The sequence below is a fragment of the Columba livia genome, chromosome 3, assembly GCF_036013475.1.
Source record: "Columba livia isolate bColLiv1 breed racing homer chromosome 3, bColLiv1.pat.W.v2, whole genome shotgun sequence".
Lineage (NCBI taxonomy): Eukaryota > Metazoa > Chordata > Aves > Columbiformes > Columbidae > Columba > Columba livia.
In genome coordinates this window covers 59,856,726-59,987,988 of record NC_088604.1, presented here as the reverse complement: position 1 = coordinate 59,987,988, position 131,263 = coordinate 59,856,726, and the positions used below count along the sequence as shown (strand labels likewise).

At 38.7% G+C, this 131,263-nt stretch overlaps 2 protein-coding genes and 1 long non-coding RNA gene across 7 annotated transcripts; 2 read left to right on the top strand and 1 right to left on the bottom strand.

Annotated features, from left to right (window-relative positions):
* Positions 1–20,145: 20,145 nt before the first annotated feature.
* LOC135579060 (uncharacterized) lies at positions 20,146–23,944 on the bottom strand. Its single transcript, XR_010471379.1, has 2 exons — positions 23,698–23,944; positions 20,146–20,353 (listed from the first exon to the last, which is right to left on the bottom strand). It is a non-coding gene; the product is annotated as an uncharacterized LOC135579060 (long non-coding RNA).
* A 190-nt stretch (positions 23,945–24,134) lies between these two features.
* Positions 24,135–86,664, top strand: HBS1L (HBS1 like translational GTPase). 4 transcript variants are annotated; one of them, XM_065057053.1, is made up of 18 exons: positions 24,144–24,361; positions 27,823–27,888; positions 29,861–29,998; positions 32,325–32,519; positions 59,809–59,917; positions 67,940–68,196; positions 68,675–68,840; positions 71,102–71,219; positions 73,853–73,999; positions 74,681–74,755; positions 75,509–75,626; positions 75,813–75,881; positions 79,190–79,294; positions 81,269–81,359; positions 82,955–83,063; positions 83,680–83,780; positions 84,753–84,897; positions 85,999–86,664. In XM_065057053.1, the coding sequence occupies exons 1-18, from the start codon at positions 24,319–24,321 to the stop codon at positions 86,008–86,010; spliced, it is 2,064 nt and encodes a 687-aa protein (XP_064913125.1). In that variant the 5' UTR covers positions 24,144–24,318; the 3' UTR covers positions 86,011–86,664. The 4 variants fall into 4 exon arrangements, with proteins under 4 accessions (XP_064913126.1, XP_064913127.1, XP_064913125.1 ...); XM_065057055.1 differs by lacking the exons at positions 82,955–83,063; positions 83,680–83,780; positions 84,753–84,897; positions 85,999–86,664 and adding an exon at positions 82,011–82,917 and having other exon boundaries at positions 24,143–24,361; XM_065057056.1 differs by lacking the exons at positions 24,144–24,361; positions 27,823–27,888; positions 29,861–29,998; positions 32,325–32,519 and adding an exon at positions 57,920–58,534.
* A 230-nt stretch (positions 86,665–86,894) lies between these two features.
* On the top strand, positions 86,895–98,770 carry ALDH8A1 (aldehyde dehydrogenase 8 family member A1). 2 transcript variants are annotated; one of them, XM_065057057.1, is made up of 8 exons: positions 87,718–87,861; positions 88,319–88,571; positions 91,778–91,925; positions 92,295–92,450; positions 93,833–93,982; positions 94,624–94,880; positions 95,697–95,858; positions 97,294–98,770. In XM_065057057.1, exons 2-8 carry the CDS (start codon positions 88,557–88,559, stop codon positions 97,744–97,746), a joined length of 1,341 nt encoding a protein of 446 aa, XP_064913129.1. In that variant the 5' UTR covers positions 87,718–87,861; positions 88,319–88,556; the 3' UTR covers positions 97,747–98,770. The 2 variants fall into 2 exon arrangements, with proteins under 2 accessions (XP_005509459.2, XP_064913129.1); XM_005509402.4 differs by lacking the exon at positions 88,319–88,571 and having other exon boundaries at positions 86,895–87,861.
* Positions 98,771–131,263: the final 32,493 nt, after the last annotated feature.

Here is a 131,263-nt window from a genome sequence, read left to right as displayed (position 1 = left end):
TCCATCCCCAAAGTCTATTGCTACTAAAGTAAAAACAAGTGTAATTGTCAGATTATTGTCCAATCTGTTCTTGAAATACTTTAGTCACTCTGCTAGGGAAGAATATTCTTCCAGAATATGTCCAAAAGACTTTATCAATCATCTGCATACCATTTATCACTGAAGTGATCTTCGAGTCAGATCCATAGATCCATTTATCAGCTTCACAACACAATGTGCCTCTTTGAAACTCCCCAGCACAAGTAATATCCTTTAACCTCTTACTTAACAGGAGAGCCAGGATGGCTTTCAGGGTTTGCAAGAGAAGCAAAATATATCTAGTGTGCAATACAGACGTGAATAGGATACTTTTGGGGGCCCATAGTATCAACACAGATAGGGAGGGCACCACTAGAACTTTCCCCAGCATGGAATATGGGGAAAAAACAGGGAAAATCCAATATGTTTTTTTTCCTAGTCATCTGATATTGTTGTCTCTCACCCAGTTTGTGAGGCACTCCAGTTATTGGTCCACCACACTGCCAAGATCTTTCCTCCTTTTGTGTTTGTAACGTTCTACTCCTGCGCAGCACTGTGCAGGTTTCTTCTCTGATTTTCAGCGCACTAAATTTTGACCATTCTTGCCATTTAAAAAGATTAGTATGAACCATGATCCTTTTCACCAAAGTATTTGTGGCTGCCCACAAATATTTATAGTATGACTTCTACTGTACTGTGCAAGTCATCATGGAAACATCAAACATAACTGGATTCAAAAGACCCGTGGCAGAACCACATTCACTTGAGATACTTTGTTTGGTGGGGAATCACTGATGACTACATCTGAAACCAACTTTTTCAGCCAACCTTATCTACCTGATGGTGACTATGTCAAGATTCTGCTTCCATCTGAGAATGCCATGTGGACAATGACAAAGCTTTTCTGCAGCTGAAATATGGCCTGTCTTCTGCTTCTTCCTTCTGTGATACATCTATTACCTATCAAAGAAATAAATCAGTTTGTTTTGAAGAGAGCTGTTCTTGACACACCCTTATTGCCTCTTTTTATCGCTTTATCATCTTTAAGGCACTTGACATGCATTGTTTAGTAATTTGTTCCAGGATTTTTATAGGTTGATTAGTTTATGATGCTCGGCATCTTCACATCTTCCTTTCTCCCTCTTAAAAGGCTTCTGCCACTTCTCATTTTCTGAAGTCTCCTTTGTCCTTCCCAGGTTCCCACAGGTAATCACTAATTTTTGGGAAAGTATCTTGTTTAGTTCCAAAATCAGCTAGTGTGGCTACTTCCAAGTGTTGCTAGTTTTATCTAGAGTAATTTTCATCTAGCTCCGCTGGCTAGAACATAACTCACTTATCTAAATATGTTCCTTAACCTGCTCTTTCTGTGATTTGTCTGGTGCTCTTCTGTCCTTGATATTGTCTTCCACGTGGCTGACTGTAATTTGTCTTCTGTGTTTGTGTGTGTGCCAAGCCGTGCTTGATTTTCTCCTGCACTATGCAATGGATCTATATGTTGTTATCTTCTTCTTTCTAATGTATTCATAGCTAGGTTTTTCTTGCCTTTTATGCCTCATGATAATCTAAATCTCTTTTCCATCTGAGGCTTTCAGATTTTTCCCCACTTAATAATGCTTGGAAATAATGCTCATAGAATAATATGCCTTGCAAGAGTGCTTGCTGTAGCAGTGGAAATCCTAACCAACCTTTTATTTCCAACAGGAAGTAAAAGTTTAAGTACTACTTAACTTGCAAAACAAAGTTTCAAAAGCAATGAGAATGGGAAACAGACTGCAATCATTGTTCAAAAAGAAAGTGACCTCTTCATGTCACCCAAAGCTGAAAACCAGTAGCTTTATGAACTAATTCAAATATATTAGATAAAATGCTTCTATTTTTAGCCTTTGCCTTTTAATATAAAGAAATTATAGAAAATATAGTGTCTGATGTTATTAGGAAAATAGGGTTAAGATTACAATTTTTTTTTTCTATAGAAGATTAAATTGCAGGTTTGACATAGGAATATCATAGCTGTAGCGTGAGATGGGTTGTGCTGATCATGTAACTGACCTAAAAGTTTGAAAAGTATCATATGTACTTCACAAATAGCTTCTGTGAATACTTATTGTCCCTTGTGTGATCATGCACCTTTCTCTCTTCTGTTTAGAAGCCCAGGCTTTTCTAAAGAGGCTGTGTTTTCTTTTAAAAGCTGCTGTGATATGCCTTTGAGCATATTTCATTTGCTGTTTTGACTGGCTTGACTTCTCACTTCAACAATGCAGCTGAATTACAAGTCTTGCATTAATTTTAAATCATCCTTTTGATAACATTAATAATAAAGAAGTCAGTCTTATCAGGGGTGAAGATCAAGGAGGATTAAGAAACTGAAGCACATGGGATAGGTAGAGCATGAATCAGGTCTGCCAGATGGAAAATGAAAAGATGGAGAGAGAGGAGCAGGGGGTGGCTCATGAAGAAGAGGAGGATGAAATTGGGGAGCAGAGTGCCACTGGGAAACTTCAGGCTTTGTGGGAATTCACAAGCTACCAGACTTGCCTTCAAACATTCCAGCCTTTTCTTAGAGGCACTATGAGTATAGGCACTGCAGTTCTGTTACTGATCACAATAGAGAAAGGTGGCTAACGTCCTTATGGTACTGCATGAGATTGGGAGCAGGTCACATGTGGCTGCTATGGTGAGATCATGTGATATGAGTCTGTGCTGGGGTTTGAATAGCAAAGTACTTCAGGATGCTTTGAGTAAAAAGGAGAGCAGGTTCAGATGTGGGCTGCTTCATGACCTAGCTCCAAACCCTTTCCCATCCATTCTGCGGGGCGGAGGTGGGACTGCTGAAGGAAAAGATGCTTCGCTTCCCACCAGTCACCACATCCTCCGCCAGGATCCCTCTGCCTGCTCTCTGGAGATACGTACTTCGCTTCTTGCCCTTGGCCACATGCAGATTATTTTAAGTGTCCTGAAGGAGCAGGAGAATTGGCTGCAACAGACGGGTATCATAAAAGGCAGGCTGAACACTAGCAATTGATTGCTGGCTGTTGCTGTGGCCACATTAACTTGAAACGAAGTTACCAGCATATTGCTATTCATAAAGGAATTTTCAAAACACTGAAGGGCAATTGATGCCTAATCCCAAGTGAATATCAATGAGGACTAGACACCTGACTTTTAGCTTCATGTCCCTTCTGAATCACTGCCAGGGTTGACAGAAAATTAAATTAGGGAAGAGGTAGACTGAGGAGTGTTGCTGGGGTGAGTAGGAATAAAAAAGGGAAGGACAGGAACAGCAAAATGTACCCAGATCTTGGGCTTAAAGGAGTAGCATGTTGACAGAGATTGGCTATCAGCAATGAGAGGTATGGGAGGCAGGAAAACATTTCTGCATGCACCTGTGGACAGAAGTAATTTTTTTAACCAAAAGAGTATTTTATATAATTGCAAGTTTCATGTCCTAAAATCAGTTGTTTCTTCACTAGACTGTTTGCAGTGTAGCTAGTCAATTTGTAGATATATATATATATAGCTATCCTTTGGAGTCCAAGGAGTTTTTTTCTGACTTCTAGTGATATGTTTAAAATAGCACAATAGCTGTTACTATAATACAGCTTTATCATGTGCACTATTTAAGTCTGCCAAAATAAATGGGAATGTAAAGGAAAGAGAGGGACGGTGGCTGACTGAGTAATGTTCAAACTGTCAAATTTTTTATGAACAAATTAGCTGATCCTAATCTAGTTGACATTGGGAAATCATCCAGGATTTTTTTTTTGGATATGACTTTTTATTGGAACTGAAACAACTGCTTCCTTGGCTCTGATTACATCCTTCCTCACCACAGAGTGCTTGGTATTGCTAGCAGAGAGAAGTCTTTTTACTTGTCTTACACATCCTGCCTGTGCATCAATACAAAGGGCTTGGGAAAGGGGATAAGGAGAACCTCTTTGCTGAAGGCAGCCCAGAGGGGAAAGCCTGCTGTAGGCTGACATAGATGTGAGAGTGCTGAAGCACTGCTGCAAGGCTAAGCTAGAGCTGGGCCATTCCACCATGCAACACCAGGCAGCATTTTGTTGTGCTCTTTCTGAAATGGAGCATTTCCTTTCCTGTCTACTAGGAATAATTATGTGCTCATATTGTGTCTTCCTTGAAGCTGTTGGAATCAAACTCTCGACAACAAAGGCATAGAAGATAACTTCTGATGTGAAAGACTTCTGTTGTTGAGATATGTGGATGAGCTGTCCCAGTTTTCAATCATCCTGGGAAATCTCTCGGTGTGCATATGATGTGCTTAAAAGTGGTACTTGGGAGAGCTCTTCAAAAGTCAGTTCTTCAAGTTTTGTTCCAGTTCCAGCAGGCTGGTCCACCAGCTCAGCCTTCTTGTTAGAGAATGAACAATTTGTTATTTCAAATACCTTTGGGTTGTAGATTAAAAATGAGGTTTGGCTACGTATCAGTTGATGGTTACTGGATGCTGGGGATCTAAAGGGCCAGAACCAGAGGGAAGAGAAAGAATCTCACGTCTTCTATTCAGAAACAAAGACAGAGAAAAAGGAAAACCCTTGAAAGGGGAAAATTAAGAGAGAGCAACCACATATTAGAGCTAATTGCCCGGACACTTTACGAAATTTGATTTCAGTGTGGGGGGAACTTAATTTGCTCTTGGCAAGAGGGTAGAATGCTTAATTCAACTTAACAAAACCACATTTTTTTGAAAGAGGAAACAAGACTGACAGAATTTTGGCATGTCAACAAAAGGCAAGAACACAAAAAGAAAGGGATTAGTGAAAATGAAGATCAAGAAAGGATCAAAAATATATTGGCTAGACTCCAGGAAACATTTGCTACATTTTATAAGCAACACTATTCTTCCCAAGTGTGTAGAACAGAGGAACTAGCTGATCTTTACCTAAAGCAATATTGGCCACCCTGCGTGCTAATGAACAGATGTCCCCATAGCAATCAGAAAAGTGTTGATCTTCGTACTGTAAATGAAATGGCATAAACTGCCAGGTCTATATGCATTAAAAACAAATGGATAATTCAGTAAGGACTTGAACAATTACATTGATCTATAAGTAAATGATAATGCCTAATACACTAAATATGACACAGTAAACTGATTTACATTTAGTAAAAGCTTTTCTCACCTTCTGCATCTGTTTCTTACAACATAAGGACTTGAGCCACTCCGTCAAATGACCAGACAGCAGGCTTAAGAGAAGGAGAATATTTTTCCCATGAGATGCTCAAATACACTGTGGTAAACCAGGGCCATCGGATAGCAAGAAGGCCAGAATACGGTTGAATTAAGATCCAGCAAATCAGCACAGGATGTAACCAGCAGCAGATTTCAGACTGAGAGACCCCTAAACCGCTGATTACTGATGGCTGACAGATACCAGCATTGCTCAGTACTTGGCCTTGTTCCTTGTGTCCTCCCCTTGGCATCTTTGCTGGTGGTCAATGCAAATCCTGAATACTGAGCTAGATCAGTCTTAGGCCTGATCCAGTATGAATATTCTTACAGTCAGTTCTTGCATTCCTATGACCTGGTCATATTTCTGCCATATTTTTCTAACAAACAACTTAAGTAAAATTTGTCCTCTGCTGCTATTCTGAGCTGAGACTTGGTAACTAAATATGTAAGCATATTGTTATGAAGTCAAACAGATTTGCTCAAAGGAAGCTCAGAGTGGTTCGGTTAGTAGTCAACCTCTTCTATACTGCACTGAAATGGACTAGGAGTGTTCACGTGGTCAGCAATGGTGTAAGCAACCCAAGACCAGCTTTTTTCCTTATGGTTACAATGACTGGTGTGGGCCTTGGAGTCAAATAAAAATTCAGAGCAGAATTACTGAAAGAATTATCTGATTATTGGTGTTTCCCATCCAAAATTTTCATATTACCTATGTGTAATAAGATGCAGGATTATCAGATTGGGGAAATTCTTCTTTTACTGCTAAACCCTGTCCTCATGAGCATGGCTGAATGTGCCAACTGACTTCAGTCTTTCTAGATTCAAACAACCTATAACTGCCTCTTTCTGCTATGGAAAAACTTTTCTTTTTTTCAGTTTATATTATGTAATTTGGAAAGGGATTCATGCTTGACTGGGAGGAACGTTCTCATACCTGACAGGACGTCCACAGAGCTATTTTTATCTGTGCAACGATACTGGTTAGCAAGTGACTAAATATTCCTGCACAAGTAAGGTACAAGTCACTACTCAAAGACCACGTTAGTAACTGAAAGATATAACCTGATGGCATTCCAGTGGTCTATGAGGATGAGCTCTATTCCCTTGGTCCACCATCAACACCAAAATTCCACATAAGTTACAGTCTGAGTTGGAGCAGCTAAGGTCTTGCTCCAGACTAGAAATGGCCTTCCAAGGTACAAGGAGCAAGAAATGTAAGCAACTTGAACATACTACAGCCCACTAATATGGCTGGTTTGAGGCTCAAAAGGAAGAAAACTAAACTACAGGCTTTTGATATGAAAAGCTGCCCAAGCCATTTGTTTGGGAAAAAGAAAAAAAAAAAGAGATTTTGGAAACAACTAGAGATTGTTATCAGAGTGTTAAAAATGGCAGTGAATCATCAGAAGTCACTTGCAGTGACTCATACTGTGGTCAGAGTTCTCATATGTCAAGCAGGTAGTTTTTTCAGATAACACCTTCTGGTCTGTCTTTCTTTTTTTTTTTTAATTTTCACTTATTCAGGATATTACTCTGTATTTAGCCTGCTACAGCAGTCCATACTACAAGTATATATAGCCCAGTCTGTCAGACTAGCTAATCGTGCAACACTATGTTCTGTACCCCTTTCAGTTCAGCTGTTACAACCTTTGAATAGTCAAAACAAAGAGGGCTGAATTAACCTTTGGATTACAGTGTTTTGAGAGAGAAATCTATGTCTAGGTACCCAAGAAGCACTCTCTGGCTGATTGCTATAAGATGGGTTGTGTGGGCTTCTTTCCTTCCCAGGCTCCGAGTGCAGTTTCTCTGCCTCGTGCCATCGGGACCTAACCCAACACCCAGTGAAGCCCACTCATGTTGGACTTCATTGAACTTTGGATCTGGACTCTCATGTAGCATGTAGCAGCAATATTGTTTGTTGACATTACCCCCTATAACACTGCCAGGATTATTTTAGCTGTCTGCTGGAGTGGTGCTAAAGCTCTTTTAAGTAGAGGGATGCAGTTGTGCTCCAGATTTCCTTTTTAGCTCCTGCCTTATTAACCACTTGTGCAATGACAGTTCTTAGAGGTTCAACAGCAGCTAGGTGGGTAGGACTTAATTTTCAAGTAATGCATGATTTAGTGTGGTACCATGCTACTTCCTTCAGGATATAAGCATAAAACCACTCCACCCCATTTTCAATAACACCTCTTAATTATTTGGTATAATTTTTTTTATTTTGACTGCAGTCAGTCTCTGGGAAGAATCTTCCTGCTGATTTTAAAGAAGATTTTCCAGCTGGCTTGTTTTTTAATCTTCCTTTCTATATTGCACATGACATGCTTACCTTTGGAATTTTTCATTATTTTCAATATTAGTGCAGAATTGTACCTAATAAATGTGATCTATTAATGCTATTCCTTATAATTGCAATCACATCTGGAAGATGTGAACATATACAATAAAGGAACCAGACAGTTTCTCTGAACATTTATTTCTTTTGGAATTAAAACATATATTTAAAAAGCACATTTTTTTTAAGTTGCTGTAGAGTTTTTTAAAGAAATTAATTATTGGTTAATTTTAAGGTAATGACTTCATTTCAGAGTAAATAATTGCTGGTTTGTTGGTAGGGGGAGAAATGTTCTTCACCAGTACAATACAGTCTTTTGCATATAGGGCCTGATCCTTCATGCAGATTCAATTTAAAATCAGTAAGACTAAGGCTGTAATGCAGTTTTTCCAGTAGCTGCCCCCACACTTCCTCCTTCTGTTTTTGGAGTGAAATCCAAGGGTTTGCTGGAGGTGGATCAAGCACATCTTGAGGAACAGCTCCTGTGGCACCACAGCGTCTCTGCTGGGAGCAGGGGCTGATCTGCAACAGCGACCAAACTGGCTCCCCACTGCCCCTGTCAATCCCAGTCTCATTTACAGACTGTTTTGCCCTTTTGCCAGGCTCAACAAGGTTTGCACAGAGTGGCAAATGGCTGGATTTGAGGGAGCAGTCATTTCGATTCTCCTCTTCTGGCATATTAGAATGAAGCTGTGGAGGCATGTATGAAACTGTGTGGTCTACGGATGTGTTATCTCTTTTCTGTTGTTTGACAGACTTCTGATCCCCTGCTGACTCATAAAAAAAAGAGCTGGCAGAGAAGCCACGATGGACTGTGTGCCTCACTGGTGATAGCAATGAAAAAACAATGTCTTGGACTGAAAGGTTGTTTCAGCCTTTGTTTCAGAAGATACCTTTCATTATCAGTCTTTGCTAAGAAACATATATTCTTACAATTAATTATGTTCAGTTTTGGTCTTGTACTAATTCTGGGAGTGTTACTTTGGTAAATATATATATACAATATATTAAAATACTTGTGGGACAGTTATTCTTTTTAAATTTGACTTGAGATTTTTGTCATTAGTCTTAAGAAAATTGTGAACACTAATCAAAATGAAATGGTAATCAAATTTTCTGGGAGCCTACATTACAAGTGCTGTAATTGTACATTGTATTTGTATATGCAAGTAAACATTTGAATGTTTGGAATTGATGCATAAACATATCAACATATTCCTTAGCTATTTCGTGCACATATTTAATTGCATTTAAAGATGCATTTGGGGTACTTCTTCATGCATATGCTTATTGAATAACCTACTGAATGCTGAATATTTCTGGTTGCAGAGAGGTTTTGTAGGTGTAATTAATAGGTGGTTACTTAAGTAGAAGAATTGCTGGCTTCCTACACATTTGAATCCTTTGCCCCTTAACCATTTCCATCACAATTGCCCCTGCTCATCAATAATTCCCTCAACACCTCCAGTGCAAAGGACATGTTGATATCGTGGCTGACCTGGAGATGTTGATGTGCTTGGTGGCCAGCCAACATGTGCGGGTTCATTGACCAACAAGGCAAATACTTTTTGTAACTGCTGAGTTCTCCTTCCCTTTGCTCGAATGTGATATTAACGTCATCAGTATTCCACCTAGGAGTTGAATTCCAAGAAACACTTAGGATTGTAATTACCATTGAGATGCTTGCCACACTTTGAAATTTCTATGAACTGGCCAGTGAAATGAGAAGGTATGGGGCAGGAGGCATAAAAAGGAAGAGATAGACAGACCTCTAGACAGATGATAGCACAATCAAATCATTTCCTTAGGAAATCAAGCTAAGAAATAAAGAGAAAATTTACATTTGATTTACACTATCTATTCCAACTTTTCAACACCTCTAGGACTGAGTTTGCCACAGACCCTATAGTTGCCCTGGAACCTACGACCTGAAACCAAGTTTTCAGTGAAAAAGCAACAACTAAAACAACAAAGGTGAAGTGTTGCATGGCCCTACTGTTGCAAGCAAAACCTTCCAAATGCAGAGTAGTAAATGAAGTTTTTTTTTTCTATTTAGTCCTAGAGAAAGTCTGATGTAATAGAGTAGGGAAATCTTACAACCACATGAAGACATGGGCTATAAATACATTGTTCTCACATAGTGTTTCCTCTGGCCTAGCCTGAATGACCTATAATTCTCTTGGCGTGGGTTCTTTTTACCCTGAAAACAATTTTCAAAACTTTTGGTGCTTTTGTATCTCCTTGGCCTAACTTTAGTCTTGTTTCTTTCTTTCTTTTTTTTTTCTTTTTATTTTTTCTTGCTTCTAGTATTCAATGTCTCTTAGCACCTGTTGACTGTCTCATTTCCCACACTTTGTGTTATCATGTGATAATACCAGCTGAAGAGCTTCTTCTAAAACAACAACCACAAAGGCAGACTGTGGTTTTGAGAAAGGCACATCTTGCAGAGGGTGACATCCAACACTATCATGATGCCACCTGCATCTATGTTTGTAGTAGTCTCAAAAGTAATGTGAATCATGTCTGACTTTGTATAAGTGTCAGAGGTCCAGTGTAGGATCTTGAGAAGAAAATTAGCAGGCTTTCAAGCAGTTACGTACTAGCTAGCAAAAGGAACACATTTTAACCACTGAAGTCAACTACCTTCACTAAGGAAATTTGAGACCCTAGTCATATCCTCATATGCCGTGACCCCTATTCCTTAACTCTTTCCCAAAAACTACAGCCCCAAACTCTGTACCATATTCGCATCCTGCCTTGGGATCCAAGTAGAAGCTGTATCCACAGAAGGTCTTATTGCCTGAACCTTCCCCTCCTTTGAGTACTGTGAACACCTTCTTTCCTAGGGCCTTATTCCCTGCCTTCAGACATATTGAGTCAAGAAGAAAGTGACATCTCCTGCCTACCTGAGAAGAAAACTCACCACCATCATGACAGAATTATGATTGGGCAGCAACAGTCAAAAACTCCCTCCTTTCCCCTCGGCCAGTCAGATAAAAATAGGATGGTATCAGCAGGTGTCTCTCAATGTTCAAGTGTAATCCCTCACCTTGAACAGCTGGGTCTTCTCACATGATTACTTTTTACTAGAGGATATGATGCTTTTTGAAAGAAAGGTACTGCCAAAAAGACTCCCAAACCATGAGAAACACTGACAAAACCCAAAAGGTGCTCAGATGATTAAATACAGATTTTGAATGCTTTCTATCATCGTCAAATGAATGGGAACAATGGATGGTCCCCTCTGACCACCTGAATCTGTGGAGAAAATTCAGTGCCACAAAAATTAACAATATGCTCGATTTCATACTGAAAGGTCACCTACATAAGAAATCTTGATTTTGCACCCTCACAGTCCAGAAATAATGTAGATTTTAAGACAGCTTCAGGAGACAGCTGTATAGAGTTGCAACTAGTTTGTCTCTGTCAGAATCAGTCATCTTCCTGCAAATGCTCAGGATTCCCAATTCTCAAATTGTTACTTTGTCATGTTATTACATTTACCACGATCTCACAATCATGTGCACCAATGCCATTACTGTCCTCTCCCAAACTGTCTTTATTTGGAGTAAAGCCAACCCACTGGCAGTCAGGATGGCCACCATTTATCCATTTTCTCAGCATGGGCAGTCAGCTCAGCCTGCTTTTAAGGATAGCTACCACATCACATATTTTCTAGGTGGCACAAACAGGAAAGAGAGTATAGAAGAACTGGGATGCAGGTTGAAATTGTTAGACCACAGGTCTCAGAGATCCTGAGGCCCCCAGACTGTGGTAGGGTGTACTAGATAAGTCCATTTGACACCCAGTAGTCAAGACAAATAGAAGGGAGAAGTGAGGGGAGTATGTACACAGGGAGCATGGCATAAGCGAAAGAGAAGCAAACTGCAGATGGAAAAACCTAAGAGAATGACTGCAAGCTTAGATAAAGGTCATTGAGCTTTTCTTACACTTGCAAATAAAACAGGGTCAGAGCCTCTACTCATGCACCCTCCTGCAGTTGCTGATACTTTTACAGTTTTAGCATTCTTCCCAGCACAGCTCTGGCCCCTGCCAGCTAGCGCTACCTCCATGGAAAACATGTGGGCATTGCTCAGTAGACAGCATGTCTCATGAGCCTTTCCCATTAGGAGGTATGGATAAATTGAACCTCTTTGGGATGGGGTGGTGGGAGTTTCTGGACCTGGATTTAAGTCATGTCATGTCTTTTGTCTTCTGGGCCAAAGCAGAGTCTCCAGTCTGTTTTACTTGGTAGTACAGATGTAGCGCAGAATACCTGTTGTAGAAAGGGAGACAGAACAGAGTGGTCAGAGGTTTTGGATGTAAGCCTCAACCTTTTTTATTTTTTTTTTTTTTTCTGGCTTTGAAGCATTTACTTGTGAGATCAGGATAAAACAATACATGTGAAAGTTATGCACCAATTCAAACAAGAACTGATTTGGATGGTTTATGTAGAAGGTCAGATTATGTGGTAACATTAGTCTTCATTTATAATCTGTAATATGATCAGTATTCCTGGACAAGACAGAAAGGAAAGTTTGTCAGAAAGGAATAATAAACTTGCAGAAAAACCATGCACAGGTAAGTTTAACTAGCGAGAAGATAATGGCTGCCTCAAGGTTACCGGTAGTTCCATTATTACTGAATATGGGAGCTAAGTAGAAAATCAGAAGGAACCTGTGTGTGGGTCATAAATGAATGTGAAATACTGTCTCCCAGCTCTCGCTGGTGTTACCAGGCAAAGTCTTGCAGTCTTCACTGGCTGTTGAATGAAACATAAAGAAGTGCAATATTTCTAGTTAAACAAATCACACATATTATTCTTGATAGATTACTTTTTGTCTTTTGCACACAGACCAGAGTTTTTGTTCATCTTTTTGTAATTTTTTTCTTGCTTTTGTGGAGATCACTATTTCATTTTGCTATTTTTTGAAGGGAGCCATTTTCATTTTTCAGAATCAGGAGGGTTGTAAGAGCAGAGCTGGAAATACTGAAATCACCTCATTTTTGTTTCTTAGTGGGAGGCCCACAGGGAAGAGCAAAAACAAGTTTCCTCAGTCCAGACAAGTTTAGAAAAAATGTGAGGTGAGGGCTGAAACATATTCTCTGATCATCTGCAGGCCATGTGTTTGATGAGCATAGAGCCCTTATTGTTGATGGTGTACAAATCCCCCAGGAACTGTCACACTAAAATTGCATAACCAACCACTTGATGTTCAGTGGAACAAAATTGCACTAGTGAATGGGGACACTCCTTAAGAAATGTTGTTATATGAATTCTCACGTACATGAATCAAACAGTGAAAAAAAAAAAGTGGCTTGTATATAGCTAATTTTTTTTGATTGATGGTGGCTTGGCTATACTCCTTTATCAGATGGGACTGTCATATGTCATGATTGCACTGTTAAGCCGATGGTCTTACACAGCTGCCTGCAGACCACCCATGTCTTTCGCCCACCTCACAGCCAGCCAGGCAGTTGAAGGCCAGTGTCTGACCCTTGCTTCTTCCCGTGATCCTGTCTGACTCACATGCCAGTGAGTGACGGCAACATTGTCTTTCTACCTCCAACCACCTCACCACTTGAAAGCTTGGTGCTGGCTTCACTTCCTGGTCTTCCTGGCTAAGTTTAGTATGCGAGAGGCTGCTGTACTCCAAACAGGTAAGATGGAGCAGGGGCTCACCGCAGTTGCTACGAGTGAAGCCAAGGTCACTGACAAACAGCAGGAAATCAACAGCCAAAGGCACAAACTCTGTTAATGTAAGAGCTCTGCAACATTTGGAAATGTACCTGTAGCTGTTTATACTCACAGAGGATGGATGGATGGATGGATGGATGGATGGATGGATGGATGGATGGATGGATGTACAATGTGTTCCCCAGAATGAGCATGGCAGTCCAGGTTCCATTGCTGCTCCTGCCTTCCCACCCCCTGCAGAGGACCCCGAACTCCTACCAGCAGAAAGCCTAATAAGCTAATATCTGCACACTCTGACAACTGAGATCTACATGTTGAAGCACCTGCTCACTTTTGTGCACTCGCCTGCTGAGCTGTGCTTATACAAGTCTCTGGACTTTGTTTTTAATTAGACATTTCTCCCTGAAGTCAAGAAGGGAAATCATAAATAACTATGCATGTACTGCATAGAACTTGCAGAAATGATTGATTTTTAAGGAATTATTAAATCAATTGGCTTTTAAAAGGTGATTATATAGAGATTCGGAATCTTATTATTACAAATGTCCCTTTTCCTTGAAGATTCAGTCATGGGGGAAATGAGTATAGAAGAACCCATTATTCCCTCCTTCCCTGGGGCTGCAATTATAATGTTAGACCAGATAGTACCTATTATCTACCTGCTTCCTGTTAGTTTTGGAATGATCTTAAACAGGGTGAAAGTGCTTATTCAGGGTGTGGAAATAGGAAGGTTTTATTTCACCTTTCTGAATATAAACTGTATATTGAGTATTTTACATGACAAGCTAAGGACCAAAATCCATTGAATTTTATGTGAGCCTTAGAATAACATCAAATCAATTGGGAAGAGAACCTGAGATAACAGGAATACATATCCTGTGGGGATCTGGAGGAGATGTTGCATTATCATTTGCAGCAAACGTTTTACACAATGTGGCAGTGCTTGCAAACAGCACTTTTTTGACTTTCTTACCCTCACAAAGTATTTTCTGTTCACACAGTTTAGAGTGTTCAGTCTGTATTAGGCTCACACTAAAAATAATCACACTGCTTATACCTTGAACAGATTGTTTGAGCATTTTCATGGAATAAAATTTGTTACACTGAAGCAACAGATTCATTCATTCACCAGACAAAACTATTTAAACTATATCGAAAATCTGTCTGTTTTACCTTTTACTACTGATATAAAGGGCTGTAAGAGACAAGTTTAGTTTTCAGTCAGAGACAGGACAGCATAAAGACTAGCAATATGTATGGGTGAAATTCAATGTAGACCTACTTTTAGAGATTTTGCCCTTTCTGACAGAAATATATGCAAGCATTTTGACTTTCTTCTATTATTATTTTCCTTTCTTCCTGTATATATCTTTTTCATGGCTACAATTTTGACCTCCATTCTCATTTGTTTGATTTTCCTCTGGCTATTTCCAGATAAAAACATCCAAAAACGATTTCAAGAGCTCATTTTGTGTCTTTGAATAGTTCATAACCATGTGACTAATTAAGGATTCTAACTTACATTGGTGAGTAACACAGTTTTCTACTATTTCACACATAGTCTTGGATTCTTGTCAGAATGTGTTCATAATGTAAAAGACAGGAAAATCATTTTGATGTAAAAAACCAGGAAACTCTATTCCTCTGAGTCTATATCTGGACAGAATTTACTTTAAAAAAATATACTACTTGAATCCAGTTTACGAATTGGAAGTTTTAAATCCTGCTAATTTAATGTGCAGATAAATTAAAAGTGTCTGCAGATTCAGGAAATTATTCTCTTTCAAACAAAGTAAGTTAATTTATTTCATGAACCTACAGAAGTCATATAACTCAGAAAAATGCAAAACTGCTGTAAGATTAAAACTGGACTTTCAATACATTGACAATCTTTTAGTTGGTCACAAATATACAAGTGTTTATATTCATATTTGAGATTCCACTGTTTTACCACTATTGCTGTTGTGTGATAGTCTGGGAGAAGAACAGTGCAGCACTCAGTAGAGCACAAATAGAGAAAAAACAAAGATGATGCTTTTTCCAAAGAACTTATAACCTGAGACAAGCACTTTTTTTAATTTTCTGTTTGAGGAGTAGCTAACTTTCAACATACAAGAAGTTGTTTTTTTTAAAAAAAATCAAATCAATGGATCACAATGACTCTTTCCTCTTCTTTTTGATAGGTGATATTTTTTTTTATATGCACTCAAAGATGATGTGTCAAGTCTGCTTCAAAATACTGCAAAATGTCATGTCTTTATTCCAAGGTGAAAGAAGTCTTGTACAAGCACACAGTATTTGCTAAGCCCCTGTATTTTTGTAAACTGTCAGGCTCCCTCAGCAGCCAGGGAAAAAAAAGGCCGATACCACACCCAAGCCCCTTTAAGGCCCTTTCCTCAGGCACAGTTCATTGTCTGAAACGCAAACTTTACCAAGCAGCACAGCACAAGGTTACTTCCCCTGACTAAAGCTGCCCCCAAGGGCCCCTGCAACCAGGAGCCAACAAATGTAGTTGAGTGTCTTGGTCTTCAGCAGGACTCACTTGATGCCTTCCCTTTTGCTCAGATAATGGCTCAGGATGGGCCGGTTCCAGTGCTCCTCTCCCACCTCCTCAGGCTCAAAGGGGCAGCTTCCATTATTTGCTTCCTCTTCTCTATGTTTCACTTTTTTTTTTACTCAATCTTGTGTTTTCACAGATAACATCCATAGACATTTTCTCACTGCCTGAGAACATAGATAAGAAATTTCCTATACCTATTATTATCTTTTGTTGCTCGGATCATGGTTCCTCTAGCAGTAATAGGGTGTCTCTCTAAAACAATTTACTCCACTGGAACTTGATGTACAATTTTGCAGTTTTGTTCTAACAAAATCCTCTCCTTTATATGTTTTGTTGGTCTGGTTAATGTCAAATTGATGAAAGCCAATCAATGCAATTATCTCTATTGACTTTCATGAGGTTTGGACCAGGCCCCAAACTAATTTCTATTAAGAAATGACCAGAATCTTTTAGACGGAGAGTATCAGTAGAATTCTGCTGTAGCATTTTTGAGAACGAAATGTGGATTTCCATATGAGCACAGCTGAATGAAAACCAAGTAGGAATAATTGGAGGATTTTGTTTCTATTGCTAATAATGTTCTTACTGATGCCGCACTTCCAATCATTCAAAACTTTCTTTTAACAAAGTGAACAATACAGAGTGCTGGCATTGCATCATAGCAGTAAATTCTGATCTCAAATTTATGAAATCCAGCAAAGCACTGTTCTCCCAGAATAAGGTTTCTGAATGGCAAGCAGATTGGGGTTAAATTCATTCCTGATTAAATTTCAGTGAAGTCACTTTACGTGCCTTGCCAAATAAATGATACTGATTTAGTTCATCCACTCTTAATACTACTGAGTATCAATTATTAAACACCGAATAGAAGTAAATTCATTTAGTCTTGAATATCCTACTATCAACCTAAGTAATGTGGACAGACTGTGACTATTTCTATTAAATACTTCAGACTCCAGGGATAGTTTCTGCCAAATAAAAGCTGTTCCACAAAGAGCAAAGGGGTGAAACCTGGATTATTCTGCACTGTACCTGTTGTCCCTTGACTACCTTTCACAGCAGTAAGCAGAGCTGTGACACTTTGTGACACCATCAGGCCCATACTATGGCTAATGTGAAATTCTGCATACACATGGAACATGTAACAGTTCAATTTTAAAAGTTTTTTCTGTCTGAGGGAGCACTAATTTGAGCTCCTCTGTTGTATCTCACCACTGAATATATGAAGATTGAGGGAATATATGAAAACTTTTTCTATAAGCCTTGCTTCTCTAGAAGTGTGTGAAAACCCCACCCAGATTACTGACATTAAAGGAAAATGAACGTAATTCTGTGCTTCCATGAGTGTTGAGCAAAGAGAGACTTTGTTGCTTTAGGAATCCAATCCATTCAAAGATGATGTAGCTGTTATCGTAAGTCAGATGTGTTAGAGGTTGTCCGTGGAACAACTGGTGCAAGGTACATCTGATTCAGCATGAATTATTGTGGGAAATTATTCTATGCATAGCAGAAGGACAGAAAGAGCCATTTCTTTCCACTGTGTCAATGCACGATTTAAGAAAAATTATTTTAATGCTAACTGAATTTGGCTTATACTGAAACATTTTTGTATCTTTCAGGGAATTCATTGCATGGATACAAACATAAAAAATACAAGGACTTCAATGCAAAGATGAAAGTTGACCTCATCTCCAATCAGCAGCAAAATCACATAAAGCAACTACAATTTTAAGCTTATTAAGCAAAACTTTATATAGTTAACCTTTCCTCAGAGATAGCTTAACAAGTAGAGATAATAATCTTCTCAGAAGGAAATACTTTGGTGGGAGCACAATGTTTAAACAGAACAGCTACATCAGTTATGATTTTGACACCACTATTAAAATTGATACATAAAGCTTAAACTATGTGTTTATAAACAGTGTGGATATGAAAACTGGGGAGATAAGTAACATATCTCCAGTTAAACTGAAATCCAGCCATCACCCATGAGGTGGCTTCTGCAGAACCATAAGACCAAAAGTTTACATGTTCTTTTTCATAATATATGGGAACTTTGGACTAATACTTTTTTTTTCTTTTTTTTTTTTAATTGGTGTTTCTCCTTTACACTTTGTGGCTAATGTTTTCCTATTATCAAGGTCTTGCATATTTTCAGCACCCACCCAACTCTGTGGTATTACATGTATTTTTTAAAGGTCTGAGTGACAAGTACATTGATATAAGTGAATCATCATTTTGCAGGCACAAAATTTTATCAGATTGGTTTTCAAGTAGATTCATACATTTAAGACAGTGCATCTGCCATACAAGATTAGCTCATGGAAGATAGGACATTTGTTGTAACAGCGAGTGATAGAATTTTGTACTTCAAACATATGAAGCAAAATAGATAGTAAATGAGCATCTTATTAAGTAGTTCCTGGTTATCAGATAAATTAAACAAAACTGAACTAAAAGGACATAATTGTGCAAGACTAGGCCAAGTTTCCACTCCTTGCTTGTGCCACTGCTTTATGCTGCAGGACTACATTTGACTCTAGGATACGTAAGGTAGAACCAGATGACTAAGCAAGGAAAGCAAAATAAAAGAACATCTGAAGTGCACTATTTCCTGTTATTGCAGGATAAATTAGCAATACCTGCTATAAGATCCTTCAGTCTGCAGTATATGAGAATGAACTGAGAGGTAAAGAGGGACTTGAGAATTTCATATAGAATTACCCCTTTAAAGTGAGAATTTTTTGGGAAAGAAAAAAGTACTTTAGTCAGAGTTCAAAGTATAGTATCAATCTGAATGAAGCCACTTTTCTTATTCATCTAATGATGTCAAACTTAACAATACCATATATCTCTTTTCAGTCTGACATAGCTTTACCGATTCAGTTCCGAGTCTCACATGCAAAGGAATGTGATTCACGAAAAATTCCGCAGGTAGCAGATTTCCAAGATAGGTGAGTATGGAGGGTTTCCCTGACACAGCGGCCATGCCATCCCTGCCACCAGCATGCCTGTGGTTTGACTCTTCTGCATCACACAAAACTAACTGAAGCTCAGGTTGCCTGCAAACCACAGAGGGCTGTACAGCCTTGCGATGTGGAGGCATGGCAACGCTCCACCGCCACGGTGCGGGGTCATCAGACTCTGCACACCAGTATGGCCGTACTCAAAATGAGCCTAACAAACATTGTGTAGCTGAGATTTCTCTGTCAGGATAGCCCATGAGTTGCCCAGACCCCATGTATGAGTGTTCACTGCAAATAAAATGGATACATATTAACTGAGGTTGCCACAACCTCAATTAATATGTGAATGTATCAAACAGTAATTCTTCTGGATGTCTTCCGGAACTTGGAATTAATTTTTCTGCTGAAAGCCTTTGTTGTGTTTTCCATGTGTTAGGAAACTTCCCACCCTACTCTAGGACAGGGTTTTGTTGTTGTTGTTGGTTTTGTTTGGTTGGTTGTTTTGTTTGTGTTTTGTTGTTGTTGTTTGTTTGTTTGTTTGTTTTTTAAATCAGTAACCAGAAAGGCCAAAAAATGAGTCTCTGAGAGACTAGCATATGGACTTTTCTTGATGCTTGACTGCATCCCTATATTCAATAAATCTACCTTACCGCATGTGCATTGGTGAAGACACAGTTTATGGTAGTAGCCAGGTTCCATGACAAACTTGTAAAGTGCTTGCTAAATTGATGTGTACAACCATATACAACAGAATGCTGTCACTACATATACATATGAGTCATTATAATGTGCTTTAGTGCAGAAATGTGTACCACATTCAACCAAGTCATAATGACAGCCTTCTGTTTTGTCTTTTCTTTATGTCTGTAGCTTCCATTAATGTATCCCTTCAGTCACCTATAACAACTAAAACTGGATTTAATCACTAAAATGAACATTTCCATACCTTGCAGAACTTGTATACTGATTTTAAGTATTTACTGTGATCATGTTTAAGTACTGTCATCTACACAAATACCTAAACTGTTTGAAATCTGATAAGTTTCTGGCCTTGATAATTTCTTCCGGCAGTGAATTTTACAGTCTAATTCTGTGTTGAATGAATATTGTTTATTTTTATCAGTTTAAAATTTGCCTTCTTTCAGTCCAAAAGAATTTCCTCTTTTACTATGAGGAAAACAACAATGGCTATTTATGAGCCATTCCCTAGTATTTTCTTCGGTCATGTCCCATTTTATACATCTAATTTCTAAGGCAAATTCTTAATCCTTTTAATCTTTCTTCATGTGAGAAATTTTCCATTCCCCTGATGTTTCTCATCACTTATCTCACTTTGAATCAACAATATACTTCATAGACCAAAGTGAATGCCACTCTCTGTCGCAATCATATCTCACTTTTTTATTTGCATTCAGTGGTAAAAACAATTGATGAGGGATTTCCAATGAGCGCTTCACAGTGGCTACAGGCACCATGCTCTTGGCAACTGTGCTTGAACTTGAACTCATGCTCTCACAGCTGTATGGGTTGAGGAGGTTCCTCTCCTTGTAGAGACTGAATTTCCCTTTCTGGGCTGATGTTTGGGTCCCTGCAGACGAGAAGCAGTCTGAGAGCCAGCAGGCAGACAACAGGATGATGGGGCGATTCGGGATTACACCCACAGTGTTTCAGGAAGCACATACATAGCTAAAGTCACTGATTTTATACCTTATTGTAAGTTTACATACTTGTGAGGAACACAAATGGCCCATGCTAAAACATCCAAATAGGCAACTTTTCCAGATCAAGTTGCCATTACATTACCTATTAATCTCACTCAGCAAGAAGTTCTATAAGGTCTTGACTAACATAAATCACTTATATGTGAAACTCGTTGTTCTGCAGACTGATCTAGCCTCAAAGAAATAATAAATATATTTAACAAGCCCATTCATACTCTGAAAGAAAGGAGACATTTGCTATTTACCATATGTACAAAATTATCATTTATTAATACTCTTCACTTTCTGACTCCTAAATCAGCCTCTGGTCTAGATGGTGTCATTTTAAACAAAACCAGACATGTATTATTGGCTGCAGTTCTTTTGATCTAGTCAGACCATTTATCAGCTGGAAAAGTGCTTAGTGACACTGATAACATCTATATTGTAAAACTTAACCCCCATACTGCATAGTGTGCTATAACATTTGGAATAATGCTGCTTTATTCCCTGACCATGTCGTGCTTAAGTTTGGTTTAAAAGGAAATAGAAATAGACTGAATGTTTTTTAACCAAGAACTTTAAAATTACCAAAAAGCTTGAGTAACTTCACTTTAAGAAGAAATAACAGCATTCAAAAGACTTTCTGCTTAGCTAAAATACATTATTAAATATTTTATTAATTTATTAGTTCTGTTAAAAAATCATTAGTAATGCTGCGGCTGGGAGTGCTTAGGCGACTGCTTAAAAAACAGATTACCAGTGATGCTGTCACCTGGATTAAGACCAGTGGTCTTGGTTCACTTCATGATGAACCTATCTTAAAGTAATATGTAATCTCAGTGGGCAGGAAGGAAATGAACACTCATGGTGTTTACCAGCAGTAACCTGGTTAGTGATTCCTCAGTCAGAGCTCCTGGAGCCAGACTGATGAGGCTCTCGGATGGTATTTTACTCACTGCTGAAGGAATAATCTGTAGTTATAGACCGATTTGCTGTTGGTTGAATACCTTTCATGAGTGTTGCATTCACTTACAAATACCACAAACTGAGGTATAGCTTCGGCTTGAGGACTAAAGCTTATTATTTCTTGCGCATGTTTCCCTAAAACAATGATATGGGTGTCAGACTTAAGGGGAGGCAAGAAATGTTCACAGTGTATTTATGAGTCTTTGAAGATACTGCTGAAATATGAAATTATTGTGCTTCTGTATGAAATTGTTGTTCTTTTGTTTGTTTCTTTGTTTTTGTTTCCACCACCCCCTGCCCAGGTCTTCACATAATACAACCTCCTACATTTTAAATGAAAAGAAATAGCAGCCTTCCAAGTTCACTGTTAAAGCCATGGAAAGACTACATAGTGTAACATCTATGCTGGGCTTGGATTGTCTTTATGTTTCACAACTACTTTTTTCTTAATACTCATTTTTAAATCTGGAAAACAATGCTACATTTGAGTATCAAGCAAACGAAATGTGGGTCACATCTGTGGAGGACACAGTCACTAAAAATCAAGAGTGGTAACATAATAAATCTGAACATAAAATTCAAACACAAAAAAATTATTATTTGGTAAGCAGCTGCTGATTCATGTAAACAACATGAAACATCTTTGCAATAGCATGGCCAGGTGTGAAATAAGAAATGCCACTACTCGAAAGAAAAAAATGCTAAATTTACATGATTAAGATTTACTGGAGATTTTAACATTTGAAAAATAAGATCTAAGTAATTTTGGAACCTGAAAAGAGAGTCGTTTCTCAGGCACAGCTGTTGGAGGCAGACCGGCAGGATGCTCTGAGGCCTGTAGTGCTACAGTGTCTTTAGTTACTTCACTAGAGGCTCAGCCCATGCTGGAATCAGGTTTGAATTCAGAAGTGTGTCACCCTGGCTGTGTAATATTAAATCAAAGTGTATGATAGCAATTTTTCACTTTTGCGTCTTCGAGCCATATCAAGAGATTGGAACAGATAAGGATCAACACAACTTCTGTCAAACCTCTGCTGGAGACAACATGCGGGTCACTAAAGGTCAACAGGACATCAGCATTAATTAGAAATCCTTGTTTCCTATTCCATTTTAATCTTGGCACCATATGGAAGACATTATACAGATCCTAAGTTTTTGCAGCTGCATGTGCTGTTCTGTACAATTTAGTTGGAAATATGCAAATAACATAAGGAAACAATCTGTATATTTGCATACCATTTGTATACGAACACAAACTTTGGCTTATGTTTGACACACCCTGCCTCTGGTGGTGACCAGGAAGGATGTGGAGTCACAGATAGTGACAGTTTTGGCATGTGGGCCGAGATGAGACAATAGTTAGGTGGCAGTTACAAAAGCAGAGTACGTGTGTTGGTAGGGATGTGTGGCTGTGTGGTGGGATATCAGAAGACACACAGGTCATGCAGGTGGCTGGAAGAGGCTGGATTTCTGGAGTTGCCAAGACCAGATAAAAAGATGGTAAATAAACTACTAAAAGTCTTGAAGACGGAGACATCTGACTTGAGAAATATTAATGGGATTGTCTGCCTAGCAGCTCCTGACAATGGAGATGAACGCAGGTATCTGGGGAACAGCTGGACTGGGGGATGTAGAAGCAGCTGAGTCTGTCAGAGCTGGAGCTCAGCAGTGACCACTGGCAGGGCCTGTGAACAGGGATCTCTCTCCCACCTCTCTCTGCCACTGAAGCTTCCAGACTTCTCTGCTTGCCTTTCTCTCTCTGACCCAACAAGAGGAGTAACTGTAGGGACATTCCTTGATTTCCTGATCCCTTGGAACTGCAACAGCACTTGCACGCTGAAAATAATTTTAGACGGTGCCTGCAGTAAATGTGCCAATAAAGTCAAATCCTAACCTTCATAGAGCCTAATTCTTTGACATTTTGTTGCTTAACATTGCCAAATAGCAACACTTATTAATAAAGTTTGCATTTACCTACAGCCAGCTCATTTAATCCTGGCCACTAGTGAGTCATTGGATTGTAATGGCTACAGGTCACCAACAAGCAAGGTCAATTCAAGCTGTTTCAGACACAGAATTGAAAAAAAAATTGCAGTTAATTTCAAAGTGTTTTAAATTCTGCTCCTGTGGTGGTACACACATAGGGAAACAGTATTTTGAGAGTGTGTTTAAAAGAGCATACCCTTCTTTGAACTTATGCCAACCCAGAATACTATGTTGTCATCAATGATTTAATTGAATAATCTTAAATACGCTTGCTTACATATGTGTGCGCATGCTTGCTGCAGTTTATCACATTTTGAGATCCGAATAATGACGTAGCAACGAGTTAAACGACAAATGCCAAGACTGCAGCCAACTGCAGGGTCAGGCCCCTGGCAGCCTGTGCCGCGGGGTGGCCGGACGCCGGCACTCAGCGTCAGCTTCAGCACGGCGCGGGCGGGGCTGGTTCCCCGTCGAGGAGCAGATGAGGCTAACAGCCGTTAACGCGGGCCTGGGCCCGCCGCCACGGGAGGCTGCGAGCCGACACCTCCCAGAGCCGGCGCCGTAGCGGCTCTTCTCCCGCCGTCCCTGAGGAAGCCAAGGGCAGCGGCGCGGGGCGCAGCGCGGGCCCCACGGGCTCCCCAAGCCGCCTCGGGCGGCGCGAAACGAGCTCCCGCCGCTGACGTGGAGCCGCCCCCTCTACGCCACGCCACCGGCCTACCAGGAAGCGGCCGGACGAGGCGTGAGACGCCGCGCATGCGCGACAGCGCGGCCAGAGCGGAAGGGTGCGCGGCGCGCCTGCGCAGGGGAATTCCGCCAGGCCCGCCGGACACCAACATGGCGCCCTAGGTCCGCCGCACCAGCGCTACCGCGGGCAAGCGAGGCGGCCGCCGCCGCCATCATGTCCCGGCACAGGAACGTCCGAGGCTATAACTACGACGAAGGTAGTGGCAGGCAGGAACCGGCGGCAGAGCTGTGGGGGCCGCCCCGAGCAGCCACCCCGACTGCCGGTCCCCTCGCACCACCCCCCCCCGCCCCGTCCCGTCCGCACCCTTTCCGCCTGCGAGTCCTCCCGCCCCGCGGGGCTGCGCGGCTGTGCCCGTGCTTTGGACGGTGTAGCGGGTGAGGGGGCGGCTGCTCCGCTCCCACCGCTGTGGAGAGCCCCCGGCGCCCCGCGGCCGTCAAGGGCGGTGGGAAGGGAGGAGCAGCCACTCTGCTCCGCGGGGGTTGGACCAGGCTCCGTGCGAGGCCCCGCCCGTTTCCCGCCCTTTCCGACGGCGGGTCGCGCGCACGTCGCGGCGCTGTCCCCCGGGCCGCTGCCCGTCGCCGCGGTGTGCCGGGAGCTCAGAGGCGGGCATGGCGCAGCCATGGCGCGCAGGGCGAGCTGTGTCAGCCGTCGCCTGTGTTGCCCGAAGCTGCCCGCTTCTCAGTGGGGCGGGGGTGACTTGAAGACCAACCGCACTGCGGTTGAACTTTGAACTTTCTTTAGTCTTGTAAAGCTTACAAGTTCGTGTTCCCACTATGTCTCTAGCCAATGTTGCTGCTATTCACTAATAATATAGATAAAGCAGTTCCTAACAGAAGAAATGCAGTTTTTGAAGATGGAGTTGAGCATCTAAGGAAGAACCTGTTTTTCACACACCTTTCTGTCATATTTTACTCAAGCTTGCATGGAACAAACAAGCTTTTGTGTTAGAACTTGGCCCATACCTGCAGTGCTGCAGCTTTCTTCGTGACCTGTCCCATTAACTTACGCAACCTGTAAATTGCACCCTTTTTTCTCAATGGTTTTGTTTGCCTTGGCTTGCGCAGTGGAAAAATGGACATGCTTCCAGTTGATATTGGTATTTTAAATAACCCTTTGGTATAGGAGCAGCTATTTTATTGCTTCCCTGTCAAAGTTGTAAGAAGTATTTCTGCCTGCCTCTGGTCTTTTGCCATTGAGTGGACAGATACACAAATTGGGGTTTGCACTGTGATCTTGGAATTTTTGGAGAAGTAATGTAAATCCGTGTGAGCCATAACATCTTTATGGCCTGCTTCACAGGTTTTATTAGTCCAAACGTACCTAACATAGGCAAAATCGTAGACTGGATTGAGGGTTTTACTGCCTGGTTATTTCCTCCTGTAAAGATTTTCTTCCACACAGATTGGTTGAAATGTGATTTCAACTGAACCTCTGTCATCTGTGGAGTTGGGTGCCCAGTCTGTAGAATTCCTTTCGGTGTTTGTACACTTATTAGAATCTCTTAATGACATTGCTGAGATACACAGTAATTTGCTGTAGCCATATGAGGCGTAAATTGCTAGTGCTATTTGAAACTTTACTGCATCTGCATTACACATCAGGTTTAATTAAAGTATGTATATGCATGGTCTTTATACTTATACCATATGATACTTTTGCAGTCACAATCGTTTCTGTCCCAAACGAAGTACACTTCTGTGTCTTTTATTTAATGTAATGTCATATGTCCCTTTTATGCCACTTGAAATTCTGTAGTGCCCTGTCTGGCCCAATTGTTTGTCTCCTTTCCGAAGTAAGTATTTGCAGTGTTTTTTGATCTCCTTTTCTAGGAGACCTTAGGTTTCGTGGCCTTTATTTGACTTTATTTGACCATATTCTATTTCTGCTTTCTCCTTTTTGCGGTATTGTGACCACAACTGAATGTGATATTCCAGCTGAGTATTTTGGTGATACAGCTGTTGATACTGTGGAGTGCTTCTCTTCTGTGGCTTCTACTCTGTTCTCTGTAACTTCTGTCATTTTTTTAGTGTTTATTTTTATGGTCAGTGCAAGCTGAGCCATTTTCACTGAGGTGTTTCATAGTCTAGAAATTAAACAGTACAGGAGATACAAATGATTCAAGTAATGCACACTGACAAGACTTACCTTGATTTCACTTACTACTATGAATGCTGACCATTCACAGAACTCATACTTGACACTCTACAAGTATTGTCTAAACTACAAAAAGTGTTCCTACCTTGAAAAAAATGTATAGCTCTTCTCTAGACTTTTTATAGGTTAATTAGTCCTAACATGGAACTAGGAGACTGTGTGTTCTTTTTGACATGATCAAAAAGTAGATAACAACATGCTCTTTTTAAAGAAAAAAAACCAAAACAACCCTATAATATATTTTCTTTATCCCATGATACTTAATTTCCAAAGTAGCTTCCTGGGTCTTTCACTAAACTTTTTGTACGCTTGTGCCAGCCCTTTTAGCTACTGCTTTTCCTTGCCTTTTCTTTTTTTTTTTCGTTTTTTCCTTTGTTTTGTTTTTTTTTTTTTTGTTTTTTTTTGTTTTTTTTTGTTTTTTTTTTTTTTTTTTTGGTTGTTGTTGTTGTTTTTGGTCTGTTTTTTAATTGCAGTGGATTGTAGAGTGAAGTTTACTTTGATTTTTTCTCATTACATGCTAAGAGCTAAATGAACTTTTTTTGCCGCAAATTTCAAGCCAACATAGATGGATACAGTGTTTGTAATGTCCAGTTCTGTGGTCTGTAAGTTGATATCAGAATGCAGATTTTGTTTTTTTTTTTGGTGTTGGCTACTTTTTTCTCATACTCTTTCTAACAACAGCAAAAATACATGTAATTTGTGAAACTGCCAAGTCTGTGCAATAACACGTTGAAGAATATTTCATTGCTTTTCATGTATTTCAGTGTATTTCAGTAGTACTTAGTGAAAATCACAAAAGTATTTTAAGATTTATATAACAGTGGGATTTCTTGGGGGGGTGGGATACTTTGCTTTCTCTTTGTGTTTCCTGGTAACTGATTCCCGAGACTCTTTTTTTAATGGAGAAAGTGTTTATGTAGCTGTATGAGATTCTTGCTTTTTGGCTGAAATAATTTTGCATATACAAAGGGAACTGTCAGTTGTGTCAATTTTCAATTGCCTTGCTGAACCTGAGTGGAAAGGTAGATGGCTGTGAGGATAGGCCAGAGGAGGATGCTGAGAAGTAGGTAGGTATGGAGTAGAAATGCTGATCCTGAGTTGCTGGAGTAGAGATTGTAACTGAAATGTCTGTGGTTAAGACTATTGAGAGGTCAAGCATAAATATGAAGAGAAGTACTGTGGGTAAAGATTTGTGGAACTGCAGAAAATTGGATTTGCACTGTGGGCGTAGCCTTCCAAAGGAGATGCTGAAGGAGGAAGTATGAAGCTTGGCAGCTCTTGAAAATGTTCAGCTTCCTAATGGATAGAGTATTAAATGTTAAAATGCTATGATTGTAACTTAGAATTTCTTACCTAGGTAAATAAACAGTACTTAACTGCACTTCTGGAATACTGGAGATGCATAATTTCTTAAAGCCTCATGTAAAAAAAAAATACCCTTTGATTTATAAATTAAGTACTTAGAGCTTATGCAGACTAATCTTAACTGTTTCTGCTTCATAGATTTTGAAGATGATGATATGTATGGCCAATCAGTAGAAGATGATTATTGCATTTCCCCTTCAACAGGTTAGTTCAAATGGTTTATACATAAGCATTGTCCATTGATTTCTACTCTGATATTAATAATAATATAACTAATATTTATTTCTAGAATAAAACAATATCTAAAAGCTACTGAAACTTCAGAAAAGTGCCTAGTGGCCATAATCCTGTAAAGGTGTCTGTTAGGTGGCATTAGGTGGTGTTGTACTTTTGGAAGTCACAGTAGACAACTGGGCACATCTTCAGTTGTACAAGTGTATTATCTTGGATGGTCAGAATGTACTTGCTAATGTAAAAATCTGATTTACGGGAATGCGTTGATAGTCTTGAAACATTTGGTATTTTTAAACATTATTAGTAGGGCTGGGCTTAACAGTTGTGATTCTGCACCTGGTAGTAGATGTCTTTTACACAACTTTGAGTAAATACAGGATAGGGAGTCTCATTGTAGGATGCAGCACAGGTCCTCACTGGCTTCTGTTCTCATGCAAGACCATGGGGACCTAATAAACGTTACGGCATTTGTAATGTTGCGAAGTAGATGTAAAAATAGTGATGCTGTGTGCTCAGGTAAGACATAATAGGAGCGGCTCAGCCCAGATGAATTCAGCCCAAGCGTAGAACCTTTAGGTTGTGTTCTCCAGTCAAACCTCTGCAAGATCATCAGTTCAGGGTTTCCTCGGATTTGGTGTCAGTGTTTCTAGAGCTGAGGAGGCCCTGAAAGTAGTGTGGCTGATGTTGATGTGGAGCTGTGCTGCTGTAGGTAACAGGGTTGAATCCAAATCCGTTGTGACTGTGCTGTAGTCCATGACTGCTGGCCACAGGTACTTGAGTTAATTAGGTCTTTAAAAATCTGTTGCTCTGTCATCCTGTTGATTTTAGATAAGTGGATCTAGGTGTATATTTTTATTATTTGTAGTCACATTCCCTGAGTTAAATACAGATTGTCTTCCATTCAATTTATACATTTAATTGCTGGAATTTTTCAAACCTTTCCTGAGAAATAAGGTCACCTTGTATTTTGTGATGAAAATGTGCACTCTGTTTACTTTTTAATCAAGTAAAAACTGCTAAATTGGAAAACAAATTCTTGAATATACACAGTAATTTTCCTAATAATTACATAAGCTTCATTTGTAAAACAATCTGATATAGATTGTGTAGCAGTCTTTTAATAATTGCTTCAGGTATGGTCATTGAATATGAAATAGTATGCATTTGGATAACAGTTGCTAAGGCTATACTGCTTCTGCATATGCTTATGGTTTCAGCATGTGTTTCAGAGCTGGGGAGAATATTACAGAATATAAACAAAGTTGTTTACATTATGCTTTGTATATTTCTGAGTGTATGTAATCACCAGGGCTCATGTTCTGCAAGAAGTTTTATCTATATATGCCTTAATGTGTTTCTAAATCAGAGTGGAATTATGCACTTATTTAAAGCATTGTGTGAATATGCATTTTAATTCATGAGCTGTATTTCTAGTGAAATTCGGAGAAGGATGTGTTCAACTTCATTAAATTATTATCAGTAGTTTGACAGTGCTATACTGTAAAAACAATGTTATTTTCATTTTTTGTAACTTGTAACTGAGGGAAAAAAAAAGTGGAGTAAGGTTCTGAAGATATTAGGCCATTGATGGTATTTTTGTATAGAAAATAGTATTTTTCAAACCTGACGTATATTCTTTTATGTGATTACTGAACTTTGGAGAATTATTGCATTACATGGATACAAGGATATTGCCCTGTCTGTGGTTTCACTGTGATGGTGACTTCTTTATATTCTAGCATGAACTGCTGTATGCTCTGTACAGTCTTCAGGTAGTAGTAAAAAGTAGTAATAGTGTCCCATCCCTGCCCTCTCCCCCACCCAAAACCACTGCAACAGGTCAATGTCTTAACTTTTTTTTCTGTTTTAGGTATATTTTGTTTTTAAAGGAGGAAAAATGATTTGACTTTTCTTTTTTTAATACTTGTTTTTACCTAAACAGCAGCTCAATTTATCTACTCCAGACGAGACAAACCAGCAACATTTGCTGAGCCATTAGAAGAAGAATATGGTTATGAAGGTACAGATGATACTGCTGATTATTTTACATCCAATCATCAGTTGACTGAAGTTGATAGAGGTAATTACAGAAAATAAGTAATTCTCAGAACAGTATCTTTTATGAATTAAGGATTTACTAAAATAGTGTCAAATTAGTGTTTGTTACCTGACTAACACTGCTCACAATTATGTAGTCTTGTAGAACAACACTTCATGAGCATAGCTTCAGTGATGGTTCTTCAAGCTCCTAACTACCTATTGTGTACTACTTGTAACTTTGTTGCATACATTGAAATATATTCTTAGATTCTTATTAGAAATAAAGAGATTTGGTATGAAGTTCAAATGTAAGAACAGCTGTATGGGCTCAGGCCAAGCACCCATGTAGCTCAAGGTCTTGAGTCTGCAAATGGATGCTTAGGGAAGAGTATTAGAAGCAGAGTATTTGTAGAATGATCTTTTGCTTGTATTGCATTCCAAATTATGGCAATTAGTGGTATTTGAGAGGTTTTCGGTCACGCATTCGCTTTAAACAGTAACCAATGTCTTTAGATGCCTGTATCCTCTACAATCTTTTCCTGCCCTGTTTTGAATATATTAGGTTTCAGTTTCCGTTCAGTACTGCAGCCATGAATTCCATGTTACAAGCCAAGTTCCGAGATGAGTGGTTGGGAAAAAATACTTGCTTTGTTTTGTAAACTTGCAGCCTGATAACTTAATGAAATGCTTTGTGAAAAAGATTCACAAGTTTCTTTCCTAAGGGTTAGTAGTTAACTTAGTTTCTAATGTTTTGGAAATAATCTGGGTTATTTTAAAAATGTTTATAAGATCAGAGTAAAGTATGCTGGTGACTGAACAGACAATAAAATGCATGAATGAAATTTGGTATTTAAAACAAACAAATTGCAGAAAATTCAGAAACAGTAGTTAGAATAGAAACAATCTAGATTCCATGTCAAGTAAATTGGTAGAAGCTATTCTAATGCACAGACATATAGGTAAATAGGATAAATCAGGGTGTAATATACATGTTTTTACAGCAGGAAATAAAACCTTAGAGGGCAGTTTGAAAGAATCAGCCAGTATGTGGATACAGGTGATCTATACAATAGGGTACCCTGGCTTTTCAGAATGCTTTTGACAGACTCCATCAGTTAAGAATTGATATTGGAACAAGAAGGAAAGTAATACTGTGGACTAAATAAAGATGGGAAAGAAACCTAGAAATAATAATTTTTACTCTGAAAACAGCAGTGGTCCCACAAGACTTGTGTTTGGTATAGTGTGTGGTGTTGGCCATTAATACAAAATTATTGATTGCAGTCAGTCTGGTTTATTGGGTTGGACTAGATGACCTTTGAAGGTCCCTTCCAACCTAAACTGTTCAACAATTCTATTTTAAGAGTTTGTTAAGATTGTGTGTGTTGAGGGTTGAATAATAAAATGGCCAGCCGGCACATTGTGCAGGGCTTTGCCAGTACTTGTTTTGCAGAGCAAATGTCTGTTGAGGATGATTGAGCTTTAGTAACCTTGGGAAGTTGCAATTCTGTGGTGTTGAATTCCCTTAGCAAAGTTCTTTAAACATCACCATCTTTGAGCAGGTGTTCAAATAAAGAATCTGTACTTGTCCTCCTGTTCTTTGGTTCCTGTTTTCTAAAATCTGAACTGACAGGAATTGTGACATGCAGGAAGATTTTCTTCTGTTCTCTTGTATTTTTATGTCCGATCACACAACTTCCAGTGAGTGGCATCCTGGTAAACTTTCAGTCTCTTGTTGTGTGGCAAGTCAAGACTTAAGCAACCTGTCTTAGTCAGGGCTTACACGAGTTGCAGAAATATGCTCCGAATAAATTTTTTTTTATCAGCCAAAAAATATATTACAGTTTTAGGAAAGGTAAATATTGAAGGTTGTTTCAAACCTGGTGTCTTGGTCCAGAGTTTTCAATTTTTAAGGCCTGAGGCTCCTGAAAATGATGTTTTACTTGGGATGCTAATTATAGGATCTGTAAACACTTAAAATATAGTGTTCAGTGGGATTCCATGTTGATTTACTAAATTACTCTGGACTTTTAAGGTGATTATTTGTATTTCTTCTCGGCAGTGAAGACAGTTAATTTTACAACATCAAAGTACTTCAGTAGTGAGGCTTTATAGACTAATAATCAGTGGTATGTTCCTTGTAGCAATATCTGAAATTGGTCAAATATTCTGTGGGGTTTGGAGGCAAAGTTTATCATGGCCATGAGTGAGATTGAAATTAATTTCTGAAGATTTTATGTCTTGCTGTGATATTTTTCTCCTGTTTTTGTTAATCAGATGTATTGTGCTAGTGGTTAGGCCACTTAAGACTTTTTTTTGGTGCAGCTTATAACAGTAAGCATAACAGTATAACATGTCTCTTTTAGCCCGTCTTAATTCATGCCTTGATCAAATGAGAGAAGTTTTGGCAGAGTCTGTACCAGAGGAAACAATGGTGCAAGCGGTACTGGATAGTAAATTTGATGTACAGAAGGCTTTGGATCTTGTGCTTTCACAAGGCACTAAGCAAAATGTGAAGAACAAGAACGAGGATGCTGTGATTGTAGGAAAGACAACAAAAGGTATACTGCTATTTAGTTGTTTATATTCAAGATGATTCATTTCTATGTACAGTTTAATTTTGGCTTTACAAGCTGTAAAGATGCTTGTCATTGCATTAGTTATTTATTAGAAAATTAAAAAAATTACTCTTCTATTTCCATATTCTAAAAACATGTAAAGAAAACAGTAGCTTTTCTTAAGCTGGAAGTCAAAATCTCACTGTCAGCTTAAATTCAAGCTGCAACCATCTGCAGTTCACAGTAATTCTCTTATTTCTGATATGACTTAACTGAATGAAAACGTCCTAAAAGTCAGATATCTTTGAGTTTTATGCAGGTCTGTTATTTCTTTGGTGAACTGACATCTCCCATGCCCAATACTTCCCTTTTTTTGGTAGTGTATGTACAGTAACTTTTAAAAAATTACGCTTAAATCTTTGTAACCTTTACTGGCATTCTTTGCTGATTCTTAAAGTTTCTTAGGTATTTCAGTAGATACCTGTAATTTAGTTGTAAGACATTGCATATCTTGGAATAACACTTAGTAATTAAATGCCTTTTCATGTTTCTTCTTGATTTTTTTTTTTTTTGTTGCTGCTGTCAACTCTAAAAAAAAAAAACGGAAATTTCATTGTGACTTCACTTCCATATGAAAATTACTGGCTACTGTAAGGTAAGGAGACTTACTTTGTTGTCCAGAAATGTGTATCGATACAGGCAGTTTCTCTTGTGCAGTAGAAAATGTTGCTGGGAACTCCAACAAACCTGGGTTTGGAAACTTGACAGCCGAAAGTGGTTCAGCTTGTTACTCTTTAAATACAAATGACAAAATGTTCCTTAATGCTGAAAAATCCAATAGACATTCATCTGAAAGGAAAGGATTGAAATCCTCTTCATTTGCTCTGTCATCTTCTTTCAGTGATGATTTGTGTAAAGGATCGTTTTGTGACCTTGTAAATAAACAGGCAGAGAATCAACTGTCAGAAAATGCTAATGCAGTAAGTTTGATTCCTGACAGTGAAGATGTTTATTTTAGCATAGGAAGTAACCCATCTGGAAATTCTCCCTTTAAGAAGTTGGAATGCAAGGAAACACAGGACTTGAAATCCTTGCTGATGCAGAATGTGGTTTCTGATTCTCTCAGTCCTGAAGACAGCATTCCTCTTCTTTCCTCAAATACTTCTGACTGTAATAGTAAAGCAAATTTTTATGGTCCTCCATGTTTAACAAGTGCTTTAGGAAAATTGGCTCTTGATAAAGAAGTGAGTCACACTGTAAACAGAAAGAATGAACTTCTTGAAAAGTTTTCTTCACTTGCGCAAAATAGAAGACAAGAAAGCCCCTCTTCAGACATGGCTGCTTTGCCAGTGTTAAGGTCTGCGAGTACATCATTGGCTGACTTACTTCAGGAGCACCAGGAAAGCAGTGCCAGCCACTCTTATTCTTTGGCTGATCTTTATACCAAATCAACAGCAAGTCTCACTGATATGAATTTGGGAACCTCACCATTGTCACAACTAGTAAGTCAGCCCCAAACTTCAGGTGGGATGCCAGAGTTAACAGTATCTTTGTCTTCTCTTGCCCTCTCTAAAGTTTCTCCACTAAAGGAGGTTGAGAATTTATCACTCTCGGATTTAATAGCAGAGACTATTGAAACAGACAAAACTCAACAAAAGATGGACTTCCCCCTGCTCAATGTAACTGAATTGAGCCCCCCTAAAAGAACCAACATTGATTTAAGTGTCCTTGTAAAAAGTGCAAATGTATCTGCAGAAAAAAATGTGGTAGGACAGTCAAATATCTTAAGCCCTGAAACCAAACTTTTAAAAGAAAAACAAGGAAAATGTTCTGGTTTTGCCAAAACAAATAAAAAAAATAAAAGAGGGCTTACTCCTAAGAGGCAGGATTTGTCCCTTTCATGGATGAAGGCACTTCGTGCGAGACCTTCAGCTTTTGCTTTAACCTTGTGTCTCCATTATCCTCCAAAAGGCTGTAAGCGCCGCACACTTGGTATACATAAAGCTTTCCTGTACAGTAGGCAAGTACAAGACATAAAACCCAAGGAAACTGGTCCTATAATAGCCATAACACCATTTGATTTCAAATCAGCATCTCCTGATGATATTGTGAAAGCCAGCCAAAAAAAAGCATTTACAAGAGAGTAGTAAGGAAAAAAAAAATATCAGTGTTTATATCTTGGTATATTTTAAAAAATAATTAATTATGTAGGACCTATTTATAATCCAGAATTGATTTTATTTTTTTAATTGATATATTACAGTTCTCACTGTTTAGTAAAAAATTTGTATGTGGACTTCTAAGCCGTTGCACTGAATATCTTTATTTTTGCCTAATTTTCACTGACAATTTAACATTTTTAACTTTTGCAAAGTCTTGAACTTTAGTATATGGATATTGCATGCACAAAATTCCATAAACACCATTAGACTTCTTGAAACATCTCTCTAGGTGTTGAAGATACAGTTCATGGGGAAGAACACTAAATTATTATTTTGTAATGTAATTTAGTTTTGCTACATGGTGTATAGTTTGGGGAGTGGGAACCTCGGTTTATATTACGACTGTTTTATTAAATGTTCTTAGATTTTCTGATAAGGTATGTTATTAAACTGCTAGTTTTGTAATTGGTATTTCCAGTCAATGTCATTATTCTGTTTTTATACTGATTACAATATTGCAACAGAAATATCTATAGTTTTTAAAAGCCTCACTAACCTCAGGTTTTGACAGTTTTAATCACGGTAGGACATGTATAGTAGGACCAAATTTGCAGGGAAGCAAGCAATTAAAATTGTGTGCCCCCCCTCCAATCAACTGTCAAAATGTGGTATTCAGAATTTTAAAACAGCTATTTTGTGGGTATATACGTGTTGCATGGGTTTCATGAGAAATTTCACTAGGATTCTGTGGTTTATTGTCAAGTTTTTCAGAAAAGTATTGGAATAACAATTCTTTCAACTTTAGCATGAGAGTCTCTGCTCAATGGAAAAAAAGTCAGGCAAAGCAGAAGTGTTTGTGTCTGCCTGTTGTCTGTTTTGAAGAAAGCTTCCTTTAGTAATGGAAATATGTTTTCCTCTTCTCTTTGTACCCATTGCTGTTACTTTGAGTCTTTAGATGGAAGATCAGAATCAGGACATTCTGGACGTATTTTTTGAGCTGATAATGACTGGATTCTGGTGCCCCTTTTAGTAAAATTAGTAACTGCGTGTATGTTTCAACTTTCCTTTTAGTATGTGTAACTACTTTTGATGTATTTCCAGTGTCAAAGTCAGTATTTTAGATCCTGAACAGCAATAAGTGCAATAAACGTACTGCTGCAACTAGAAAAATGGTTGTTCATATACTACCATACACTTACTCATGCTAAACTTGGCAGCTAGTATGGAACAGTAGATACAATTTTAATTTAGTTCTAATCTAATTTTTGTTGAGCATGTTACGTCAAAAAGGAGACAAAAAACTTTAGGCTGATTCACAACTTCAGGTTGGACTACAATTTTGTTTTAAATAAAAATAAAACGTTCCAGTCCTCTCAGGTACAAATTTCATGTTGTACATATTTTGCTTGTTTGTCTAGTTGATGGTGTTGTCATTTAGGACTATGAGCAGTTTGACCTCTGACCTCCTGAATGAAATTAATGTTTCTTACCCTTACTAATAAAAGTTTTCTATAATGTCAGTGCTGCATTGTTTATGTTCTAGTTAATGTGTTAATCTAGTCATGACCATCTTTATTTATTTTGAGTGCCTTAAAACATTGAATCCTGTGTACATACTGTGATCTGAGAAGTTCATGAGCAGAAGCGTAATTGATTGATTTCTTCAGAAGAGTTCCTGTGGAAATCCAGCTGAAACTGATTGTATACTGGTTGTTTTGTTAATTAGTCTTTTTGTCCAAAAAGCAGAATTTACTGCTATGAAATGCTTTTCAGCGGTTAGCTTCTCTGGCGTTAGTCCAGATATTAACTTCCCACTGCTTTAAAGGCCAAGTTTATTTTTCCCACTGAGGAAAAATGTCCTGTTTGGAGATTGTATAATTGAAGTTCAGTTTTTCCAAAATTGTGTGTATGCTTCTAGTAGAGAAGTTCCAATTTTTATAAGTAAAATATGAGTGCAAAGTTTGGTGTTGTCATGCCTGGTACATTGTTAGCTGTTTTTGCTTGCTTATGTTTGAAATACTCTTGAGGCTCTAATTAATGTAGGTAGAGATTTCTAGTACTTGCGTGTTTAGCTTCTTTTTTTTCCTATTTAAATCTCTCTTATTCTTGTTGAACTTCTCTTTGGTTTTGGTCTGTTTTCACATTCCTGTGTCTGTTCTTCTTTTCGTAAAACTTCTTAGCATTTTTAATAATTTTTGAGCTTGAACTGGACATAGACCTGAGTGTATGTCCTATGATTCCATTGGGAAGTATGTACAAGTAGTAAGTGGCAATGTGTGCTACCTGGAGCTCAGTTTTGCCATAGGCTTCATGCATATTCAAGTCTGAATAAGTGACTGAAGCCAAAGAGCATCAGAATTATAAATTTATCAGAGATCTTACTGTGGGGTTGATACGTTATTAAACAACTTTAAATCTTGTTAGGTAGCAAGATTTTAATATATAAATACTTTTTAATTTGTGTTTGTGTGAGTATTGTTCATGATCTTAAAGAAGCAATACATGCTGTTCGGTGTATAAGAAGTAGGGGAGGGATTTTTCTTCAGTTTGCAATCCTGAATCCTGAAGTGAACCTTGAATTAGTACAGAGCTGCAGGCTGAATGCTGCGGAGGTGCCTCAGTGGTGGATAAACCTGAATTCCAGTTAGTTTTCAGTAGAGATTATTTATTTCCATGCCCAGAAAATTTTACAGTTCTGTTTTTATAAGCAAAAGGTAATGTGTTACATTTGCTTTTTAAATGAACTAGGTATTTTAATAATTTCTTTCATTATTCCTTAATTTCAATACTGAGAACTGGGTTTACGTCATTAGTGAGAGGTTTCATTGCCTTAGAATACTGCATGATATTATGGTACATGGCATTTTTGTATAAGAAGTCTGTGTTTGGGCCTTGCTCTGAAGTGTTTCTGCTTAATGAATGTTAGAATTCTTGTTAACTAAATCTGTCTATTTTATGCTTAACAGTGAGCTTATTTTATTGATGGATGTATAAAACTTCTCTTCTCCCCCATTTTGCAGCTAGTGTGTATCTTTGTCCAATACGGGTAATTGTGTTGTTTTGGAATTCACGTATTAACATTGCAAAGTACTTGTGTCTGTGTTTGCATATGGGCATAAATAAGATAATATTAAACTACGTAGACATACTAGTTTTGGTATTTGGACTGTATTCTCCTAAGGTATTTTGTACATTAAATTTATTTTGTACATAATTTTTATGTGGCTGCTGACTGTTTTTAATATAAAATTGCCTTGTGGACATCACTTTGTGTACCTAAATAAAATGCACATTCTTAAAGTACTGACTTAATTACAATTTATTGTTAACTTACCTGATAGTGTTGTGATTGAATGTTCTATAATGATTGTGTCTACTGTGTAAAGAGGCTCCAGTTCTTGTCTAGGTTTTAATGGGCATACTTCTTTCCATGGAAGATTTTTTTAGAGAAAGTAAGGCAAAAATTGGGATGTACTCATGTGTATTCAGATGCCATGTTTAGGTTCCAGTTTGCTTTTGGTTAGAAATGGATTTGTAAAGTGTTTTTAATCATTTTGATAGCTTTTTTAAACCTTATTTGCATCTTGACAAAGAAAAGATATCCGTGAATTAAGAGAAAAGCAACTTCGTAAAGTTAGTTCTCAAGCTCTTTGTTAAAGTGGAAATTAGAGCTACAACATTCTTAACATGTCTCTAAATACCTGTTTCATTTTTCTCTTTTGGGTTTCCTTTTTGTAGCTGATTTCTCTGAACTTGTTTTGGGAAACCAGGGCAAATTGAAAATCTAAGTATGAGAAGGGTAGGAAAATAACAACCCTCATTGGGATATCAAAAATGATTGATGCTTTGGGCCCTTTGGGATGTGACTAAACATAACTATATTTAGCTGGTTGTTAATTACAACACAAAACACTTTTGTTTTGAGAAAAGTATAGAATGTTAGGAATGTAAGCTTCAGATTGAAAAAAAAACAACATTGGATTATAACTTCATAAACCTGTTTTTTACTTTCTGTTCAGAAATAACTATATAAGCAATTTCTCATTGAATTGTTCAGACAGTTCTCAGGATCTCAAGCTTCAGAAGCAGAAAGCTACTTGAATTTCTGGAACTGTTTTGCAATAGCATTTCAAAATCTTATTTTGAAGTGAGTAAGAGGTGCAGTGAGGTAGTCTTTGCGATTTTGTGTTTTACCCTATTTTCTCTAATCATGTAATTCAAATACATTTTTCAGTAACCTACATTTTCTGAAAATCTACATTTCTGCAAAAAGTTAAAGAACAACTAGTACTACTGCAAAAATTAATAACTGTACAAAATATTTGTATAGTTTGTGTATATTAAATGTATATAGTTTATAACAGTACCTTTATACAAAAGCAGTAGTTGGTTTAGGGCTGTATATATGCACAAGCATTCGCATCTCTTTCCTATCTAAAATGCTCAGCTTTTCAAAGTTATTAAAGCATTTTTGTATTAAATGTTGACAATGAATTGTGGTTAGGAGAAAAAAAAAAAGGCAAAAATGTCATCACATTGTAATTCATGCAGTAAAAATAAACTTCTGAAGTGCTGAAAGTGGATACTTCTCTGCTTTTCAGTTTCTTTGGAAATTGAGTTGAATTTTTATGGATAATTTACATACTTCGTTGGTTTGTGTGAAGTATAGACAGCTGATAAACTCTTAACTAGATTTTGTGTTCAACTCATTATGTCCAAGCTGCTGTTCAGATGATGAGGAAATGTCATCAGTCCAAATTATCTATACTGCTGAGTGCTGATGGTCATTTTGACCTCCGGATTTTCTGTAGGGAACTCAGAGAAATTTCTTTTGTGAAGCTGCTCTGTTTACTCTGCATCAGAAAACAATGTGATGAAACAAGAGTCAAAGGCAATGGTGATGTATTTATTTTATTTCTTGAAGCCAGCTCTCTTGGTCTTCCCAAATTGCTGTCCTAATGCAGTTCAATGGGAATGGGTCTCTGTTTTAGTATCGCAGCCAGTTCCTTCTTTATGCAAACTGTTTGCTGAAGTATACATTTTTATCAAAAGTAAAAGCTAATTGTGGTTTGTGTTTTTGGGTGGTTGTGGAGATGAATGATTCTTATGAAATGGTTCATGGTTTTCTGGAGCCTGTGTTGTTATTGAAGTGTTCATTTGGTTTGTGGATATGCTACATTTCTTACTTAAAAATGGTCCATTAAAAAAAATTGTGACTTCTGATGCGTATCAATGGTTTGTTGGTCAAGTAATTGATTTGGATGCTTAGTGTTGGTAGGATTACTTTAGAAAAGAACCCGTTGCCCTTCTGTAGAACTTTCTGGTAATAAAATGACCAAAAGATGACTAGAGCCTGTAAAGTGGTTGTAGACTGCAGAGACTAAAATGATACAGTTTGAAAGAACTCCTGAACAATTTGTTAAGAAATACAGACTTAGGAAGACTGAGTGAAAATTGTCTTACTCTTTGTAATGAGAATATGGGGATTTTAGAGGAGAGTTTCTTGTGGAGTATTTACTCATCACCATATCAATGTATGGAAGTAATAGCTGATGAAGATGGATATTATTTGAATATTTCATTTGACTATTTTGAGTCTCTTTGTCCATAAATCAAAGAATGGAATCTTAATATAAATTTCTGTTTGACTGATGACATATGTGGCATTTTTCAGGTGTCCTTTGTTTCACCTCAGCAGTGGGTATTAGTGACATTCAGAGATTGCAATTTGAAATGTACTATTGTAGTAAGTTTGGGTTCACTATGGTGAAGAGAAGCAAGAATTTTTGTTTCATGAAATTTAGCTAATTTTTATGGTTTCTCTGAGAAACCTTTAACAAAAGCTCAGATTTCTAAAAAATGTGTATGTAAAAATGGTACCCTCTTAGTCAAAAGGATCTGCATTCTGTGCATATTCATTTCATTTCTGCCTGCTTTTTCTAGGTAAACTACATTTTCATTTCTTTTTGCTGGTGTTAGCATTGTGGAGCAAACACAGATACTGGTGAGTGAGCTAGATTCTATTCCATTTTGGCACCATTAACGGAATTGTTAACCACTTTATGACACTAAGATTTTTGGTTTTAGTGATGTCTGAGCAAGAAGAAGGTCAGATGTCTGTAAATGTGCAGTCCTTGCAGGAAATTAAAGCTACTATGAACTAAGCATTTTTAGTTTGATTGTTGTCAGGGTAGCAAGGAATCTAGTCTTTTAATGAAGTTGTTCTTATAGTTGTGCTGTCTTTATGGGGGCACGGGCTGTTTTGTAGTATGGTGAATTCCTCAGGAACAGCACCAAGAACAGGGCGTTTATAGGAATATATATGTATAAATATTTAATAAGCAACAAGCTTTGACAAGAGTCAGAATTGAAAGTAAGGCACAGGAAATTGAAAAGCCTTACTAATTATATGCCAGATAATCTAGGAATAGAGCGCAGGTCTCAAGCTTAAGTCTAATTTTCTAGATACTGTACTATACTACTTTGCTTGCAGCTGTTAATAGAGAAGCAGGTATTTCTTCACTGGCATTTCATTTTGATTTATGATTTTTATTTATAATGCCTGTATTCGGGTTTTGACTTATGTATTAAGGACAGTGTAGGCAGTTTCAAAAATATAAGCCACAAGTAAAATCAGCAGGTGCTTAGATTGCATTTGGTTAATGTTGTTTATCTTAATTTTCTATAATTTGTTTTTGCCTCTCCTGTATAGATATCTTCCTTCACTTTTGCTTTACGCCAGTAACAAACTAACAAAAATCCATGAACATTACCACAGTGACTTAATATAATTAGCTTTTTGTTTTCACTCGGTTGAATGCAGCAAGGTTTGGTTTTGGTTCAGAATGATGAGCATTTTTCAGTCCATGGGCAAATACTTGTTTGTCTTCTGACTTTTTATGCTACAGATACACACTTTGTTGCAGCTGCTTCCTAGTGCAAAGTGTCAGAATGCAGATTATTGTGCTTTAACAGAGAACTTTTAGCACTTCTGTTTTGTGGTTAACAGACAAGTGAAGTTGGGAGTCTTAAAAGAAAACATAAACAAACTGATACTTTGGATTTTATTTATAGGGAGAATTCCAAAGAAATCCTGGAGGAGCTAACATTCCAAAGTTTAATGGTGATGTACAGTGTATTATCATTAGCTTAGAGTCCCTCAGGTTTTACTTCCATCATGCTATGCTTTGATTTTGCACATTAAAAAAATCCATTATTCATGTGCAGGTAGCTCAGAAGAAATTTTTGTCCTCAACTTCAACTGGCTGTGCTAACTTTTCAGTACCATGACAGGTCTCAAATGCCTGTGATAGTGATGAGGGCCCATTGTACTTCATGACACTCGGATATGGCATGTGTTCAGCCTGGGACAAAGAGAATGTGTTCTTTACTGAATGGAAATGTTTGAAATCTGACATGACTGATGATATAGTTATATCTTAAATCATGGAAAGTATTTAGACTTTAAGACTTCCGTGTTTTGTGTAAGAAAAATATATACACAGACTTCGAGAAGTTACTGAATCTTGACACTGAGGTGTTGTGTGGGTTTTAGAAAGGAAGTGGCTTATTTCAGGGAAAAATGTGTCACCAGCAATGAAAAGCTTTTCAAAATCCTTTGAGATACCTTTTTGAGCTTCTCCTCATACATACTGTACACCTACACTGGAAAAAATGACACTCCAGGCTTTTTCGGAGTGTTCTTTTATGGTCCTTTAACACTAGTTTGGTTTACTTTTTTCTCAGACAAAGTGTAAACCAATACAAAGTCGATAATTTTCGCAGTTGATTATGTCATGCGTGAAAGTTGCGTGTTTTGCTTGCAAGCTAAAAGAGCTTAGATAAAACTAAAAATGATTGTGTCCTTTTTAGAATTCTGGTATTCCAGAAGAACCAGAGATCCTGGGGAGACGGTGGCTCCACTTGTTCTTACAGTGGCCCTCTATCTCAGTCCCTTCAGGCCATAGCAAAGATCAACTGTCAGTTGGTTTTCTCTGTGTCTTTAGAAGATAAAATGAAGAATTTACTCAGTTGTCAGATGTGATTGCCGGAGTGCCAGGAATGTATGGTTAGATTAACGTGTTTTGTTTTTTTTTTTTTTTAAATCCTGTTAAGTTTTAAGGATGAATGATTGCTGCTGTAGCGCTGCTCTATATCAGTTTAAACATTTTAAGTCCTACCTGAAGTTTGCACTTGAGTACTCAAGTACTCAAGGCAAGGCTGTTGACAAGGCTGAGACAGTTTACCACTGAGACATTTCCAGTGGTAAACCAATGTATTTCAGCTGTGGAAACTAGTAAGACATCTAAACAGAAATAGAGGCATATCAAATCCAAAACTGGGGGAGCAGAAGAATCCATTTAAAATATATTGGTTACTGATGAAAAGGAGCTTGAATGCTAATAGGAAACGTGTAAAAAATTCAGAAGTTAAAAGGTAAAAGTCAGGAAGGTGTAAAAATGCAGGCTTAAAACACAAAACCACTTTACCCTGTCTGTTTGTGCTACGTGTCTTTCACTACAAACACTATTGTTCCTTCCCTGTAAAATTTGTGTTATCACTACCTACCTTATCTCTGTATTGTCTTCTGATTGCGTTTCTGCAGTATCATTTTGTATTCTATATGATTTAATATAGTTATAAAAGACATTAGTTGCATAGTCTAGTCTATTATTCCCCATATATACCAACAGAAACGCTACCCACCAGCTACTTGTGTGCCTCTATTTGCGCCTGAACTAGTTTGTTCTTGGGTGACAAAATATTATCTATTTGTCATTATCTCACCTTCTGTATTCTTCCATAAAACTAGCATTTCGGTCCTCAGAGTGGACAGTTACAAATGCTTAAAGTACCAGGTTCCCTCCTTCTGTTGTACTTGTGATACCTGAAATGGCCATTAAACTTAAAACTCATGATCTTGGCGTCAGAATCCCTGGTAGAAATTCGTGCCAAAGACTTAGAAAACTAGGTAACTTTAATATGGAAAATACCTGCATCTGCAGAAGCTGGGACACTCAGTTGGCAGAGATATGGGGGAGCTCTGACTGGTCGTTGCTTCAGTTCTTCTGTATTTTTACTGCATCTGAAAGCTCAGTCTAAATGGAAATTGTATATCTAATTAATTCCAAATGGAGTTGAAGTTGTTTTGGGTACTCCTTGTTTGAGTCCTTGTTACCAGTTTTTGTGGTTTTAGAATCACATTTTCCTATTTTTAATGTTTTCCTTGTCCCTGTTGCTGACCCGCATAAACAGGCAAATGAGTGACTTGTCAAGCAGGCAAGATGGTGAAATTGCATATACATAAAGAGCTCCTGAGTGCTTAAGTTGAAAAAAGGATGAAGAGTGCCACTTAGAGATTATAAGTAAATATTTTTCAGGCAAAAATGTTACTTGAATGTTGTGTTTTAACACTATTTTTCTGATAACATATGTATACAAACAAGCCATTGTAAGGTTGTCGATGCTGCCTGTGTGCTTGCAGATACTAATGTAAACATGAATTTTCTCACCATTCACTGCAGCCATGAAGAGGAAAATGTTAAGCAATGAACGTGAATGCATGCAAGTTCCTCTCTAAAGTCACTGTAGAGTGATAAAACTAGTTCTGGCTGATAAATGAACTTTTCCTGGCTTTTGTCTGCATCTGAAAAGCCCATAAAAGCTTATTTAAAACTACAGGTTGCATTTTAGTATATTCAGTTTTTCTTCTAAGCGCAGATATGCAGCTTTTTATAAATCAGTTTGTGTCTCTCAATGATTTTAGCAATGAGGAGTAGAGCCTCCAGTGCTGTGTTCACATGACATGTATACATAGGTTCTTATTTTCCAACTATAGGTCTCCCGTATTCAGACTATGGTGGTGTTCAGTCTCCATTTTTCTAGACTTAATTAAAGAGGTTCATCTTTGATAACTCTGGAATTCAGATATATTTGGCTGGCGCCAGAGTAGTTCATAGGAAAATGTGGAATAAAGAAATTTTCCAAGTAATAATATACATAAAGAATGCAAGTGTAGATTAGTAATGCAGATAATGTAAAACAGGCTGCAATTAAAAAGTGAAAACTTAACTATGTAAGCGAATACATTACTTATGCAGAACAGATTTATTTTTTTTTAAATGTACTTTGTGCTTCTTAAATGTATGCTGCTATGTATGTCAAGTGGCTTAGTTCTACCTTGCTTACTTCAGTTTGGCCACTTCTCCTCACAACAGTTTCCATGATAAATACAATTAGAGCTTAATATTAGGATTTTTATATCAGTTAGCTACTGAAAGCCCCACTGTCAGCTTTATCGTGTAATTTATGTTGGATTCACTAAATCCCTAATAATGTCCATTGCTACTGGCCTGTCTTTCTGGTGTATGATCTGTTGTAGCTGTGTTTACGCAAACACTGTGGTATACAGTGGTGGGCCAGGAAAATTGCTTTCATGGCTTTTCAGTTAGCTTAAGATTTTTCTCTAAAATTGTGGTAGTAAGTGTGTGAACTTGTTTGCCTTTTTTTCTTTCTGTTAATACGTTGTTTTAAATACTCTGGAAGTTCTGGACTGCAGATGAATTGAGTAGGCTCGATAAGTTTACTGCCTTGACGCAGCTTGAGTTTGTTTTGCAAGTTAGGTTTAGAGATCTTCAACAGTTTCACACGTAGGTTTCAAAGATTCTTTGTCTGTAAATGTGTTGCCACCGACGCATTTAAATAACAAAGAATGCTAAAGCTTTTATTTCTCCATATTCTTTGTATTTTTAATAGCCATTTCTTCCTCTGCATTTCTGCTTTTGCTCAAATGTACTCTATATGTGTACAGGGCAAGACAGTAGTGTGACAAACTAATTCTGTTTATTTAGGAAATGAGCAGAGTGCCTTCAGTTAGTATTAAAGGAAGCCTGTCGATATGGCAGAGAAGACAAACAGAAAATTTTACAGAAACAACCCAGAAGAAAATTATGTGGCAGTAAATTATGGTAGTTTCACACTGCTTTATCTAACAGCTTGCATCAAAGCCATGCTTTGAGAAAGTGGCCATGCTCTGCTATGAATGTATTTAGTTATTATTTGTCTTTTGTTAAAGATGGCTGCTGTTAAATAGGTTTGTCTGTGATCTATTGAACTTTTGTCTATGTAGCACTGAGGACAAAAGTGAGATTGTGCTCTTTTTTTCCAAATGGCAGGAGTTGGTCATGTTTAGAAGGAATACACAGTGAAAAACAGAAAAGGTCCTTAAACAACACAGGAGAATCTGGAAAGTCTACCAGCAACACCTGCTAGTGGTGATGTAGCAAGCTATGTCAGAAAAGCTGAGCTTTGAATCCCTGTAGTAAGGTAGAATAAAATGCTGGTTTTCTAGAATAATTATGACCAAAGTGTCTTCCAGTAGAGAGCAGTCACATGTGGAATAGCACCTCTTCATATGACCCATTGTTATGGATATAGTACCAAAGACTGATAGATAACAATGTGACCAGACTTTAAGCTGCATTTCCCTTTGTTTCTCTTCAAATGTTCCACTGTAAGTGGAAAATAACATCGAGGAGATGAGTAAGATTTCAGATGATGATGGGAAGATGTTCTGATTTTATGTGGTATCTCATATAGAAAATAGGGAGAGCACACTGTTAAATACCAGCACATTGTAAAATGTAATCTTTTGTATTGAATTGGTGGGTTATGAGCATATTTTAGAAGCATCTTGTTTGATTGTGAACCTACAGCCTTTGATTTCATCATGTAAGAAGACACAGAATACAGAATTCAGCTAGAAGGAAGAAATCTGAAGTGTTTTCTCCTGGTGTTACCTTTTAAAAATTGATGTTGAATGTCAACAGAATACTTAAACCATCCCATCTACATAGAAAGAATTTATAAATCTCATCTCTTTTTAATTAGGCTGAGTTGGATAGAAGAAAAAGTGCTAAAACTTTAAGTAGTGTTTCTGAAATTTCTGTGATCCTGCAGTTGATTTTTTTAAAAAGCTACTTAATATTTTGTAGTTGAGAATAATAGAAAATTAAACTAATGGCACCACCCCTTAATCTGAAATCGGAGAAGAGCAGGTACTTGATCAATAATAGTCTCTAATTTGGAGGAAAAAAAGAAACACAGCACCTTCTTAATTGTTTTGTTTTGATAAGTGTATGTGTTTTGCTTCATTATTTTACATTTAGTCGTAGTAAAACAAGTCCTATAAAAGGTGTATGTTCACTCAGCAAATTTCTTTTGAACAGATTGTGTGAAATATTTAACTTTACCTCATTTGCATGTGCAAAGGAGAACAATGCATTTTTAATGCCTTTTGTTTACAACTTGTCCTTTCTTAACATTTATTCTTTCTGATATATTAAAAATGGTAAAAAACTGGACATGTTTAACATTTTTGTTTTCATGTAATTGTTCAGGTGGCTTTAAAATGTACATATTAAACTGTTTAAGATTCACAGCTTTTAAAAATAAATGCAGTTAATGTATCATTTAACCTTTTACGGGGTTATACATTTCCAGTAGCTGCTTAAGTTTTGGATACTAACAAACTGATTAGAATAGCAAAAAATGGGGATTTTCAAGTTACAGTACCTTTGAACTATGCTGTTTTGTAAAACCATGTAAAACATCATATCTCCTACTCTATCCTCCATCTTTCGATACAACTCTTTTGTGATCGGGGGCTTATCAGCTGCTAGGTCTGGAAGTTCTTACATGTTTAGAGCTCGCTGGCTATCAGAGGTACCTTTTGCATCATTCCATCAGCTCTATTATTTGTTCATGTGAGCAGACATCTTGTTGTTTTCTTTAAAAATTTTGTTTGCAATAGTTAGCTACTTATCTTAAGTAAAGTTATCCATGTGCAAAGCCACAAACACTTGTGCCGAAGAAAGGTTCCCATTGTCTTGGGGGCACACAGACAGCTGCTGTTCTGCTTGACTGCCTTAAAAGGTGAGCGCACCTATTATGTGTAACTTGCTAGGTCCTATTTCACTGCTTATTCTTGTTCCTTCAGAAACTTTTTTCCATCCAGAGTAAAAGACGTTGCTTATTTACTGAGCTGGAGGCCTTGCATCGAACATAATAGTTTCTGCAAAGCAGACCAGCTTGTACAGTGTGAGTCTTGTGTTTTACTGGTTTCATCTTCATTGGAACCTGCCTTCCAGCATCATTCTTTCCGTTCTGGTGAATACTGTCAGCTTTTTCCTTGCCAGTTTCCTTGGTTTATTAAAATCTCTCGTGGTCAAAAAACACAAGCACCAAAAACATTAAGTGGCAATTTGGAAAACAGCCTTATCTAATTTCTTTGGTCAAACTAATATATTTTAATAGTTTTTATTTTTGGATTTATAATGGCACAGTAGTTTTCATTGTATTACAGGGTGGGTTTTTTTGTCAGCAATGACTTTCTCTTTGTGTTCTTGTATGTAATTGTAGTTTTGAATTTAGAGGGCTGCTGTACACTTTGGTACCTTGCTTGTTTTAAGAATATTTGTGGTTCATATAGAAAAGGTTCTGTAACTTTGTACCTTAGTTTCTTTTTCTTCAGTAGGAATTTTCTGTTGTAGCGGAAGCAGAGCAATGTCCTGAAGCAATTCTTGTTGAGTTCAAGTCTCTGCTATGGTGACGGACTATAGAATTTAACCAGCGTTTAAGTATTTGTACCAAAAATGCGAGATAGGTCTGCTTTGAGTTCTGTATATGAACAAATGCTGAACATCCCACACAAGGAAGGTTGTTTTGAAACTAAGGCTCACACCCAAAGCTAGTCTGCAGTGAAATAATTAGGAGTCTATAGTGAAATAATTTTTAATTGGAGGTTTGTAGCTTGCTGAAGTGCAAAAACAACTCCTGAGAAAACTTTCAAGAGTCTGAACATTTACTGTGCTGTGGGTGACATATATCATCAGTTTCTGTTGGTTATAGTAAGGCCTTTGTACCTGGCTCTACCGATCTCAGAGAAGTGTCCCAACTACTGCCTTGGGAAGATGTCTCCACCTCTGTTGAACAGGAGGTGGTGGACGTGGCAAGGGTGATCAATAAGTCAGTTTTGTCACAATGCAAAGTAAAAACACTTGAAATGTGAAGTGTTCCCCATAATGTGCTTCCGTCTTTTCAGTCCTGTTTCTGTTGGCAAACCCGTACCACCATTCCTACCATCTATACCTTTGATGAAATGCTAATGCATACTGTCATTTCCTTTCATCTTCATTATAGGTAAAGCTCTCAAAATTGGAGTCTTTGGCTGACTTTTTGTAAAATATGTAAGTAGCATATGTCTATCTTTTGTCTTTTAAAGGAAAAAAACACTCACTAAAAGGGGACATTTCTGAGGATTTGCTATTTAAATACCATAACCTGGCAAGCAGAAATGCAAAAGTCAGTGTCAGTCAATGAGTCTGTCTTCCCTGTACTCATGGACAATTCCTGGTTTTTGCTGTTAAATGCATTTGTGTTTCAGTTTACAGTAAGGGTGTCCGTGTGTGCATACATAGTGTTTTCAATAATTGCTGTACTGCTGGACTTTTTTTTTCTTTTAAACCATGCTCAACCTGTTGAACATTTTTGGTTCCTTGGATCATGTCTTACATAAGCCCCTCAACTGCTTTTTTCAATACTTGTTAAATTCTTGATATATGATTTAGTTATTCTTTCGGTCCTCTGAAGCCACACATCTTCCCCTCTGGAATGTGCCCTATGCTGTGACATTGCAATCTGCACTGCCATCCCTGAAAGCCTGGAGAGCTATCAAGTACATGTATTTTTCTTATACAGAGCTGACTTTGCGGAGAAGTAAGTGAATGTATGGACAAATGAAAACTTGCAAATTTGTCTGACTTTTAAGAAAAAGAATGGATTAATTCTCCAACAGAAGCTCTCTGGCCCAGTCAGGGTTTAGTGTCGTCATAATGTCAGCAGAGTAGGAGAGTTAAGAATTCAGAGAAAATTAAAGTAAATAAGATTTTAGCTAATTTTACCTTGAACTTCTCACTACACTGAAAGTTTGCAAAATAAAATTTTCCAGAACTTAAAAATGCTGAAAGTACTTGCAGCTTCAGCATACTTAATTGCTTAGGACTAGTAAATACATATTTTCTTCCGTAACTTTAAAAGGCCGCCTCATTAAGTGTCTCCAGATAGCTTGCAGTGGTTGTGGAAGAGTTGAACAGATGTAAGATGATTTTACTTTTTATATACTATCATTTTGCCAGTATGCTTTTCCTGTTCACTCATATAGAATTTTTATGTTTTTAAAAATTCTTATTTAGAATAGAACATTTAAACTTTGTTTCACACTGAAGTAATTTTGGTGCATAGGTAGAAGTTGTGGATGAGGAAAAAAGCATTATTTTGTCAAATGCCTTGCACTCTTGCAATCAACAGGAATGCACTTGCGTAGAAAATGTCAATGTGTAAAAGGCCTGGTGTTATTTCTGAATTACCTGGATGATGTAGAGGGAAATAGCACCATCCTCTGGCATTATAATATTAGCTAAGAATTAAACCTGAAATCGCTCTCTGTTATTTTTGGAAATTCAATATAATTGTAGTAGAATGTACATATTGTACTTTCAGTTTTACACACTCATTTTGGGCCAGGGTTTTAACAGAAATTCTGGTAATTTGCATGGACTCTGTGTATTCTGTTCGATTAAGTGACTGGCTAAAGGGGATATCTTTTTAGGGTTATCCTGCCTATAGTGCTGACTCTGCTCTTTACATGACCATTTATGGTAGGAAGCTGCACTTCAGAAATACCAGACCGAGGTTTTTCTAAATCTCAGTGAAAGACAATTCACAGTCATTTAAGAAAAATTCGTTGAATTAGAAAACACCACCAACGACTTACAGTTGTGTATGTGTGGGAGAGTAAAGGTGCTGTTACAGAACAACTGAAGATGTCTAATAAATTATTTTTACAGCAGATTGTAGCTTCAGTTACGGATTGAGAAGGGGCATCATTGGCATTGCTAGAGTGCGAAGCAATGCGCCTCCCACAAAACAGGTTTCAGTAGTTACAGGATGAGTTGTACTGAGTTATGATTATGTGAAGGACTGGATTTTAGTCCATTTAACTATAAGCAGTAGGCATGAGAAATACCGCAGGGACATTCTTTACAAAAACTTGACAGATGAAAGTCTCTGTTTTGATTGTTGTGAATTCCTATTGGACCTTTACGTGTTTACGTATCAGAAACATCAAAAGGAGGCGGCTGATGTTTGTGTAATCTCTAGAAGAAAACAGACACCCCCCCAGATCGCCTTTCTGCACAGCAGATCTCCGGACTTTCACATGGGAGATGTTGGCTTCGTGAAATAGGAAATCTTGAGTGTTTTAATCCAGTGGCAGTGCCTTTCCTTCCCCTAATATATTAACTATGAATTTAAACCGGACCAATAATCCATATTTCTGGAAAGACCATGCCAGTGGTCTACATATAGAGCTGAACTGTGTGTTCCTTTGTGGACCTGTGTTGCTTTAAGTGCAACTTGTTAGAGACGGATGCTGATTGGAAGGTCGTGTTAAGCATCCAGATATTGAGACATAAAAGTTTAATTTGCTAAAACACTGAATGTTCACAGATGTAGTAGAGCTCAGTAAAAAGTTTTGTATAAAAATACATATTAAACCATTCTCTGAGACATTAGGTTTCTGTGGGACATCAGATATTCTAATGTAAATGAATGCCATTCAATTGTATTATTACAATAATCTCAGGGAAAAAAATACCTCTAGTAGGTAAAATTAATTGTGTATTGCTTGAGTATTTGAATACTCAGATATGAATTTGAATAAAGTTCCATGGAAAGGTGTTTATTTCTGGTAAGAAGAGCAAGAGAGTGCAGCTGTAGCTGACTGCTCTGTTCTGGATCATTTGGCCTCAGTTGAGGAGGAAGTGTTGATGGCAGAAATTTTGGCCAAGTTTCAGGCAGGAAAGAAAATATGTTATTGCCTTGTTATAACATGCTCCACCTCATCCAGTTCCACCTGATCTAATGTCAGTACCCATGTTCTTCTCATCCTCTGATTTATTTAGTGATGTTCAAATTTTTTTATTTAATTCCTGTTTGTGCCCTAAACACAATATTTCCATATGTCATTCCAAATTTTTCATTGTAGTTCCATTTTTTCCACTTTATCATTCCAAACCCCTTATCTGGCCATTCTCGGTTTCCTACCTATTTTCCAGTCATTTGCTGTGATTCTTTTCCACATTCAATTTTTTCCACCCATAGTTTGTGTTCATTTTCAGTTCTGATCCTCTTCTTCCTTTGTTCATGTTCAGCTCTGCATGTAACATGCCACTGAGTATGCGGCCTCTTTCTTTCTCCCTCTCCTTACATGCTGTTTTTTCCCCAAGTTAGGCTGTCAACTCACGTTGTCATTTTTTTCATAGTCACTGTAGCTTCTCTGCTTTATTGATTTTCATTCTTGTAGTCTCTGGTCTGTCCTTGATAATCTGCTTGTCCTGCTGCTTGCCAGTGCTGATTGTATTGTTGTTTTCTTTCTCTTGCCCCCCAGTTTAGTTTAGTTTTCACGATTATCCGAGGCAGATTCACGCCTCCAGTTTACTGATGTGGTGGGAAACTGCAGAAACCGCAGGAGAGGTAGGGTTTGCTCTCAGGTGTCACAGCCGAGTCTATCCTGGTCAAAACTAGCAACAGCAACCACATATCAAATGTTCGTGAAGTATTTTGAGTATTTAGTTGTTAACACTTCAGCTATAAGAGCATGTGCATACTGTTCTCTAAGGCCAAATTGAGTGGCTTTTCAGAAGGTGAAAAGATCACTTGAAAAATTTAATTTATACAAATAATATTTTCTTCACTTGCCATTTTTGAAAATAAACTGTTCTGTCTCATCTTTTCCAGTTTCCCTGTTCTCCCTGTCTGGAAGGAAAAAAAAAAATCAGCCCCAGGCAGGTACCTCTCTTGAACAAATTAATTTTTGGACAAAGGAGTTCTACTTGCTGACAATTTCAAGCATTGAAAGTAAAGCCTGAGCAATGAGAAGTGCCAGCTGACTCTAACGTTAAAGTGAGGCTGCCAGCCCTTCTGTCTGTGCCCACTGTACATCCAGCTGTTGCAACTGCATGTAGTGAAGCAAAGTGTTTCTGAAACTTCAGCCGTGGAGGAGCAAGTTGTGCTGTTTGTATGTTGTGGGCCATAGAGAACTGGCCCGTGCTGGAGATACTCAGAAAAATCACTCAATAGCCTGTTGCATCCCTCCTCCCTCCTGCTGTATCAAACCTTAAAAACAAAACAAGAAAATTCTTGTAGTCAGGTGCAAGCAGACATTTATATTTTCAGCATTTTTCAGTGAAAATGCCTACTCCCAGTTTCATGAAAAAAAAAATCAAATTCACTGTCTGAAACTTTGCAGAGAAGGTAATAGTTTAAACAAGAAGATGAAGCTACCTGGAAAACCCCTGACTGTGGTTTCTTTTAGGAAATAACCTTTCTTTTAAAAAGAAAAAGTTCAGTGTTCTTGTTTGGAGAATTGGTTTTAGTAGTATCTTTAGAATGGCTGTGTCTCAGCACTGGGAGGTGACTTAGCAAGTTGCCTTTTCTATTATTTTGGGCTGTTGCATTATTTTCATAAGTGCTGTGGATGTTTGGTAGCATCCATTTGTACATTGCAGTTCATAATAGTATAATGTCATGCATTTTCCTAAAAATGAGTGTTTTAAACTGGTACAATTTAAATGCTAAAGTAACATTTTATTTTGATTTTTTTTTTCACATGTAGCATTTTTATTAGAGCTAGGTGAAGTTTGTGTGCTATCAGAGGCGCTCCATGAAAGGCTGCTGATGTTTCTAGGGTCATAGAAGAGTGGGAGAGAGTTTTCTAAATAATTTAATTTTTCCTTTCCCAATTATTCTTTATGGCTTTATATTACAAAGGACTTCTGTGTGCTGAACTTACTTCTCACATTGTGCAGCAGACTTTGGATGTAAGAGATAAGAGACAAAGAAATTCAAATGATGGCCTACAGGGATAAGTGCATGACAAATTATATGCAGGCAGAATGTTTTAAAGGGTAGTGAACTGTGTAAAGTTAGGAAATCTGGGATGTTCGAAGTTCAGTAGTCATGTTACGTACTGGTAGGACATAGATATTACTCCCGGCAGTGTGATGCATTGCTAATGCTAATACTCAGTACCACTGCCACTGAAGAGCTGGTGTGCTCTGTGGGAAACTTAAGTAAACTGTGCTGCAAGTTGCCGCTGTGGCCTACAACATTTTGTAGAATTTACCAGTGTCAAATAACTCTGTTGAATTAAAAAAATATGTATCTTCAGTAATGTATCTCTTTAATTTGATTAATTTTTATATTTCATAGAATAGAATGTCCTGAGTTGGAAGGGACCCACAAGGATCATCGAGTCCAACTCCTGTCCCTTATTTTATTTTTCCCGAGTGTTGTAAAAATTGAGGGGAGAAAAATACTGTTTTTAAGGCAAATTAAAAGTTTTAATTAAAAGGCTAGAAGCTCGTGAGGTTTATGGCATAAATAGAAGGATATAAACAGTTTGGAATTTGTCAGCTGGAAGATGTTACAGTCTAGATTTTGAAATAACTGATTAGAATGATGGATGGATGTATTAGATGTTAGTATAAACCCACAAATGTGGGAAAACAGGTGAAACATACTTCTTAACATGGAATTGTATGTAATCAGGCTGGCATCTCTCATCTGGTTGTCTCAGGTGTAGTCCGTATTTGGAGTATTTTCACAATTGTAGGACCTCAAAATTAGTTGTAGATCATAGCACAGCATATAGGAAGGGAAGTATTAACTTGATGGAGGCCTCAGTTATTAAATCTGCTTTTCAGAAAGGACTGTGTCTTGTCTGTGCTTCTGTTGTTATTTTACTAATACACTCAATTGTACTGCCAGTAGTGTATGCAAAAATAGTTTTTTTAATCAGTGAGTCACAAAACGTATTTGGGAGAAGCTCATGACATGATGCGCAAGACCAGCACAAAACCATTGTACTGTCTTTTTTCTTTTCTGGAATTTGTGGCTCTTGCTGTATAATTGGTAGACAAAGGTTTAAGTGTCTTGCTTGTGGTTATATAGAAAGTCTGTAGCAGAGTAAGGGATGCAAACCGTATGTTCTAGATCAGAAGGCATGGTGTTACATGCGTATGTACTGATCTAGTGCTAGGAGGACCTGCTTTAGTAAACATGTCTCTTAAGTGTCAATAGCATCTAGGATCCTCAGCCCTGTTCAAAACTCAGACAGTGTGCAGCCTTCTTCTTTAAGTGCTCATACCACTTTTGAAAATAGAAGAATCAATATAAACTAAGTAAAAATTTCAAAAGCATGGAAATTACTTAAAGCTTTAAAGAGAAAGGAACTGCAATCTGGACACAGTTAATTAGCATGTAATTTCCTTGGAGGTACATTCCTTTGCCAGTGCTATACACAGCTAGTGGTTGTTTTGTGTGTGGATGTGGATTTATTTCTATGGGATTGCCATCTGGAAGAGCACAGAGTCAAGACATGCTTATCATATTGACCTTCTTCCTTCCTTGTTTTTCAAGCTGAATTCAGGCATATTAACAATTCTCGTTCGTCTTATCAGAAGCAGGTTTCTCTGTGCAGTGGTGTAGTTGAGATTAAAGTTTCAGTGCCTTTATACAATTTGATGAGGGGGAAACAGATTGGGAGGAGAAGCCTCTGCGTATAGGAACTGAAAATGAGGGCATTTCGTTTGTATTGTGCCCATCTGATTGATGAAGGAGTGCCCATCTGATTGAAGCCAGTGTGGATTTAAAGACCAAGTGCTAGTACACATTTCTCCAAATATGCCAGTATCCCTGCTTCACTTGGTATCAACGTGTCTTTCTTGAGATGGCGATTGCTTAACAGACTCCTGTTTGTTTTATGCTCCTCTAAACTACCTTGGAACAGAGTAGTCTGGCAATCAACTCCTCCAAGCACTGAAACATAACATGGAATCCTCCAACAGAATTAGAGAAAAGACCAATTTTAATCTTCCTGTTACTTTCAATGTAAGTATATAAACCAACAAAAACTGAAAAAATAACTTCTCAAGCTTGTTATTTATGATAAAGAAGCCAAAATAATATTTTGATTTGTTTGTTTAACTCTTTTACAGGTGCTCCTTACAAGCATTTTTACAAAGGAAACCCAAAATCTAGGGAGTTGCTTACAGTAAAGGAACTTGGTTGACTAGATGCATACACTTCTGCTCTTCCAGCTTGAACATCCAGAGAGGCAGTTGCCATTTTTAAAGACTGTCCCTACGTTTCACTTGCTTCCTCCATACATATGTGTCTGTGTCCTGTGTATCAGTCAGCACATACTTTATTGTGCTGTCAGATTTTTGGGTTGTACTTTTAATAGTTTCAAAGTTACAGTAGGTGTCATTAGTAGTACTTTTTGACTAAATCAAATGGCTTTTAAGTCAGAAGACCAACTGGCAGTCATAGGAAAGGTAAAAGGAAAGAGAAGAATAATAAAGTCCAGTTCTCACACCCTGTCATAGTTGTACTGGAGTAACGTCAGTGTGGGACTGTCAGTTCCCTGTAGTATTAGGCTTGTCCTAATGTAATACTGAGATTAGGTGCATCAGCGCATGTTTTATTTTGTAATACTGTTTGACTCCATAGCTACAGAATGCTTTAGTCTACGTATTCTGATGTCAGTGCAGTCTAATTACCCAATATCTGTCTGAAAACTACTTTGCTTAAAATAGGCTAGAGATTTTGTTTCGTAAATATTCTGAATTGTGAGAACTATCATGCTGACAAGCCTTTATATTTTTATAATTTATGAATGTATACTTTTGTTTTCATTGAAGGAAAACTTTTTAAAATTTTCCTAGTGTTAAGTTAGTGGATTGCCAGGATTTTTATGGAGTGTCCCCTTCAGTAAAATCTCTTGCTCTACAGGTTGACACCGTTGGCCAATTGATGCATTTACTTGCATGTGATCTAATCTTATTTTTGCTTTCTGCAATGCTAGAGTAAGTGAAATCTGTCAAGGAGGTATTGGCACTTCTTGAGGAGTTTATGAAAGATATATCTGTCTTTGTTATTATTTTATGTGTACTTTTGATTTAGGAAATGTATTGCCACAGAATTACTTAGGTATGTGTTTAAGAATGTCCAAGTGGCAGTAGGCATGAAGAACTTTATGAAGCATTTCTTGGCAAAACCAATACACCTTTTATACACCTTTTATATCCTTTCCCTTTGGAGGTTAATTTTCCTCATAGCTGCTCTTGTCCTAATCAAGTTTGGATTATTGCTCCTACAATTTTCCAGGCTTGTAGTTCACTTCAGTTGACATGGGATACTCTGCTTCTTGATTAAGAAGTATTTTAAGAATGGCATGAGCATTATGCATTGACTTCCTTTTAGTTCCAAGGGGCAGTTTAAGGATTTGCATGTGATCTGTTAAGTGCTGAATAGCTTTTGTTTTGCCTGCTAAAGCAGATAAGAATTTATCATGCAGTTTTCTTGGATGCCCAATAGATTAGACAGTAAATTATGTTCCTTTCCTGGGCTTGTATCTTTTGTAATGAAGCCCATAATTACTAATCTTTAGTGGCACTTGCAGTGCACGGAAGGCAGACTCGGTCCTTACCTCAAATGAGCCGCTTGATTTTCTGGTACTTGGTTATAAAAACATTAAAGTTAGAAAATGATATTTGATGCTTCTGTCAGTCATGTTACAAATAATTCTTGCGTTGTCTTTGCACCTAACTGAATGCCACCATTGCAGGACTATGTTCTATGGTATGGTTTGGTTTGTTTTTATATGATCCTGGTCTGTTTCTTCCCTCTGCCTGTGCCAAAATATTAGTGCTTTATAAAAACAAATAAGGAAAAAACCCACCCAAACCATCAGTGCTGTCAGTTGACAATTACTTTATTTCCTCTTGCTCTTTGTAATTTTATTTTTGTATGTTCTTTAAACTTTTAGTGTTTCCTTATCTCTAGTTTAAAATTTCTATGTTTTCTGTGTCAAATACTTGATTCATTGAAAGTATTTTGTCTCTTTGTACATTTAACTTTGTATCTGTGTCAAACACCCCATAGTATTTGTACAGAGTGAAGCTTATGATTAGAGAAAATGTATTTTGTAAAACCTTTGACTTTTTATTTTGGATCATATGTAGCAAATATTGCTAATAGATCACAAGTTATTTTCAAGTTACATGATATGAATTGTTACCTCGTTTTTTTTCAGCTCATCTAATTTCAATTTAATTACGTTTTTTGTTATTATTAGTTCCCAGCAGCCAGATTTCAAACATGGTTGTTTTCTGAGAATTAACTGTAATTCAGCTTTCAAATAACATGTAAGGCATTCATGTTTAATTGACAGTTGAAAATGATGGCTGCTTGAAAATTGTTAGAGTTGAAGTGGAAAAAAACATACCAAATTGGCAACAAAAGTAATTTTTACTGTAACTCAGGTGATTAACTTCTCATTAAAAAAATCCTGTAGGTGATCTCTGTAGGAGCTTGAAGATGAAACAAAATCTTTAGGCTTAACTAGTGGTTCTTGTCCAGTGATCTGAGAGTTTTATATTCTGAATCTTTACTATTTGTTTGTCAGTTACATAATTTGTGATTATTGTAAACCATTATTTGTGCTGCTGCCTTTATTTATCTTACTTTTTTTCCTTAATTACAGTGTACTTGGTATGCAACTATTAATAATACACATACATATGCCTTCTTCCAGGGAGCTCCAGGTGGCATATAAATAAAATGAGTATCAGTAGATAAGACAAATGAGGGAGATGAAGCCCAAGTCATCAGTTAAATAAGAATGTCTGATCTGTATTATGATTGCTTGGGAAAAATCGCACAACAGTTTTTTTGGTATGCTGTCTATCATAGACATGTCTATGGTATTCTGTTTCCTTACCTGAAATCTTCAGCCACTTTGACCCCAACTTTATATATTAACCTGCAAAGCAATATGATTTTGTGGTTTTAAAGGTATAGCCATCATATTTTGTAGTGCAATAAAGACTTAACCTAATGAGCAGGACTAAATTACTCCAACAGTTCATCTTAAAGTAGTAATCTAGAATACTTAAAAGATTAACTTGTTATTTAAAATAAGTATTCACTCCGACTGTTTAAACTGGTTCATTACTGGAAGAGTAGTGGCATTTTTCTAGTTTTCAGATATGTCTGTAGGTGAAGATTTCTTAAAACTTGCAACTTAATTCTGATTTCAGGTTATTGTTTTGCTTTCCTGTGTGTTTAACATCCTTTAGAACACAAGGTACAGGCACTGCCACTCATGCTATAAAGCTGGAAGTCTTTCCATTGAAAAGGGATCCTAACATATTGAAGAGGGAATTCCAGAAAGAAACAAGCTAGTTTACTTCTTTTGCTTAGACTCTCCCTCCCCAGAGCAGATAATATCTTTTTTTTCCCCAGCTTGACAAGAAACTAATAGCTGTGTCATGCTATTCGTTATGAAACTGTAGTTTCACGAAATTAAGAATGAACCTTACTGTAATCGTGTTTTCATTGAAGTTATGGTAAAAATTGATACCTTTAAAGTGATTAATGCTACTTAACTCTGGTAATTGTTTCTAAATAACCTTTAAGTCAGCTTGCTTTTGGGTATTGCTTGGCTTCTTTGGTGTAAGTCAGTACAAGACAACTGTTTCCATGTTTCAGGGAAGGCCTGGTAGCCACACATAGCTGTGCAGCTGCTAGGTGTATTTTCTTTCACCTTATAATAGCCTTGAGGTTCAACGATGTTAAAGTAAAAGAAAAGCTCTAAATAAGAATTAACCTAGTCAGCTACTGAGCTGCTGCAGAGTGTTTCTTCATCCTACTATTGCATAAAGTGCTTGTGGCATTCAGCAGAACTGCTGCGAGTAAAGTTCTTCAGTGGTGTAGGCGTCACATGAATACTTGGAGATACAGATGAGATTTTCACAATAAATATAACTGTTTGCAAAGTATTTTGAATAACTATATAATATATGTAAGTAAGACACTGAAGTGTGAGAAATCATCATCACAGGCTGGTATCTTTGGGTTGAAGAGAAGTAATGTAACTTGTTAAACTTTATATTTAACACCTGTTAGTCACAACCTTAAGTTCAAACTTACTTTTTGTCTATTACTAGGAAAAACAAGGGATTTCCAGTCAGCCAGAGTGGAATCTGAAATTGTGCCAAAAGTTACCAAAATGACAGTGTCTGGAAAGAAACAATCTATGGGATTTGAAGTTCCATGGTAAGCCAAGCCCTTGTACATAAAGGTACATCAGCAGCTCTTCTTTCAGACTGATGCACCTGTAGCAAGTTTTCTTCTTCATTTTTTTTCTATTTTTACAGCAGTTTTAGTGTCACTCTTCAGAACTAACCATCTCAGCTTTTTGTTTGACTCAGAATCACTTTCAGAAGATGGTACCTCACGTTTTGAGTTTAACAAATCCTTTCACTATGAATAGAGCAGAGACATATCAGCTAGCCAGATTATTTAAACATCCGTTTCATAGAATACTGAACTTTCTTGGGGTTCGTTTATTTTAAATTTAGTTCTCTAAGTGGAATTATGAAATCAATAAATCTTAACTGTAATTGCTTGTTCTTCAAAGGAAGTAATATATTTAAGAATAATTTATGGGGAAAACAATCACTTATGGCTAAACTTTGCCTTTGTCTGCAGCTTTTATTAACTTTAACAGGTGTTCAGGGTACAACTATTGCAGAGAAGAAATTGGTCCTCCTTAATGCATTAGCCAATTAGAATGGCTGAGCAGTAATTCTGATTTTATCCCGACTTGGAACTGTTGGGGGTCTGTCTTGTGAGAGTGTGAAAACAGGCATTTGGATCAGAGTCCACCTACAAGAGTAGCCAGCAGTGAATACTTAATATAAAGAAGGGGCATGCATGTTGGGAATACAGTCTGTGAAATGTCATTCCATGTAGTGTTCAGTGTCTCCCTGCCTATTTTTTTTTTAATTAGGCTGTTTATGTTAAGAATGGTTAATGGATTTTTCTTACTTGGATGTGCTTATTCTGTTTTTGAGCTCAATGTTATAACAGCCACCTAAGCTGTGGCAAGAAATTCCATAGTTCATACTCAGGAAAAAAATTCACAAGTGTAAACAGTGCCGACATCCCAACCTCATCCTGCAGTGCTGGTAGTTCTGATCTGGGAAGCAATTTTGGGAGGGAGGGGGTGGCATAGCCTTTGTTTTACAGTATTTTGTGCATGTTTGGTAACTGAGTGGAAAGTAAGCAGTTGAATCTCCTTAGTCTTAAGCATATTTAATACAATGTGTGAAGCTGCTAAATGCCATTGCTAAGAGGCATCACTTTCATTCAGCTACTTAGATGCAGTAAAGTCTGAATGAAAACCTGGACCTTTCAGAATCCTCTTTCTATGCTGTTCGAGATTTGCAATATATAAAAGAGAATGCATTTTTTTTTTCTCCTTGCCTTTACTAATGAGAGACTCTGGGTGTGACAACTGGACTTGATAACAGAATTCCAGTCAACATCATGGCACATTTATTTCTGCTGTTTCTACTACTTAAAAGTTGTAGTTTTTCACAGGGACTTTTGTGGATTCAGTTAATTTGGATAGAAGTTTATAAAAAGGCAGGAATCTTGAGTGAAAAGGATCTGCCAGCTAGTTCTGGATAGTAGTGATTGAATTTTTTTAGCTGTAATATGTTTCTTTATAAAAAACAGCAAATGCAGAATTTTGTATCCGGTACTTATATAGCAGCTGCCACACTTTGTGTATGTGTGCCTGATCCATAGGGAAGTAGGACATAAAAAGAATGCTTCCTCTTCTTCAGACTGGAGTAATTCCTGGATAGGCTAGTGACGACTCAGTCTGAGGAAAGACAGTTGGCTCTAATATGGTTCTCACCCACTCTGCTTCTCTTCAGGGACCCTGAAGTAGTTTTTATCATGCTTGCGTCCAGTTGAGTGACATACTGTTTTTTGTGACAGGAAAAATTAAGCCTTCAGAACCTGATGGTAATCCCTTTAGATAAATCCTCAATATTGTGAAGATGTTTGTTAATTCACCTCACTTATTTAGTGGTACTGCTGAAATACTAATCAAGGACAAGCCTCTTCTGCTATAGAAATTGGATGCATTTGAGGCATTTAGCTTTGAGTGGGTAGAATAGGTAGGAAGTGGAGCAATCTGTAAAAGAGCGTGAGATTTGGATATGAATATAGGAGACAGTGCAATTTAAATTTTAAACTTATCTGCCTGTCTGAAGACTCCTGCTTTAAGGAGTCTATGGTGACTTCCTTTCTTCCTTTGACCTGCAGGCCCCTGTGGAGGCACTGCCAAGGCAATAGAACCTTGACATGAAGAAAAGGGAAGGAGGTGTTGACCATATTTGCATCACATTTTTCCTCCTCTGCTGTAGGACAGTGGCATTTGCTCTCCTGATTGTTTTCCTTACGGTCGGAATAATAGAATCAAATAATTGTTTTGGTTGGAAAAGACCTTTAAGGTGATGGAGTCCAACTGTTAATGTAGTACGGTCAAGTCCACCACTAAACCATGTCCCTAAGAGCCTCATCTACACTCTTCTAAACACCTCCAGGGATGGTGACTCAACCACTTCCCTGGGCAGCCTGTTGCAATGCTTCACAATCCTTTCTGTGAATAAATTTTTCCTAATATCCAATCTAAACCTCCCTTGGTGCAACTCGAGGCCATTTCCTCTCATCATGTTGTTTGTTACCTGGGAAGAAAGACCAACACCTACCTCATTCTTTTCCACAGTCTCTGCTTAAAGTCTGTTCTAAATATATTGTGATGTGCTGAAGCACAAGCATTGTCTTGCAAACTTAAAATGACTTCGTACACCTCTGTTTTTAAACTGAAAACGTGAACCCCTCCCTCAACACCATGAGTATCAAGAGTTTTTTTTTCTTCTGCAGTTATCTGCTGAATTATTGACAGCATAAGGTTGAGTTGTCAGGGAACAGAATGAATCTGTGTTTATTAACACCTAAGAAAGGCTGGTTCTTTTGATTATTTTCGGACACTTTTAAGGTTATTGTTGTATTGATAAATGCACATTTCTGTGTACGTAGTCTGTATCACTGACCAAAAAGTACCGCATTATAAATTATTCATAGCAGTTTGCATTCTGAAACATCTGTAGTTGTGCCCCCTATTCTCCTTTCCACATATTTGTGTGATGTTGGTGCAAACACCATTAGGAGGTGATTATATAGTATGTATGAACTAATTTCTGTTGTCACCTTTTATGGGATCTTAAAGGTAATTCATGGACCATGTTTTTAAAACCAGTGGTCTGGCACTAGCAGAAAAATCACCATGCTTTGACTAGGTATTCAGTCTTTATGATTCAATGTTGTTATGAGGTATGACCTCATAATAAGAAATCTTATTTAAAATGGATGGATTATTAGAAACCGTGAATTGCTTTAAGCATTGTTTGCCTTTTTTTGCTGGATTTTCTTAGTGGGATTGTCTACAGAAAATGGAGTTTGCTCACTTCTGGTGAACTGTTTTTCTGATGCTCTAGCAAAACTGTTTACCAGGCTTTTTCTTCCTGTTAAGTCATGAAGGAAACCAGAAGAAGTTGTGAGCAAAAAAGCATGAATATTTTAACCAGCCTGAGCAATATTGTGTAATTAATAATTTTGAAAGGGGAAATAGATGTAGACATTCCTGTAATGACTGTAAGTACTCCGAAAGAGTCGGTTGTATAAAAATAATTCAATAAGCGTCCAGACTATAAGACTGAAAATAATGTTTAAAAGGTAAATTATGCAGAGTTAACTTTCAGCAGATAAGCTTTCAAGTTCTTCTTTGAATGCATGGGAGTGTGAACCTTTTGACAGTTGTGTGAGATTGTCTTCTAATATGTCTTATAAAAACATATGTTGTGTTTCTTAATTTTCCCCATAAAACAGTGATGTAACCATAACATTTTTACTCAGTTTACTTTTATGGTACTTGTTGACAAGACCACATAGGCAGTTTCTGGCCTGACAGTTTTAATTTTGACTAAATGTTGGTCCTTGCCAGGCTTTTGTGTGTCTGCTGATTTCCTAACAAAAAGCTGTGGTAAGCTCTTTTGACATTTGTGCCTGAATAGCGGGCGGTCAAGCTTTCTTGAGTACAGGACCTCAGTGCACACACAAAGTGCTTAATGGTTCTGTCCTGTCAAAGAAATCAAGAGTTGCTTAATCAGTGGCTCCACATTAGCAGGTAGCAGTGACATGACAGATGGGCACAGATGTCTGCAAACCAAGACTGCTTTTGGTAGCTCCATCGAGTTCTCATGCAAAGATGCAAGCAGTTGGTTAGGAAGTTCTCTTCCTACAAATATATTTTTTTCTTGATCTGGTGGTTCAACATAACTCACACTAATTTGAAACCTTTCCTATTCAAGGTGCTTGCTAACGCAGTCAACTTGTTTATACCCTCGACTGCCTGCACTAATGACACACTAGGTACACTATCCTATATACTAGGTATATTATCCTATATGCTCTGTCTTCTGACAGAAATTTTTCAAAATCCCAGGGGAAAAGGCTTACTGAAAAACATTTTCAGTGTCATTCATTTTTTTCCTTGACTGTTAGAGGTGAAGCTTCTTAGTGTTTCTCTGAGCTGTTATCAAACTTTCAATAAACAACTCATCTGGTTGTCATGAGGAATAACTAACTGTCGTGGTCTTTTTGCTGCATCTCCATTCATGTACTTCCATGAGACTGGAACTGCATGTTTCATCTGCCCGTCTTCCCTTTAGGAACCAAGCAATAACCCCACTCTCCCTTTCCCTGACATTGATCAGCATAAAGCTGAATTATCTCATCAAGTAGGTCATGCACTCTATCCATTCTGATATTTCTCCTCTGAAACGGCAAGTCTTGGTTTATCATGGCACAGGTTGTTTTCAGGTTTCTAAAACATGGTTGTATCTGAAACCTGTAAAACTCTGAACTGGAGCTGTGTACTGACTGTTCAAATATTGCGCCCTTGAAAAAGTAGCGAAGCCTAATGTTATGATGACTGGAGTGAAATGCTTTGCTCGTTGTTTTACTTGTATTTAGCACTTTTTCTTTGCACCACACAAAATAAAAACTATTTGGGAGCCTTAAGCAGTGGTAGTCACAATAAAGCTACTTAGAACTGAGAGAGCAGTTATTTGATCTGGCAATAACTGTGATTCTTTCAGGTGCTGTAATTATTTTAAATTCTACCACTCGGCATCCATCCTGGTTTTTTGAATCCTTACTGACATAGGCTTTGGCCTGCAAGAAGATCTGAGCATCTGGGATTAGAAACAAAAAATCATTACCTACCTAAACAAAACAGAATTTAGAAGCTTGCAAATAACCTGTCTTTCAAAATACATTTTTGTCTTTTAACAGGCTTGATATGATAGTCTTCAAATATATTTTGGAAAGCTATAGAAAAATACGAGAGTTATGTTTGTAGGTCTCATCACTTGCAGCTTCATCTAAATATCTTCCCGTAAAATTATTTTTCATTTTTGAAAACTTGATTTGGGAAGAAATGGAGACATAGAAAAGGAGAGAAAACTATTGCCATCTGCAAAGGCTGCTTTGATATGACTTCTTATACAAATACTTCTCTCCAGAACTTCAAATACTAGAATTTCAAGGCAGAAAACTTGATACCCATGTGAAATACCGTATTTGCTTTACAGTGTGACCTTTGCCTATTGGCACCAGTCATAGGAATTCAGTGTGAAAGTGCTAGGTGATACGCTGACACTCAACTGAAGTTCATCTGAAAAAGGAAAAAGATGGAAGAGACTTAATCTTGATGAAAGATGTCTAATGCAAATTAATTATAAGTATGACGCTCTTTTAATACATGATTCAGGCAAAAATGATCTGGTGTACTTTGTATCATTCGGATGATTTTAAATACATTATTAAAATATGTAGAATGCTTTGTCACTGCAATTGTCTGCATAATTGCCTTCTATCAACTCGCTTATTTTCAGTCAATTTTTATGAAGTAAAATGTGCCTGAAGAGACATTGCAGAAAATAATTGTTTTGCTATTCCAAAGTAGATTTTCAGCTTGAACTTCATGTACTATTTAAGGAATTTTAAAAACACAGAGCCTTCTGTTCAGCCTCATAGAAGTGGACTTAGCTTTTCCGGTAAAAGAAAGCACAGATAACTATACTGAATATTTTTCTGTGGTGTGTAATCACCTTTCTCTCTCTAAAGCAATGATGACCCACCAATTATCAGAATTTAGGGAATCAAGTGTATCTTCTTATAAAGGGTATTCAGCTTGTCAAGATATGGTGTTACATACCGAGTTTGCCTAATGCTATAGTTGGTGATACAGTGCAGCTGGTTTTGTAGTGTCAAATCTAAAATGTTACGATTGTTTGATCCAAGGCAGTAGTTTGATATACACTTGTTCTCCTTCAAATGGTTTGGAACATATTGATAATAGACTTGATACAGAGTTGTCTGTCCATTTTGCAGAAGTGCAGGCACCACCTGTGCCCCTGCAACCAGTGTCGCTGGCATAAACTAAGTTTTTTACTTAACTAGTTTGAGAAATCTATGTTGGTGTATTCAGCCTTGATGTAAGACCCTGGCCTTGGGCTGTGGAACTGTAGCCAAATGAAATGAGTGCTTACATTTCTGCTTTGGGGTCTCACAGTCAAGAGGAAGACCTGGCTTTGGGCCTTACGAAAAAGGTGTCAAAATCATTGTCTGCTGCAGTACTGATAACATAGGTGGGTTCTGAAACTGCAGGAAAATAGGGAAACCTATAAAATGTCCCGTGTTGCTTAGTGCTATAAGGAGAAGCTAATTTTGTGGTCAGTCTGAGTATTTCCTAGGGCTAATTTTTTAGATCGTAACTCTAGAACTGCTTTGTTCAATAGGCTTAACATGCTTGCACGGTATCATTTCCTGAGAAATATGTAGTGGAAGGAGACTAATCTAATGCAAGTGCTCCTATGCCAACAGAAAATGAGAAGCAATGTCAAATAAAAGCAGAGGTGTCAAGATGTGGGATTCTGAAGTACCAAAATAAGTAGTTTTGTTTATAGAAGCTGCAAGGAGGAAAAGTGGGAAGGTAAATGTGATGTGTAAACAGAAAGTGGAGAGTGAAAAATTCACACTGTATGTGGAGACACTTGCACATGAGAGCCTACACTAATCCTTTCCATAGAGAGCAAGCAGCAGCATGGTGGTGCTACGTGGGAAAGAATTTCCAGTTTTCCAGGAGAAGAAGCTGCTTCTCCTTGGATAACATTTTAGTGTTTCGTAGTTATTTTCAATATACTGTAATGGTCAGTGGTTTATATTTTGAAGTTTGCTGTGATATAATGCTGTCACACCTGTAATAACTTCTTCTGTTCCTGTCTTGCTGCTTATGTTAATGCCTCACCATGGAGCTCTGTCAGGCAGTAAGAAAGCTTCTGCTCTCCTGAAGATGTTACTTAGCATTTGTTTTTAGTGGCCAACTTTGCTGTAACAGGTTAAGAATCATACTGTTTATTCTCAGAAAGCTTGTGTGAATTAGGGAAAGATCCGCATTTACAAATCCGAGAGAAAAAGAGTGAGAGAGTGTAAGAGAATGATACTTGCATTACTTACTATTAGGATTACTTTGGTGATCTGTGAGAGAACAGGATGTTGGAGAGTTGGAGAATCCAAATCTCCTTGGTCCTACATGCCTTGTTTTATGCATAAACAAATTTTCTCAGCATTGATAAATGTAACTTGTTTGTTATGGCTCTATGTAAGCATTGCACCTTAAACTGCAGCTCAGATATGCTTAGTATTTACTCTTTATTACTGTTCTCACAATAGAACATTGCTGTGTTCAGCCACAATACTTGTAGTATACGTAGAAGCTGTTGTAGGATTAATGCTTCAAAGTTGACTCGTCTTTTACTTCAGAGACAACCAGCTCTCCATAGTTGTTCTGCACAACTGTCTTTTCCCTCCCTGTTAAAAGAAGTGGCTGTGGGAAGCTTTTGTTTATCTGTTTCATGTATTTTACAAGATTATTTCTTATCTTGCTTTTGTACACAGTGCTTTTCAGACAAGATATTCAGAACTGGTATCTGTGCAGTTTGTATCCAGCTGCTTATCGCTTCCACCTTAATGGGTTTATCACAAACTCTTTGTCTGGGGCTTACATGATAGCGAAGGGAAAACTCAGTTTCTCTCCTGTATTTCTACAGCCTCTTTGTATTTTGCATTTCTTGTGTTTTCTTTTTTTTTCCCTAGTGTGATTGCTGAAGAAAATGGCCATGCCAGCACACTTCAGAAAGGACTGTTAACTGGAGACACCAGTGTAGCTTCTGGGGTACTTGAGGCAGTCTCAAAATCTGCTCTTTCACCCCAAGTAGTTCAGGTTTCAGAAGAGCAGAATACGGTGCCTACTCCAGTAAAAAAGTCAAGCAAGACAAAACCACAAATAGATGTGAAAGCAGAGTTGGAGAAGAGACAAGGAGGAAAACAACTGCTTAATTTGGTGGTAATAGGTAATACTGTTAAATCATATTTTTGACAAACATAGAGATGAAAAACTGTGTTGGTTGAATCTGGAACTGATAAGAGAAGCAAAACTCCTCTCTCCAGGGAAGGCAAATCTCACACTGTTTTCAGTTGCATCTGCTTGACCTTTATTCTTTGGAGGGAGTACATTCATATGTCCTTGACTAGGATGGGAAGGTTGACGTAGCTTCTGTTTGACAGTATAGTGAAATGTACTTTGGTTTGGTTCCTTTCTTGCAGTGTGTTCTTTTTAGTATGAATTTGGAGGTGCTATATGGCCATCATGCTGACTGTTTCAATAAACTATCTCTTTGTATCTCTTTCTGACAGGATTGTGAAATTTTATGGATTGCATAAGCATTATTAGTGCATGTGATTTTCATATGTTTTAGTATACTTCTTCTTGTGCTATACTTAAAATGTGTACATTAATAAAATTGATGCAATACTTATTTCCCTCCACAGGACATGTTGATGCAGGTAAAAGTACTTTAATGGGTCATCTACTCTACCTTTTGGGAAATGTGAACAAAAGAACTATGCACAAATATGAACAGGAATCCAAGAAGGCTGGTAAAGCTTCGTTTGCCTATGCATGGGTCTTGGATGAAACTGGTGAAGAAAGAGAAAGGTAGAAATATCTTTTAATGAAAATTAACTTTTTTCCTTGAAAGAACCAAATTTGTTAGGAAATACCTATCCGCTAATAATGCTTTGGTAGAAATATTCCAGGTATTTAAAGATGCTTACTCAATACTTATTAGCAAATATTTTTCTTTGTCCATATGAGTACATGTTATCAAAATTAAAAAATAATGAGAATGAATGAGAATGAGAATTTGAGTATTTCTTCACATTTCTATGCTGTGTTGTGCAGACTAGGACTACAATGCAGAATGCTTTTACTGGCTGAGTTGGTTCATTTAAAGCTCCCTTACTGGTTTATTGCTGCCTAATTTCTTTCAGTTTGGCTATCGCTTTATGGGAAAGTTCTAGGTTAAGTTTTTCTATGAAAATATGTCAAGATTTATAGACTAAGCACTGAAATGTCAGTTAATCACATATGACTTACATTTAATATAAAATCTGTAAATTAATAAATTATATTTCTGTTATTTATAATCTGCCCTTAATTTATTAACTTGAAATGCAAAATTTAAAATTAAATTTCATCATATTGAAAATGTATGTAATGGAGAAGCGGTGAAGCTAATTAAAAAAATCTGTAAGAACTTTAAAGAACACTCTATGGGAAGCTAAAGACATGATATTCTGTGTTCACAAAACAATAAGAAAAGGCATTTTCTTCTGTGTTTATACTTTTGCAATCACTTGTCACCCATGGTTTCATAGCATATAAGCTCTTCTGGTTGGAAAGACAACCCTCACAATGTAAACTGATCCCAAAGAACATGGTGTGAGGCATTCTCTGTGTCGTGTGTAGCTGTTGTGGTTTTTAAAGGTGGATACACTTCTACAGTATCCCTGTATGTAGCTAAACTTTGACCTATGGGAGTCCTTTCATTTCCGAAGTGCACATACAGACCTGAGTGGGGGGGTGGGTGCAGGTATGGGAAAGAGGGGAACAATCCATCCAACACAATTTTAAAAGTAGCCTTACATCAGTTATGGCTGATGATATTGTAGTGGTGGTATTGTTGTTATGACATTATAGTCTAAGGATGTAAAAGAGGAAAAGCTGATGGGGGAAAAGTCTTTTTCTTAATCTCTGTAGATATAGCTGGGTGTAAAGCGGACAAACTTTGAAGATTATTTCCTTTCACAGATCTGTAATAGAATAAGTAAACACCATATTAAGTGTGTTATCAATACAAGCTGCCTTTGATAGGATGTAATTAACATGAGAAACTGAAAACAGAAACAAGTATTTATTGTCTGTGAAGAGTAAAATATTAACAGAAAGTAAAGTTTGCGGAATAGTTGTTATGAAGCTTAAAAGTGGTATTCCTTGGTCTATGATTTTTTTAGTATCCAAAAGTTGTGCATTTAGATACCAGACTTCTCTTCAGACGGTTAATTGTAGCTATTCAGGGAAAATGTTTTTAATTGGTACTTTTGATTTATTCTGTTTTGTCTTTACTCTAAGTTTTGTATTTTTAAAGGAAAACTTTCTGGAGCCATCTGTAAATGTTTGGGCTTCTAGGTTGTTATTTTATTTTTTTTTCTGGGAAGGGGGGCTTGGTCATTTGAAGTAACATGTTTTAAGTGTCTGTGTTTCTTGAAGGTGCCTGTCTGTCCTTGTCGTCTGTAAATGGAGATGCAGATGACTAACCCAGACATCTGCACGATTGATGGTTGCATTTGATCAGATGCATCCCATCCTGTGTGCTGTGCAGGACGTGCGGTTGTTAGTGAGATGTGGAACTGAGTCAAAGCGCTGCAAAAACCTCTGCAATCCCTCCTTGATAACCAGTGTTCTGCATGTGGATCTTTGCAAATGTGTAACTGTATTCCTGTAGTCCCACAGCATCTATTTTCCTATTCTTTGCTATGTTTCTGTTAAGCTATGATGCTCTTTTCTGAAGAGCTAAGTATTAAAAGTAGAATTAGTGTTTATTTAAATATGCAGTAGAGTTTTCATGTTCTCACTGTGCATGTTGGGTGACAGTCTATAGGATTTAGTACTGTGAATTTGGAGCGTTTGTGACTCAAGTTACTGAAAGGCAGCTTTAGAGGTCTGCTTTTCCAGCAAGCAGGTTTCTTTAGCAAGCAGGTTTCTTTAGATTTTTTTTTTATTATTATTATTATTATGCAGGCTAAATAAAATGAAAGCTATAAAGTATGTAATTTCATGATTGTGTTTTTAATAGCTTACTTTATGCAGCTTTCCAAGCAGTTTTAATGGTGCATTGCATGTATGCTTCGTTTAAGGGGAGTGACAATGGATGTGGGTATGACCAAATTTGAGACAAAGACTAAAGTAATTACACTGATGGATGCTCCAGGCCACAAAGACTTCATTCCGAATATGATCACAGGAGCTGCACAGGTAGAGATGGTCTAAAGCTGTTTTTCCAATAGCATTATTATTTATAACTTTTTCTTAAATGCTTTTCTTCCTACTTTAACATTTAATACAAAATGCAATCATTCATGGTGCTAAAACATCTCTGACATTTTCATGAGTTTTCTAAACTGAAAAAAGAATGTGTTTAAAGACAGTTGCTATTCTTTTTTGGAGACTTTGTGGATGAGAGTTTTCTTAGGGAAGAATTTGAATACTAAGTTGCAGTTTGTTAAAATCAGAGTTGAGCTTTTAAAGCTGTTCGAATGTGGGATATGGCTGCAAGAAGTTCTGTGGAAGTGGTCTTGTTGGTAAAGATTTTGAGTGGTTTTCAGCTTAAAGAAAAATGATTTGGAGAGGTCAAACAAAAAGCTTTCTTCTGTTTAACAGTGTATTTTATATGGGATGATAAAACACACTGTAGATAATGAAGTTTATGCAGAATGCATCTGTGCTGTCAATAGAACATTTGCAGAGATTATTTGCCATTTGCTTTAGGAACAGTGGGTAAAGTCAAAAGTATTGTGCACTACCCATTGAATTCAGTATGGTACTTACCATTCTCATATAGGTTAGCTATTTAATTTATGGAAATAATAAATCAGAGGAGGGGAAGAATAACATGTTTACTTGACATAAAATGTGTAAATTTTTTTCCACTTAAAGGCACCCTTTTTTAAATAGTAGAGCTGATTCTCCAAAGTAGTGGTGTGATCAAAGATTTTTTTTCCTAAGCTAAGCTACTGTGTAGAGTTTTTTTGCTTTCGTGCATGTCATTGCAGTCTGAAATGTGAGTTTTATCTAAAAATCTCAGTAAGGATGAGTAGTGATAGTATGATTTTACAGATAAAATAGAACTATATTATGGGAAGAATGGTTTGCCCCAAATTCTGCTCTAGCTCTGAAACAGAACCAGGGTAAGAATTCAGACTGTGCGACCCAGCAGCTAGGCTGCAGGCCAGTCAGAAGTTTGCAAAGTGTGATACAGTGCTTGTACAGTCATCTATATTATGGAGCATGTGTTGTAGGAAATTCAGGAGTTTAAAAATCTTTACAATCTTTAGTTTCAGAACACTGAAAAGTGTCGACTCAGTCACACCACCTTCTTTACAACTTTAAATTAAATAGGTGTGCCGTTTTTGGGAAGAATAATACTGGCAGCAAGTGCTACGAGAAGACTTGCAGATCCACCATCAGTTCAGCAGAAGATGGGGCTGGCCAAGGAGACTTGGTGTGTCTCTGTGTTCCCTCAGCTCTGAGGATGATGAGGGGCTGGTGTGTTCTGAAGCCTGTTAAGGAATCACAGAAACTTTGCAACTTTCAGTTGCCTGTAGAGCAGGCTCAGCGCCAAAGCAATGGGTAGAAGAAAGCACCTGTGGAAGTGGCCCTGGTGCCTTTTTATTGTGGAGAATTCTGTTAGGAGGTAAATCCCCAACTGCCGTTATACAAAATGCAAATCAGCCTTATCAGGGCCAGGATCTGGCCTTTGATACATATGGTTAATTCACGTAAGTCCTGAGTTATGGTTTTTATAATTTAGAAAATACAGGATGTCCTTTTTTTTGGGGGAGAAGTTTACCGCAATGCACTTCTGAGGCTGACAGCTGTGGGGAAATTCATCCCTCGTCCTTTTCCCGTTCTCACACTTGCACTGTCTCTGTATGAGCTGTGGGGATTTTGTGTCTTGGACAAGGTGAGGGGAATTCAGAGCCAGGACGTGTTCTGTCTTCCCACTCGTGGCATCCTGAAGCATAAGCATGTAAAGAAAGGGAGAAGTACTGCTTTTTCTCCTCTCTGTTTCCATTTTGTCCATCTCATCAGGCCTGTGAAATTATCTTGCACTTGCCTCTTGACAGCAGTACCTTTTATCGTTCACGTCTGGTGCTGTTGCTTGATGCATGACGATGGCTTGACTGGCTGTTACTTCCCAAAGCAGGAAAAGTAGAAGAAGTACAAACAGTATTTAAGGCTAACAGCAAAATCTGTGGTTTTCCACTGTGCTTACATGGCTGATTCTTGTGCAGTTTTGTAGACTGTGTGATACCTATTTGCTCTTCATGCTGTGGCAGAGAGTTTGCCTAGATGGCTACTTAGTCTTTTCCCCCTAGTGATTTTTGGCGTGCTTCAGTGTGTTGAGTAGACTGTGAAGCATCCACATCCAACACGCAATTGACTGGTTGTCCCAATTGTATAGTGAGGTGACTTATCTGTAACTTCTGCAGCTTCTCACTGTGAAGGTGTCCAGACTGAGGCAGGAAGAACTGGATGTTGTGGTCATACCCATTCTTAAGCTTCTGGAGCACAGGCTGCTTTCGTTTAGCTGAGGTCTCTGCAGCACGTCCAGAATCAGTAGTCTGAAGTTGACATGTTCCCAAAACCAAGAGTTGGCTTATGTTTAACAGAAAGTGGTGGTTTATGACATGAAATGACATAATGCCATAATTCCTCATCAAAGTGGGCTTGACACAGATAGAACTGAGCAGTTTCAGTTACATTTGAAGCACATCAGGATTCCTCCCGTATAGAGTACATTTTGTGTGAAATGTTGCTGATTGACATATTTACCCAGATTATTTCCAACTCTTAACCACTTTTGATTGTATTTTTTTTTCTTCTAGGCAGATGTGGCTATTTTGGTTGTGGATGCTAGCAGAGGAGAGTTTGAAGCAGGGTTTGAGACAGGTGGACAAACTCGAGAACATGGATTATTAGTTCGCTCTCTTGGAGTGACACAGCTAGCAGTTGCAGTCAATAAAATGGACCAGGTACATCCTTATTTTTTTCATTTAATTGAAGGGCTTCCATCTAGGATTGTAGACCCTAATTTTAAGGATTAATATTGTGAAACTAATAAAGTATTATTTCTTTATTTAATTCTGAGCTCTGTCTCTTGTGTCTAGCCTTTACAATACTTTTTATTTATGAGTGTATTTTCAAAGCACACAGAAGGACATTTTTGGTGCTAAAATGAGTAGGGGTCCCTCTTGTACTTGTGAAAACCTCACAGAAGCAGTTAACCCAGTGGCATCTGTGAGAGCATCTTGGTGATCATTCAGGTCAAGACCCCAAGAGCTTTACCTAAACATGTAAGGTGTGTTAAGTATTGCCACCTGTGTTTTAAATTGTTACTGTGTTGTATATAATCTTGTAGAATCTGATTTTTGTGTGAATGTTTAAAAAAAAAAAAAGGTGCTTTTCAATGACAAATAAAACTAAAGGGGCTTTCAAGTTAAGTGGTGTCTTGTTTGCTATAAGTAAGTGTTAATGTGTATGCTTTTACATTTTCAACTATGAATCCAGCTGGGAATCTTAAATATTTTTAAATCCATTAGGTGCTGTGTGTGAAGTACACCTACAGGTACTGCTGAGTTGATGACATGCAGCTGTATGTTGGAGTCACATTAAAAATCTATGATTTTATTATTGTAACCTGTTTTCCATTTTAGGTCAATTGGCAACAGGAAAGATTTCAGGAAATTACGAATAAGCTTGGCCAATTTCTTAAACAAGCTGGCTTTAAGGTAATTTAAATTTCTGAGGTCTGTGTTGGTTTGTTCGGGCATTTGGGTAGGACGAGCTTTTCTGCTGTTACAGTCAGGTTATTCTGTGTCACTTTCCTGCTACTGCTATGTGCACATAATGTAGCAGGTTCCTTTTTTTACTGGTTGGGTGTACACTGAGCCCTGGATAAGGTTAGTCAGCTCTCTAATGCTCTTTCTGTCATCATCTCTGTTTAGGTCTGTTGAATCTTTGGGGCACTCACCTCATTTGTTGCCTCTTGGTATTGTTGTCCATAAAGCAAGACAGACCAGGGATCTTCTGTCTCAATATTCAGCATTACATTAATTACAGTAGAGAGTTTTATACCAGAGCAGGTGTCATTGTGGATTATGAACTCATAAGAACACTCTCCATTTGGCCTGGCTATGGCCTTCCTGAAATCCATATGCATGAACCAGCAATTTAAACCAAGGTTTTGCCTGTCAGATATGGAGCTGGATTTTGTTATATGATCTCAGTTTCACTTAGTTATTAATGTTGCTATCATCATTTTAAGATATCCCCAGTTCTTTGTTGGCGCACTGTGATCAGGCAAGAGGCAAACAGAAGGGGAATGGATCCACTGATTAATTGGTCTTCTCCAGGGGATATACGAATCTGCCAACTGTTCTTTTCTAGCTTAGACATGTAATATTGAAAAAATGCACCTCTTGCTTCTGCTAGAAGATCCCATTGTTAATGAATGGTTAACTTCTGTTTGTTTTCTTAATTAGGAATCAGATGTGGCTTATATCCCAACGAGTGGCCTTGGGGGTGAAAATCTGGTCACAAGGTGTCAGTCAAGTGACCTCACACAGTGGTATAAAGGGAAGTGTTTGTTAGAGCAAATTGGTGAGTGCAGTTTTCCTCATTTAAAAACTAATAGATCTTAGTCCTGTGTGTGTCAAACTTATATTTTGGGGAAATGTGGGACAAAGTCTTTGGAATGCAATATAGTTGATGTATCCCTAAATGTGAAGTTGTAGATACAGTTATTGAATACAGAAATTCTAAGAGGTTTTATCAATTTGTTTGCAGATTCTTTCAAGCCACCACAAAGATCAGTGGATAAACCATTTCGGTTGTGTGTTGCTGATGTTTTTAAAGGTTGGTTCTTTTTATGATATTTTCATCATCTTTTCATGGATATTCAACACAAGTGTTGAAAAATGATGTAAGAATAAGACAAAGTAGGAGCTTTATGTTTATCTGAAGTGTGGAACAGAAATAGTAAGTTCTCAAGCAGTGTTCTTTGTAGAATTTTAGATAGTATTCGTGAAGGAGAAACACACTGGAAGAGAAATGGAGGGAGAAAATCTGCATGACCAGCTAATTGGCTGTGTAATGAGTTGATGGTTCTGTGGGACAGAATTTGGGACTTTCTTTCCCAAAGTGGTTCTTGTTGCCTAGAGGAATCTTTCTCAAACTTTTTACGAGTGTGACTTTGGGCTCTTTTACCTTCTATTCCTAGATTTTAAAAAAGTGTGTCCTGTTGCCTTTCTTTCCATTGTTGTAGCTGTAAATAATAATAAATCCCTTCATTTTCATATAGAAATTTGGCAGAGTGAAGTGGAAGGAAAATATAGTGGTGATGAGGCTGTTTTAACCATCCAGGGATTTAATGAAAGGCAGTTAGCTATTCCCTAGCGCTAACAGAGATATAGACAGCAAGTAACTATAACCAGTTCTTAATCCCATTGTCCAGAGAAAATCAGCTGCCGCGAGCCCTTAAGGTTTTCATTGTAAACTTGTTTTTTTTTTTTTTTTCAGTTAAATGCCTTTAAATTTACAGGTAATTTAGAAGAAATAAGGTTTGTAACACTCATCTCATTTGAAACATTCCTTAGATCCCTCGAGAAGTGTGGCAAACTAAATGACAGCGTGATTTGAAATATTGTGAATATTTGTAATCAAATGTGATTATTGAAATTAATATTTTAAAATAAGTATAGGGTGTTTATAGGGGAAGTACAAACAAAGCAGAGCAAAATACTGATTGCCATTGGAAAAAACAGTTTTGTGCAATTTTGATATGTATCTTTGAGAACACACTAGACACTGTACATGCCCTGGGGTAGCTGTCTTAAGGTCCTGAGGCTGTGATGTTAGATATTGAAACCCTGCATGAGAATTTCCATCAGTTTCATCATTTTTTATTTTTGTGAGCTGTGGGAAAGTGCGTTAGGATTATTGAGATCTTTCAAAATATTATCACAACTTTTTTGTTGCAATAATCATTTTTGTGTTGAGCTAAGTTTCACAAAATGAGCAATTCAGACTACATCTATTCTGCGGAAAAGTGATTTTTGGCTAAAGTATGAAAAAAATAATGACTTTGGAAGGGACTTAGTTTACATATACAGGGTTTATCACTAAATGTGGACTTATAGGTGTTTTTAGGCTTTTTTTTTTCCTCTACCTTGTGATCTCAAAACTTAATTAACGTGGATGCCACCAGAGGAAGCGGCTGCAGGTAGGAGTACATGAAGCAGCAGTTGTTCTTGGCTCTGTCACAGCGCCTGTGCCAGCTCAGGAGGAGGTGTCCATAGAAGTGCGTAAAAAGTGAGAGTGCTGAGCGCGCTCTCACGTAGTTTGGAAAACCCCTTTCTTAATTAAGGTTACCCACACGTATGATTCATCTACCTCAGCCTGATTTTAGCTGTTATCCTCCTGATATTCTCTGCAGGCAAACTATATCCTGATCCAAGGGGTCTCTGTGAATTCCTTCACTGCTGCATCAATCCCCACTTACCATATTATAATACTGTCCAGGGTATGATTTGACCTGACTTTAGAAAAGCTGTGTGGCTTTAGAAAATCCTGAGGACAAAGAACATGTCCTGGCAGAACACAAGTACCATGATACACAGAAATCAGGCCCTTTTTTATGCCCTGATTCTGTCCCTTACTCTCTGTTTTGTACTGGCATTTGTTTCATGGGGAGCTGAAGGAACTGGGCACTTGGCAGGAAGCTGTCAGGATGGGAGAGATGTCAAACACCACACCGGTTTACCAAGCCAGAGCTGGTGATTAGGTGGAAAAAAAAAAAGGTTCATTATTGTGGTTGGGAACCTGCAACCAGTTCACATTTCTGGTTGCCTGCAATTGCTTGCAGAGGTTATTTTGTGTACCATGTTGAGGTGGTATTTGTACCATGATTTGGGGATTCATTTTCTAGCAAGTATCTGCTTCTCCAGTTTTCTGTTCTTTTGACATCCTATGCCGTCTGTTAGTTGTCTGCATTCATCTCATTTGCTGAAATAAATAGAGGAAAATCAGCTTGCAGGAATACTCCACTACTGTGGAGTCTCCTTATCTGGAGACATTCAAAACCCACCTGGACACATTCCTGTGCGATCTGCTCTGGTGAACCTGCTTTAGCAGGTGGGTCCGACTAGATGATCTCCAGAGGTCCTTTCCAACCCAAACCATTCTGTGATTCTGTAACATTTTTCCTGCTAAGTGGAAACATTCATCAATAATGGTGGTGAATGCAAAAGAGCAAGTTGGTAGTATGTGACCTCAAGATCTGAAGTTGACTTTCTCTTTTGAATTCAGCTTTAAATTAATCTTTTAATCTAATGTCACATACAAAATACTAAGGTGCTTGCCTATCACTGAATTCTAGTGTTCAGCAAAGGTATGTTTGCTGTTTGTATAGATATCAAAAATGTCATTGTAGATTCACTTCAGAGGATTCTTTTTAAATACACCTGCAAACATGTGCTAAGGAGATGAAGCATTTCTTAAGGTGTATGTGCGTAAATGTGGACAGGTAGCACATCTATTGAAAATAACTGACATATCATTCAAATAATAAACAGAGTGTTAGGACATTGAAGAAGAAAAACTCTGGTCTTTTATTCAGAAATATTTAAGTCATCCACGATTATAATAACTCCTCGTATTAAATAGGACTGAATCAATCTTAGACTTTCCAGGAGTAAAAGTAATACACTGACAGAGCTTGTAGGATTCTGACTCAGTTAAACAGTAAATGGCATAGGAATTTGCAGCTGTATGCATGAGAACTTTTATGAGACGTCTGGTATGTTTTCTTTTTTATCTGTAATTGTAGTGAGCAAGTGCTGAATTAAATAAAATTTCTAGAAATTAAGCTGCTTAATCTAATATTGAAAAATTAAAAAATGTTGCTTCATATACCTGCATTTGTTTAAAGAAGGATATTTCTCCCTTGGTTCTGAAAAACATAAGATCTAGAGGTTTTGAATTTAATGTTTCATTTTCATTATGATGCACAGCTGCTAACTTGCAAGTACTGAACACTCTGCTGGGGGGGGGAAACTGTCTTCATTATATTAAAAACTTATCTATGCAATGCTGAAGGTCTAACTTGTGATGGGAAATTGACCTTATTATGAAGTTTTTTGAAATAATTACTGTGTTTATTTCAGACCAAGGATCAGGATTTTGTGTGACTGGTAAAATAGAAGCAGGTTATATTCAGGTTGGTGAACGACTTCTGGCAATGCCTCCCAATGAAACTTGCACTGCAAAAGGTACAGTCTTCAGAAGTGTGTTTACTTTCAGGTCAATATTGGGCTAGAAGCAGTTACTGAAATGGTAACAGACTGTCAAACTGATACTAACTGTCAAACATAAATTGTGAAAGCATAAAACGAATTTCTTTAGATGTGACTGTGTGTCTGTATAAATATGTCTATGAAGAGTATGTGAAATCTTGCCTCTTTTTTTGCCTTTTTTTACTATGCCAGATATTCCAAATGTTACAGCCTCATGACTTTTGACATTGCTTTATGAAGAACCTGTAAAAACGTCTGAGTTCCAGCAATGTCTATAAAAATGTGCAGTACAGAATTCATTACTATTCAGCTCTGCTGTGGAGTGTTACTGCTGTTGGGAAGTGTGAGGATGTTGAACAACCTTTAGAAATGAATCTTATGAATTAGATGTGAAAAAGATTGAGAATTAAGTCTCTCCTGTCTGATGTTCTTGAGATTCATCACTGATCCTTTCATAATATAGAAACTGTCAGGATATAACTCTGCTGAGCAGTGACAAAAGAGAAGAAAATTGGATTTAAAATTCAATAAATTTGATTTCTGAGAAGAGGAATAGCTAGGTCAAGACATTAAATACTTGGCTGTTTGATTAAGATTGCTGGTTTGGTACTGCAGAGTTGTCTGTTTCATATGCAAGCAGAAAGATAAAATTATGATTTTCGTAGATTGACCAAGGAATAAAAATATAAGCCCTCAAAATAAATGGTTCCTGTATCTAACTGTTTAGCCTGAACTCAGTAACGTGCTGGTTCGACCGACCCGTTCTGTTCCAGAACCCGCCCGTTCCGTGCTGGTGGGGAAGCTCTTCAGTGTGCCAGTTCGTATGGGTTTATTCACGTTGTTTTCATGCACAGGAATCTTACTATAATGTGGATGAATATGGGTGTCAGATCACTGTAGTCACTCCTCTGCTTTGGGAGTGCAGGAAGTAGCATGGAAAAATATGTATTTTGTCACAGTATCCCCAGTGGTACAATTCTATGATTTTTCTTTTGTACTGCCTCTCATATGGCTGAAATGTGGGTAAAGTTGAGAGTATTATTTCTATTTAATGTAAAGAAGAGATAATTGATTTATCATACAATATTTACAAAAGGTAGTGTGCACATGAGGATTCCACTTTTTCATTTAAAGAGGCTGAGTTTCACTTACTCTGTGAGAACGATGTGAAATAGTTTTCAGTACTGCTTCAAAAACTATACTTAACGTGCTCGTAGTTGAACGATAGTTTCTGGCATGTTTTTGACAAGTGGTTTTGGGAACAGATTTGCAAACCAATAAATACAATTTGTAGTGAAATAGAACTAGATACAAATATATGCAGTATTTATAAAAAATGGGTTTTTTTTATCTTTCCTTCTTGGTGTCTACCAGAAACCTCAGAATGTTAAGTCAGGAGCAATTAGTTTTGTCCTCACCCACCAGCCAGATTATCTTTTAAAGCGATTAAAATACATCACAATCAGAATAAAATTACTTTTAAAGATGCTTTCTAATAGACGTGGTGTCGTGAACGAAAGGCATCGGTTACGCTTTTTTATGAAAGAGTCAGCAAACCCACTTAAGGTAAATGAAAGTTGACATAGTACCATTAAAGTATATGAAAGATGCGGTCTAGGGTGTGCATGTGCCTGAAAGGATGGGTGGAGATATCAGTACTACGGCGTTTTCAGGACTGCGTCATCTACGCTTGTGTGACAAGTGCCAGGTCCTCTCTGCTGGCTTAAATAAAGCCATGTTATTGTGCAGGGTGGGGTGAGAGAAGTCCTCACCAAGGGGAAAAAAAGCTTCCTCAGTCTTCTCAGTTAAAAAGCTTTTACTCTCAACCCATTCATTCTGAAAATTGATGAGTAATGGTTGATGAAGCACAAATGGCCCAAACAGAGCTGTTTGTTTGTAGCTCAGAACCTAGGTACTTCACTGAGAGGTTCTGTTCTTACTCATTTCCAGGAATCACACTGCATGATGAACCAGTTGATTGGGCCGCAGCAGGAGATCATGTTAGTCTCACTTTGACCGGCATGGATATCATCAAAATCAAGTGAGCAAAACTGGGTTTCAGTCTAAGTAACGGTTTGTTTTTAATGAAAAGCTTTATAACTATTACACTTAACAATCAGCGGTTTACTTGAAGAATGATGTGGCTACCAGGATATTTAAAACCAAAATGATGCATATCACCTGGTGTGCATGTACAAACGTTGGAAACATCTGCTGCATGTGCAACGGCAACCTCAGAACACCGTTTGTCTTCATGCTTTGCCCTAGTGCTGACACTGGTGACTTCAGAGCCTTTTTCCTTAAGACTTGTCCTTGGACATTTTAATAGATGAGTTAAGGAAATCCTTATCACTAAATAAAAGATTTTTGAAGAGCTTATCGAATCATAAATCATTCTAACAAAACACATCCAAACAACTGCAGTTGTGTACCAGTAAGTAAATCTGGACAAGTGGAATTGATAGAAACTGTTTATTTAACACATTTAGATGCTTGTAATGTTTTGGTAAATGTTTTGCTGACCCTTTTCTGGAAGGCTCTGATACATTCAGTGAGACGCAGCACATCTCTGTGTGTATTTCAGTCTATAGGTTTCATGCTAAGCCTTAGCCTCAGGCTTTTAGATGAGAGTCAGTTGTTGCTGAGGCTAGAAAATTGGATCCATACTTTGTTCAACTTTTTCACATTCCAGTTGGACTTCAGAGAGCAAACTTTCAAGCTACTGTTTGAAAAACTCCTTGCATTAATAGTTTTGCCAATTTATGCTCTGCTTTTAAGAGAAAAGAACAGGATTTTCTGTATTGCCTTTTCATAATGGCGCATGATTCTCTGTGGTAAGTGGAGAGGGGAAAAAAAATTTGTTCTACTTGTTGCATGAAGGCTTGAGTCAATTTGTTGCTTTGATGTTATTCATCTTTTGGAGATATGTTAGATTTGTCAAAGAAACGTGCAAAGTTTGAAGTACTCTTGATATTGATTAAATCTGATTACATCTGATGTATACGTTTAATCACGCAGTTCATTCTCTTCAGTCATGTTTTTTGGTGGGATTAATTTTCCTTCCATTTTAGATAGCTAAAACTAGCCACTGTGAAAAAGCTGTGTCAAGTCTGCTTTATTGGCTTGTAATGAGCTTTCTTGTGACTCCATGTGGGATTTTTTGGAAGTGAATGCTGCTGAGAGCTTAAGTTTTGAAAGTCCTGATTGTGATGTTCTTTTATCTACAGGGTAGTTGAGTTACAGGCACCGGCACTGCAATTTTGGGCACCCAGCAGTACTTTATGCTATTGATCTGGAACAATTAATCTCTGAATGAAAGTCTAATTCTTCAAAATACCTACGCACAGGAAACAGTGATGTTTTTAGAAACTGATTAGCAATGGACGTTAATTGTTCAGTGAACTAGACAGACCTTTTCATGCATACCCACAAAATACTGTAGACATTGTCTAGGAATTAATTTCATTATAGGTTTCAATATAGTGATCCTGTCGTCCCCCCCCCCCCCCTTCCCATTATATTACAGTGGTGTTGTCTTTGCTTTGCTTGTCTTAAATATTTGTCTTTTTCCAGTACGGTGATTAACATTTATATGTCAAGATATATATCAGTGTCTATTATTCCCCTCTCTTGTAGTGTTGGCTGTGTATTTTGTGATCCTAAGGAGCCCATTAAAGTTTGCACTCGTTTCAGAGCTCGGATTCTCATCTTCAATATTGAGGTTCCAATCACTAAAGGATTCCCTGTAAGTCTTTGTGAAAGTTCTTGTGTTCATTGCAGGTTGCTCAAGGCTTTTCCTCTACACGTCCAATCCCCCCAATATAAGAGATACTTAGTGTGCAGAAGTGGTTCTGTCCCTCCAGAGGAAAACAGATTCTTCTCTAGTTTGAAGAGGATGTAAAGGACTATTGTGGCTGCTTACACATATTCATACTGGCTTTTAATATGTATCCGAGCTGTTTCAGAGGACATGAGTTCCACCATGGTCAAACTAGGCCGTCCTTTAGATAACTCACGCTTTGTAGGAGTATGATGATGCATTTAGTTGTAAGGTAACCTTTTAAAATAAATACAATATCAGTTCATGGTACAGAACTGCACTGACCTGGCAAAAGCAAAACACTTAAGAATGAAACATGTATTTATGGTGAATTAATACATGACCTTTGTGTCATATCTGTAGAGATCACAGTTTAGGAACAAGGAGCAGTTTCTGAATGTGAGGCAGAGACTCCTGTGAGAGAAGTTTTATAAACATTTGTTTAAAAAATCGGTCTTAAAAGAAGTCAATGTTTTCAAGTATTAACACACAGGATTTCTCATTACTGTAGAATGTTTAATAACTGAAAAAAATATTTTAGGTGCTGTTACACTATCAAACCGTAAGTGAACCTGCGACTATCAGAAGGCTGTTGAGTGTCCTACACAAAAGCACTGGTGAAGTGACAAAGAATAAACCTAAGTAAGTGTTTTGAATAGTTAATAATTACTCAAGAAATGGGCTGACTTTAGATTAACGTATGGTATATCAAGTAGATTCTGTTATGAAGCAGTAGTATAAGAATCTGCTTTTATTGTTTAAGTTGGTTTGATGTGTAGATTTCAGTGTTTTATGAAGTGAAAAACTTCCTTCCCGCTTGATAAATGCTGAGCACCTGAGAAGCAAAATGACTTTCCTAAGGTCACTTGCAGAATTGGGAGTGAATTCTAGATCACTGCACTTAAAGGATATTTTTACATATATATATATATATTTATATATATATATCTATATATGTTTGTTTGGTTGGTTTTTTTACATTATCTCTTTTCCTGTAGTAGCATGGGATCCTTGGCATAATTTTGGAGGTGGTTTACTGTCTAAAATAAACTCTTCTAGACAGTGCGTCAGAGAAAAATAGATTTAGGGAGTCTTCCCATACAAGTTAAGCTATGGGAACATCACTTTAGTTATTTAAAGCTGTATTTGGGTAGAAATGTTGTTTGATACATCCAACATTATCAGAATAATCCCTTTCCAGAATTGCATGCTTGAAACTCTTGCTGAAAGGTAATGGGAAGAAAAATCATTACTTCTGCAGAGCAGTGAATTGGTTCTTTAGGCGTTGAGTTTAAAATAAGACTTGTTTTCTACTAGGCATGAAAAAATCAGGTTTTAATGAGATAATTAACTTCAAAGCCATTTTCTAAATGTTACAGTGGATGCCCTTCTCTGGAAGTTTTTAAAGCAAACTCAGGTGCCTTTTTAAAAGGTGTGCTGCAGGCAAATGAGTTTTCAGTCTGGTGGCTTGGCTTATACTTGAAATCAAGTATATATTGTTCATTATACTTTTGTCTTTTTAAGTTGATTTTTTTTTTTCCCATTTGTTCACTGTTCTCTTTTTAATTTACACTATCATATTTATAATAGAGTTTTCCGCTTATTTACCTGCAGGTTCTTGACTAAAGGGCAGAATGCTCTAATAGAACTACAAACTCAAAGACCTGTTGCTCTAGAGTTATATAAAGATTTTAAAGAGCTTGGGAGAGTTATGTTACGCTACAGTGGTTCCACTATTGCTGCAGGAGTTGTCACAGAGGTATGGCATTTTTGTAATGGACTTTCTATACTGTAAAGGAATGGCATTAACTTCCTGGTAGCATTTAGTTTTGATGGTTAAGACCTTTTTTACACACTTTGGCCTAAGAAATTAATTTATTCTGCTTAAAAAGAGGCAGTACTGCATGAAGACGTAAGGAAAACTTGCTGTGTTCTGTTCATTTTATCAGGAGCAAAAATTACTCTGTTCAGAATTTTTTACTGTTGTGCATTTTTCCCCCTCTAATTAAAAAATAACCGTTCAATATGTTAACATGCATCAGTCTTTCTGAAATCTATTTGCCTACATAAATATACTGGAAGTAGTTTGTAAATAAGAAGTGTTGGCCATTTTTACTGTGGCTAGTTTGGGTCCCAGATATTTTTATGTTAGTATTAAAAAGAATTGTACATTTGATTCTCACTGATGGCTGTAGACATTTCTGATTCTGTGCGAGAGGAAGCAAAGGCTATGGGGCTGAATATAATGCTTTGCCTCTTATTAGGTGAAAAAAATATGTATGTTCCTCTATCTGTCACTTCAAAAAAACCTTGCTCTGAGTTTTGGATTATAATTTAAGTTCTACTTTTAGGCCTGAGGGAGAGCAGTTTAGTCACATTAACGAAGTTCTACTACTGAGACTTAAAGCTGAGTCATTCAATGTCAAAACTTGGAACTAGAGTGTGAAGAATTTCTGGCTTCTCCCCGTGTGTGTAGGAAAGCTGTGCTAGCACCGTCAGAGGCTCTGGGCCTTGTGGAGTTTTAATGCTCTTAACAATCTGTCTGGTCTTAAATAGGATCCAGAATGAGGGCTTTAATCTTGCTCCTGTCTTTCACTAAATTTAACCTGAAGTGAATGGGGTCCTATTTAGATCGATGATGCCCAGTGTTCGTGGAATTGTGGACTAAATAACTCTGATTGTTACTTGAGATTTACTATTTTAGTACTTGTGATCTTGTTCTGGAGAATTTCAGAGCAAAAGGAATTATTTTTTCTGTAGCAAAGTATATCATGTTGAAAAAAGCTGTGATTGATTTACATTTAGTACTTCATTTTTCACAATAGGCTTGTGTTTTTTTGCCATTTGCATATATTTTTAGATTAAAGAATGACAATGGTGCCAGAACTTAGACCGTCCAACCAAAATGCAACTAGATATCTAAACTTCTGTTTAAGAACCCAGTTACTTCAGTTGAAGGAACAAGTGCAATTAACTGGGGAGAAGATGATGATGACAAAAGTTCAATTGTATGAGACATCTGGGGAGCCCTTCATCAGCCTCTCCCACTGCAGAACAAGATGCCAACTGACAAGGAGCTGCTAACGATGCACTTCTCGAGCTCAAGAATCTCGTGTTTCTCCATGTGGAATTTAGCCCTTAGGGAGTCTGATGGAAATATCTTAGAAAGCCGAATTAGAGAAAAAGATGTTGCATCATCATGAAACAAACTCCTTACTTCCAGACATAAATTGTTTACATATTTTCTTTGATTTGCTTTTTTGCTGCACATTAAATCAGTAAAGTAACTTTATTGGTCTAATATATTTTTAGGTTTGAGTTGAATGCATATTCAGGGGGGAAAAAAAAAGTATTTACTTTGGTTTCAGGAGAATGGCATAGTATTATTCCAGGATTGTTTTCCCTGTCCCAAAATTTATTTAAAAAAAGGAAGTTTTCTTTTGCTGTGTAGTGGAAGCTGTGCCAACATTGGCTAATTTTATTTTTTAAACTGTAAGAATAATAAAATAACTTTGTCTGAGCATTATTTTTGTCTGCTTCATATTTTGTTATTTAAACACTTCTAAATTGTAATAAATCATTCTTTACTTTCCATAACTGAGAAGTTTCAGAGTAAACTTACGGGTTAGAATACGAAACTGGCATGTGACTTATCTTTCTGTGGAAGCAATTTCAGTTTTTCTCACGTTACTCAGTGCAGCTACCGCACATACACATCTGTTTCGTCCAGACAGTGCTCTTCTGAACAGAAGCTGGCTGTTTAATCTTGGGATGTCTGCTAAAGCCAGATTGTTGTGCTTACTAAAGCCTGGAACTCCTCCTTGCGTTTCAGTAATTGGGCAGGTGAAACCACCTGATGGAAAAGAGGTTTTCACCTCCAGCATAAACTCAGGACAGGCACACTTTACTACCAGCTGAGAGGATTTTTATTTAATAGGAAGTGTGAGACGACCTCGGGTATTCTAGGACCTGTCTGCGAGTGTGAGGTGGAGACAACTGTGCTGTGACCACAGTTAGTGTCGGGAAGGGACTATTGTACAAGAAAAAGTGTTATGATGACAGAGCAGTAAAGGTGAGCTGCAGACATGCCCGTCCAAGTGTCTTTTCTCTGTGTCTATTGATGGTGAGGAGCAGGTTCCTGGTGAGGTGTTTGGGTCTTGAATTATTTTGTGTGGTTCTTGCAAAATGTCTTTCTTCAGAATTGAGCTTGAAAAACTGGCAGAGGGAAAAATTGCCCTGTCAAACCATTATTTTTCTCCCCTTCTTCATTATTTTATTTCCTATAGACAAGAGAAGAGCTGTTTCTGAACAGCTGCTCCTGCCTCCCTGCATCAACTCCTGGGAGAGAACCAAATGTCACAGAAACAGGTTCTGGATTTTTTTGTTTGTTTGGTGGTTTTGGTTTTTTCCCCCTTTTTTCTGCTGTTGTTGCCGGGGTTCATTCCCACTCATGAGCGAGCACTGCAGGGAAGAGGGAGAGAGAGGGGGAGGAGTTCAGACTCGCTGTGCAAATACGTACAGAACAGCCAATCTACATTGATACCTTGCAGAAAAAAAAAATCCCAGACGAAGCAAGCGGCTGAGGATGGCTCAGTCAAAGGCTCTCTTGGTGCTGGAAAACTTTATAGCTGGGAAATTTGTTCCTTGTTCCTCCCACATAGACTCTTATAATCCATCCACTGGAGATGTCTATTGCAGGGTGCCAGACAGTGGCAAAGAAGAGGTGAGTACTATCCAAATGCACAAAGAAGTGAAAACGTTAAATGCACGTAGCATTAATATTTTGAGTAGGAGAGGCTGAAGGTGAGGGAATAGAAAAACACCAAGGAATACCAATGCTTAAATGAGTTAGTGCTTGACTGCATTGTAGCACTGTGTGATCTATTGCTGTGGCAGCAAATAGTGGCTTTTTACGTTTCGCTGTTAGAAAGTTACAGGCTGGATCCCAGGCTGGTGTAAATCAAAAACTTCAGCTACCATGGGAGATGTCTTGTACATAAGTTAATAATAATGGTCAGACTGGCACTAAGTATAAACAGTCTGGAAGAAAGAAAAAGGTTTATTCATCAGTAAATAAACTTAGAGGTACTGTGTAAAAGTAAATGTGTTCTTCCTTAGATTCTTGATGATTTGCAGTTGTCATTTAAAAGGATTTTTGGCTTACTGGCTCTTCCCTGCAGTATGGTAGAAAGCTTCCAGGCCTCTCTGGTTTTGATATTAGCTGCTGGATATGAAGTGGAGCTGATGAAGCGGCTGCGATGAGTGTACAATACCTTAAAATGCGGCCTGTCCTCTGCATCAACGTAATGCTTCCTAGTGCTGTGCTCTCCAGTGCAATGAACATCTCCTGGTACCTTATATATGTTCAGATGTAGATGGGCAATGTGACAGTCTTCTGTGGAGCTGCAGTTTTCTTTAATGCTACGTTATAAGGTGTGTGTCTGAGACTTACTGAGGTGAGAAATGACTGGAAAAGCCTGGATAAAGTGAAGGGCTTGGAAAGTGTTGACAAGCAGGATAGAGTATTTTCTTTTTCAAAATGTTTTTTAAAACACACTGCTACTGTGTGTAGCTGTTTCCTTTTTCAGTCCTGTTGACATCTTTTCTCTTTGCCTCTCTCAGCAGAAACCTTTGCACTGTAATTTCAACTGAGTAAATATTTGCTAGATACTGATGACCAATGGTTAAATTGTAACAGATTTGGTTTGCTAGAATACAACTGTGTAAGTTCATTTCAACCCTAATTATACCTGAAAAGACTTCTCTTTGATGTGCAGGTGCAGATCTTCCTGTTCATTCATTTGCAAAATCATTAAAACCAAAGAGATGTGAGAATGCCAGAGCAGCCTAACAGAAAAAGGCTACCGGCCATTCTGGAGCTATAGTTTGAATATATGTTAAGAGCAATGGCTTTTTTTTCTGTCACCTTTCTGAGTTAGTGGTTGTGTGTAGTAGTGGGAACCCAGTTAAAACACCCATAAAGTCAACGAGTGCTTCTGCCTTTAGACAGCTATAAAAGAAGACTGGGATCTGCAGAGCTGGTACCTGCTGGAGGCTGATGGAATAGGCTACAGGGGAAAGTGCAATCACATACTACTTAGAGGATATCTGGAGATTTCAAAATAAACATCTAGACTCCAGTTCAACAAAGAGCTCGGGATGCTGGTTTCTAGCAAGACTCAAAGTCCTGTTGGATTTTTTTCCTGTTAATTTTAATGGAAGGTTAGAAGGCAAAACAGACTGCAAATCTGTTGCTGACCCTGGAATTTAACATCAGGTCAGCTGAAGGGGCTATTTCAGCCAGTCTCTGCCAAAAACATTGAATGTTTTTCAGGGGTTAATTTGCCTCCTAGCTAGATGTCTTAGATTCCAAATAGCAGCACCAAAGCACACTGAGCAGGTGCCCTGTATCGCCAAAGGACAGGCTGGTGAGGGCTAATTAGTCCTGGCAAATATCTCCTTAAAAAAAACCATCTCTCTCTAAAGAACCTTGATCCTGTGCATCATCCACTGGAAAAGCGAACATCATGTCCCAAGGGCAGTTTGGGGTATTTTGGTATCAACCTTTTACAGTAGTTGTGGATTGTGTGTTCTTTCTGTGTCTGTCTTGTGCAGAAGAGGAAAGCAGAAGGAAGTGTTGCAGACACACGAGTTCACAGTTGAATTCTTATGTGCGTTTTCTTTATGGCTCGACTTTCTTTGCTGCTTTTTGCTAGTCAAACTAAGTACCTGTTTAACCTTTGTACACTGTCTTACTTCTGTACAAATCTCTCTCCTTTTTTTCCTCTTGCCTTTTTTAGATCAATCTACTGCTGCTTCTTGCCTTCCTTCGCTGATTTTTCTTCTCTGCTGTCTGTGAAAATGCGACATCTTCCTTCTTCTAAAACTCACTGGAGGGTTGAAAATGCAGATAGCCTTAACTGCACAGCAGCCCTCTCTTGATACAGGCAGCACCTTGTGGAAAAGGCCACAGAGGAGAGGACAAACCAGAAGCAGCACCACAATGGCACCTAATGACAGGAGGGTAGAAGGACGAGTTAATCAGTAAGGGTGGAATAGTTTTGCAGGGGGTGACCGTTTTCAGAGTGGCGTGCCATCCCCACAACTGGCTCAAGAAGCTGCAGTTCCCCCTTCCCAGGGCTGCTGTGGCCCCGCTCCAGCAGTTCGGTGGCTGACAGCCACCCTCGGCACCTGGGCAGGAGGTTGTTGAACTAGAGTTGAAGGAGTCAAAGCTTGGCCGGTGGTCCATGTGACCTCGTGTGAGTTGGAACTTTTCGCACCTTTCTTAGTAAAATGTCAGTGGAGTCCCTATAAGTTATTTTGTAATGTTTTTTTATGGCAGCTGTCATGATCTGAAGGAACAAATTTGGAACTCAGTTTTGTGGAATTGATGCGTCTTCAGCAGATTCATGGGAACCAGCAAATGTGGCAACACTAGGAGAGGTCAGAATTATCTGACTGATCTTGCATCAGCATCCTCCTAGTTATTGACTTGGGCAGATGTCCAAAAGCTGAATAAATTTAGGAGGAAAAATGTTGGGAAACAACTAAGACAGATTTGCATATGTTAGACATTGGAGGCAATTAAGAAGTGATATATGGGAAGCAAAAACTGGGAAATAGGGCCGTAAATTAAAATACGGAAGGATGTTAGTAAACATTTTTAGACTGGTAAACAACTTTGAGAAGAAACTACTTATAAATCAATAGATGCAAGTAACTTTCATGTAAGATCCCAGAGGAAATGTCTGATGGAAGACAGCGCTTTTTGGTGAATTTTAATCCTTTGAAGCCTAGTCTGCCTCAGAAAAGTGCTGGTATTCTGCCACTATTCAGAAAGGTCAGGCTGAAGGACCACGCATTACTTATGTACATCTTAGGCAAAATACTTACAGGACTGGTATGTATCTATATAAAATGTGTATAATGAACTTTAATATCTGTAGAGCTCTGTAGGTATCTGATGAGAGAACTGAATAGACACCAAGAGTTTTAGGAAGAAGCTTTTATTTTTTTTTTTTTTTTTTAATGTGAGGGCATTAATGAGTTTCTAGCTGTGATCAGGTAAGATTAAAATTTTTCTCTGTCTATTCTGTAAATATATTCTCAGACCATGCTAGAACCAGCTGGGGGGAAAGGCAGGAGGAAATCAAAGGCTAGCAGGGCATACAGTTTGCTCCTTCCTCAAGTCCTGACTTTCATCGTTGCCTGGCATGGCTGAAGTCCCATGTTGCAAGGAGTGTCAGTGTTTAGACTGAGGCTGAATTCGCTCTAGGAGACTGTTGTACTTTTACACATGAGAAACAAGATTCTGCATGGGTTTGGCCAGTGGCACTTGCTGGTGCCAGCTGACCAGCCTGGCACTTCCTCCAGGCCTGAAGAGTTGCCCACGTGTTTCTGGAATGTAAAGAAAAGCAGTGAAATAGAGTATCAAGAAGATAAACTGTCTTGAGTTATGGGATAGTGTCTTGCAATGAAAATGGAGGAGCTATCAATAGTTACAATTCTGAAAAGAGACAGTCTTCCCAACAATGTGATCTGGATTACTAGCCTCTCAAATATAAATTCATCTGTTGACTGTTTGATATTTTTTCTAAGGCCTTTCATTAATATTCACCATCCCTCTTTTGCTTTTTTAGGTGGAAGCTGCTGTCAAAGCTGCCAAAGCTGCCTTCCCAATTTGGTCCTCAAAAAGCCCATTGGAAAGATCTCAGATCCTGAACAAATTAGCAGACCTGATTGAACATGACCTGGAAGCATTTGCACAAGCAGAGTCAAAGGATCAGGGTAAAACTTGGAACTGTTGATCCAAATATAGAGTGTCTTGCTGAATATTGAAATGGAAGATATGGTGCAAATTTTTAGCATGGTATGAGCTGTTGGTGCAAACTGGAGTCGATGTGCATGAACTTTGCAGAAGTTGCTGATTTGGGATTCCTGGGGCATTCTTGCTGTTCAGAATTGCTGATGTTGACTTCAGTTGTTAGATATTTGGAATACAATACTACAGGGGGGCTGCTGTTCTTGACTATGGTTGCACTTGGGCATAGAGCAAAAGACATTACCTAAAAAAACTTGCAAATCAGCTTTCAGAGAGGAGTTTACTGCACTGTTTCCGCCCATGATAACACAGCAGTGTTCTTGGTTTTGTTTCAGGAAAAACTATTACATTTGCTAGAACAGTGGACATCCCTCGGGCCGTGTACAACTTCCGATTCTTTGCCTCTTCCATCCTTCATCACACGACAGAGTGCACCGAGATGGCAACCATGGGCTGCGTGCATTACACCTCAAGGGCCCCTGTGGGAGTTGGTATGGTGCTCCAAAAATGCTGAAAAGCTTGGCAGAGTTTCTGCCTCAGCAGTGGCTCAACAAAGAAAGTGGATTTTCCAAAAGCATTTGTTGTCCATAGATCATGTGCTGAACACGACTAGTTTGCTAAGGCATGAGCAACATTATGTAAAATCAGTTGTGCTACTGCATGGTAAAAAGAGTGTTTATATGCCTTAAAAAACATGTTTTAACCTGGCAGTTCTCACCCTCAAAGTCTCGCTTTTGTTTGTACATGTGTGGGTAAGTAAATATCAGCGCTGTGGAGCAGTGAGGCATTGCAGGAGCACCCAGCTGCTGCTCCTGTGGGGAGACCTGGATCCTCCTCGCCTTCTTCTCGGGAAGAAGCAGGAGTAGTTTGCAAGGAGATATTTCAGGCTGTGAGTGGAGTGCCCACGGGTGGCTAAACCGCTTTTCACTGGGGAATTGCTGAGCACGGCCACTAGATGCTGCCAGAGCTCTGGAAATCAAGCAGCTGCACTGAGCTGATGATTAATGGTGTCGTCATGATTCCATTATTAGGTGTTTTGTCTAAATATGTATGAATGTTGTACATTCACACTTGAATTATTTATGAGCTAAAATTGGCTAACGTGGAGGACTCATTTAAAAGTTTTTGTGAGCAGTGGAGAATATGAACGTTCCTGGTGAAATTACTCTCATAAGGAAAAGTCACTCACAGCCTCTGTTCTGCCAAACAGCGAGCAATCCTGTGGCTTTTCTGAGCAGTCACACCTAATGATTACAGATGGTTTTTCACTATTTCTTATAAATATGTAAGGTGAAAGTATTCCCAAAGGCAATTACTGAAAAGATTCTGATCATTCAGCAATTTGTGGAAGCAGCAGTTCGTACACTGATACTGTGACACTCACAAGTTAGGCTAAAATTTCTCAAGAAAAATACGCACTGTATGTTATGCATGCTCCTTTTAATATTAAAACTGGGAAACGAAAAGCAAGAGTGATGTGAGCTCACACAGTGCCTTAAGTTCCTGTTTGTTAACAGAGATTATTACCACAGATCAGTTGACTAAGTGATTGTTATGGCTAAGCTTGCATTAATGATCCTGGAAAACACTGAAAATCTTCCTGTGAATGTAAGACTCTGCCCTGAAGAATCAGCAAAACTTATTCAGAGAGTTTGGTTGATCACCTTAAGCATCATTTACACAAAACTTTTAAAGTTACCTGTCCCTGAGAAATATTTCTAGCTGTAAATTTGTTGTACGATTGGCTGGAGATAAAAGCCATAGCCAAATATCCTTCATAAACCTGAATTGGTGTGCAACTGCTTGAGGGGAGAGAAATGAGTTTTTTATCCCAACAGACTGAAATCCTGTCCTTTGCACTTTTGCTTTTTAGCTGGTTTAATCAGTCCTTGGAATTTGCCACTATACTTGTTGACCTGGAAAATAGCTCCTGCCATTGCATGTGGAAATACTGTGGTTGCCAAGCCAAGTGAGATGACATCTGTCACAGCTTGGATGATGTGCAAACTCTTGGAGAAAGCAGGTAAGGGACGGGAATGCGATGGAACTCCTTGTCTGTGCACTATTTTTGTTGCAAAAATGAGTGCTCAACGAATTTGGGAAAGACTGCTTGCTGTAGCTGAATGTTGCACCGGAGAACGAAAAGCTCTCCCTTGTCCTCATGCTATCCTATCTCCCCAGCCTCACTATTTCGCATGTTTTTTCCACTATCTTCTCATGAAAATTCTTCATGTGTCCCCTCCTTTTCCTCTCCTGCCCTCCCCTTAAGAATGTCCTACACCCATGGTGGTAGCAGAGGAACCATGAGGCATAAAGGAATGAGAATAAGCTCTTAGTGTCTGTGCTGTGGCTGTATTTGGTGCACTGTTAAGAAAAACTTGGAGGACAACTGCTTCTTCCCTGAATGACTGAAAACTGGGCCTCTCTGGTGATGGGTGTCAAGCAAGCTTGACTGATCAGTGGAAGTGGTTTTATCTTTTAACCCATGACTGCCTGGACTTATTAAACATGATGTGTTTTAGTTCCCACATAAGTGAAGGGTCAGTCTTTGTCACCCTTGAACTACTAGTAACTTTCTGACTTCAGGGACAAAACGCGGTGAAGTGAAACCCACAAAGCAAGGGAAAAAGGGTATGACGACTATGTGCCTTTCTTTCCTATCAGGGGTGCCCCACGGGGTGGTGAACATAGTGTTTGGAACAGGCCCCAAGGCAGGAGAAGCCCTTGTCTGCCATCCTGACGTGCTTCTGATCTCCTTCACGGGAAGTACGATGACGGCCCAGCGGATCATGGAGAAAAGTGCTCCACACTGCAAGCGGCTGTCGCTGGAACTGGGAGGCAAAAACCCCGCCATCGTCTTTGATGATGCTGACTTGAGCCAATGTATCCCCACAACCCTGAGGTCCAGCTTTTACAACCAGGTGCCTCCCATCTCTGTGCTGTGTAAAGCCTGTTTGCAGCAGGAGGTGTGCATGTGTGTTAGAGCATGAGTGTGTCCATGCATAGGTACATGCCTTTGGATCCAAATCCTACATTGCCAAGGTCTGTTCCAAGAGTCTGTGCTGTGAGCAAACCCTTAGTAGAAAAATACAAAAAAGGTTTTGTTATTCCAAAACCAGCAAAACAAAATAATAAAGGGCTCTTTGTGCTCCCCATCAGAAGATAACATGGTGTCATTATCCCTATCAAAATAGATATATTGTTTATTCTCTCCAGGAAGCAGCTGCTTTAAATCCCAGCCTCTAGGTAAGTGGGAAGCTTGCTGAATCGCTGGAATGAGATTAGGAGACTTCCTGCAAAATTCTATCAAAGTTCCTATTACCCTAACAGCACCAAAGCTGAGAGATCACCAAAGCCAGTGAACAGTACTAGGGCAAATGTTCAGAAAAACAGCTTGGTATCAGAAAGGGATTTTCACTAAGTGAAGACAGATCATTCAGATTGGAATTCAGGTTTCCTATGAACAATGTTAGAGAAGACATGTAATCAATGAGAAATCAAATTTACTTGCATTAGTGGCTGTACAGTCCTGTTATTGTGGTTTTGTATTTTGTTTCTGTTTTCCTTTTTAATCTGGGAAAAATCCTACTTTGGTGAATGTAATTTGCTCTCTTGAGGATGTCGCAACACAAGTATTATTGAGGGATGTGACACCTAATATTTATCAATAGCACAATTAAGTATGAACTGATATTGTTTGCTTTATTTTTTATTCTTTTTTCTCCCCTCCACGGTAGGGTGAGATCTGTCTCTGCACTTCCAGGATCTTTGTTCAGAGGGGTATATACAGTGAGTTCTTGAAGAAGTTTGTGGCAGAGGCTAAGACGTGGAAGGTTGGGAACCCCTCAGATCCTACAGTCAACATGGGAGCACTAATAAGTAAAGAGCATCTAGAAAAGGTGATGTTACATGGAGTTTACATGATCTCATCTCATCTTTTGGAGGGCTATGAAAGGTGATTTCAGAGGTGTATGGAAAGGACTGTGTCCTCTCCAAGACTGACTCTGAGGGATGATGATCCAAAGCCATTACAAGGTATCTTTTTGATAAGCTTTCTGTTGCATGTGGCTTGGTATTATGTGATTTCTCTGGAAAAATTGGCTCCATGAGGAAAATAGTTTAAAATTACAAACAACATTTATTGCTGTTTGAGGTGAAATAATTCAAAATGGTTAATTCTAAATCCTGAATTTGTATTAATCAATCTTAGAGTTCAGCAACATCTTCATGGATTTTAATAATGCATTTGCTAAGATCACTTATTTGCCTAATTAAGGCAGTTAACAAGGTAAGTCTTTTGTATCACTCTGGCAAATTCTGGGGAATATAAGCACACAATTACTTAGGACTGCTTGCAGTAATTTGGAATTACATGTATGTGGAGGGCAGCTGAGATGTTGCACAGTTAAACAAAGTCTGCTTTAGTGGCTTATATGAAATTTTTATGGTGTCAGAGTAGAGGAGAGCAGGTGCTCACATCCCAGAACTATCTGACACAATCAGCATAAGCAAGAAACAGATTGCAAACCACAGGGTGAGAGAGAAAGCCAGACCTTTGTCAGGTTTCCTGATGCCTCAGCAGGTTCTTCGGGCCTGTTCTGAAGCAGAGTGGTAGAATCACCCGCTTCCCGAGGTCCTCGGTCTGCGGCACCACAGAGGACTTCCCGAGTCTAACCTATCAAGGTGGTTAGAAGATAAAGAAGCCTGATGGTATCTCTGTGGTGTTTTTATAGGGAAAGAAACCAGTCAATGATTTCAGAACAGCAGAAGCAGATTGATAGCATGTCCTGTGTGCTCAAGGTAGCATATGAGGGCAACAGCCATGGAAACAGCTTTAATTATTTATCAATGAGATTTTCTATAGCATTCATGGCTTCATCATCCTAGTGGCATGTAAACATTTAACAAGCCTGCCTGTGAGGTAGGAAAATATTACTGATCCCTTGAAGTAAATGAGTGAATTGTGGCATGGAACACATGGCAAACTGCCCAGGCTCCTGGAAGAAGGGAGGGAGGCTCTGTGACCACTTCTGTTTTCATAGAGGCCCTACCCTTTTGAGAATACTTAGTGAGAAGGGCCAGTGGTGTTGCTTGCTAGGCTAGTAAGTGTTTGGAGGAGGAGAATAATTGTTTTACAGCAAGAAATACCCAACCTTACTTTTACAGAAACATAACAAAATCTGGCGAATGACCCTCTGTTGTTAGGAGGGAAGTAAAGGCAGCATGATCCAGATGGAGATATTCATGGGCTCCTGTTGATGTGCCCAGACTGGAGAGGTGAATCCTCAGGATTTGATGTCCTTTAGCAGTGATATTTTTCTGCTGTTTCCCCAGGTAAGGAGCTATGTCAAGAAAGCCCAAGCTGAAGGAGCCAGAATACTCTGTGGAGAGGGAGTGGATTCCTTGACTCTACCACCTGGCAACCAGAAAGGCTACTTCATGTTGCCCACAGTTATTGCCGAAGTCAAGGATGAATCCTGTTGCATGCAAGAAGAGATCTTCGGTCCCGTGACATGTGTGGTAGCATTTGATACAGAAGAAGAAGTGATTGAAAGAGCCAACAATGTGAAATATGGCTTGGCAGCCACTGTGTGGTCCAGCAATGTGGGACGTGTTCATAGGGTGGCACAAAAACTACAGTCTGGATTGGTGTGGACCAACTGCTGGCTTGTTAGAGATCTGAACTTGCCGTTTGGTGGGATGAAAGCCTCAGGCATAGGAAGGGAGGGAGCAAAAGATTCCTACGAGTTCTTCACTGAGGTCAAAACCATCACAATAAAGCACTGACATGTTAACACGAGTATATTAGGGTAAAACAAATGACAGCAGTTTGTGTAACTGTAAATGTCTTTCTGGAACACAGACTGCTATTTGGGCCATCTTTTTCTTGAACTTTGGTCAAGTAATATCAATGACAGCTAAAAATAGTCATCCCAAATGCTAATGTTGAATTCAACCTTGCCTGTTAAATGAGATCAGGGCTGACTCTGCAATCAACCCAGCCCAAGCCAGATGACTTGCTTATCAGATGGATCCTAAAGCTTTTTTGAGTATTCTTGCCTCAAAAATCTCTCCCTCTAAGGCAGATCAGAGAAAGGATGATCTGTAACTGTACCTGTGGTTGGTGAATTACCTTGAGGGACAAAGTGGCAAGCACATTGTGAGGCTGGTATTGTGATGGGAATCAGTCCATTTCCACTCTCAGCTGTACCTTCCCTGTACCAATCCATATTGCACTTCTCCGATGTCAGACAAGGACTAATACTTCAGCACACTAAATGCTGAAGGCAGTACCTTTAATCTGTTAAGTGATGTTAAACCATAGGGCCATGAAATCCTCATGATACACAGAGACAATAAATGTTTTAGTTATAACCTGTTTTATGGTATCCAGCTGAATCATCCTAAAACTTGTTCTCTGACTATGGGATTGTCATATGCAGGGACAGGAGTTGGACTCGGTGATCTTGTGGGCCTCTTCCAACTCAGGACATTCTATGATTCTATTTTGAAATAACAGCCTTTAGTCACTTTTAGGCCTCAGCGATAGTGTTTTTCACATCCCTGCCCAAAGATCTGGCTACATTACTGATGGTGTCATTCTGCATTAGTAAAGACTGGAAGTGACTCCTAAGCCAACTAACTGTTGGAAATGAATGTCACAAAAGTGTAAAACCACTGGCAACTTTCCGTTATTCATTTAGAGCTTTTATTTGTTTGTTTGTTTGTTTGTTTTTAATCAGGTGTCTCACAAACTTGTTCACATTCCCCAAAGAGAAATAAAGTTGGATACCTGTTTTGTGCCCCCTGCTGCCCCGCCTGAGAAGGTTACATTGCTATTGGTTTTTTACAGCAGCCCTCAGGTTTTGAGCTTAATTTCACAGTAAACAAAGCTGCACAGAGTTTTATAAATGCCTGTGTTTTGAGAAGAGCCAATGAGTCATTGGGATATTTTTTCAGGGCTGTTAGGGAAAGAAAAGGCACATCTAAAACACAAAACAACTGATGAAAAATCATTACTGATGAACTGTGAAAGAACAGAGTAGCATATTGCTCTGCTGCTCCTCTGCACACCAAAAAGAAAATACATGGAGAAATTTTGGGGTAATAGAAAAAGCTTTTTTGTTTTGGTATAGTTTATAACATTTTTAAGGGTGTGGAGCTATGATATGCAGGGCTGTAATACCTTATAAAACTGATGTAGACAGTTTAGAAGAGACTCTAGGCCTTGAGTACTAGGCCTAATTCATACCTTTATTTGATATTTCTAAATAAGATGATAGGGGTTTTTTGCATAATGTACCTTTCAACAGTATATTTTCCAGGGTGGATTTATTTTTTCTTTCCAGAGTTTGGCCAAGCTAATGCTGGGATTTACACTTTTCTTAGTAAAAATGCCAACAGGGTGCAGAAAGGCAGTCTTTTTAAGTGCTTTTTGGCAAGTGGAGTCACTGGAATAAATAGTCTTTGCAAAAAGTGTGCCAGAGGCTGCTCTAATGGTCTTAGAGCAGGGGATGGAGCTCATGCCCCCTCTCCTTTCAGAAGCATTTGCTACGTGTGTCTTGAGTTGGCTGAAAAGCTGATTTTCTCTTTGAGCAGACTTTTTGAAAATAGCTTGTACCACTGAGCTGACACCCGAGATTGTGATGAACTTTGAAATCTCTGGGTCCAACCCACCTGCAGAGCAGACTGAACAAGCTGGCTGGGAACCTGGATGGCTTTTTGAGTCGATGTATTCTGAAGAAGCACTAATATTGTGTTTTAAAACTCTACCTAGGTCTGTTCATGACCACGTGGTGGCAGCAAGACACTTGCGTTGGTTTTTTATTCCCCACTCATTTTGCCAGCAGGGGAAAGAATAGCTATATCTGTGCCTATTCCATTCTGCCAATTTATTTATTTATCTATTTATTTATTTATTTGCAAATCCTGTATGGAAGAGCAAAAGAACCCAAAAGCTGTGAAATGCTTCATTAGTTTAGGGGAGCAGGCATTTTCAGCAACAGCAGGTGGGATGTTACACAATTAGTAGATTTGAATGGATTCCCTCCCCCATCTGGATCTGGTCGAGGTTCTTGTTTTAACAAGCTGAATTTTCTTTCAGATGTTCATATTGGCTTGGTGTTAGATGTGATGGGAGATTTCTGTATATGTTTCATGTACAGGAGATAAAGGCTTGTGTGTCATCTATGTGTTTCTGGCCCAAGATATCCAAAGTATTTGATAGAGAGGTGGAGCAGTAGGTGGGGAGGAGACAGAGCTCTGCAGGATCCCCAGATGAGGGGTATGGAGTTGGTGGCTCCATGTCCAGCATGGCTCTGAGGGTTTCTCAGAGGTGAGCTCCTGGGGTGCCCCATTCAGTCATCCCTGTGTCCAGCACCTCAGAGTGGGTAATGGAGGTCAGCTGGTGCTAACGATGTCTCCCTCTTCATTTTCCATCTGTAGTGGACTCCTTGCTTCTCTAGTGCAGTTCAAGTGCCTTGCTTACTCTGCTATTCCTTTCCCCTTTTAGATGAGTGGAGATTAATCTATGTACATATAACATATATATGGGTGACTGGGCGGGTGTTGCCTATTGAGGAGATTTCTTTTCTTGCCTGTAGTAATGGGTAGTTCTTGCACTTCACATGCCCACCTCCAGGCTCAGGTCCTAGTGCACAAGAGAGCCACTGGTGCTGTTGGCTGTGAAGCAGGTGACATGATAGAGGTCACCTGCTTGTACTGGGGGTTGCCTGTGAGGACACTGAATTCTCATACCAAATGCTATGAACTTTCCCATATTGTCTTCATTCAGACTGATTTCTAGTATAGCAATGTGTGTGGATAACTGTCTGGCATCTTACAGATCAAGTAGTTTGAGGACTTCTTCCTGCAGATGATGAAGGTGCCTGTTGCCACTACTTTGTTTTTGGATTTTCTGCTCTTGTTCCCAGTGCACAGTGAATACAATATCCTGGAGGACGAGGCAGGCTTATCCAAGGCATCAGGCTGACAGCTCTCACAGAGCTCTCTGGGCTGTGCGACCTGGAATTTTCCAACCCAGCAGCAAAGGGTTTTTTTTGTAGGCTGCCCTGGCTTGTGCATGAAATCATGTGGCCATTGTGAGGATTTGTTTAATTACTGTTACGTAAAGCCTAAAGAGCAAGTACAATTCTGTTTAACACAAGAAGATTATTTCACTGGTGTGAGAGGATTACATGGGTAGGTAGTAATATATTTGCCATATTTCATGGCTCTCAAATAGCATAGGGTTATTTCTATTCTATTTCAGATCCAGATCTTTTCTTAGCATGTTTATATCTGTCTCCAGCTATTGTATAATGCTTGGAAGCAGCTTTGCTTAGGGAGACTCTGGGCATACTATGGAGAGAAGACACAACAGTTCTAATGTTTATATTCAAATCAAGCTATGTCCCTGTTCCCGTAGTGTTTGTAACTTAAGCAAAACAAGAAGTATTTGTAAAACTCCAAGGGATGAAAACAGACTTGATTTTTTTTTAGATCAAATAAAGTTTCATGCCTAACTTGAATGTGCAGAACTAGAATGTAAGCTAGGCTAGTTTTAAAGCAATAGCTTTGAATTTTAAAACTTCAGAAAGCTATACCCTAAGATTCAGCTTCATAGGCAGAGTCAGATCTCTTATCCCTAAGACTTTCCTCTAACAACAACAACACAAGAAAAAAAAAAGGCAGCGGGATTCTGAGAGACCTGTGAGGACTTTCCTGTCAGGCTTGTCCTCCAGGCTGAGGTATAAGCTTTTGCTCAGCCTGGTAGGATGTTTGCTCAATACCTGTCTCATCTCTAGAAGGGATGCCACTTGAACTGTCCAACTACTTGACTTCAAGCTTCCTATTAAGCCTATGGATTTTCTATGTGGTGAGGGAATGAAAAATAAATATGGAATAAAAATTTTCCTAGGCTGGCAGAAGACCTGGGTCCCACTCTTCACCCTAGTTAGTAGTTAAGTAGAAAGCTAAATGTATTGAATGGAGGAGACCCAGAACAGTTGCGGGAAATCCTGGTGACTGGGCCATTTTCTTCCTTGAATTCTGTTCCTCTTCTTTCCGAGCATTTTTTTTTTTGCACCTGAAGGGTGAGGCTTGCACGTACAGGGACTCAGTGCACTGGCTTTGTTGTTCTAAAATATACAAAATCCTTATTGTTAACACTTGTACTCTAGATGAGGAGAGTGTATAATGAGAAAAAAAAGGAAAGTCCTGCAGTATTATATCTGGGTAAACTAGATGCATTTTAATGCAGCTGAAAGATAGTTATGCATCCAGAAACTAAATGTGTATAGTGCTGGCTTCTGAAAAGGATCAGTTGCAAAGGATTTGGAGGTCATGAGGGAAAGCACAATCAGTATGAGAATATCATCTCATCCAAAGCAGTCTAACAGAGTAGAACTCGGCGTGAGCTCTGCTACATCATTGCAATTACCAGGGGAGCCAGCATGATCCCAGGGAGGATAAGCAGAAGTGTGCTGGAAGTGCAAATAATCTTTACCTTTGTATGTAATATTACTGTCATATTGTGCCTTTATTTCTGATCTCTTTTAAAGAATGTGGAGGGAGGAAAATGATTCCCAGTTTTGAAAAAAGTCCTTCTAGTGTGGGACTTAGACCTTGGATCATGTGTTGCCACATCCTTTAGCTTCAGAAGCACCTGCTTTACTAAGACAAGTGGTGTGTGTACTCTTGTGTGTGTTCAGATGCAGGGAAGTAATTACAGGGGTCAGTGATGAGTCCAAAGGGGCAGATGCACACTACTAGGCTGGTATTTCAAAGAGTAACTTTTGTCTTCTAAAATACAGGAGGTGGTGGAGCACACCAGATGTCATCTCTGTTGAGTGATGAGTTAACCATGGCACAACCTAGCTTATGATGTTTCCCTCTGGCATCTGGTGTGCTTAGTCATTTCCTAGAAAATGCAGATGCTCCTACAGAAGAGAGCAGGAATGTCCTAAATGGGCTACAGCCTGTGTTTTAAAGCACGCTGTTTATGGAAAGAGGGAGATGTGGAGTCATGACCTATCAGGTGGGTCAGGCCAAGGTTTCTCACTTGGTTGTGACCACTTGGTCTTTGTCCTGGGATTTGGGAAGATGTGCTGGACCTTGCAGTTCAGCTCAGGTGAGGGCAGAGGTGTCTGGTCCAAGGAACCTGCTGGGATATGAGTAGCTAAGAGACAGATGCTAAACTGTGGTTGAGACTGAGGCGTAAGTACCCCTGCCACTTCACTGTAGGCATGTGGGGCCTTTGCACAGTTATGTGCAAAATGAAATAAGAACATTCCCTGTGTAAGAGTGGTATTGTGGAGTGCTCAGATATGACTATGATGGGGCCTATATAAGTCCCCAAAAGAGCAGAAGTCTTTTTTCAAAGTACTGCTAATGAGAGCTATCTCCTGGTTTCAGAGAAATGGAAGTAATTATAGACCATTTATCGTGGAGAATGTCAAGGACACACATTCATTCACAAGGTGCTAAACTTGTCTAATTAACTCTGGGCTCCTAAAATAATAATGAAAAGATTATGCTACGATTTTAGTAATTTAATTTTCTCCTCCTTTGGGAACAGTGCATATTAAAGTGAGGGTTTGCCCTCAGTTACAGGGCGATTTCTTGTTTTTCTTCAAGTTTGGCTGACCTAACACTGAAGTCAGGCAGAAGTCATATTTTCTGCAGCTGTAAAAAGCATTTTCAAGACTACATGTAAAGAGCTCAGATCAACCAACCAACCAAAAAAATCCCAAACAAAAAAACCCAAACAAATAAACAGGGAAGATCTTCTAATCTTGCATTCATTTTTAAAAAATTGATTTCTTCACACTTACTTGGCTTGAGTGAATCAACTGTGTTTAACTGCTGAAAATGCAAGCTTTTGTCCTCAGGAGGAATGCCAAAATCCTTGTTGGCAGAAATAGCAGAATGTCAGTCTGGGATTCTGTTTTGGATTCTTGTGCTAAAATATCCATGTTTTCACATGGGTACTTGTTAGCTCAAAATAGATAATTTCAGTCCAGCTCAATGGCTGTATTTCAGACACCTTTTTCCAAGATGACACTGGAACCAGTTTTCCTTGTAGAGGACATTGAGTAGCTTTGATAAGACAGTCTTAGAAGTTTGATTAGGAAATTACCTCCTTCCTGTGCTGCTTTGCTCCCAGAACTGCACTAAGCTTTTTGAGGATGGAAACAATACTTTTGTAGCCCATAACTATATTCCTATAGTTAATAATTTTTGGTCAGAGCTGTCAGTTTTGCCTCTTCAAACACACAGTGTGTAGGGTTTTTTTAGATCAAGTGTGTATTTGAACTTTGTGGCTTTGAGCCACATGGGATGGGGGTGAAAGCCAGCATCCTGCAACAGCCACGTGCACAGGAGTTTCTTGGCAATTCCAAGAGAAACTTGCTGTTACAGCGCTGTGAGATTCTTCTAAATCAGCTGACCCCTGGAAGGAGCTTCAGGGTGCTTCCTCTGTTGGTGATATGTTTTGAAACCTTTGCTTTGTGTTTAAAAAATAAATATGTGTATGTGTGTAACTATTTAGATATGTAGTTTCCATAGTGTAGTGCTCCAGTAAGAAGGGCAAGCTGAGCTATTGATCCAATGTGCTTCCAAAGAAAATCTCACTCTGTTCTGAGACCTTACCTTCCTGTTCACTTTCCATGAGCAGCCTAAAATAAAAATAGTTTTTCAGATTCCTGAGCTCTTTATAGCGCAACCTGCTATTTATTTGTAGTGCTTAACACCATAGACTCATCTAAATAATGAAATTCCCTTATTTTAAGAACAAGGGTCCAGGGGAGGTCATTTTCCTCTCAGCTGATACATACCAATATCTACTCTCGATCATCAGCTGATGGTTTGGTCCTGGTTTTGCTATCATCCTCACAGGACTCACATTTCCTCCCAGGTCTCATCAATACCACTTTTCCCCAGTGGAATTAGAACATTGTTTACCAAAGCATCTTGTGCTTCTTTGCCTGAGAGATGTGACTTTTCACCACTGGGGGAGGAGTCATTCTTCCAGTCATTGTTCCTGAGGTTTGTCTGGGGTATTGCAGTTTATGGAAACCAGTCATGAAGACAATAACATTCAGTCCAAGAGCAAAATTCAGCGAGAGGTGCATTTCTATCTGTTTTTTAAAATATGCTTCATCTTTCTTTCCTTCCTGGTTAGTATCTGAAAATGAGCTCACGTGCACTCAGTTTCACTTGTTGTTTTGCTCCTAGATACCATTTCTCACTAGTGTTAGTCAATGATATGAATTATTTAATGGACATATGGTGCTTCAGAAACAACTGTGTACTTAAACAGACACAAAAGAGACCACTTTTTGAGGAAGCTGTCAGAAATCTCCTGTATTTTAAACATCAAAACTGTCAGCCCTGAATGTTGAAGAAAATGTCATAGTGTTCTAGCAATATTTACGCTAATGTCCCATTTGAGTTGACTGTCAAAAATAGGTAGTGAAATCACATCTCTGAGATACAGCTTGGAAATGCCAGTATCTAAACAGTCCCTGAGGCTCCAAATAAAACTTTGATGAATAACCCTATGATTGGACAGTTTTTCTGGCATACATTTTCTGTGCAACATGAATCTGCTTTTTATGTTTTTATACCAGAAAAGATGGATTTGGGTTATCACTTCTTAGCACTTCATTCAGAGGTCTTCCCATCTTCAAAGCAGTATATGAACTTTAGCTAATTAAGCCTCTTGGCACATCTTACATCTGGAAGTGTGAAGCATTTTTCATTTTTCTGCTGAGGCAATTTATGGACAGAATATACTCTTATACCCACAAGGTATTTCTTCAAAGGGAGTCAAGTGTGTTTTTTTCCTTGTGCAGTCGTATGCTGAAGGGCTTGAATAACCTTGCCAGAGAATAAAGTTGCTTTGGAGGGGCAAGGCAGAAGGTTCCTGGCTGAAATTTTTTTGCTTATTTCTTTCTTTGGTTTATATGGTCTCCAAGCATTCAGGAAAACTCTTGCTACTGGGACTCAAGGAAAAAGGTGTTGGCTGGTGTGTACTCGGGTTGCTGGTTCTCTGGTGGGGATGAACTGGAGCACAGCTGAGGTAGGAAAAGTAAGAAAGAAAGCTTTCAGTATGCATTACTGGGAAGTCAGGCTACTTTAATTCTGTCTGGGTAGTTCTTATTTCACTGGAGTTGACTCTTCTAAATCCATTCATATGCCTCTAAACCATAATGAAACCTTATAGTAATATTAGGTGGTATTTATAGCAGAAGAGAATTCATAGATGTAAAGAAGCCAGAATGTGAGAACTACACTCAGGTAAAGCTCAGGAAATAAAAAAAAAAAATAAAAGGTTTCACAGGTGTTGTTGACTTTCACCTTGAGAGCACTCAAATCATGTACCTGAACACAGAAAAAAAGCAACTTCTGACTCTAATTCGTTTGCAGGACAGGAAAATCTCAAATCTACATCAATATTCTGAGCAATACTAAATTTTCATTTACATTTCACTGCCATGAAGTAGTGCAGGAGATTAACTTTTTTTGGTGTAAAGAAACAGCCATCAAGGGCTGGACTTGTACTTTGTGGAGCTGCCATTGGGATGCTGTCAGATTTTGATCTCTCTTGAAAGAGCTCCATTCCTTGAAGCTAAGTAATATTTTTATGATTAATTCATAACATTATTTCTCTTTCCATGTGCAGACCACTTAGCCATTCTCTGAGTTAAATTTGAGAAAGGTGATCACTCAAAGCAGTGATTGTTCATGGACTAGGCCCTGCATGGTCAGAGGAGCAGGAATATTTGGCATATCGCATCAGGCTTTTGTTGTCTTAACTGGAAGTTGCCCAGGGTTTCACAAACCTCATGTTTTCTTTTTCTATTTTCTTTTACTACGTGGCCCTGAACAATTTGCAATGCTTTGAATAGCTACAGGTCTAACTTCTGAACCTGCAGATCTCCACGCAAAACACTTGACATCTGAAACAGCAGGAATGGGAGTAACTCTTATTTCTCTGTAGGGGGGACTGGTCCATACTTTGTTAATGGAAAAGTGTGAATGAGGAAAGTTCTTTCTGTTGCTAGGGAGGGTGTTGAATGCAGCGTTTTGTTTTTCCAACATAAATGGATGTCTCTCTGCTGCCAGGGGCAGCCCTGCTCTGGACAGGGGAGCTCGGTTGTGGAGCTCAGACCAGCCTCACAGAGCTGGGAGGACTCAACCTGTTCTCATCACTTTGCTTCAGGTCATTGCAATAGGAAATTTAGCCAAGCACTGTTTAAATCTGAAGCTCCTGCTCTTAACTTTACACTTAGAGCTACAATTCTCCACTGCAGTGGGATGGGGGCGAAGGTCAAGAGACAGTCATTAGGCTGTGTGACCAAAGTATTGTTTAAAGGTGACTGTGTATCCCAGATGAGTGGCTGTCTCATTTTCTCTCTTTCCCTCCATGAACCCCCCAGAAGGTTAATACGGTTCATATTCTTAGATAGCAGTCATGCAGAGCCTCACTGCACCCTTTCCTCAGGATGTGTCCCGTGCAGTCTAATCTTTATAAAGACCACGTCCTGAGCTGAGAGGTTAGGGTCATATTGCCACACATGGAAAAGAGAAACCTTTCCCTACGCTTCTTGTAAACGTCAAGACTAAGAGATGAGCCCTGTGAAAAGGTGAGAGGAATCTCCCCACCCTATCCACAGACCTTTTGGCACCACATTGTGTGATGTGAAACATGCTCCACCTTGGGTGATAAAAGGACTGCTGCTATTTCTGACTTTTGGCACTGCTGGCTCCCTGCTCCAGGGTCATGGTGATAAAGAGGCTGCAAATTGCTCCTACAGAGTGGCCACAGCAATGTCTGCACTTTGTCCCTTGGTGGCACAGCAGAGCGTGCCGTGTGAGGATGAGGAGTGGCTCCGGTTGGTAACAATATTCGTGACACATCCCCACTTATTCTGGAGAAGAAATATGGGCAAGGTCACATGGTCCTTCCTCGACAAACACCCTCATTACCTTGAAATTACAGTTTCCAAACAGGCATTGCTCTTGCTCTGTGTGATTTAAAATGATGGCTTCGTGCTATTTTTAGGGTGGTGCTTTCCTTCTACTGTAAGACATTAACATTCTGGTTATTTAGACTTGTTTCCTCCACCACCCCTAATTCTGAGGAAACTGTAGGGAAGTTATGAAGAAATGCTGGTAGAATTAACAGCCCAAGAGACCCAAATTTCCTCCTCCACAAATGGAGGCACGTCAGGCAATAACTTTTGCAGTAGGACCTCGGCTCTGCCCTACTAGGACTGAGAAGACTAAACTCATGCTTCGTGTGCACAGAAACTGCCAGTAAAGGTGCCAGCAGCCATGTTAGTGCCAAGGGTTGGATCCAACTCATTCACTTGGCGCTGCTCGTCAAAAAGGCATCAGGCAGCATCAGCTTTTCAACTGCTGCACTAACTTGATCCAGGACTGAACCCACAGCCTAGCTAACAAAAAGTCCTGCATGTTATGGCTGGCTCCGAGGTACTTGGGAAGGTGCAACAAAAATGTTGTTGCTACCAGGGTGAGCAGGTGTGTGTACACACTCACTCTACACACACACACTCATCCTGCACAGTACGACTGCACTAGGGTCTTTGCAGTCTCCCTTCTGACAAGGGAATCACTTAATCTCTAAAGCGGCAGTGCATCTTTTACTTGGTACAGTGGCTAACTGCTGAGATGTGTGTATATATACACGTGCTCTACCTTAAATCTAATTATATGGAAATTCTCTGCAGTAGCCTGGACCTCATTTCCTGCTGCCTTTGCTCCTATTACAGGCCAGAGAGAGCAACTGAGCATGTGAATAAACTCAATTTTTTCCCCACTCTCTTAAGGAGCCTCCTGAGAGCACAAGCCTGCCATACGAGCACTCTTCTCCTGTAAGCCAACTGGAAAGCAGTAAAAATTCCAGTTCCCTCCCTGCAAACCCACTGTATTTTTTTCTGTTCTGTCCCTCTAAATCTATCACATTTGGGGTGATAGGGGTTTGATCTGCAGCTGGTACGTTTGGGCAGAGCTTCATTGGTTTACACTGGTTACCAGTTTGACCCCATTCCTTGGGGTAGTTCAGAAGGAATTCTACTAGGACAAAAGTACACCACAGAAGTACACCACAGTCTGTTTTAATGCCCTCACACAGTAATTTTTGTCTGCAAGCACTTGTGAAGCTGAGTAGATTTATAGAGCCAGATTCACCAAAGAATTTCGATGGATGAGGAAAGACTTCTGTGCTATTTAGGCAGTGACTTCTCACATTGCAATATCTCAAGCCTCTGCTTACTCACCACATAAACCTGCCACCCTCTCTGTGTTTAGCATCAAAATGTTCCAGGTTTCTCCATCCTTTCACATGTGTCTCTAGAAGCACCACTACTTCTGCCTTGTCCCAACCTCACTAGGAACTGTGTGAGAGGGGGCATGAAAGTCCCTGATAAAGCTTTATTTTTCATACTTTCCCTAAACATAAATTGTGACAGAGTGGGAGAGCTAAGTACCCAAAACTATTGTTTTCTTGCTTGCAGGACAGCTTCTCCAGTTAATCTAGTGGAATGTAAAAGCAATTTTAATAGAAACACCTGGAGCTGTTGGAGTAGGAACGCAGAATGTCTCTTACCCAGAGCTGAGTGGTCACATTCACATTCTCTGGCCTATTTATCCATGCCTGCCACTCCAGGTTTTGCTTTGCATCTAAGTATTTGGAGTTACTAGGCCTAGACTGCATGGGTCTGTGAGTTGTCACATGGCGTCTTGAATGTTTATGAAATGTTAAAGCTGAGTGGAGAAAATGGTGTTATCGAGAGAAAGGAAGATCAGACTTTTCCTATCGCTCTGTATCTGATTGCCTGCTCTCTCCTTCCTCTGCCCTGCCCACACTATGAATAGGGAGTTTGGAGGTGTTTCCTGCAGGCCAGCTGCAGTATCATTGCTGCAAAGTCTCAGTTACCAGTGAAGAACACAACTGGATCAAAAGTGATGAGTTACTGGTGACTGATCCCAGCTTATGGGGGGAAGAAATGACTCCTTGGTGAACTGGGCTAGTTCACAAGAAAAGAATCCATCATGTTGGAAAAGAGATTAATAGAGTACATTCAGCAGCTCTGTTGGCTGGTGAACAGCGGTTTGCACTGCAGCCACCGGATGAGGTGGCGTGTTGTGTCATCGTGTGATTATTTATATCTTCCGTTGACTAGCACATTTGTTTCCCCAAAGCAGAGAGGGTGTATGATTTGCTATTTTTTATTCTTTATTAAGTTCTAAATATAAACCAGCCATGAAGGGTGTGTAGAGCTGCAGTGCTGATTGATTTGGAAGGGATGGGCGGAGGCAGAGGAACTGTCTCTGCCCACAGAGATCTTCTCACCTTCTCAGCGTTCACAAACTTCTGAGCCAAGCCATGAATTTCCCTTTCTGCCTGGTTGCTGTTTATTTGATGAACAGTTTGCTTTAGTCTGCAGAATTAAGACTATTTTATATCTTTTCTCTGGAGCACCACGAAAAATTTTAGCAATAAAATAATTTGCAGTATGGGGGGCGTGTGTGTGTTTTCATGTTTTTTGCTACAGCAAGCATCTATTCTGATAGTTTAAGTTTCTGTGCAGTACGTGGCAAAGAAGACTGATTTTATGGGGTATTTTAGTAGTGTTGAACTGCAAAGTGAAATCTTCTTGAACCAAAGCTGTTCGTAGTTATAGAAAACTTATCTGACTGATCATTTATATTAAGAGAGGAAAGTTCTTTCAGTTCTCTCCCTCCTCATTTGATAAGGGATTTTTTAAGTCTTGTATGATGTTACATTTCAGTCTTGCAGTAATTTATGTTTTAGTGGTACAAAATGATCGGTTACATATGTATAAACCTAATGTTATATAAATTAAAAAGAGAATGGATGAAACAATTCTGTTACTTCTGCAAAAGCTGATTAATGTCAAAGTAAAAAGGAACATCAAGTTCTCATACTGGATCCTGTATAGCTGTTTGAAAGTGTCAAAGGTGTATGGCTGGAGGGCATCCTTAGTTTTAAGCAGGAGACCCAGGGTTCATGACGAACATTTTCTTGAGACTTTCCCATGTACCTGTCAAAGATGATTTCCCAGCAACTAATTCTCTAGTGTTCTTCAGGACAAGGAGGAGGTACTGGTTTCTACCTCAAAGCCTACTGTTCTTTATCACAGGGGTTTGTGTCCGGTGTTAAAAACAGGGAAAGACACAAAAAATGTTTTAAAAACATAAATAAGAATTTAAAAGAAGTAGTTAACTGAAGCTCGCCAACTTCTTGAAACAGATTTTGGTGCTGGTATTCAAAACTTTTGTTCTCAGCTTTTTACTGTGGTATTATATTACTACCTGTTTCACCTTTGCCTCTGCAAGTTTGAAACAGCAAAAAGGACAAAGCACTGAAAAACTAGCAGGAAAGTTGCTCCTGTGAGAGAGACTTGTCCCTAAGGTTTTAGATCTGTACTAGGCCAGATCCAGATGTAATATACTTTGAAACATGAAGTCTTCATGAAATTTGTCTGAAATTGATGTGAACCTGTGGCTGTTGAAATGTTCAGGCACCTATAGTGGCAGATTATAATTCTATTATGGTGGGGTTTTTGTTGTTGTTGTTTTTATTTTGTTTGTTTGTGGTGGTGGGGTGTTTGTTTGTTTGTTTGTCCCTCAGTTTTCACTGGCTGTGCTGAGATTTAAGCTAGTATATTTTAAGTGGAAGAGCATGTGACATTTACAGTTGGTATAAGACCCAACTCTAACATTATTAATTAGACCATAGACATCAGGCTTTACAAAACACAGTTTGGCTGAAGTAAGGCAAGCTCAGTTACTGTGCATGAAGAAGTCTGGCAGTATGAAAGAAGTATGTGGGGAAAAACAAGAAATGCTTTATCAGCTGAAAACAGGAAAAATCTAAGTGATATGATTGATTTTATCATAAACTGTTTCTGACAAGTTAAAAAATAGCTAGCAGAGCCAAAAGAATTTTCCACCCATGCATTCCCATTTCAGAGCTAGCTTAGTTAAGCAGAGCTGAAGTGGCTTTTTGGATCCGCTGTGAGGTAGCACTTATGAACACTGTTCACTCTTTTTACTTATTTATTTTCTTTTATTAACAAGTGACCATTCTTTTACATTAAAACTATCTGAATAAATACAGATTCCTTTAGGAATGTGCTATGGAAAGTACCTACGTTTTGTTTCAGCTGTACTCTTGCTGTCAGAGGTATATTTGAATTGAATTTCAGGGATGTTGTCTGTGCTTTACTTTTGAAGCAGAGCATCAGAGCATGCTGAATCCCAAGTCACCTTTGGGATCTCAGTGTTTCTGTTGATGTTGTCTTTTGTGGCAGCCTGTATGCAGATAGGATATAAATCACTTACACCTTTGTGGCAGGTGACAGCAAGATGCTGGGTAGAAATGATCCCAGAGTGACATCAAGGAAAGACATCTGACATTTTTGTATCAGGCATGGTCACTGAAAGGGCAGAAGAGAAAGCTGGAAGCCACAAAAGCACAACCGTGCTCCATCGGATTTATGGGGATGCTGTTAGGGAACCAAATTTTCCTGTTAAAATTCCAAAAAGGTGGTCTAGGACCAGCCTTGAGAACATCTCCTAAAAGCAGGCAATTTAGCATGTCTAAGGTTTTTCAACACAGAAAACAGTTTCAGAAATTTGTATGGACTTGTCTATGACCTTCAGGCCAGACAGTAACTTCTCCCTTGTTATTCTTTCTTCATTGATATTTTGTATTTATTATTTCCCATGAATCTATTTTTTTTTTCTTCTGCCTAGTTAATGGTATTTCTCAGCTTTCACAGGATAAGGTGATACTGTATGTGTTCTTTGCTCTATACGATTCTGATAGAAATCAAATGTATATTGTGCACACACAATAAAACTATAGACCTATGGTCATGGCTTGGATATCCCTTCTTGGATATCCCTACTTTGATCGTGATTAGCATTTGCATAATAGAGTCTATTAGGTGTTAATTTTTGAGGAGCTGAATGAAAAGATTTCCTTACCAAGGCAAAGATACACAAAATCCTTGTAGACTGAATATCTGTTCTATACTGTCATCTTTGGGCTTATGTACAGGGAGTCAATGCCATGTTTATTATGCAGCACTAACTGGTCTTTTAGAGCATGCTGTACAATTATTGTCTTGGTGCTGCTTATCAGTGCTAATAAACACTCATTGAGGTCTGTTGAGCCAACAGGAGGGAAATTAGATGCTAGTAAAACAATTTAATTCTGAAGGTTTGAATCTTCATTTAATAATCAAAATGCACTGCCTTTCACCACAAGTGCTGTGCTACTGATTGTTGCCATAGCAGCTATATTGTATTGGAAAAAAAAAAGTCTATATACTGACTTAATCACAGTTTTATTTTCAAACAAAATTCTGACTGACCTCAGATGACAACTTGCATGCTTAAATTTAAGTATATACTTAATTTTCTTAACAGAGTCAAGCAGCTCTTGGAGGTATTATTAAGCCTGAAGACAAAAATCTTAAATTTAGCTCAGCAGACGTGCCTTTTTAACAGTCTGTGGTGGCAATATACAATGGAAAACATAACGTGGCATTCAAAACTAATGCCCTGAATTTAATGTTTCCTTATTTCAGAATGATATTATATTCAGAAACAATGGCAAATAAGGAGCTTTGCTAGGGTAGAAATATAGGACACAGTTGCCAAATAATGTGAGAAATAGTGAAGCTATTGCACTACTCAAGCAAGAGCTTTACTGTAGTGTTCAGTGGAAGTTGTCCTCGCTTGGTATCCTCTCAACTGTGGACATAGGAATAGCTCCACCCATGATAAGCCAAGCTGCCCAGAGTCGAAGACATTGACAGCAGTGATGAAAGTGGCCCAGATACCCTGCTGAATTAGTGGCCACTGCCTCACGCTTCTAAATACTCATTTCCTAGCACACAGGCAACTCATGTGAGCAAGTGTTTTAAGGTGATTCATTCATGCCTTGAGCCTGGGCTTTTGATATCCACAGCTTCAGGTGTGTCTCACTTATTCTTGGCCTTCTCTTCATACTGAGCTTGATAAACTGTCCTTTATTAGCTCCTGGCATGAATGTCTTGTTCCACTTAGTTTACTCACATTCAACATTTATCTTCAGAAGTGGGTTTAACAGGAAAATGTCTTTGTTACTTTTAGGATAAGACTGTCCACACATGGAGAGTTAAATATAACCACTACTACATGTGATGCTCTGGGGTATTCATGCAGCTAGGCAGACTGTGCTTCCACCTTACCACTGAAAAGAGCTGATTTCTACCCAGTAGTAGATGGCATTAGGCTGGTCCTTGTCAATACATAAATTGCCTTAAACCCAGTGTTGTACTGACTACCTGGCCCTTCATGCTAAATGGAAGGGACATTTAAATGCTCTTGTATGCAATGAAAGCTTCCTACAGATATACAAAGGGGCAGCCCAGCCTTTTGGAAGGTGATCGGTAAGGGCGTTCCCCTGGGACAGGATGCCAATGCAGACATAAAGGTACCTGTTGGAGGGTACTGGTTGTGCCAGAAGCAGGCGGGCATCCTGGAAACAAAATGAGAAAGCGTGAGCTGATCCTATTCTCACTGGGCTGCTACAAATAAAAACCAGATCTTCCAACTATTTTCTGAATTCTATCACAAGTCCAATAAATAGGAATTAATTTCTAAAATTGTGGTTGGAATATCTGCTATGATCTAATTTAGTAATTTGGAGATATGCAAAGCATAATGAATTAATCATCCAGCAGACATCTGGGGTGAGAAAAATATGATCTTTGTGTTACAGGCAGGGGAAACTGGGGCACGGAGAAGATCAAAGATTTAGCTAGGCCCTTTGGTCCCATTTTTAATTAATACAGTTACCATGTACAAAATTAGACAGTTAAAAAAAGAAAGTCGTGTGGAACTGTTAGCTACAGAAGTTGGAGAAATTGGTTTGTTAAGCAGAGCCATATAAAGAATGTGCTGATCTCCAAACCTTCCACCAGTGGATTTCAAATATGGTGCAGGGTCATCAAATCAGCTTTTCTCCTGGCTAATATTATTTTCCACCCTGCTACACTACCCAGGTACCAAGGTAATGAGGTGATGATACTCTTATTGCTACAAAACCCAGTATAGAATGGAACAAGGAAACTAGTGTGGGTACAAAAGTGTCTTGAATTTGCTGTATGTTACCTTAAAATCCATTAGCTTAATGACCTTGGATGCTATCTTTTTGGGTTTTACAGCATAATTCTGCTGCCTTTAGCTTAGTATGTCCTGATTTACACTGGTGTGTGTGAATTTGGACTGTACTTGTTATTTGTTTCTGTATTTGCAGTTGGAAGGAAGCTCATTTTTTCTAGGCTAGAATTTTAATATCATAGAACAATAGGGCTTGAGGAAACTCATGAACTTGTCTAGGCTTTGCTTCTTCTTCAGGCTAGAGTAGTTATAACTGTATGTTTATTAAATTTGTCCTTAAAAACCTCCAATGAGGAGAATCCACAGCCCCTCAGGAACTGTGTTCCTATGTTGTTACCTGCACAGCTAAAATGCTTTGTGCTAGCATTCTCCTAGTTGCAAATGAAGGTCCTTGCATTTTCCTCCCATCCATGATGGACAGGGAGATCTCATATCTTTCCTCTTTCCGCTAGCTAAATTATTTTACCCTGTGCAAGTCTTCCTTGTATGTCATACTTTCTGGAGCTGTCTTATTGTTTGCTGCTTTCACTAGATTTTTGTACTTACTTTGAGAAAATGACACTCAGTCCTGGCTATGGTATTCAAACAGGAGCTCAGCAGGGTGGAACAGGGCAAAGGACTGCTTCCTGTGCATCATGGAATTTGAGAATTATGTGTTAGTGTTGAATGAAGATCAGCTTTGAAATATTACAGCCCTCAGAATCTGCTCCTCTACTGTTTGAGAAGCCTTTTCCCCATTCTTTTCAATAGACCTTCTTAGACTCTGTATGACTATGATATCAATATGGCCCAATACGCAAACTGTAGTTTTCAGGAAAGTATTTCCAGTTGAAGGAAAAAATATTAGCAATGGGAAAAGGTAAACACTGCATCAGTAAAGAAAAACTAGCTCAAACACAAACATGCACAAGTTCCTATTTGGTTCTGCGTCAGGAATTTTACTTCTGCTAGCATATATTGCTAATTATCACTCAAAGAATATGGGGGAACAGTTACTGGTAATTCTTTCACAAATATGTTCCTTCTTCACCAGCACTCTCTTTACAGTGATGAGAAAATTCATGTCCCTGTGGGAGACCCCCTTCCCCTCCCCAGTACTGGGTTAATCCCAAAGTCCTCACAAAGGCAGTAAAAATGCATCAAGCTACCTGGGACATTCTTCCCAGGTGCATCTGAGGAAAGGCTGTCCTTTTGTAAGAAATCCTTCTTCCTCCATCTACTCTGGTGCTGTATTAGAAAGTCTTAGAAATGCATGAGTTCAGTGCTTTGACTTTCAATATGAAACATGGTTATGAAAGTGATAACAAATGGTACTATTAGCATTCTTGGATATTCTTAATGGCTTTAAAGGTGATAATTTGCTCAGTGTTCAGTGTTTTAGTGCTTCTAATTAGTTTTTGTCTCTAAACATAAAAATAGTCCTTTTTTGTGTGTGAATCATGAAATTGTTGACAAGATATTTGCTCTTCTAAACATAATTTTTCAGGCTTTTTTCAGTTGTCGGGAAATTCCTTTCACCCATTTTGGGTTTTATAATGCTATTAGATAAGCCATGATAGAGATGGTGCTATTTGGAATAGTGCATTCAGCACAACTGAACGAAAACCCCAAACAGTCCTGTACTGATGCTTATTGCTTCCAAACCTCTTTCAGCCTCTGGTTCCTGAGTGGCAGTACTTTCTTTCACACACTGGTTGCATGCTGAGCACATCTTTATTATGGGATGTGAACTGACAACTGACAGAACCAGTTCTCCTTGACATCTTCTGTTATTCATGGCTGGAAACCCATAAGGAAGGTTGAGCTTGTTATTTCTTGAATTCCAAGTGGGTAGGAACACCCTGCTAAAGGTATGTACTTTACCTTAAGCTGTTATTTTATAGATATTAGATGTATCTAGTGTATCTGATTATCTATATATTATACCTACTAGGTAACTACTCCAAATTTGACAGTGGCACCACTCATGCCATCTGCTCTAGGTGAACCTGCTCTAGCAGGTGGGTTGGACTAGATGATCTCCAGAGATTCCTTCCAGCACGAACCATTCTGTGATTCTGTGACTTACCATAGGAGGCACAACTGCCTGCCAACCTTCGAATTGGCTTAGGACCTCGAGGTCCTGATTGCTATTTGGTTATCTTATACCTTTGGATGATTGTCTTTGAACAGGAAGGGACCAGGAGTCTAGAAACCAGTGTAAGAATTTGGACACTTCTCACTGAAAAAGTTGATCTTTTCAACCCCAGATGACAGCCTGGGGGTGGCAGAGGTTGGGAAGCAGGAGGGGAGGAAAGAGGTTACTCCTTACCACTTCCAGCTAGCTGTGCTGCTTCTGACACTGAGCTGGCTCACTCACCAGCTTGTAAGAGCACTGACGTGTAGCTGCCTCCTGGGAGCTGTTATTTAGCACAGCAGCAGCTAATTAAGCCCTGGGATGCAAAGTGCTGGTTAAGTGAACCTCAGCTACATCTGCCAAAGCTGTGCTGCCTGTCACACGGGCTTTGGGGACCCTTAATACTGCAGCGTCATGATGCGCTGGCTTCCTGAAGATGGTGAGCAGATGTGGAGGCCCATTGGCCTGCCCAGGGCCAACCACTGAGGTGCCACCCTGGGTCCCCATCCCTGCAGAAGGTGGTGGAGGTGGCGATGTCTTTCAACCCAAACCTCCTCAGCAGCTATTGCCTGCAATGGGGAAGCCTGTTTACACCTGCAACCTGTTAAGGGACCAAGCTACCTGTCAGACTTCCTCAGCCAACCCGAGGTGTAATTTGGGCTTTTTATTTATTTATTTGTTTGTTTATTTATTTTAACCTGGAGATGTAATTTGGTGGGTTAATTTGGGCTATTTATTTATTTATTTTAACCTGGAGGTGTAATTTGTTGGGTTTTTCTTTTTCCATTGGAGGAAGGAATCACTAGATGGCACTGTATCACCGCAGAACAAGCCACTTCGTTCCCTCTGTCTCCAGGATGAATACAAGACATTGCTATGTCTTTATTCCATCGCTCTGCTTTCAATCTTCACCGGAGGAAAAAAAAAAAAAAAAGAAAGAAAAAAAGAAGAAGCTGGGTCTGTGTTAATGAAATGTGCTTTAGCACAGTTTCCCTCTCTAGCTCCGGGAGTGCTAGCCTTGAGTCATTTGCCCCTGGGACCTTCTGGTTAGAGTACTTTACATGACTTGATTTTTGTACCTTGTTGTTTTGGCCTATTTCTCTCTACCTGCTATCGCCAACGCAACAGACTCAGAAGGCTCGGTGGAAAAAAGTGAGATTGTGTGTTTAGTTTAAGACTAAATTCCCTCAAATGTGGGTGAAGTTTGTGAATGGTGGTCTCCAGCTAGGCTTCTAAGTTCTTAAAACAAATCAAAATAATAATAACTGGATATGCTTAGCTACATGCACATAAATGGCTGAGAGCCATTCACTGGCAGGTGAGTATAGATTTCATTGTTCACTGAGCATAGTTTAAATAAATTACTGCTATTATGCACTGCAAATATCCTTAATCAGAGGCTTGACCAAAATTATCTTCAGACATCAAGCTTGCAAACTTGGGTTGTTTCATGGCAACAAAATTAATTGCAATAGTTTAACATTTCTATACCATAAATTCACAGTTTGGCAGAAAATGAGAATAAATTCATTAAAACAAAACAAGCAAAAAACCAAACACATTAAAAATGCATAAAGTGTGTTTACTTTGGTCTGAAGCCCGAATGAAAAGATTTTGGTCATTTCCTGTCTGCTCAATGAACCTTAATATACTAGTGTTTCTTTCTTCAAGAAACATTGCCAAATAGTAGCACTTGGAAGGAGTGGGTGTTTGAGCTCTTCTTTGCAGTCTCAGAGAATCAGTCTTATCCTTGAACTGTTCTCATTAGCAGCTGCTGTAGCTGCAGCACAGTTTCAAAGGGCAGAAATATAACTGTTGGGAGGGAAACCAACCTATTCACAAAATTTGTGAGAAATTGCACTGCAAACAAAAATGTGATTCTTGGCTTAATGGTGCCTTAATCCATTTTTGTGTTGCAAGACAGTCAAGATTAAAAGTATTTGAGTTTTAGAAGTGAAAGTCTTAAAAAGAAAGGTGACATAGCTGTGTCCAGTTTCCTCTCTTTTCTATTAAAGAAATGGTTAGGCTAGAGCTTCAGCCTACTGATAATATAGGATGATAGACTAGCTTTGCCAGGTAATTCATGTTTGCCAGCAGCCAATGGGCACAGATTTTCATAATTATTCTATTGTATTTCCCTTTTAAATTCACAAACAGATATTTATTTCTGTGAGATCTTGTTGCAATTGGAGGATGTGATACTTCTGCATGCTTTGGTCTCTCCATGGCAACTGTAAATGTGTCAGGCATGGGTGCAGTTTGGCACACAGCAGCTGCGGGAGTCTGTCCTCACAGTGCCCTGTGTGATCCTCACCTGGAGCTCCCATGCATGGTGCTTCTTGGGACAGAACAAGTACTGCAGCCAAGAGGTAATGTGGAAAAGCTTTCTTGGTGGTCACTAACCCTCAAGCATCTCCTGGATCTGCTATAGGTTTCATTAGAAGCTACCCATTCAAACATCTGGTGTTGCACAGACCCATGCTTCAGGTCCATGTGGTTGTTGCAGGTACGTTGTAGTGCTCTCCCATCCCAGTGCAGAGCTTGTGTCAAGCCATGTTCCAGACCCATGGCCAAGAAAGCCTGGGCTAAGGCAGTCTGAGAAAGGTGCTCCGGGAAAAGAGAGAATGGTTGTGAGACTGTCACGTCGCATGCAAGAGGAGGAGGAGAGCTACAGGCACAATGAATACAGGCTCTGCTCACTTGCAAAGTAAACTCATTTTCAGGACATTGGGATACAGGGAGAACTCACTGATGGCAGTGACATGCAGCAGCAAGGAGGGGTGTCTGAGTACCTCGGCGCAGGGCTACCTTGGCATTAGGCAACGCCATTTGGATCCCACATGATATGGTATGTGAGGCTACTTACCTTCCATATGGATAACCAGTTATGTGCTCTGAAGTTAACATGATTCAGCGCTGCAACTACAATGGAGAAGATGAAACAAGAATCAGAAATGACCCAACTTTGCAATACTGTGAGAGTAATTCTAGAATGATTGTTGAGGGAGAAAACCTAGATGTGTTTAGCCATAAAATTATAGGAGTGCTATACAGATGAAATGGAAGCATGCAGTAGGGGTTTGTAATAGGGACACTAAGGACTATTCATGAGGCCAAAATACAATTTACATTTCTGAATATGTGCCTGTGGCAACTGAGGTGGGGAACTCTTGTTACAGGATCTTTTCATTCCCACAGCAGTCTTCATCATTTGGTGGTTGGAATGGAGTCATCTTTCTCCTCTGCTGATCGGTGACACGAGGTGTTGTATTTTCTGAGTAGTATCTATCATGCAACAGGACTGTAAAATGTAAAGAAATTTGTCTGAACAACTATTTCAATTGCTGGAGCAAGAAGCAGCCTTGTCATTATGCTCTCTCTGAATACTGGTATCTACTAGGGAAACTGATGTCCAATCAATGGTCCACATTAATTGTATCTTGGTCAGATATACATCTGCTAGGAAGAAGAGACACTGATTATCACTTCATTTAGGTACAAGTGAGTTTCTATTAATCATTGGGGAAAAAAACAAAACAAAATGGAACAAACCAAAACAAAGTACCCTCCCCCCCAAAAAAAAAACAAACCAAAACCAAACCCACAACCAAACCAAAAACCACCAACAAAACAAAACAACAAACCAATGGCAATCACAGACCTTATGGAGCTTTTAATGCACAACGTTTACCTGGAAATATAATGTTTTTGTCTTTGTTGCCATGTTTACATAAGAAAGTAATTCTATGTGAACGAGGCAGATCAGTAGACTGGAGCAGATGAATCACTATCTAATATATAAAAATTGTTAATGGTTTGGGTCTTTTACTCTGGACTAGATTTAATGTGTTCCCATGATATCCCCATCTCACACATTGTTTGAGGCTATCCAAAGGACAAGTCAGTGATTTAACCTTTTATTTTTGTTGTTCCGGACTGGGGTGAGTTTGGTCCCTAGGTGGATTGAGGAGAACTTTTGGACGAGTTTGCTCCTCAAAGAATCTGGTTTGAATGTCTTAAAACCACCTTTCAAACCCACCTGACAGGAGGTAGATTGGAATGCTCAGGATTTCACTGCAACATTGAACCAAAAGGTAGTATGGGCACAACGTGGCAAACACAGCAAGAGCAGGTTTTTGGGGTCAAACACTTCTGGTGTCTAAGTGGAGATTGTTTTGTTCTCAAGTCATAAAAAACTCAGCAGGGAACTAGTTCCTTTGTCTGTAATATTGTCTAAATGGTCACTTAGCTCATCATGGCAGTTAATCTTTTCTTTCTAAAATGCATGTCATGACACAATCATTAGATCATTTGCCCTTAGGATGATCTTCATACTGTTTTTCTAACCTGTTAGCACAAGCCACCTTCTTTTTTGAGTCTCTAAACACATAGGTGAACTTTTCTCTATATATACTCTCTTGTTCTTCAACATCATGCAGTGATGAGTTATTCTTTAATTTATGGATAGCTGATGACCATTAGTTCAAATGCATACATTCAGGTTCAAATGCACCCTTCAGGTGCCGAACCTGAGATATGAGGAAGCTACTTTTGGAGGGATATGGAGCACCACCAAAGGTATTCAAATCATTGAGGCTGTATTGCTTTAGCCCTTCTGAATATTATTGACTACTCTGAATTGAGCATCTTTGTTTTTTAAAAATGCAGATCTGTTAATGAAGAAATGTCTCTTGATTTTATTCAGCAAATCTCACCATCACACAGTCTGTGGCTGTCTGAGTTAAGTTAAATTAACTTGTGTCATTGTTAGTGGCAGAAAAGGAGAAAATGGACAGCTGGTAAAGAGATTAGTGGTATTATCTTCAGTTCAGGATGGTTACCTTAGCCTAAGATCTTCTTGGATCACTCCCTTTCCACAAAAAGCTATACATAGCTGAGAGTTGCCTTAAGATGGTAGGTACTTCACTATTTCCTTTAAACTGTCATGGCCTCTTTCAGTGCAGGATCAATCAGATGAATCAACCTGAACTTTTTCTTTTTTTTTTAATCAATATTTATCTTGCATATACTTAGTCTCATCTCCATTATAGTTTTGAGCATCTCAGAGGTGGCCCCTTTGCTGTAGTCCAAGGCAGCGTGTGAAGAAGGGACCAGAAACTAGAATAGAATGAGTGGGTTAGATAGATGTGTGCTAAGTGGGAGCTCTTGGTTTGCTGATTTCTGTCCCTTGCTGCCACAGACCACCATGTCATAATTGTTTTCACGGACTGTTCAGTCTTTATCTTAAGACTAGCTAGATTTATTCTCCCTAATTTCTGCTGTGTTATTTGAATTTTCCAAGACCTCACTGGTCTGCTGATTAGATAACTTCTGTTTTGCAGATTCAGTTTATTCAAAGCCATTTGTTCTTTGGCAATACAGTTCATTATTCAAAAATTAAATCATAGGCTTTACTTTGGTAGGCTAATGTAAACGGAGTTCTTCTTGTCTCTATTAATGAAGATTTTCCATTCACTTAAGCAATTTAGTTGTCCTCCCCCTGCCCCCGAAATCCCTTTCTATTACTTACTCAGTTTCTCTAGTCTTCAAGAGCACTCAGTCTCTCTGTGATGATATTCTGATTCTCTTCTCCATTAGAAGAACTTCCCTGGTTTGTCAGTCATGTGTCCCAGCTTTGTCAGCCATGAATTTCATTACACTATTCTTACTTTTTGGTATCAAGATCAGTGATAAAAGCAGTAAGGAAAGATTTGTTCAAAGACCACGGGCCGAATTAGTAACTTTCCTCTGACCTAGCATGTCTTTTCTGTGCTGTCTGTTGGCACTCTCACATTCCTTATCAGTACTATAATTCTCTTTTCCAGCTGAACCACTAGTCTCCTGGATAGTACTGTATCAAATACTTTGCTAAATTAAATCCAGTGCACTCCCACAGAAATACAGAGTTTCTGAGGTGGAAAGGCACCTCTGAAGATTGTCTAGTCCAAACTCCAGCTCAGAGCAGGGTCGCCTAGAGCAGGGTGCTCAAGGGCATGTCTTGTTGGGTTTTTAATATCTCCAAAGAGGATGACTCAACAAGCTCTCTGAGAAACTTCCTCCAGCCTTTAAACACCTCCATGAAAAAAAGAGTTTCTTATGTTTAAATAGAAATTCCCGTGTTTCAGTTTGTGCTCTTTGCCTCTGGTCCTGTCACTGGACAGCACTGAAAGCAGCTTGGCTCCTTCTTTACCGCCCTCATTAGGTATTTATACACATTGATAAGATCCCCCTTAAACTAGACTTTGTGCTGCTTTTTGCCACCCTTAAGCATGATAACTTGTTTAGATAGAGAATGATCAGGTTAGTCTAGTTTTACCTGCGCTTGCCAACTGCAACTTGCACTTCATGCAGGTTTGGTTTCACCACTCTGTCTTTAAGAGGTTTCTGATTAGAAACATATTCCAAGACCTGTACCTTGATAAGACAAGCATTATGAGGTTCATAGCTATGTTAGAGGAAGAAATCTGTACTCATGGGTAGGAGGCTGCTGTTGTATCAGATCTGTGAAATATGGATCAGCTGATAATCTGTAGGGCCATTCTGGATTTTTTTAAAAATTTTGGGCCAATATTATCAGCACTAGTAAAATTTCAAGTAAAAATCTTTTTTGTGCCTGCAAATTAGCTTTGGAATTGGGATTGCTTCTGAGAAGTATAGATTTCGTTATAGAAGGAATCTGCACTGTACAATAGATATAGTTGGAGTGCATGAGGATACAAAATTTTCCTCTAGCTTTTCTATGCTTATTTCCATTCCACATAAAAGGCTGTGCAGTGGATATCAAACAAACATACTGTTTCTTGTCTGCTTGAGGAAATTTAACATAAAAGCATCTGTAAGAAGGAAATGACATAAAATTGAGATGACAGAAGTAATGGAGATTTAGATGAGGAGAAATCAGCTCTCATTATGCGGTAATAAGATTCCTTATCTGTCTGTGTGTTAGAATAATCAATGAGATTTCTGTTGGTGAAGCTAGATAATAGAATTAACTTTTTTTTTTTTTGCCTTTGGAGATGGTAATTTCTATCCTTAGTGAGGTATTGCTCGTGTGTTTCCAAACATTATGAATATCACAAATAATACACATAAGGAATTCAGCAAAGCCAGCACGATGGATATGAACATAAAGAAAATCAAAGTCCTTGCAGTTTAATGAATTACATCTTGACCAAAAAAGAAAGCAGATGATCAGAACAACTGGGGATCAGAAAAGCAAACCTTCAGCAGTAGTTTGTGGCAATTATATTCCCCGAGATGCAGGAGTTACCAGCTAAATACATTGAACACACTGCAATACAGTCTTAAATACGATTTTCTGGCAGTGTTGTAAACTGTATTGGGAAAAGCTAACTATGGGGACAGAGTATCTGTTCCCGTAGATGCTTGTGGATGAGTTTAACTTTAAGCATTGATTTCTACTGCAGTCAGGACTATGAGCTACCTGTTTAACTAGACCAAAAGACATCTATGTATATGTTGGATGGGGAGCTAGCTTTTCTTCAACGATGCCAAATCCTCATATTCTCCATTAGTAGTCAATGGAAAACAAAAAAAAATTATGACTTCTCTTCCTTGGCATCATTTCCAATATACATATCTGCTGTTTATTTTATTTTATTTTTATTTTCCCTTTTACTGCAAATGATAGCTTTTCATTTATAGACCTGAAAGTGACTCTTCAGTACTTGCTTGGCAGTGCGGTCTCGGTGTAAATGCATCATGTCAGTAAGCAACATACCTGAGAGGGTGTATGAGACAGATACCCTGTTCTCTGAGCTGCTCTTGCTCCTGCTGGTCCCATGGATGCAATTTAGGGTGTTGGTTCTCACACTAAATGGGTTGGGAGCGGAGCCACGTTTCTAAGCCCTTCTCTTGATTCCTCTACCTATAAAAGGCATGGCAGGGTGGGCAGAGAGTTGTCTGCCATAATCCCTTTGTTCTGAAATTCACTTTCTACTCTGTTTGACCCAGGCTGAACTTGGTAGAAATTGGTTGTTTGAGAACTGCTACTCAAGGCAGCAGCCGTTGATAGGTTTCAGGGCAGGTTGCATGTCCCTTCTTGCTTCCCAAGCCAGGACTCCACTCCCACTAATTTTCCCTTCCCACACTTAAGCTCTTCGCTTCCTTCTACACACCCACCCTTCTTAAGCAACAGTTCACTCTCTGTGGCTCTTATTTCCTCCCCTTCCTTTCCTATCTGCCAAAATGAGGACTTCAGTCCCTCTCCCTTCTTGATTGCTTTTCTCCTTTCACCTCAGGGATAAACATGATCTAGCTTTTCTTCCATCCTAATCCAATGCTCTCTACTTCATTCCTGCAGTTTGCACTGTAATTAGAGGCATGGTTGTACTGGATTCTAATTCTATCAACTCCTGATTGTCCTTTAGGAACCCTGAGGGATTTATCCAGCAGCTCCTGTGGAAAATTCCATGCAGCCACTGTCAAGAACTGCTGCTGCCACCTTCCCCATTCACCTGAAAGAGTATTCCATACCCTCATGTCATACAGACCATGGATCAGGAACCTCAGATCTTGACTTCTGTTATGTGAGACCACTAAGAAAACTGAAAGACTGGGTTTTTAAATGTGACAGGTATATGTTGTGGAGTGTCTGCATATGCTAAGAAAGAATGTACACTTGGTTAGAGAGAAGGGAAGGAGGGTTTGTACATAAGTTTCAGGAATGTGGACTGGGCATCCATAGTACTTTAGTTTTGTCCCATATTTTCCAACATCATATCAATTTTACCCATGAAGCACGAACTTCTCCTGAAAATTAACTGTCTGTGAGAACAAAAAAATTTATCAGTAAAGCAAATTTAATCTTTTACAGGTGTATGAATCGTAGGCTTGAAGTGATCATTTTCTGTCAGCACCAACCTTTATAATAGTTGCTCTCCAATTTTCAGAATACAGTAATACAGTTTTGGTTGTGGCTTTTTTTTTTTTTTTTGGTGTTTTTGTTTGTTTGTTTGTTTGTTTTTTCCTTTTGGAGATATTAGAAGAAAAATGGTGTTTCTAAAAGATATAAAGTAGCTGGCTCCAAATTTCAGTGGCAATTGTGCATCTAGCTTACTTAGATGGGTTTGAGAAATTCAACCCCATCAAAGAAAAATCCCCAAGAATAAAGTGTCTAGATGTTCAGTATAGTCTTATCCACATGTGAAAAACTAGACATGCTTTGTATTTAGGCTATGCTTAGTACGGGTCAATGAAACAATCAGTGGAAATCTAAATAAGCAGTTAATTGATTGTGAACTCCTTGTTGATTCTGCTGTGTTGTTATGCTCTTTACAACCATTGCCTGTGCCTACATGTAAAGTTTACTGCTAATGGGCTTCTAATGCTGAGGAGGCACGCTTCTCTGATCAGTTAGTCTTTTATAAACAAAGCAGTGTGTCATGCAGAAAACTCATTGAAGCCTGTGGCCTGTTGTGGCATAAGATTCAATGCAAAAGCTTTCAGACGCACTAGTAAAGCATGCCCAAATAGCAGGAAAACATGATTTTTTCAGATCAATGTTTATAAAAGCCCCATTAGTATGTATTCACAGAACTATTCATAAAGAGGATGTGTCTGTGCCTGGAATGCTTATTTATAGCCATATTTTAGAGGCAAGCAACATCCATTTGAGCAGCTTTGAAAGAAAGAAGGTTTGGGAGAGGCTCTCTAAGAGCTCAGGTTGGGTAATGTAGCTACCTGGGGTCATGTACAAGGCGTTGACCTAGAAGCAAGTTACTTTAAGTTCACCTCCTCTCTGTGCCATTGTCCTCCTGAAATATGGGAGACATGTCTCTTCCAACTCTTGGCTGTCCCTTTTCATCTTCATTAGAATTGTCTATTTAGACTGTAGCATCTTTGAGATAGAGAGGTTCAGGTCCAATCCACCAAGATTACCTAAGATCTTCAGAGGGGCAGGTCTTCTTTTCATCAACTGTATCTTTCTAGACTGAATATAAAGGGAATCTAACTCAGATGACAGTAGATAACAGTCAATATTCAAGTTTGCTTGAACTGCATAGTCAGTGGCTATGCGTGGAGCATACCACAGCTGGATTCTCCAAGGACATCTGTAACTCAAATGACCACTATGCCAAGAAGTGTCAGTGCTTTACCTCCTAGGATATATGCTAGCTTTATTTTAGCCTAATTCTGATTAAAGGTCTTAGGCAATATGAATGTATTTATTCAAAAGCCATCTGGACATAGTCTTGGGCAGCTGGCTCTAGCTGGCTTTAGCAGCGAGTTTGGACAAGATGAACTCCAGAGGTCCCATCCAACATCATCCATCCTTGTGTATCTGTGAAATACAACAGAAAATTAGAGAAGAGCATGCAAAGGAGAAAAAGAAAAGGAAAACCTACACTAGTGTTGTAGGATAGCCAGAAGCAGTTGCTGTTTGCTCATGAAGATGTTTGCTTCAATATGAATGTAAAAATCTTTGGGGTTTACTCAGAGTGAGCTGTGATTTAGCTCTGTGAAATGTAGTGAAGTGGCAAGGGGGATGAACACAGACCATTTGGCCTTTGGTTGGAAAAGACGTGGGCAGCAGCTTGATCCTTTAATCATTGAGTATGTTGGTGCAGAAGTGAAATCCTTTCCTCTCAGCCATATGCTTGCCCTTTATCTATGCCCTTTGTGAGCCTGACACTGAAACTCAGAAAACATTATCTTACGCTTAGCAATACATGTTTTAACAGTAGCTGAAGGTGGAAATTGCTTTTTGCAATTTTAATCTGTTATTGTAGTATAAAAATAGATGGTACCTACATACCATCTCAGGCAATTTCTGCTCCTTTGGATTAATCTACCCAGTTAACTTCCTTACTCACTTGTTATGCCTTGAAAATTACTTAGTGCTTACAGCCACCTCCCATTTTAGAAGTTGTTTGGCCAAGCTAAACACATTTAATGATTTTAATCTTTCCGCATAAGTCAGTCTCTCATACTGTATACTCTGAGCTTATACCAGTTGGAGGAGGTGAAGGGAGCTAATGTCATGGATTAACATTCCCACCCCATGTGTGCTCATCTTGTTGCCAGATGGTCGAGGGAAGGGATTTTGAACATATTCCTGTATAAAAACAGTCCTGGTTGGTCAGGACAGGAATGCTTCTTATCTCATTTCAAAAACCTATACAACCCAGCAGTGAGGATAATCCAGGGGCTGGAACACCAGAATTTATGAGCAAATTCAGGAACGCCTGAATTTATGTTGCTGTTTCATCTTTGACTACCTTTTTCCTATTACTATTGGCAAACTGCTTAGGTTTGGTCCCTCAGAGGTGCTTGAATTCAGGTTTTCTCCTCAGCACTACAAGACTTGACTCCATCATGATCACTCCAAGCACTGAGTTGAAAGTGCAGATTTCTCATGCTGTGTGCAGGGAGAAGCAGCCACCTGCAGAGAAGCAACCATGAATGAAATGCACAGGGAAGTTTAATGCACCATCTTGACAGGTCTCATCACAGCTGGATATTTATTTTATAGGATTCTTATCTGTCGAGACTTTTTACTGAAGTGGTTTAATCGCTCAAATGCAAGGGTGTGGTATTGAACCATATTAATGAGTAGCTGCTGATCTGCATTGAAAATATCCAGGATGGCTGAGAGAGGAACTCAATTCTTTCCTTTGCTTAATCGAGAGCAAAGACTTGAGGTCTTCCTTGTCCTGGGGAGATGCTGTAGCTATGGGTAATGTCTCCTTGTCCCTTTACTGGGAGGATATCCTGCTGCCTTTGAACTTTTGGTTGCTTAGGGCTTAGCTCTGATGTAATCTCCAGGAATGGACAGGACAAGAATTGTGCCTTAGGAATGTTCCCAGAGGTCTGTGTCCCTGGTGGTTTGGTGAAAGCTTGAGTGAGCACCAGCGATAGCCAGGGCACATGTGGCGTTATGTCTCTGCTGAGCAGCAATCTCCAGGATTTCCCTGCTGTCTGCGCTGGGGGCACAACTTGGAAAAGGATGCGGGTGGGCGAGGGGCTGCTTCCCTGTATCAGCTCACCTGGCAGATGGGGATAGCAGTGCTTTGCTGCCTCTCAGGGGTGCCATAAGGATAAATAGATTAAAAGATTGTGTGGTGCTTGACGGTGAGCAATTGCAACTTCAGAAGAAGTTAAGGTCAATAAATTGTCAGCAGCACAACAAGAAGTCTCCCCCAGTTTAAGAACTGCAACATTAATGCTATCTTGACAATAGAGTCTACCTCTCTCTAACAGAAATGATCAAAATAATTTTCATTTTGCAGTTTTTGGGAAGGAAGCAATTCTGTCTAGCTAAAATTGTACTTCTTTTGAGTTTTGTTTGTTTGTTTTGTTTATAATATAGTGAACTTGTGTTCAAATGCTGGGATCTTTTATTTCCCTCTTTTATTTTTTTTATTGGGAGGCCAGGAGTGGAACAAAGAGAAGTTAGAGTTGACCAGTTTTTGAAAAAAAATTTCAGTGTGGGTTTTTTCCACACTGATATTCCTTTATAATATGGGTGATTCACTTGAAGCGTTCGTTGTTTATTTGATGCCACCTGCTAAATCAGTAGGAATTGGCTTAAGAGTTTTGGTTGGTGTCTTTCAGCTTCACATCTTAACAACTGAAGTGAGGAGAACTGCTACAATCATCAGACTTCAGACCAAGAGGCTGTGGTCACTCTGTTTTATACAATGATGTTGTTCTTAAGCAAATGACTTTTGTGTCATAATCGCACATGTAGGAAAGATTAGTAACAGTTAAAATGTTTTCTTGATTCCAGAATGTTAACTTGTATTTCCTATTCTTCTCTTTCAGTTTTTATCAATATCTGAGAACAGGAATTAAAGTAATAATAAAAATAGTGCAAAGTACATAGTTGGATATAGTTGCCAATTTTTGATTAAGATCAAAAACTGGACTTCTCTTTTTCCCTGGTGTAATCTAAAAGCAATCAAGAATGCTGAAGCCCTCCTTGTTTTTCCCACTGCTCTCCCTTGTGACATTTATTTATTCTAATTCTCAGGGCCTCAAAGACGTGTGTTTGTTCTCTGTCACTCATTAGCATGTGTGGGATTGGAATCTGTGGGATTTCTCTGTTTAAAACCACAATGTTTTCTTCTCTGAAGATGTCAAGCTCGCAGAAGTGTTGATGTATTTTAATAGCATATGTTGAAGTAGATGAATGATGAACACTACTCCTCTCTTTTCAGATGAAGGATCAATTACATATATGTCATTTATGTGCTTCATGTTTGCTCTGTTTCATCTATGGTGCCCAAGTACACTATGTCTTTCATTTACTTGCTCTCTGCTGGTGGGGCAGTAGGTAGTGTACTTTTCATGGCAAAAGTCAGATTCAATTGAACTTGTTTGTTTTAACCCCAAGGTGATGTCTTCAAACACTCCTAATTCTTTCAACAGCATATCTAACAAGCAGAGCTTGTTTGCTTCAGTATTGCATGGCACAACTGCGAGGTTCTGTTTTGCCCAGCATATTGCCCATCGTATTCTATGTTCCACATAAAGAAGCAGAGATTTTCTATTCAGATTTTTGTTATGACGACACCACTGGTGTGAAGCAAAGTGAGAAGTGTGCTCAATTTTTGGGAAGTAACTGTCTTGGGAAGTAACTTGCTTCCAAGTAGGAAGCTTCTTGCTTTATGTGTATTGTAGCATCTCTTATTTTTAGCAACATACTTTGTTTTGAAAACTGAAATACAAACCTGAAAAAAAGAAATGTAGTGTAAAATCAGTTGAACTGATAATCTAGTGCTACCTTTGTACAGGACTATATGAGGAAAATAGACAAAGAAGAAAAAATTGATAGGGAAGCGGTAGATGAGGTTCTCTCTTAGACCTGAAAATCAATGACAAGGAGCTTGAAAGCTTGAGAACTGTTGGGTGAGTTAGTGCTAGTTATGGTAAAATGCCCCAGAAGCTGAGATGCTGGAATCTTCTATGCTTTTAGATGTCCCAAAGAAAAAGTGG

Bases quoted from the DNA above. Each gene is read 5' to 3' on its own strand.
- ALDH8A1 (XM_005509402.4), top strand. From the start codon at position 87,724: ATGGCTCAGTCAAAGGCTCTCTTGGTGCTGGAAAACTTTATAGCTGGG. The intron at 93,983-94,623 runs GTAAGGGACGGG...CTTTCCTATCAG, and splicing joins CAAACTCTTGGAGAAAGCAG to GGGTGCCCCACGGGGTGGTG. The intron at 95,859-97,293 runs GTGATGTTACAT...CTGTTTCCCCAG, and splicing joins GTAAAGAGCATCTAGAAAAG to GTAAGGAGCTATGTCAAGAA.
- HBS1L (XM_065057053.1), top strand. From the start codon at position 24,319: ATGTCCCGGCACAGGAACGTCCGAGGCTATAACTACGACGAAG. The intron at 79,295-81,268 runs GTACAGTCTTCA...ACTCATTTCCAG, and splicing joins TGAAACTTGCACTGCAAAAG to GAATCACACTGCATGATGAA. The intron at 83,064-83,679 runs GTAAGTCTTTGT...AAAATATTTTAG, and splicing joins CAATCACTAAAGGATTCCCT to GTGCTGTTACACTATCAAAC.